This window comes from Rhinoraja longicauda, chromosome 14 (genome assembly GCF_053455715.1).
Source record: "Rhinoraja longicauda isolate Sanriku21f chromosome 14, sRhiLon1.1, whole genome shotgun sequence".
NCBI lineage: Eukaryota > Metazoa > Chordata > Chondrichthyes > Rajiformes > Arhynchobatidae > Rhinoraja > Rhinoraja longicauda.
In genome coordinates this window covers 5,588,167-5,732,345 of record NC_135966.1, presented here as the reverse complement: position 1 = coordinate 5,732,345, position 144,179 = coordinate 5,588,167, and the positions used below count along the sequence as shown (strand labels likewise).

Below are 144,179 nucleotides of genomic sequence, written 5' to 3'. Positions count from 1 at the left end.
GCTCCATCGAGAGTGTGCTGGCATACTGTATAACCACATGGTATGCCAGCTGCTCAGAAAAGGACAGGAAGGCCCTTCAGAGGGTCATCACGACGGCCCAGAAAATCATCGGCTGCTCACTGCCCTCCCTGGAGCACCTGTTCAGCCTACGCTGCCTCAGTAGAGCAGGCAAAATAATAAAAGATCCATCCCACCCCGGCCACCGTCTGTTTGTTCATCTGCCCTCTGGTCGACGTTTCAGGTCGATAAAATCCCGAACAAACAGACTTAAGAACAGTTTTTACCCCAGGGCCATACGAGAACTGAACACTACCTTTGCACTAGGCAACACTAAAAAATCTTTGTACTTAACATAATTGTATTTAATTGTATTTATGTATTTATTTGTTTTTGCATTTATTGCATATATGTTTGTACGCACCGTCAGGATTGGCTATTTTTTAATTTCGTTGTACTCGTTGCAATGACAATAAATGAATATTATTATTATTATTATTATTATTATTGTCTATTGTCTCTGGCTCCTATTAAATCTTTCTCCCCCTCAACTTAAACCTATGTCCTCTGGTTCTTGATTCCCCTACTCTGGGCAAGAGACTCTGTGCATCTACCCTCATAATCTTGTACACCTCTGTAAGATTACCCCTCATCTTCCTGTGCTCGTTGAGAATTAATTATTATTGGTGCTCAAAATAAGTTTGCTTAAATGAATGAAGGAAACCCAGTGATAGAAATTTAGTGGCAGAGAAATCAGACTGCACCTAGGTAGCAGAATATTTCTCAGCCACTTCGGAAGGAACTGCAAAGTGATATGAACTAAGTGTGTAGTCTGTATCAAGAATTTGATTTAACTACATGGATTGCACTGTGTTTGGTCAAGGAGCTCAGTGACAGGAGCATTGCAAAGCCAAACTTGACCCATGCTGCAGAATTTAAGATCAAACATTCATCTAATCTAAGCACAACCTAAAATTGCCGCAATATAAAGAATAAAGGCAATGAAGATGGTTTTCAAAAATCACTTGAACAGCTGAGCAAGTGGACTGAGGAATGACCAATGGAAGATAGACACCAAATGCTGGAGTAACTCAGCGGGACAGGCAGCATCTCTGGAGAGAAGGAGTGGGTGACGTTTCGGGTCGAGACCCTTCTTCCTCTAATTAGTAAAGATGAGAGAGTGGGGGGCCTGGAAATTGCAAGTCATTGAAGAGACGACGGGCTTGCAAGGCCTCTTGGGTAAAGGTCGGCAACGATTGGACCGAGGGGGATAGGATGAAGTCGAGGTATGTGGAGATGAATTCAGTCGGACAGGAGCAAGAAGAAACAATGGATCTGCCAGGGCAGTTCTGCTTATGGATTTTGGGGAGAGGGAAGAAGGGTCACGACCCAGAACATCACCCATTCCTTCTCTCTGGAGATGTTGCCTGGACCATGGTCTGGGCGGATCTTATCGAAACGTATAAGATTATTAAGGGATTGGACACGTTAGAGGCAGGAAACATGTTCACAAAGTAGGGGGGAGTCCAGAACAAGGGGCCACAGTTTAAGAATAAGGGGTAGGCCACTTAGAACGGAGATGAGGAAAAACTTTTTCAGTCAGAGAGTTGTGAATCTGCGGAATTCTCTGCCTCAGAAGGCAGTGGAGGCCAATTCTCTGAATGCATTCAAGAGAGAGCTAGATAGAGCTCTTAAGGATAGCGGAGTCAGGGGGTATGGGGAGAAGGCAGGAACGGGGTACTGATTGAGAATGATCAGCCATGATCTCATTGAATGGCGGTGCTGGCTCGAGGGGCCGAATGGCCTACTGCTGCACCTATTGTCTATTGTCTTTGGAGTGTGGGAGGAAACCGGAGCTCCTGGTAAAAACCCATGCAGGTCAGGGGGGAGAATGTACAAACTCCGTACAGGCAGCAGTCAAGATCAAATCAGGTTCGAACCAGGGTCTCTGGTGTTGTAAGACAGCAACTCTACCGCTGCGCCAATGATCGACTGCTCCAAGAGTTGAACAAGTATTTGTCATGGAACTTGATAGAAGCTGTCTGTTTCTGTGGAATCAAAAATAAGATGGTCAGGAAAGGCAGCCCTGACATCGTTAACTTTTAGTCAAAGTACCCTAAGGTAATTTTCAGGTTTGGACCATTTCCCTGTGTACTAATCAGAGGCCTTGTGCCTAGGGTCATTGTTGCCTGTGACCCATGGAATAACAAAATGAAATCTGGCCTCAGTAATAACGCTAACTTTAATTACCTCGAATCTTTAAAGGGAATACTAACGGCAGCAGCAAGACAACAGATTATTGATTGTTGACAATGATTCTTTTAATCTGCAAATAAGATTTAGGTCATAGGCCACAACTAATTGGAAAAAAATTATTAAAAGCTTTCAATTAAAAAAACAGCATCTCTTTTTGCATTCTTTAGTTCAGTTTAGAGACACAGCTCGGAAACAGGCCATTCAGCCCATCGAGTCCAGGCCGACCAGCGATCCCCTCACACTAACACTACCCTACACACACGAGCGACAATTTACACATACACCAAGCCAATGAATCTACAAACTTGTACGTCTTTGGAGTGTGGGAGGAAACCGGAGATCCTGGAGAAAACCCACACAGTGGAATAAGGGGTAGGCCATTTAGAACTGAGATGAGGAAAAACTTTTTCAGTCAGAGAGTTGTGAATCTGTGGAATTCTCTGCCTCAGAAGGCAGTGGAGGTCAATTCTCTGAATGCATTCAAGAGAGAACTAGATAGAGCTCTTAAGGATAGCGGAGTCAGGGGGTATGGGGAGAAGGCAGGAACGGGGTACTGATTGAGAATGATCAGCCATGATCACATTGAATGGCGGTGCTGGCTCGAAGGGCTGAATGGCCTCCTCCTGCACCTATTGTCTATTGTCTATTGTCTATTGTCAGTCACAGGGAGAACGTATAAACTCTGTGCAGACAAGCAGCCGTGGTCAGAATCGAACCCGGGTCTCTGACGCTGTAAGGCGGCAACTCTACCGCTGCGCCACCGTGCATCAAAACAAGGTATTCTTTTCCAAAGAGCACCTTGCTCATAAATTTTGACGAATTTGGGAATGAACGGGTTTGATCGCGTATCCGATCATCCCATTGACAAGAAATATGAACACTTACCTCTGAGGGATTTCAGATGTTTATACAGTCGATTAAACCTCAGGTAGCTACAGAACTGTCTTGCCTGATTGATACTTGAGCTGCCTTCAATTAGAGGTTGTTGATATGTCAAGTGGACTGAATGATTTCTCCGTTGGAAAAGGAAGATATTTCTGTTGCTGCTTCAAAGTGGAAATTGGCTGTCAGAGTGAACCAGATGCAAGATGATTATAGGCTCTGCTTCAGTCGGCTGGTCGGAGAATCACATAAGTGACTCAAAAACATGCACGATTAGAATTGCAACTGGGAAAGGACAACTTCAAGCAGGTATTCTTGAAGAGGAGGCAATAATGGAGGGGTGATCACATTAGGCTTACAAATTTCAGCACGGTGGCTCAGCGGTAGAGTTGCTGCCTTACCGCGACAGAAACCCAGGTGTGATCCTAACTTTGGGTGCTGTCTGTACGGAGATTGTACGTTCTCCACCGTGACCGTGTGGGTCTCCTCCGATTTCCTCCACAGACGTGCAGGCTTGTAGATTATTTGGCTTCTGTAAATTGTTCCTTGTGTGCAGGATAGAACTAGTGTAAGGGTGATCGCTAGTTGGCATGAACTGGGCGGGCCGAAGGGCCTGCTTCCATGCCGTATCTCTAAAGTAATCGAGGATCAGAGGACTTAGGTTTAAGGTGAAGGGGAAAAAATGTAATAGGCACCTGAGGGGTAACTTTCACACAAAGGGTGGTGGGTGTATGGAACAAGCTGCCTGAGGAGGTAGTTGAGGCTGGGACTATCCCAACATTTAAGAAACAATTAGACAGGTACATGGATAGGACAGGTTGGAGGGATGTGGACCAATGGAGCAGATGTGGACAGGTGTGGGCAAGTTGGGCCGAAGGGCCTGTTTCCACACTATATAACTCTATGACGCCATGACTCTATATAAGTACTGTGTCTAGTTGGCATTCTTTCTGAAATTGTAATGTTATAATTCAGACTTAACACTATGGGATATTTTATTGCATTAAAACATTCCAAGCTTCTTCTAGAAGCGATAGAATTCCCGTTCAGCTGAAATGCTGTTCACTCCAAAAGGACACAGAGTGCTGGATTAACTCAGCGGGTCAGGCAGCATCTCTGGGGAACATGGATAGGTGACGTTTCGGGTCGAGACCCTTCTTCGGATTGATTGGGGGGGGGGGGGGGGAGGGAGAAGAAAGTGAAACAGGGAAGAGGAAGGACAACTCATGGCAGATTATAAGTTGATATAGGCAAGGTTGAGAGGCAGAGGGTTGGAACAAAGGCCAGAGACAAGAACAGAAGGTGTGATATAGGTTTGAAGAGTTGTGGATTGTGAATCTCGGTACCGAATGACAAATAAAGGCTCTGTATTCTGTATTCTGTATCCACTCTACTAGTTACATCCTCGAAAAATTCTATAAGATTCGTCAGACATGATTTGCCTTTCATAAATCCATGCTGAGGTTTGTTTAACATTACGTCCACAGTAATGTGGGGCCAGGGTCTGAGACCGGAAGGAGTGAGACGAAACAGATTTCCTTTCAATGAGCCATACCTATCCTTTTTGACAATCTGAATTTTTAATCATCTTTTTTTAATTTAAATTTTTTTTTAAATCAAAAATATTTATTCAAATATTAAAATAATATATACAATACAATAAAACCAAAACTGATCCCACCACCATAAGATAAGACAAACGATAAACCATTATACAACTATCTTGCACTCCTTGCCCAGGGGGTTGCCCATTCAACCCCCGCGGTGCCCAGCGGTCCCGGAAATCCCCCAGGATGCCCGTGGACAGCGCGTAGTCCCTCTCCAACACCACCCGGGGCGCGGACGGACGGACGTAACCCCGGAAAAGGGGCGGGCAGCCGGCTCGGGCAGAGCCCTCTTCCGCCTGGCGCCGTGACACAATCTGATTGTTGGATGGTACAGAGTTTATTTAATTAACTGAGTTCAAATTACCCAGCTGCTGTGAAAGGGTTTAAGCGTGTCACTACATCATTACATTGCCTGCCCTGTAATTGAACTACTGTGCTTTGGCATCACGCATCACATCCACATTACTTTTAGACTTTGGAGATGTAGCGCAGAAACAGGCCCTTCGGCCCTCCGAGTCCGCACCGACCAGCGATCCCCGCACACTAACACTATTCTACACTACACTACACTATCCTATAACACTACACACTAGGGATAAATAGTTTAGTTTGGAGATACAGCGCGGAAACAGGCCCTTCGGCCCTCCGAGTCAGCACGCCGACCAGCGATCCCCGCACACTAACACTATTCTACACTACACTGTCCTATAGCACTACACACTAGGGATAAATAGTTTAGTTTAGAGATACAGCGCGGAAACAGGCCCTTCGGCCCACCGAGTCCGCGCCGATCAGCGATCACCCCGTACACTAACACTATTCTACACTACACTGCACCATCCTATAACACTACACACTAGGGATAAATAGTTTAGTTCAGAGATGCAGTGCGGAAACAGGCCCTTCGACCCACTGTGTCCACGTCGACCAGCGATTACCCCATACTTAACACTAACCTACACACTAGGGACAATCTTTGTTTACAACTTACCGAAGCTAATTAACCCACAACCATGTACATCTTTAGACTGCTGTATTGACTGCTGTACAAATGCACACTTAAGGCTGGACACCCAGCGTTATACAGAAGCCCACATTTAAGAACTTGCCAGTTGAAGTATGTACCGTAACAAGGGGGGACACATTGGCGCAGGGGTAGAGCTGCTGCCGTTCAGCGCCACAGTCCTGGGTTCGATCCTGACTGCGGGCGCTGTCTGTACCGTGTTTGTACGTTCTCCCCGTGACCGCTTGGGTTTTCCCCAGGTGCTCCCACACTCCAAAGTCGTGCAGGTTTGTAGGTTAATTGGCTTCTGTAAATTGCTTCTGGTGTGTACGGAGTGATCGTGTGTGTGGGTGGTTGGCCTAGGCTCAGGTGGCTGAAGGGCCTCTCTCCACACTGAATCTCTAAAATTAAAATGAAATCGAGAAGATATTTGGACAGGGAAATAGATAGGAAAGCTTTAGAGGGTCAGGTGGGACTAGTGCAGATGCGGTATTTTGCTCAGCATGGGCAAGTTGGGCTGAAGGGCCAGTTTCTGTACTCAATGATTCTCTGACTCTTTAACAAGACAAACTGCAATGTTCATCTGTCTCACATATACAATAGTTGGACCCACTAAATGTGTAATTGAAAGGGATAAGCAGGCGTTTCAGCTCAAATGGAGCTGCCTGCTAATAGTACCCCATGTCAAAGAAGTAGATTCAATTATATAAACAACGAGGTGCTTGGGGAAAATACTTGAGGTCACTGAGAAGAATCAAGAATTCATGAAGCCACCTGCAAGGACAGGTATCTAGAAGTAGATAAGGTAAACTTTACTCATTCATAAACATTGGAGACTGGCTCGGTGCTTGATGTAACAAATAACCCTTGTGTTCAGTACTAAGATGGCCCCAGAGCAGAAGCGTCCACATCGCAGGGCTGGAAACTGGAAGTGTCCTGAGCTAATTCTGCTACCACCATCGTCTACTGTACAAGTGATGGCTCCCACTGACTGTCGCCGGACGTTTGTGTCCTTTTCAGGACGGACGATAACAGTGATGTAACATTTGCAACATGGATGATGGACACAAAAGTAGAAGAAGTGCTAAGAGCAGTTAGACAATGTTTGTTTATAGATTAATATAAGAAAATAACTCCAGATGCTGGTACAAATCGAAGGTATTTATTCACAAAATGCTGGAGTAACTCAGCAGGTCAGGCAGCATCTCGGGAGAGAAGGAATGGGTGACGTTTCGGGTCGAGACCCTTCAGACTGATGTCAGGGGGGCAGGACAAAGGAAGGATATAGGTGGAGACAGGAAGATTGGGGGAGATCTGGGAAGGAGGAGGGGAAGGGAGGGACAGAGGAACTATCTAAAGTTGGAGAAGTCAATGTTCATACCACTGGGCTGCAAGCTGCCCAGGCGAAATATGAGGTGCTGTTCCTCCAATTTCCGGTGGGCCTCACTATGGCACTGGAGGAGGCCCATGACAGAAAGGTCAGACTGGGAGTGGGAGGGGGAGTTGAAGTGCTCGGCCACCGGGAGATCAGCTTGGTCAATGCGGACCGAGCGCAGGTGTTGAGCGAAGCGATCGCCGAGCCTGCATTTGGTTTCGCCGATGTAAATAAGTTGTTTATAGATTATTTTAGTTTAGAGATGCAGCATGGAAACAGACCCTTTGATCCACACAGACTTGCTCGCACTCCTCCTATGTTATCCCACTTGTGAATCCACTTCCCACACAATTTACAGAGGCCAATTAGCCTACAAACCCACGTGTCTTTAGGATGTGGGAGGAAACCGGAGCACCCCAGAAGAAACCCACGCAGTCACAGGGAAAACATGCCAGCTCCACACACAGTCAGCGCCCGACGTCAGGATCGAACCCGGGACCCTGGTGTTGTGAGGCAGTAGCTCTACCCGCTGCACCACCGTGCTGTTGTAATGTTGGGACAAGGTGTGAGGATTGTGCTACAATGCTGGGAACTGTATTCTACAATATGTATCTTCCTCTTCTCTCTACCTATTGTACTTGAGTTTGACTTGATTGTATTTATTGTTAGTATTATCCGCTTTGATTGTGTAGCATGCAAAACAAAGCTTTTCCCTGTACTTTTTGGTGCGTCTGACAATAATATGCCTAAACCTTAATAGCTTTAAGAGGCATTTCCATGGGACAAATCTTAATGGATTTTTTTGAGTCATGTAACTTTTAAAATGGCAATCAACAAATGCTTTACCATATATCAGTGAATCTGTGGAATTCTCTGCCACAGAAGGTAGTTGAGGCCAGTTCATTGGCTATATTTAAGAGGGAGTTAGATGTGGCCCTTGTGGCTAAAGGGATCAGGGGGTATGGAGAGAAGGCAGGTACGGGACACTGAGTTGGATGTTCAGCCATGATCATATTGAATGGCGGTGCGTACAGGCTCGAAGGGCCGAATGGCCTACTCCTGCACCTATTTTCTATGTTTCTAAGCAAAATTTGTAAGTAGACTTTAGCAATGTTTGTGGTCAATCTGTGGAATTCTTTGCCACATACATTAGGTGTTTTTAAAGTGGAGATTGATAGGTTCTTGATTACTAAGGGTGTCAAATGCAACAGGGAGAAGGCAGTAGAATAGGGAAAAATACGTCAGCCATGATTGAATGGCCGGGCAGACTCAATGGGCCAAATGGCCTAATTCTGCTCCTATGACTTATGGCCTTGTGGTTAAGCCAACGAACAATTGTGGGTGGTGGAAACATGAAATAAATAGAGAACATTCTGGAAGTTCTCAGCAGGTTAGGTAGTACCTACGGAACAGAAACAGTCATCATTTTAGGTCAATCATCTTTCATTAGAACTGGCAATTCTCTGATGAAGAATTCTCTGATTGTAGTAGAATTCACAGGCGTCTGTGAAATCAAAGGTTACTGATTTTCCTTTTTCTAACGTGATACTTTGATTCTTTGACTGGAACAGAAGAACGCTACTTTACGGCTCTATTCTTAACTGAGAATAATTCACAACAGTTTAGAAAGAAATGCTCGAATGGGTTCAGCTTGTGGCAATCAATACAATTGTCCAGCGCACTCGAGTGCCTTCGCAAGCTACAGCGTTCCTTGACTTGGCTTTCTGCTTACCACTATGCTTACCACTATGCAAATCTAAGTGAGACGGAAAAATAATAACTCGCTGTTAGGGTCCTAATCAACTCTCACACAAATCTCTTTCGTGCTGTATATATAACCCCATATTTGCCATAATCAAAGACTTGTCCAACCCCAGTCATTCCTTCCTCTCCCCGCTTCCATCTGGCAGAAGGTGCAGAAGCTTGAAAGCGCGCACCACCAGGCTCAGGGACGGCTTCTTCCCCTCTGTTGTCAGGCTTGTGAACGGTCCTTCCATAAGTCGTTCGATTCACCCCTACCCCATGGTGGACATTTTACACACCAGGATGTTGAGAACTGTACTTAGTTTCACTTTTCAGTTTTGGAGATACAGCGTGGAAACAGGATCTTCAGCCCACGCCGACCAGCGATCGATCATCCGTGCATCAGTTCTACCCGACACGCTCGGGACGACTTACAGAATCAAATTTATGCTACAAACCTGCACACCTATGCAATGTGGGAGAAAACGGGAGCACCCGGAAAAAACCCCCACGCGGTCACATGGAGAACCTAAAACTCCGTACAGCAGCACCTGTAGTCGGTATCGAACCCGGGTCTCTGGCGCTGTGAGGCTGCAACTCTACCGTTGCGCCACCGTGCCGCCCCAATTCTGCACTCTGTATCTTTTCCTTTACTCTATTGTGCTTGGGTTTTTGAAGAGATTATATCTATGCATGGTATATCTGACCGGTTTGAATAACATGCAGAACAAAGCTTTTCACTGTACCTCAGTACATGTGACAATGACAGACCTCCACCTGTTGTGTGGATCATCTCTTTATGTGTCGTGTAAGAAATTAACTGCAGATGCCGGTACAAATCGAAGGTATTTATTTCACAAAATGCTGGAGTAACTCAGCAGGTCAGGCCGCATCTCAGGAGAGAAGGAATGGGTGACGTTTCGGGTCGAGACCCTTCTTCAGACGTGAATCTATGTGTCACATGTGTTGCATGTGCTGATGTACAGTGAAATCTATTTCTGTACACAGTTTGGTGCAAACATCGCTCTACATATACACTTAGATATATGTCATTTTATTAATATATTAGCTAACCAGTATCTCTGTACACCGATTTATTTGTAGTTCCATTAAAGAATTGTTGCTAGGATGGGCAGATCAAAGGCAGATGGAATTCATTCCTGGAGAGTACAAAGGGAAAGACTTTGGAATGATTAGTAAATGTAGGCCTTAGACAAAGTCTCAGCTCCAGGTAGCCTGAGAAACAAATGGGCCTTTTGTTATGCAACTCCAAAGATCCCTGAAGGTGGCAGTACAGGTAGGTAACGTGGTGAAGAAGGCAGTGGAGATGCTGTACTTGTTTTCATCAACCGGAACTGATATTTACGGGCAATTAATAGTAATAATTATGGTACAATTTTAACAAATATTGGTTAGGCTAAAGCAGGAATACAGCGTACGGTTTTTGTCACCACACCATAGGAAGGTTGAGATTACCAAGGAGATAGTGCAGAGATTCACCAGGATGTTGCTCGGAATGGAAGATATCAGTTAGGAGGAACGACTAGAAGTCTGAAGAAGGGTCTCGACCCGAAACGTCACCCATTCCTCCGATCCAGAGATGCTGCCTGACCCGCTGAGTCCAATACACTGCTGCGCTGGTCAAGAAGGCACAACAAAGACTGTTCTACTTAAGAACACTGAAAAAGTCTGGTCTACCCCAACAGCTGCTGACGACCTTCTACCGCTGCACCATAGAGAGCATCCTAACGCATGGCATCCCTGTGTGGTACCTCAGCTGCACGGAGGCAGAAAGGAAAGCTCTACAGCGGGTGGTCCATAGAGCTCAGAGGGCCATCGGAACACAGCTACCAGACTTGGAGGGCATCTACAACACACGATGCCTCAGAAAAGCCACCAGCATCCACAAAGACTCTTCACACCCCTGCAACAGTCTGTTCGAACTCCTTCCATCGGGCAGACGATACAAGGCCTTCTACGCCTGCACCTCCAGACTCAGGAACAGCTTCATCCCCAGGGCCATAGCTGCTATGAACCGGTCCTGCTGAGCCGGATGGCCACAACGCATAGATCAACTTGCACTTTACCCTGTCTAAAAACTGTTACAATTGTTTCGTTTCGTTGGGTTGCTGTTAATTACTTAAATTATTGCATCGTATGGGAGGCGCATTCCCAATCTTGTTGTACCTCTGGGTACAATGACAATAAAGATATATTGTATTGTATTGTATTGTATTGTTACCCCAGCACTTTGTGTCCGTGTTTTGGATAGGATGGGTTTGTTGCACTTGGTATTAATGAGAGCGAGATGGGACCTGATGGAGATGTGCAAAACTATGAGGGGCATGGCTAGTTCTTTTAGGGAGGAGATGAGGAGAGATTTCTTTAGTCAGAGGGTGGCGAATCAGTGGAATTCTTTGCCACAGAAGGCTGTGGAGGCCAAGTCAGTGGATATTTTTAAGGCAGAGATGGATAGATTCTTGATTAGTACGGGTGTCAGGGGTTATGGGAAGAAGGCAGGAGAATGGGGTTAGGAGGGAAAGATAGATCAGCCATGATTGAATGGCGGAGTAGACTTGATGGGCCGAATGGCCTAATTCTCCTCCTATTCCTTATGACCCTATGACCTTATGACGTTATAATAGTGGGGAAACGTTATCCCGCAGCACTAATATTTTTTTAATTTATTGAGCTTGTTTTGTTTATTTTATGTTATCTGTGAGTGTTGAATTTGCAGACATGTAATAAAAATGAACTGCAGATGCTGGTTTATACCAAAAGTTGACAAAATGCTGGAGTAACACAAAGGATCAGGCAGCATATTTCGTTTTTTTTTAGTTTAGTTTAGAGATACAGCGTGGAAACAGGCCCCCCGGCCCTCCAGCCCACTGAGTCCGCGACCACCAGTGATCACTGCACACTAAGAAGGAAATTAGAAAAGCGAAAAAAAGATATGAGGCTGCTTTGGCAAGTAATGTAAAAGTAAACCCCAAGGGGTTCAACAGATATGTCAATAGCAAAAGGATAGTGAGGGATAAAATTGGTCCATTAGAGAGTCAGAGTGGACAGCTATGTGCTGAGCCAAAAGAAATGGGGGAGATATTAAACAATTTCTTTTCTTCGGTATTTACCGAGGAGAAGGATATTGAATTATGTGAGGTAAGCGAAACAAGTAGAGTAGTGATGGAAATTAGGAGGATTAAAGAAGAGGAGGTACGGACACTTTTGAAGAATATAAAAGTGGATAAGTCTCCAGGTCCTGATAGGATATTCCCTAGGACATTGAGGGAAGTTAGTGCAGAAATAGCAGGGGCTATGACGGAAATATTTCAAACGTCATTAGAAACAGGGATGGTGCCGGAAGATTGGCGCATTGCGCATGTTGTGCCGTTGTTTAAAAAAGGTTCTAAAAGTAAACCTAGCAATTATAGACCTATTAGTTTGACGTCTGTGGTGGGAAAATTAATGGAAAAGATACTTAGGGACAATATATATAATTATTTGGATAATCAAGGCCTGATTAGAAACAGTCAACATGGATTTGTGCCTGGAAGGTCATGTTTGACTAATCTTCTTGAATTTTTTGAAGAGGTTACCAGGGAAATTGATAAGGGCAAGGCTGTGGATGTTGTCTATATGGACTTCAGTAAGGCATTTGACAAGGTTCCACATGGAAGGTTGATTAAGAAGGTTAAATCGTTGGGTATTAATAGTGAGGTTGCAAGATGGATTCAACAATGGCTGAATGGGAGATACCAGAGGGTAACGGTTGACAATTGTATGTCAGGTTGGAGGCCAGTGTCTAGTGGAGTGCCCCAAGGATCCGTGTTGGGTCCACTGTTGTTTGTCATTTACATTAATGATCTGGATGATGGTGTGGCAAATTGGATTAGTAAATATGCAGATGATACTAAGATAGGTGGAGTAGTTGATAGTGAGGTAGATTTTCAAAGTCTACAGAGAGACTTGGGCCTTTTGGAAGGGTGGGCTGAGAGATGGCAGATGGAGTTTAATGCTGATAAGTGTGAGGTGCTGCATTTTGGTAGGACAAATCAAAATAGGACGTACAGGGTAAATGGTAGGGAATTGAGGAATGCAGTGGAACAGAGGGATCTGGGAATAACTGTGCATTGTTCCCTGAAGGTGGAATCTCATGTGGATAGGGTGGTGAAGAAGGCGTTTGGTATGCTTGCCTTTATAAATCAGAGCATCGAGTATAGAAGTTGGGATGTAATGTTGAAATTGTACAGGGCATTGGTGAGGCCGAATCTGGAGTATGGTGTGCAGTTCTGGTCGCCAAGTTATAGGAAGGATGTCGACAAAATGGAGAGGGTACAGAGGAGATTTACTAGAATGTTGCCTGGGTTTCAGCACTTAGGCTACAGAGAGAGGTTGAACAGGTTGGGTCTTTATTCTTTGGAGCGTAGAAGGTTGAGGGGGGACTTGATAGAGGTTTTTAAAATTTTGAGAGGGACGGACAGAGTTGACGTGGGTAGGCTTTTCCCTTTGAGAGTGGGGAAGATTCCAACAAGGGGACATAGCTTCAGAATTGAGGGACAAAGGTTTAGGGGTAACATGAGGGGGAATTTCTTTACTCAGAGGGTTGTGGCTGTATGGAATGGACTTCCGGTGGAAGTGGTGGAGGCTGGCTCGATTTTATTATTTAAGAGTAAATTGGATAGGTATATGGATAGGAGGGGATTGGAGGGTTATGGTCTGAGTGCAGGTAGATGAGACTAGGTCAGGGAGAATGGTCGGCGTGGACTGGTAGGGCCGGACAGGCCTGTTTCCATGCTGTAGTTGTTATATGTTATATGTTATATGTTAGTGCTATCCTACAAGCACTAGGGACAATTTACAATTATACCAAGCCAATTAACCTCCAAACCTGTACGTCTTTGGAGTGTGGGAGCAAAGCAGAGATCCGGGAGAATCTCTGGAGAAAATGGATAGGTGATGTTTCAGATCGGGTCTCTTCTTCGGAATAATTTTAGAGGGGGAGAAACTGGAAGAAAAGACCAGGACAACAGATAGGTGCAGGCAACAGATAACGCCAGGCAGCATGGTTCCCTGATAGGCCGATTGTTGGCCAGGGTTGTTGCGATCCCAAGAGGGATACGTCATTGTGAACTGTGGAACTGGTGAAGTGACTGTTCGTGGAGGAAGGGTGAGGGGGGGGGGGGGTGTGGTGAGGGGGGGGGGGGGGAGGAAGGGTGGAGGGGGGTCGATAAGCATTTGAGGGAAATAGGTTGCAGGGCAACAGGGTTAAAGATGAGACTGATGGAATTGCTCTGCTGGGAGCTAGCTAGCATGGAACTAATGGAGCGAATCTGGACCTGCACTCTAATATATAGCACAGTAGTGGGCTCGTTTCTAAATGACCGACTTCATTGTCTAAGTACAAGGTTGCTGCTTGATAAATCATACCGCTGTGTTAAAGTGGCGCGGTGGTGCAGCGGTAGAGTTGCTGCCTCACAGCGCCAGAGACCCAGGTTCAATCCTGACTACGGGGGCTGTCTGTACGGAGTTTGTACGTTTCGACCCGTGACCGCGTGGGTTTTCTCCGGGTGCTCCGGTTTTCTCCCCACTCCAAAGGCGTGCAGGTTTGTTGGTTAATTGGCTTGGAATGTTTGCAAATTGTCCCTGGTGTGTGTAGAATAGTGTTAGTGTGCGGGGATCGCTGGTCGGCGCGGGCTCGGTGGGCCGAAGGGCCTGTGACTGAGCTGTATCTCTAAACTAAACTAAACTAATTCAGATGTTAGGTTGTTCAATGAACATTTATTAGCAGACGACCAAAGGACACTATTTTGTACCGATTTCTGCGACATTTGCAGATTATTGTATCCGGGAAGTGACTTTTGAAGAAAATGAATTCAATAAAATAATAGTTTTCTAATCAACCTATTTTAGCAAGCTTTCTCCCCTCCACTGCATTCAGTGTGAAGAAGGATCCTGACCCCAAAAGTCACCTCATGAATGTTCTCCAGAGATGCTGCCTGACCCACTGAGTTTCTCCAGCACTTTGTGCCTTTTTGAGTAAACTGGATGTCACATCTAACGTTTTCAATGACATCTTCACATTTACAAAGGAATATGATTCATGTTAAGATCTATAGATATTCATCTGAACTGCACATGTTATTGAGGTTTCCACAACAGCAAACACCATTTATTCCAAGCACATATCTATTGATTGAATTGGCATAACCTGTAACTTTACAGATTTCACCTTTCCTCCTCAGATTCAGAGCAGATACAATCACTGTTCTATTTTATTGTCTGAAACAGATCTATTCAGAATGATCCCAGCATATATATGTAGTGCTGTGACTCAGAGTCATAGAGTCATACGGCCTGGAAACAGGCCCTTCAGCCCAACTTGCCCATGCCAACCAACATGCCCCATCTAATCCAATCCCACCTGCGTACGCTTGGCCCCTATCCCTCTAAACCTATCCTATCCATGTACCTGTCCAATTGTTTTTTAAACGTTGTGATCATAATCATAATCATAATCATACTTTATTAGCCAAGTATGTTTTGCAACATACGAGGAATTTGATTTGCCATACAGCCATACCAATACAAAGCAACAGAACACACAAAATACATTTTAACATGAACATCCACCACAGTGACTCCTCCACATTCCTCACTGTGATGGAAGGCGAAAAAATAGTTCAGTCTCTTCCCTTCTTTGTCCTCCAGCGGTCGGGGGCCTCGAACCTTCGGTAGACGGGGCGATCTTGGCTCCCGTAGCCGGCGGTTGGGCCCACTGCGTCGGGGCGATCAAGCTCCCGCATCAGGGGGATCTCAGCTCCCCGCGCTGGGCGATCGGACCCCGGGTCGGGGCTGGTCGAACGTCCTGCGACTTTGGAGCTTCCCGACATCAGCCTCTACCCGAGACTGTGAGTTCCTCGATGTTGAAATTCACAGACTGCAGTTGGAGCGTCGATCCCAGGCAAAGGATTGCTGGCTCCGATGGTAAGTCCATGTCCCCATGGTGGGGCTCAATGTCAATCCCGAGCAAGGCCGCCAGCTCCACGACGTTAGGCCGCAGAGCGACCGGAGATACCACCCGGAAAACAATCGCATCTCTGGCAAGGTAAGAGATTGAAAAAAGTTTCCCCCGACCCCCTCCCCCCCCCCCCGCCCCCCACATAAAACAAACCAGAGAACATTAACTTTTTAAAACGCACTAAAAATAACAAAAAAGACGAAAAGACAGACAGTCCGTTGGCGAGGCCGCAGTCGCTGATGGCGCCCCCCGGTGGTAATAACTGCCTCAACTACCTCCTCTGGCAGCTCGTTCCACAGCCTTACCACCGAGAGCGTACAGAAACATTGCCACAGTGGCTCCTATTAACTCTTTCCCCCACTTAGTATCTTTCTCCCTTTAGTAAATCATAAGTTCATAAGTTCTAGGAGCAGAATTAGGCCATTCGGTACATCATGTCTATTCCGCCATTCAAGTGTTTTGCTCCTCCCAAAAGCAACACCTCAGCTTGGTGAAGAAATCAACCGCTGTCCTCTGATTGAAGTTCAGGCTGACCTTTTATCTCCTTGGCACTGAAGTATTGAAGTGTGGTGCTTCAGAGCACGTATCTAAAACCAGCACTGAATGCTCCAGATTGTAAAGGTGGTATCATGACAAACATGGACTCACAAATGAGAACAGATTGGACTCCCTTAGGGTCTCTTCTAGGTTCAGTCTTTCTAGCCAGCTTATTTCTGAGCACAGACACAAAATGCTAGTATGGATAGAAATGAGAAATTGTAAGGGTAAAAAGACCCTAATGGGAGTTATCTATAGGCCCCCAAACAGTAGCCTCGACATAGGGTGCAAGTTGAATCAGGAGATAAAATTGGCGTGTCAAAAATGTAATGCTACGGTGGTTATGGGAGATTTCAACACGCAGGTAGACTGGGAAAATCAGGTTGGAAATGGACCCCAGGAAAGTGAGTTTGTAGAGTGCCTTCGAGATGGATTCTTAGAACAGCTTGTACTGGAGCCTACCAGGGAGAAGGCAATTCTGGATTTAGTGTTGTGTAATGATCCTGATCTGATAAGGGGACTAGAGGTAAAAGAGCCATTAGGAGGCAGTGATCACAACATGATAAGTTTTACTCTGCAAATGGAAAGGCAGAAGGGAAAATCGGAAGTGTCGGTATTACAGTATAGCAAAGGGGATTACAGAGGCATGAGGCAGGAGCTGGCCAAAATTGACTGGATGGAGGCCCTAGCAGGGAAGACGGTAGAACAGCAATGGCAGGTATTCCTGGGAATAATGCAGAGGTTGCAGGATCAATTTATTCCAAAGAGGTGGAAAGACTCTAAGGGGAGTAAGAGACACCTGTGGCTGACAAGGGAAGTCAAGGACAGCATAAAAATTAAGGAGAGGAAGTATAACATAGCAAAGAAGAGTGGGAAGACAGAGGATTGGGACTCTTTTAAAGAGCAACAAAAGTTAACTAAAAAGGCAATACGGGGAGAAAAGATGAGGTACGAGGGTAAACTAGCCAATAATATAAAGGAGGACAGCAAAAGTTTTTTTAGGTACGTGAAGAGGAAAAAAATAGTCAAGGCAAATGTGGGTCCCTTGAAGACAGAAGCAGGGGAATTTATTATGGGGAACAAAGAAATGGCAGACGAGTTAAACCGTTACTTTGGATCTGTCTTCACTGAGGAAGATACACACAATCTCCCAAATGTTCTAGGGGCCGGAGAACCTAGGGTGATGGAGGAACTGAAGGAAATCCACATTAGGCAGGAAATGGTTTTGGGTAGACTGATGGGACTGAAGGCTGATAAATCCCCAGGGCCTGATGGTCTGCATCCCAGGGTACTTAAGGAGGTGGCTCTAGAAATAGTGGAAGCATTGGAGATCATTTTTCAATGTTCTATAGATTCAGGATAAGTTCCTGTGGATTGAGGATAGCAAATGTTATCCCACTTTTTAAGAAAGGAGGGAGAGAGAAAACGGGTAATTATAGACCAGTTAGTCTGATATCAGTGGTGGGGAAGATGCTGGAGTCAATTATAAAAGACGAAATTGCTGAGCATTTGGATAGCAGTAACAGGATTATTCCGAGTCAGCATGGATTTACGAAGGGGAAATCATGCTTGACAAATGTACTGGAATTTTTTGAGGATGTAACTAGGAAAATTGACAGGGGAGAGTCAGTGGATGTGGTGTACCTCGACTTTCAGAAAGCCTTCGACAAGGTCCCACATAGGAGATTAGTGGGCAAAATTAGGGCACATGGTATTGGGGGTAGGGTACTGACATGGATAGAAAATTGGTTGACAGACAGAAAGCAAAGAGTGGGGATAAATGGGTCCCTTTCGGAATGGGAGGCAGTGACCAGTGGGGTACCGCAAGGTTCGGTGCTGGGACCCCAGCTATTTACGATATACATTAATGACTTAGACGAAGGGATTAAAAGTACCATTAGCAAATTTGCAGATGATACTAAGCTGGGGGGTAGTGTGAATTGTGAGGAAGATGCAATAAGGCTGCAGGGTGATGTGGACAGGTTGTGTGAGTGGGCGGATACATGGCAGATGCAGTTTAATGTAGATAAGTGTGAGGTTATTCACTTTGGAAGTAGGAATAGAAAGGCAGATTATTATCTGAATGGTGTCAAGTTAGGAGGAGGGGGAGTTCAACGAGATCTGGGTGTCCTAGTGCATCAGTCAATTAAAGGAAGCATGCAGGTACAGCAGGCAGTGAAGAAAGCCAATGGAATGTTGGCCTTCATAACAAGAGGAGTTGAGTATAGGAGCAAAGAGGTCCTTCTACAGTTGTACCGGGCCCTGGTGAGACCGCACCTGGAGTACTGTGTGCAGTTTTGGTCTCCAAATTTGAGGAAGGATTTTCCTGCTATGGAGGGCGTGCAGCGTAGGTTCACTAGGTTAATTCCCGGAATGGCGGGACTGTCGTATGTTGAAAGGCTGGAGCGATTGGGCTTGTATACACTGGAATTTAGAAGGATGAGGGGGGATCTTATTGAAACATATAAGATAATTAGGGGATTGGACACATTAGAGGCAGGAAACATGTTCCCAATGTTGGGGGAGTCCAGAACAAGGGGCCACAGTTTAAGAATAAGGGGTAGGCCATTTAGAACGGAGATGAGGAAGAACTTTTTCAGTCAGAGAGTGGTGAAGGTGTGAAATTCTCTGCCTCAGAAGGCAGTGGAGGCCAGTTCGTTGGATGCTTTCAAGAGAGAGCTGGATAGAGCTCTTAAGGATTGCGGAGTGAGGGGGTATGGGGAGAAGGCAGGAACGGGGTACTGATTGAGAATGATCAGCCATGATCGCATTGAATGGCGGTGCTGGCTCGAAGGGCTGAATGGCCTACTCCTGCACCTATTGTCTATTGTCTATTGTCTATTGTAACTCAACGGGCCAGGCAGCATCTCTGGAGAGAAGGAATAAGTGAGGTTTTGGGTCGAGACCTGTCTTAGAAATATAGAAACATAGAAAAATTGGTGCAGTAGTAAGCCAGTCGGCCCTTCGAGCCAGCATCGCCATTCAATATGATCATGCCAGATCATCTAAAATCTGTACCTCGTTCCTGCTTTTTCCCCATATCCCTTGATTCCTTTAGCCCAAAGAGCTAAATCTAACTCTCTCTTGAAAACTTCCAGTGAATTGGCCTCCACTGCCTCCTGTGGCAGAGTATTCCACAGATTCACAACTCTGGGTGAAAAAGGTTTTCCTCATCTCAGTCCTAAATGGCCTCCCCTTATTCTTAAACTGTGACCCCCGGTTCTGGACTCCCCCCCCCTAACATCGGGAACATTTTTCTTGCAAAGCTTCAAACTGCGAGTCAGGGGAGAGGTAAACTAGAGGTATGGAAAGGTGAAGAACAAGTCAGAGCTGGCACCAGTGATCAAGGGAAGGTGGAGCCCACAATGGTCCATTGTTGGCTGTGGAAGAAGTGATAACGAAGGGATATATGGATGTGAACTTGAGGAAAATTAAGCAGACGTAGGTTTCAGGCTGTGTAGGAAGGAACTGCAGATGCTGGTTTACACCAAAGATAGACACAAAATGCTGGAGTAACTCAGCGGGTCAGACAGCATCTCTGGAGAGAAGGAATAGGTGATGTTTCGGGTCGGGACCCTTCTTCAGCATTCGTACCCAAAAGCGAAAAAAGCGTTCCCAAAAACGCGTTCCACAAAGTGCGTTCCCAAAAGGGCGTTCCCAAAAGCGTGTACCCAAAAGCGTGTTCCCAAAAGCGCGTTCCCGAAACTGAAGAAGGGTTTCGACCTGAATCGACCTGCTATTGAGGGCGTGCAGCGTAGGTTTACTAGGTTAATTCACGGAATGGCGGGACTATCATATGTTGAAAGACTGGAGCGACTAGGCTTGTATACACTGGAATTTAGAAGGATGAGAGGAGATCTTATCGAAACATATAAGATTATTAAGGGGTTGGACACGTTAGAGGCAGGAAACATGTTCCCAATGTTGGGGGAGTCCAGGACAGGGGGCCACAGTTTAAGAATAAGAGGTAGGCCATTTAGAACTGAGATGAGGAAAAACTTTTCAGTCAGAGAGTTGTGAATCTGTGGAATTCTCTGCCTCAGAAGGCAGTGGAGGCCAATTCTCTGAATGCATTCAAGAGAGAGCTGGATAGAGCTCTTAAGGATAGCAGAGTCAGGGGGTATGGGGAGAAGGCAGGAACGGGGTACTGATTGAGAATGATCAGCCATGATCACATTGAATGGCGGTGCTGGCTCAAAGGGCCAAATGGCCTCCTCCTGCACCTATTGTCTATTGTCTATTGTCTATTGTCTATTGTCTATTGTCTATTGTCTATTGTCTATTGTCTATTGTCGTCACCTATTCCTTTTCTAAAGAGATGCTGCCTGACCCCGCTGAGTTACTCTAGCGTAATGTGTCTATCTTTGGTTTCAGGCTGATGGTCTTTGATGTGAATGGTTATGATTCACCGATTCAGGTAATTCAAGACCATCAATTATTGAACGATTGTTGTTTAGGACACAGAAATTTCTTGCCAAACTATTAATGGCATAGCAGGTATTAATGAAGTTCAGTGAATATTTGAAAAATAAACACTCAAGTCTGTTGGGGAATGGAAATAGTTCTCACGAGAGAGAATACCTCTGTTGATGCACACATTCCCTGGTGCGTTTACTCATCAGGAGAATGGAGATGTTCACAGCAAGGAAGCATTTAAAGGTACAGGATGAAAAGGACAATCATTCAGTGTTGACTTGGTGACGAGGGAAGAGGAGATTGAACTGAAATTAATTAAAATGCTGATTTGGATTTCAAAAATGATTGAGTTAAATAAATTGCATGCTTCTGCCCCATGCTACTTCTTGAGTCAGAAACGATCAAACAAATAAGACACAGATAATAACCAATAGAAAAATCTATCAGAATAACAAATATATGTGCAGTAGGTGACAATAAAAATCAGAAATTAATTAAATTCCATTGTAAAGTTCCATTGCCAGCTTAATGAGAATTATTAAAAAATATAAGCTTCCCAACATGGATAAATAGTTTGGTTTAGTTTAGGGATATCTCAGCTGCAACAGGCCCTTCGATCCCACACACACACACTGGACAATTTACAATTTTACTGGGCAATGAACCTACAAAACTGCACGTCTTTGGAATACGTGAAGAAACCGGAGCACCCGGAGAAAACCCAGGCGGGTCACGGAGAGAACAACATACAAGACGCTCCGCACAGACACCACCCCTAGTCTGGATCGAACCCAGGTCCCTGGCGATGTGAGGCAGCAACTCTACCGCTGCGCCACCGTGCAGTTTGGTAGAAGGGTTTACATAATATTTTCCCTTTAATACTCTGCGTGATACAGTGCTTGAGAGCAGCATTATGATACACAAGGCTATATTCTCGGTCCATATTGCTTTTAATTGACGACCTATTTTTCGAAAACTGCCTGCACTTCAAGGATAGAATTGCCTAGTGCCACGCAATGGTGTAAAGATATCTCCATCTGTTCAGTACATGAACGTTGCCAGCAAGTGGGTGATATTTTGCTTTTATTCCACTCCTCTTTTATTCTCCTCTTCGACGAGAGTTTTAGTCTACACTACCTCTTTTATTACTGTAATTCTCTCAAGCTTCCTCAAAAACAGGCTTGCTTTGATGGCCTCGTTAATTCACTTTAATATTTACATAAATTTGAATAAAGCAATTTAAAAACCTGTGGGGAGTTTAAAATGCTGAATGCCGAAAGCATGTCATTGAGCAATGATCACGATATTTACAAGGTTTAAACATGAGTAAATAATGTAAAATATTTAAAAATCTTGATGTTGACATCAAGGTTCAAATGTTGCTTTGATTACAGCTTTAATATAAGTTACCCCGTGGCAATGTGTAATGTAAGAAAATAACTGCAGATGCTGGTACAAATTGAAGGTATTTATTCACAAAATGCTGGAGTAACTCAACAGGTCAGGCAGCATCTCGGGAGAGAAGGAATGGGCGACGTTTCGGGTCGAGACCCTTCTTCAGTCTGAGACTCTGAAGAGCGGGCAACACCATGCCAGCAGAATGTGCCTGATTGGCAGAAATCGGCTGTTCGACGCGCAAACGATCAATGTTATCGACATGCTGAAGTCAACACCTCTGCTTATTGAAGATGAGGAAAATATATAAACTCATGTATAAAATCATGAGAGGAATAGATCGGGTAGATGCACAGAGTTTCTTGCCCAGAGTAGGTGAATCAAGGACCAGAGGACATAGGTTTAAGGTGAAGGGGGAAAAGATTTAATAGGAATTTGAGGGGTAACTTTTCTACACAAAGGGTGGTGGGTGTATGGAACGAGCTGCCAGACGAGGTAGTTGAGGCAGGGACCGTCCCAACGTTTAAGAAGCAGTTAGACAGGTACATGGATAGGACGGGTTTGGAGGGATATGGACCAAACGCGGGCAGGTGGGACTAGTGTAGCTGGGACATGTTGGCCGTTGTGGGCAAGTTGGACCGAAGGGCCTGTTTCCACACTGTATCACCCTATGTCTCTATGACTCAATGTCTATGTCTCTATGACTCTGCCACTCTATCACTATCACTATCACTCTATCACTATCACTATCACTATCACTCTATCACTCTATCACTCTATCACTCTATCACTATCACTCTATCACTCTATCACTCTATCACTATCACTATCACTATCACTATCACTATCACTCTATCACTATCACTCTATCACTATCACTATCACTCTATCACTATCACTATCACTCTATCACTATCACTCTATCACTCTATCACTATCACTCTATCACTATCACTATCACTCTATCACTATCACTATCACTCTATCACTATCACTATCACTCTATCACTATCACTATCACTATCACTCTATCACTATCACTCCATCACTCTATCACTATCACTCTATCACTATCACTCTATCACTCTATCACTATCACTATCACTATCACTATCACTATAACTATCACTATCACTATCGCTATCACTATCACTATCACTATCACTATCACAATCACTATCACTATCACTCTATCACTATCACTATCACTCTATCACTATCACTATCACTCTATCACTATCACTATCACTCTATCACTATCACTATCACTCTATCACTCTATCACTCTATCACTCTATCACTCTATCACTCTATCACTCTATCACTATCACTCTATCACTCTATCACTCTATCACTATCACTATCACTATCACTCTATCACTATCACTATCACTCTATCACTATCACTCTATCACTATCACTCTATCACTCTATCACTATCACTATCACTATCTCTATCACTCTATCACTATCACTCTATCACTCTATCACTCTATCACTCTATCACTATCACTCTATCACTATCACTATCACTCTATCACTCTATCACTATCACTCTATCACTATCACTATCACTCTATCACTATCACTATCACTATCACTCTATCACTGTCAGTATCACCCTATCACTATCACTATCACTATCACTATCACTATCACTCTATCACTATCACTCCATCACTCTATCACTATCACTCTATCACTATCACTATCACTATCACTCTATCACTATCACTATCACTATCACTATCACTATCACTATCACTCTATCACTCTATCACACTATCACTATCACTATCACTATCACTATCACTCTATCACTCTATCACTCTATCACTCTATCACTCTATCACTATCACTCTATCTCTATCACTATCACTCTATCACTATCACTATCACTCTATCACTCTATCACTCTATCACTATCACTATCACTATCACTATCACTATCACTATCACTCTATCACTATCACTCTATCACTATCACTCTATCACTATCACTATCACTCTATCACTATCACTATCACTATCACTATCACTATCACTATCACTATCACTATCACTATCACTCTATCACTATCACTCTATCACAATCACTATCACTCTATCACTCTATCACTCTATCACTCTATCACTATCACTCTATCACTCTATCACTATCACTCTATGACTATCACTCTATCACTATCACTATCACTATCACTACCACTCTATCACTATCACTCTATCACTATCACTCTATCACTCTATCACTCTATCACTCTATCACTATCACTACCACTCTATCACTATCACTCTATCACTATCACTCTATCACTCTATCACTCTATCACTCTATCACTCTATCACTATCACTATCACTCTATCACTATCACTATCACTATCACTATCACTATCACTCTATCACTATCACTATCACTATCACTATCACTCTATCACTATCACTATCACTCTATCACTCTATCACTCTATCACTCTATCACTCTATCACTCTATCACTCTATCACTCTATCACTCTATCACTCTATCACTCTATCACTATCACTATCACTCTATCACTATCACTCTATCACTATCACTATCACTATCACTATCACTATCACTATCACTATCACTATCACTCTATCACTCTATCACTCTATCACTCTATCACTATCACTCTATCACTATCACTCTATCACTATCACTCTATCACTATCACTCTATCACTATCACTCTATCACTCTATCACTATCACTATCACTATCACTCTATCACTATCACTATCACTACCACTCTATCACTATCACTCTATCACTCTATCACTCTATCACTCTATCACTATCACTCTATCACTATCACTATCACTATCACTATCACTATCACTATCACTATCACTATCACTATCACTCTATCACTATCACTATCACTATCACTCTATCACTATCACTCTATCACTCTATCACTCTATCACTCTATCACTCTATCACTCTATCACTATCACTATCACTCTATCACTATCACTCTATCACTATCACTATTATCACTATCACTCTATCACTCTATCACTCTATCACTCTATCACTCTATCACTCTATCACTCTATCACTCTATCACTCTATCACTATCACTATCACTCTATCACTATCACTCTATCACTATCACTCTATCACTATCACTCTATCACTATCACTCTATCACTATCACTCTATCACTATCACTCTATCACTATCACTCTATCACTATCACTATCACTATCACTCTATCACTCTATCACTCTATCACTCTATCACTCTATCACTCTATCACTCTATCACTCTATCACTCTATCACTCTATCACTATCACTATCACTATCACTCTATCACTCTATATGTGACAAGCAAGTGCTCTCCGTTCAGCCTCCGCCCAGGCTTCTGCTTGTGATGTGGACCGGGCTTGGGCACCAGTCACCAGTCACGTTGTAATGAAGCTGGTCACTACTTCTGTGAAGCGGGAAGATCAAGTTTCGTCTCCGGGCTAAGCCAAGACCAGGTTGCACCTGAACATCATTGACGTTTCACATTGGTGTCAGGTGTGCCTGCTATCGCGTGATACTTTGCTACAAGTGCTCCTCAGCCTGTTCACGTCACCCACTGAGTCTCTTGGAGAAACAAATGGTTGTGATCTTAACCTTGGTGAAGCTAGCACCAGGACTGGCCTTGGCTTTATTCTTGGCCCTGGGTTCTTGTCCTTGTCTCTATACCCTGGCCACGTTGCTATGTTCTTGTCTTGTTATGTTCTTGTCTCTATGTTCTCGTCCTTGTCACTCTGTTCTTCTTCATAAGTGTTAGGAGCAGAATTAGGCCGTTCGGCCCATCAAGTCTACTCTGCCATTCAATCATGGCTGATCTATCTCTCCCACCTAACTCCATTCTCCTGCCTCCTCCCCATAACCTCTGACACCCGTACTTATCAAGAATTTGACAATCTCCATCTTAAAAATATCCACTGACTTGGCCTCCACAGCCTTCTGTGGCAAAGAATTCCACAGATTCACCACCCTCTGACAAAATAAATTTCTCCTCATCTGCTTCCTAAAAAACATCCTTTAATTGTGCGGCTGTGACCTTTAGTCCTAGACTCTCCCACTAGTGGAAACATCCTCTCCACATCCACTCTATCCAGGCCTTTCACTATTCTGTATATTTCAACTAGGTCCCCCCTCATTCTTCTAAACTCCAGCGAGTACAGGCCCAGTGCCAACAAACGCCCATCATAAGTTAACCTAATAGGTCCCGACCTGAAATGTCGCCTAACAATGTTCTAGCATTTATTTGGAGAGGACTAGAGCATAAAAACAGGGATGTAATGCCCATGCTTTGTAAGGCACGAGTCAGACCATATTTGGAGTATTGTGAGCAGTTTTGGGCCCCATATCTGAGGAAGGATGCACTGGCATTGGAGAGGGGCCAGTGGAGGTTTATGAGAATGATCCCAGGAATGATTGGGTTAACATATGATGAGCCTTTGACGGTACTAGGCCTGTACTCGCTGGAGATTAGAAGGATGAGGGGGGACCTCATTAAAACTTACTGAATAGTGAAAGACCTGGATAAAATGGATGTGGAGAGGATGTTTCCACTTGTGGGAGAGTCTAGGACCAGAGGGCATAGCTCCAGAATAAAACGACGTACCTTCAGATAGGAAATGAGGAGGAATTTCTTTAGGCAGAGGGTGGTGAATCTGTGGAATTCAATGTCACAGACGGCTGTGGTGGCCAAGTCAATGGATATTTTTAAGGTGGAGATTGATTGATTCTTGATTAGTACGGGTGTCAGGGGTTATAGGGAGAAGGCAGGTGAATGGGGTTGAGAGGGAGAGATAGATCAGCCATGATTGAATGGTGGAGTAGACTCGATGGGCCGAATGGCCTAATTCTGCTCCTAGAACCTATGATGTTATGAACTTTTCCAAAGATCCTGTATGACCAGCTGATCATCCAGGATTCTCTAGCACTTTATATATGATACGATATGATACGATTCTTGTTATTGAGGGCGTGCAGCGTAGATTTACAAGGTTATTTCCCGGAATGGCAGGACTGTCGTATGTTGAAAGACTGGATCGACTAGGCTTGTATACACTGGAATTTAGAAGGATGAGAGGAGATCTTATCGAAACGTATAAGATTATTATGGGGTTGGACACGTTAGAGGCAGGAAACATGTTCCCAATGTTGGGGGAGTCCAGAACAAGGGGCCACAGTTTAAGAATAAGGGGTAGGCCATTTAGAACTGAGATGAGGAAAAACTTTTTCAGTCAGAGAGTTGTGAATCTGTGGAATTCTCTGCCTCAGAAGGCAGTGGAGGCCAATTCTCTGAATGCATTCAAGAGAGAGCTAGATAGAGCTCTTAAGGATAGCGGAGTCAGGGGGTATGGGGAGAAGGCAGGAACGGGGTACTGATTGAGAATGATCAGCCATGATCACATTGAATGGCGGTGCTGGCTCAAAGGGCCGAATGGCCTTCTCCTGCACCTATTGTCTATTGATACGATAGAACATTATTTATCCCAGGAGGGAAATTAATCTGCCAACAATCATAAAAACACAAAAACAGAAAATACATGAAACGTGAAATTAAAGTGACGAGTGGAAAGGGTTGGGGATGTGCAAAGATTCGGGGGTGGGGGGGGAGGGAGGGGTAGTCAGTCTGAGTCTCAGTCCATGCCACGACAGAAGGGGGAGGAGTTGTCCAGTTTGATAGCCACAGGGAAGAAGGATCTCCTGTGGCGATCGTTCTGTGCTGCATCTTGGTGGGACCAGTCTGTTGCTCCTCAGGTTGACCAGCCTGCGTCGTTTTTGCCAATTTTACAACTGTATGTGAAACTGTCCTCGTGGTACTTGCGTATCTCCAATTTCAGGGCGCTCGATTCCAACTAGCTCCGTAGGTAAAGGGAAAGGCAATCAACTCACGGGTGACACAGCAGGCTGTCCATCAGCCCAAAGCTGCAAGCAATTTACTGCAAATCTTATCCTCCCACAGATAGCGTTTAAAAGATGTTAAAAAGTACATCATTTTCCCTTCAAACACGATGTAGAATTGTGATTCGTTTTAATGGGGCGGTGTGATGAAAGTCAATGGTGCTGTGGATTGCTGTGCAGAATTTGTAACCTCAGTCTTCGTTTTTGGCAAAATGTTCCAAATAGCCTTACGATTTCTCTGTGTGTAACGATATGCCATTCTGAATGAGGGTCTCGACCCAAAACGTCAGCTATTCCTTTTCTCCAGAGATGCTGACTGACCCGCTGAGTTACTCCAGTTTTTTGTGTTTCTCTTCGGTTTAAACCAGCACCTGCAGTTCTTTTCGGCCGCATTTTGGCCGCTCATTTTATATCATCATCATAACGCCTTTGTATCAGATTGCACAGCCTTTGTTAATTCAATGATACATCCTTTTCCATTTTGAAAGCTACAACTGCAGTTTCACCTAACATAATTTGTGGAAAAATATTCCATGATGTAACGAATAACGTCTTAAGATATTTGCCTGTATGTTAAATTCAGACCAATATGCACCATCTATACTAGTCCCACCTAGTGTGGCACGGAGGCGCAGCGGTAGAGTTGCTGCCTTACAATGCCAGAGACCCGGGTCCCGGGTTCGATCCTGACTATGGGTGCTGGTCTCTACGGCGTTTGTACATAAGTTGTAGGTTTTCCTGGAGATCTTTGGTTTCCTATCACACCCCAAAGGCGTACAGGCTAATTGGCTTGGTAAAAATGTAAATTGTCCCTAGTGCGTATGTAGGAGAGTGTTATTGTGCAGGGATCGCTGGTGGGTGCGGACTCGGTGGGCCGAAGGGCCTGTTTCCGCGCTGTATCTCTAAACTAAACTAAACTAAACCTGCTTGCATTTGGCCCATATCCCTCTAAGCCTACCCTATCCATAGAAACATAGAAACATAGAAACATAGAAAATAGGTGCAGGAGTAGGCCATTCGGCCCTTCGAGCCTGCACCGCCATTCAATATGATCATGGCTGATCATCCAACTCAGTATCCCGTACCTGCCTGCTCCCCATACCCCCTGATCCCTTTAGCCACAAGGGCCACATCTAACTCCCTCTTAAATATAGCCAATGAACTGGCCTCAACTACCTTCTGTGGCAGAGAATTCCACAGATTCACCACTCTCTGTGGGAAAAAAAACGTTCTCATCTCGGTCCTAAAAGACTTCCCCCTTATCCTTAAACTGTGACCCCTTGTTCTGGACTTCCCCAACATCGGGAACAATCTTCCTGCATCTAGCCTGTCCAACCCCATGTACCTGTCTAAATGTTTCATAAGTGTTGTGATAGTATCTGCCTCAACTAACTCCTCTGGCAGCTCGTTCCATACATTCACCACCCTTTGTGTAAAAAATGTTACCTCTTAGGTTCCTATTAAATCTTTCCCCCCTCACCTTAAACCCATGTCCTTGGGTTCTAGATTCCACATCTCTTGGTAAGATGTACATGCTTTGTATAACATATTTAATTTATGCAATTGTGCCTACATAACATCCATTGACATTTAATGGCAGGCTTATCAATGTAGCAATAAGCTGTCATTATATTGCTGGATTCTCAATAGCTGACAGCTGTGAGTGAAGTCACACTCTAGGAGTGGGAGTTAATGACTCATCTGTTAAATTCATATGTGCTTCAACGAAAATCATCCAAACATTCAAAAGACAAAACTATATTTTGGTGCCATGAAGATAGAACGTACATCAGTAGTTTAGTTTCATTTCGTTTAGAGATACAGTGCGGAAACACAGACCACCGCATCCAACCAGCGATCCCCGCACATTGACACCACCCTACACACACTAGGGACTATTTGCACGCACACAAAGCCAATTAACCTACAAACCTGTACGTCTTTGGAGTGTGGTACGAAACTGAAGATCTCAGAGAAAACCCATGCGGTCATGGGGAGGACGTACAAACTCCGTACAGACAGCACCCGTAGTCGGGATCGAACCAGGATCTCTGGTGCTGCATGCGCTGCATGCGCTGTAAAGGCAGCAACTCTACCGCTGCGTCACACTAATTTTAGCTTACTTTGGAGATACAGTGTGGAAATAGGTCCTTCTTGCCCATTCTGGCCAATGTGTCTCAGCTACACTAGTCCCACCTGCTCAACAATAGTCCTACCTCTTGATTAGAATGGAGGTGTCAAGGGTTATGGGAAGTAAGCAGCAAAATGGGATTAGGAGGCAGAGATCAGGCATGATTGAATGGTGGAGTGGACTCGATGGGCCGAATGGCCTAGTTCTACTCCTATAATTTGTGAACGTGCCCGCGTTTGGTCCATATCCCTCCAAACCTGTCCTATCCATTACATTTAAACACAGTTTGAGACAAATGCAAGCTGACGATAACATATCTGCTCTTCACAAAAACAGCAAGTGCAGGAGTACATGGACAGGCAGCGTCTCAAGGCAGGACCCCTCCTCAGAGTTGTTGTCTGAACCACCGAGTTACTCAGAGAGTTGCTTAGTCTGAGGAAGGGAACCGACCTGAAACGTCACCCATCCATGGTCTCCCGAGATGCTGCCAGACCTGCTGAGTTACTCCAGCACCAAGTCCGTGCCGCCCAGCGATCCCCGCACACTTACACTATCCTACACACACTAGGGCCAATTTATAATTTTTACCGAAGCCAATTAACCTTCTTCTTGGAGTGTGAGAGGAAACCGGAGCACCCGGGGAAAACTCACGTGGTCTCGGGGTGAACGTACGAACTCCGTACAGTCGTCACCCGTAGTCAGGATCGAGCCCGGATCTCTGGTGCCGTAAGGCAGCAACTCTACCACCGCGCCAACGTGCCACCGCGTCTATTTTGTGAATCGAAAACAATTCACTCTGATATTTAACATTCCAAGCGTCCATCCTCCCTGGCATTTAAGATAACACTGGCGTTGCATCTGCAAAATATAAAGATGATCGAAAGAAGGAATGAAAATGTTCCACTTGTGAATCACCTCTCATCACCTTGTGTCCTTTAGAATTCTGTTCAAGTCAATGAAATGTTGTCGGCAGGCAATTGCCACTGTGATGAAGCTAAACATATAGTAGAAGGTTAACTTACCAAAATAACACATGTACATTATCCACAAAACATAATTGCCTTTCTTAATGTGTTTGCAGGAACTGATTAATTTCACCTGCACATTTTCTGAAATCTTAAAGATATTGAGAAACAATCAAGAATGTCATGAAGAAGAATATTGAGTTCTCTAACTTCAAGTAACCCTTGCTTTCCCTCTCCCTCTGTCCCTCCCACCAACCTAGTTCTCCGACTAGTTTCACTTTCCTCCTGATTAATTTTCCTGATTGTGTGCCTCCTTGTCACTTTCCCCTCAGCTAACGATGAACCATTCTACATTTCCATAGCACCGTCTGCTTTGATCTGTCGCTTTCACACCTTACCCCTCCACATCTCTAGACCCCCCCCCCCCCTCCCCTGACTCAGTCTTAGAAGAGTCCCGACTCAAAACGTCACCCATTCCTTCTCTCCAGAGGTGCTGCCTGTCCCGCTGAGTTACTCCAGCATTTAGCGTCTCTATCTTAAGCATCTTATGGATATAAATTTCCAATGAAGCATTTCTCAACTGATTAGCCAATCTGAAAGCACCTGTAGTAAAAACACAGAATAAATAAACTGGACAAGACCCGAACGGAACTGATGTTTCTGGTAAAAAAACATGATTCTGCATCGTTGGTAATTCAGGGAAGTGTCAGAGTCTACAGGGCTGAAGTGGGAGGGGAAGTTTAAAGGTGATGTGCGCGGGGCAAGTTTTTATTCACACAGAAGGTGGTGGGAATCTGGAACTTGCTGCTTGGTGTGGTCACGGATTTACAAAGAGTGTCTGTCATGGTTTATCCTGAACAGCTCCATCACAGAGGACTCATAATCAAAAAATACTTTATTCAAGTAATAAATATTTACAAAACATCTATTCAAAAACTCCATCCGACATTCCACCATTGAGGTCTGGGGTGGATCGCTCATTGTCAGGGACCTTCCCCCTCGACCTTACCGCCATAGGTGACCCTACCAGGAGTGTAGCTCCAGACGGCATCGCTCTCAGGATCTCAGGACCACACGAGCTTCTCCACCACCACAAGGTGACAATCCATGGAGAAGATTTCACTGTACCTAGGCATATTACAGTAAAGCATCATTGTATCGTCATTGGATTTAATAATTGGAATGGAGGAGTATGGATCATGTGTAGGAAGGAACTGCAGATGCTGGTTTACACTGAGGATGGACACAAAATGCTGGAGTAACTCAACGGGACAGGGAACATCTCTGGAGAGATGGAATGGGTGACGTTTCGCGTCAAGACCCTTCATCAGACTTCAACCAGAGACCAGTGCTGAGCTACTATCTACCTCATTGGTGACCCTCAGACTATCCTTGATTGGACTTTGCTGGTTTTACCTTGCACTAAACGTTATTCCCTTAACATGTGCCATCTATACAATCTAAATGTTCATTTCTAATCATGTATTGTCTTTCTGCTGACTGGTTTCTGCTGCACGCAACAAAAGCTTTTCACTGTACCTCGGAACACGTGACAATAAGCCAAACGGAACCGATCCAGAGATGCCGCCTGTCCCGTGCGGACAGGACTAGTTTATTGTTACGCCAGCTTCTTGTGTCTATCTTCGGTATGGATCATGTGCAGGCAGATGAGATAGAGTTGATCTTGGCATCATGCTTGGCACAGACATCATGGGCCGAAGGGCCTGTCCATGTTCCATGCTCTTAGTCAAGATGCTGTAATGGCAAGGAGATTGTAATTTAGGTGAGGCACCAATTATGAAATGCTTCAGTTTGTATGCAGTTGGAGACACCAAAATAATAATAGCAGAAAAATCCTTAGGATGTAAATAGACAATAGACAATAGGTGCAGGAGGAGGCCATTCGAGCCAGCACCGCCATTCAATGTGATCATGGCTGATCATTCTCAATCAGTACCCCGTTCCTGCCTTCTCCCCATACCCCCTGACTTTGCTATCCTTAAGAGCTCTATCCAGCTCCCTCTTGAATGCATTCAGAGAATTGGCCTCCATTGCCTTCTGAGGCAGAGAATTCCACAGATTCACAACTCTCTGACTGAAAAAGTTTTTCCTCATAGAAACATAGAAACATAGAAAATAGGTGCAGGAGTAGGCCATTTGGCCCTTCGAGCCTGCACCGCCATTCAATATGATCATGGCTGATCATCCAACTCAGTATCCCGTACCTGTCTTCTCTCCATACCCCCTGATCCCTTTAGCCACAAGGGCCACATCCAACTCCCTCTTAAATATAGCCAATGAACTGGCCTCAACTACCTTCTGTGGCAGAGAATTCCACAGATTCACAGATTCACCACTCTCTGTGTGAGTTCCACAGATTCACCACTCTCTGACTGAAAAAGTTTTTCCTCATCTCAGTTCTAAATGGCCTACCCCTTATTCTTAAACTGTGGCCCCTTGTTCTGGACTCCCCCAACATTGGGAACATGTTTCCTGCCTCTAACGTGTCCAACCCCTTAATAATCTTATACGTTTCGATAAGATCTCCTCTCATCCTTCTAAATTCCAGTGTATACAAGCCTAGTCGCTCCAGTCTTTCAACATATGACAGTCCTGCCATTCCGGGAATTAACCTAGTAAACCTACGCTGCACGCCCTCAATAGCAAGAATATCCTTCCTCAAATTTGGAGACCAAAACTGCACACAGTACTCCAGGTGCGGTCTCACTAGGGCCCTGTACAACTGCAGAAGGACCTCTTTGCTCCTTTACTCAACTCCTCTTGTTATGAAGGCCAACATTCCATTGGCTTTCTTCATTGCCTGCTGTACCTGCATGCTTCCTTTCAGTGACTGATGCTGAAATGTGATGATAAAGAAGGATAATTACGGGAAAGGTACACCACTGTTTATGCTTCAGCAGTAAGCAACAGGACTTGACATATCTTTAGTAATCTACTGTTGCAAATGCATTTGAATGTGAGAACTAGATTTTTATTTTTTTTATTTTATCTGACCACGTTTTTGACACTTGCAATGTTTCTAAGTTGTATAGACACAGAACAAAAATAAATGCAATTAACACAAATTTCCTCTGTTTATAATTATTCACAGATATAAATGAATTAGAATATCACCCTTAAATCTTTATGAACATTTTTTTTAACACAACGAGCTTGTGCAGAAGAGACTTAACCTGTTGTAATGTTTATTGTTGACGTACAATGGAACACTTACTTTTAAATATAAAATTGCATATAAAATGAATCTGAAATTCTAGCTTAGATTATTTCAATTTAGTTTATTGTCACGTGTACCGAGGTACAGTGAAAAGCTTTTGTTGCGTGCTAACCAGTCAGCGGAAAAACAATACATGATTACAATCGAGCCATTTACAGTGTACAGATACATGATAAAGGAATGACGTTTAGTGCAAGGTAAAGCCAGCAAAATCTAATCAAGGATAGTCTGAGGGTCACCAAAGAGGTAGATAGTAGTTCAGGACTGCTCTCTGGTTGTGGTAGGATGGTTCAGTTGCCTGATAACAGCTGGGAAGAAACTGTCCTTGAATCTGGAGGTGTGCGCTTTCACACTTCTATACCTTTTGCCAGAGTGGGGGCCAGAGAATAATTTAAAGGAAAGTAAGACTATTTCCTTCACTACTCAGGTAACCTTTCAACGTAAGTAAAGGATTGTTATTTTACGAGGAGAAAAAGTCAGAGTGTCTTCCCTTCCAGAACACGAACAGAATTAATTTACTCACTGTCAAACTGCAGAAGAAAAAATACGTCTTAAACACGTAGAGAAAAATACATTGTTTCTCTTTAATAATTGGCATGTAAGTTGATGGGTACTTCTGCCATTTTAGTAACACGTACCTTAGTTTTGGTTTGTAAATCTTGGTGGAAATTGTGGCATGAGATATCACACTGTACGTCTGTGACTCCTGTACCAATCTTGAAACAACAACAGCAAAGTAGTTACCACATGTTCATTCTATCCAAGTTTGTGAGATGGGTACATTTCCTCAATTTGCACTGGATTCAGTGTGGGCCCAAGGGGTTCCAAACCCAAATTCATAGCTCTAGGTAAAAGAAAATAGAAAATAAAGGGCACAGCGTGCTGGAGTAACTCAGCGAGTCAGGCAGCATCTCTGGAAGACATGGATAGGTGACGTTTGGGGTCGGGACCCTTCTTCAGACTGATTGTGGTAGTGGGGGGGGGGGGGGGGGGGTTGAAAGCTGGAGGAGAGGTGGGAGTGGGAAAAGGCCTGGCAAGTGATAGGTGGATACAAGTGAGGGGGAGGGGGTTTGTTGAACGGCAGATGGGTAGACAAAGGCCAGAGATGAAAAGAAGACAAAAGACTGTAAGGTAAGGAAAGAGGATGAAATGTGAAGCCAGAGGAAGGAATATAGGTGATGGGGATGGACGAAAGGGGAGCTCAATAGCTTTTGTTTGTTCATAAGTTCATAAGTCAAAGGAGCAGAATTAGGACATTCGACCTCACCAATAGTCTGTCTGTCCCTTCATTCTTTGTTGTTTGTTTGTATGTGTCAAATGTATGTTTTTTAGTGTTCTTTAGTTTGTTTTATGTGGGGGGTGGGGGGAGGGGGAGTTGGGGGAAACTTTTTCTAATCTCGTACCTCGACGGAGATGCGATTTTTTTTCCGTATCGTATTTCCGTCCGCACTGTGGCCTAACATCGAGGAGTTGGCGGCCTTTGCTGGAGATCGACTTCAAGAGCTCCACCGCGGGAACCTGCGGACTTACTATCATGAAGCTCGCCATCCCCGTCGGGGGTCGACTTTGAAGCTCCGAACGTGGGTGGCCTGCGGACTTCAACATCGCAGAGCCCGCGGTCTCTGGTTAGAGACCAGCTTCAGAACTCCAGGCCGCGGGAACTTCGGCCGCCCCGACACAAAAATACAATACAATACAATATATCTTTATTGTCATTGTACAGGGGTACAACGAGATTGGGAATGCGCCTCCCATACGATGCAATAATTTAATTAATTTAAATAACAACAACCCAACGAAACAAATTGTAACAGTTTTAAGACAGAATAAAGTGCAAGTAGATCTGTGCCGGTTCACTGTGCGATGTGACCATCCGGCTCAGCAGGACCAGTTCATGGCAGCTATGGCCCTGGGGATGAAGCTGTTCCTGAGTCTGGAGGTGCGGGCATAGAAGGCCTTGTATCGTCTGCCCGATGGAAGGAGTTCGAACAGACTGTTGCAGGGGTGTGAAGAGTCTTTGTGGATGCTGGTGGCTTTTGTGAGGCATCGTGTGTTGTGGATGCCCTCCAAGGCTGGTAGCTGTGTTCCGATGGTCCTCTGAGCTCTATGGACTACCCACTGAAGAGCTTTCCTTTCTGCCTCCGTGCAGCTGAGGTACCACACAGGGATGCCATGTGTTAGGATGCTCTCTATGTTCACACGGGCTTCGATCGCCACGACTGCGGATGGTTTGACTGCAGAAGAATAAAAAAGGAAGGAGAATGGACTTTTTTGCCTTCTATCACAGTGAGAAGCGTGGGGAATGTGTTGTGGATGTTTGTGTTAACTTTTATGTAGTTGTGTGTCTTGTTGGGTTTTTTTCAGTATGGCTGTCTGGTAATTCGAATTTCACTGTACCTTAATTGTTACATGTAACAATAAACTGACCTTGAAACCTTGACCCATCGAGTCTATTCCGCCATTCAATCATGGCTGATCCACCTTTCCCTCTCAACCTCATTCATTCTCCTGCCTTCTCCCCAATACCTTTGACACCCATACTAATCAAGAACCTGTGAATCTGCGCTTTAAAAATACCCGAGGACTTGGCCTCCACAGCCGTCTGTGGCGATGAATCCCACAGATTCACCGCCAACTAGCATTGGGCGGCACGGTGGCGCAGCGGTAGAGTTGCTGCCTTACAGCGAATACAGCGCCGAAGACTCAGGTTCGATCCTGACCACGGTCGCCGTCTGTACGGAGTTTGTACGTTCTCCCCGTGACCTGCGTGGGTTTTCTCCGAGATCTTCGGTTTCCTCCCACACTCCAAAGACGTACAGGTATGTAGGTTAATTGACTGGGTAAAAAATGTAAAAATTGCCCCTAGTGTGTGTAGGATAGTGTTAGTGAGCGGGGATCGCTGGGCGGCGCGGACTCGGTGGGCCGAAGGGCCTGTTTCCGCGCTGTATCTCTAAATCTAAATCTAAAAAAAATCTGCAGTTCCATGTGTCTAGAAGGAAACAGAGGTGTGTTTCGTGCAGTTAATCACATGCGAATAGTGATTTTGCAGCATCTGAAAACGTTGAAAGACACGTTTACTTTGGATGTTAGTCATTTGACAAGGAGGATAAAAATAGATAAAGCATCAGAATGGCTTTTGAGATATTTATAGCGTCCGTAATAGCTGAAAGGCGAGAGTAGCATGTCTGTTCACGTTTATCTCTTTGTTCCAACCCAATTTCAAAGGAGCTGCCGTCAAAAGGCCTCAGGCCCGTTGTTGACCTGTATAAACAATAAATGCCTGTTCGGGGAGGTATCAGAAGCACTTGGATATTGTTCAGCTTAACATGACATCATTTCTTCTTCGTAGCCTTGTGAAATTGTACTCCAATGCAGCGGAAAAATGATAAAGTGGGGTATTTGTATTGTTTTGTTTAATAACGAGGAGCCGGCACAGTAGAGTTGCTGCTTTACAGAGACAGAGACCCTGGTTCGATCCTGACCACGGGTGCTGTCTGTAGAGTTTGACCTGCGTAGGTTTTTCCGGGGTGGTCCGGTTTCCCCCCAAACTCCAAACACGTGCAGGTTTGCAGGGTAATCGGCTCCGGTACAAATTATAAATTGTCCCTAGTGTGTGTAGGATAGTGTTAATGTGCGGGGATCGCTGGGCGGTGCAGACTCGGTGGGCCGAAGGGCCTGTGTCCGCACTGTATTTCTAAACTAAACTGAAAATAATACATTAGCGGAGTTTCTCCCTAACTCAAAATATTCAGCAATGTAAAACGTTTCCAGATGCCACTCTATCAAACTGAAGTGAATTATTTCTCTTGTCACTCGTAAACTATATTGTAAACTTATTATATGACACCTGAAACGATATTGATGTAAGCTTTTCCCCAACCAGGAGGTTATAATGACTGAGACAGATTTTTAGCGGCTGATGCATTTTGACTAGATGTACAAAGATACATAAACAACAGGTGCAGGAGTAGGCCCTTCGGCCCTTCGAGCCAGCACCTTCATTCAATGTGATTATGGCTGATCATCCACTATCAGTACCCCGTTCCTGCCTTCTCCCCATGCCCCTTGATTCCGCTAGCCCTTGGAGCTCTATCTAACTCTCTTTTGAATGCATCCAGTGAATCGGCCTCCACTGCCTTCTGTGGCAGAGAATTCCACAAAATCATAACTCTCTGTTTTCCTCATCTCAGTTCCAAATGGCCTGCCCCTTATTCTGCAAATTAGATGGCCATCTGCAAATCCCATGAGGTACAAGCTATGTTTTCATTGTATCACGGGCACAGATTGTTCACCAGAAAGCATTTTAATGGGGACGCATCACAGCAAGAAATTGCATAGAGCTGTGGACGCAACCCAGACCGTCCCACGAACGAAACGTATAAGATTATTAAGGGGTTGGACACGTTAGAGGCAGGAAACATGTTCCCAATGTTGGGGGAGTCCAGAACAAGGGGCCACAGTTTAAGAATAAGGGGTAGGCCATTTAGAACGGAGATGAGGAAAACCTTTTTCAGTCAGAGAGTTGTGAATCTGTGGAATTCTCTGCCTCAGAAGGCAGTGGAGGCCAAGTCTCTGAATGCATTCAAGAGAGAGCTAGATAGAGCTCTTAAGGATAGCGGAGTCAGGGGGTATGGGGAGAAGGCGGGAACGGGGTACTGATTGAGAATGATCAGCCAGCAGATGGTTGGATGAAGACCAGAGAAGAAAGGGCTGACGGTGTGAGACAAAAGGATCGAAGAGTTTTGTGACGCTTGGGGGAGGAATGTGGGTGGAAGGGGAGGGGGAGGGGAGAAATAGATGCAAGGGGGGTGGGGGGGAAGAAGAGGATGGGAGGAAGATAGGGGTGAGAGACAACTACAACTTGGTCAAAAAAGATCTGACATAATTCTGTTTAATTCAGGACAACATGTGTGTAGCTTGGATGTTAAAAAGAAGAAAGAGTTCAGAAATAAGTTATCAGAACTATTTCCTTTTAAATTTTAGTATCTTGATCTTGTCTGTGTCTTAGAGTCGTAGAGTGATACAGCGTGGAAACAGGTCCTTCGGCCCAACTTGCCCACATCGGCCAACATGTCCCAGCTACACTAGTCCCACCTGCCTGTGTTTGGCCCATATCCCTCCAAACCTGTCCTATCCATGTACCTGTCTAACTGTTTCTTAAAAGTTGGGATAGTCCCAGCCTCAACTACCTCCTCTGGCAGCTCGTTCCATACACCCACCACCCTTTGTGTGAAAAAGTTACCCCTCAGATTCCTATTAAATAATATCCCCTTCATCATAAACATATGTCCTCTGGTCCTTGATTCACCTACTCTGGGCAAGCGACTCTGTGCATCTAAAACAAATTAATGAGAAAATATTTATTTTGACTTGAAACCTGATTTCGACCCAATGTGGCACACCAGTAGAGTTGCTGCCTTAAAGCACCGGATACCCGGGTTCGATCCTGATGACGGGTACTGTCTGTCTGGAGTTTGCACGTTCTCCCCGTGACCTGCGTGGGTTTTCCCCGGTTGCTCCGGTTTCCTCCCACGCTCCAAAGACGTACAGATTTGTAAGTTAGTATGGCTTCAATAAAAATTGTTAACAGTACCTAGTGTGTAGGATAGTGGTAGTGAGTGGGTGATTGCTGGTCGGCATGGATGTGGTGGGCCAAAGGGCCTGTTTCCGTGCTATATCTCTAAATTAAACTGAACTAAACAATCTGAAAGTAGAATAAGAAAATAACTGCAGATGCTGGTACAAATCGAAGGTATTTATTCACAAAATGCTGGAGTAACTCAGCAGGTCGGGCAGCATCTCAGGAGAGAAGGAATGGGTGACGTTTCGGGTCGAGACCCTTCCTCAGTGTCTGAAGAAGGGTCTCGACCTGAAACGTCACCCATTCCTTCTCTCCCGGGATGCTGCCTGACCTGCTGAGTTACTCCAGCATTTTGTGAATAAATACCTTAAATCTGAAAGTAGACATACCTTCGCTGAACATCTTTGCTCAGGCTGTCTGGACCAACCTGATCTCCCATTTGCCAAACAATTTAATTCTCCTTCCCATTCCCACACTAACCTTTCTGTCCTAGGCCTCCTCCATTGTCAGAGTGAGGCTAAAGGCAAATTGGAGGAACAGCACCTCATATTTTGCTTGGGTAGCTTGCAACCCAGTATGAATATTGATTTCTCTAACTTCAAGTAACCCCTGCATTCTCTCTCCCTCCATCCCTCCCCCGCCCAAGTCGCACCAGCTTCTCGTTATCACCTAACATACAGCCTGATTCCTTTCTCATCGTTACTTTTTTGCATACCCTTCATTCATTTGTTCTATATCTCTCTCCATCACCGTCCATATCTCGTCCATATCTCTTCCCAACTCTCAGTCTAAAGAAGGGTCTCGACCCGAAACGTCACCCTTCTTTCCCTCCTCTTCTCCAGAGGTGCTGCCTGTCCCGCTGAGTTACGCCAGCAATTTGGGTCCATAAACAATGTGAACGGATGGGAACTGCAACTGACCATCTTGCCTTTGGCAGCCTGCACTGTGATTCACTAACATCCACGCTCAACGCTTGTGTGAAATCCTGCCTGAATTATTCACCACCTCTGCACCCAATGCCTTCTGCGTCTCAGTAACTGGTTTGCCTCTCAAGCCTGATTGCTGCATGACATGGGGTCGTTTTCCACTCCGAGACTCATGTGGTTGCCCCTGTTCCAATATCTAAAGGGGCTTCTCCTTGCCTTCTGGCTGCACTTCACACCCACCATCCTCATCTTTGGACACCCTGTGCGTAGGGGAGAGGGCAAGGCCGAGGATGTCCTGGTTGGGTTGCTCCTGGGCCTGACCACACTGGCCATCCGCAAGTCACGGCGCCAGGCGGAAGAGGACTCTGCCCGAGCCAGCCTCCTGTTCCTTTTCCGGTGTTCCTTCCGCGCCCAGGTGGTGTTAGAGAGGGACTACGCGCTGTCCACGGGCACCCTGGGGGATTTCCGGGACCGCTGGGAACTGCGGTGGGGGGGGGGGGGGGGGTGGGTGGGTGGGGGGGGGTGGGTGGGTGGGGGGGGGGAGTGGAGGGGGGGGGGGTGTTGGGGGATGGGGGGGGTGGGGGAGGTGGGGGTGGGGGGGGGGTGTTGAATGCATCCTTGACAAGGAGTGTAAGATAGTTGTATAATAGTTTATTGTTTGTCCTGTATTATGGTGGTGGGTTCTGTTTTGGTTTTATTGTACTATATATATTATTTTAATATTTGAATAAATATTTTCGATTAAAAGAAGACTCATGCGACACGTGAATCCTATTCATTACAGCAAGATTAAAGATTTAATTTCTCACATGAGCAATGTGGTTTTGAATCTGTATCATACTTTATTAAGTGTCTTTAATTGCCCATTAATGCGCTGTCCAATTAGATGACCTAATTAGTCACACCACTCTCAGGTCAATGCATTCTGACTCTTTCCACTTTGTCCCTGTCAAGGATCAACATCTGAATGGCTTTTGTATTGATCAATATTTGGACAGAAAACCATTTAAAGTGCGACAAACTTTAAACTTTAGGGTGGCATGGTGGCACAGCGGTAGAGTTGATGCCTTACTATTCTTGATATTGAGGGCGTGCAGCGTAGGTTCACCAGGTTAATTCCCGGAATGGCGGGACTGTCGTATGTTGAAAGACTGGAGCGACTAGGCTAGTATACACTGGAATTTAGAAGGATGAGAGGGGATCTTATCGAAACGTATAAGATTATTAAGGGGTTGGACATTTTAGAGGCAGGAAACATGTTCCCAATGTTGGGGGAGTCCAGAACAAGGGGCCACAGTTTAAGAATAAGGGATAGGCCATATAGCTCTCTCTTGAATGCATTCAGAGAATTGGCCTCCACTGCCTTCTGAGGCAGAGAATTCCACAGATTCACAACTCTCTGACTAAAAAAGTTTTTCCTCATCTCTGTCCTAAATGACCTACCCCTTATTCTTAAACTGTGGCCCCTTGTTCTGGACTCCCCCAACATCGGGAACATGTTTCCTGCCTCTAACGTGTCCAACCCCTTAATAATCTTATATGTTTCGATAAGATCCCCTCTCATCCTTCTTCAAAGCAGAGCAGAGCAGACGATGATAAGGAAAAGTAGGATGGTTCATTGTCAGTTGAGGGGAAGGTGACAAGCAGGCATACAGAGAGCAATATTAATCAGGAGGACAGTGAAATTAGTAGAACGGGGGGGGGGGGGGGGGGGCAGAGAGAGAGGGAAAGCAAGAGTTACTTGAAGTTAGAGAAATCAAAAATGATACTGCTGGGTTGTAAGCTGCCCAAGCGAAATAGGAATAAATGGATCAGCTTCAGGTTGGTTTCTGGCTATCTCCGCGGTTTACAACTCACGGCCAAGTATCCTGTTTACTTCACAGTATTACACTGCAGGTATCTACTATCTACTACATTGACCATCATGGATGATAGAACACAGAATTGTATAGTACAGGAACAGGCCCTTCGGCCCACAGTGTTTGTGCCAGACATGATGCCAAGGTGAATTTATCTTGGCACCATGTTCTGAATCGAATGAACAACGATATGAATGAATGGCCACACATGATCCATATCCCTATATAACGAGCACTACTAGGTGTCTATCCAAAAGCCTCTTTAAACGCTGCTGTCATTAAACAAAGAATAATAGACAATAGACAATAGACAATAGGTGCAGGAGGAGGCCATTCGGCTCTTCGAGCCAGCACCGCCATTCAATGTGATCATGGCTGATCATTCTCAATCAGTACCCCGTTCCTGCCTTCTCCCCTGACTCCGCTATCCTTAAGAGCTCTATCTAGCTCTCTGTCTCTCTTGAATAACTCTCAGTGAACTGAATTATCTCTTAGAATATTGTGCAGTGTGTAAATCATTTGATTGCTTAAATAGGGACGATAATCTCGGTCAGAACGGAGAAGTTATTAGAAAACAGATGACATTCGGGTTAAAAAAATGGCATTTCCAGGATTTTTACTTACAAATGTGAACGTATGATCAATGGTCGGCATGGGCTCAGTGGGCCGAAGGGCCTGATTCCAAGCTGTATGTTTCAGTTAATCTTATCAAAACGTATAAGATTATTAAGGGGTTGGACACGTTAGAGGCAGGAAATATGTTCCCAATGTTGGCGGAGTCCAGAACAAGGGGCCACAGTTTAAGAATAAGGGGTAGGCCATTTCGATCGGAGATGAGGAAAAACTTTTTCAGTCAGAGAGTTGTGAATCTGTGGAATTCTCTGCCTCAGAAGGCAGTGGAGGCCAATTCTCTGAATGCATTCAAGAGAGAGCTAGATAGAGCTCTTAAGGATAGCAGAGACAGGGGGTATGGGGAGAAGGCAGGAACGGGGTACTGATTGAGAATGATCAGCCATGATCACATTGAATGGCGGTGCTGGCTCGAAGGGCCAAATGGCCACCTCCTGCACCTATTGTCTATTGTCTAAAAAATAAACTCACTCATTCTGACCTTGCCCATCAATGCTGAATCCACCTTAGTAATCTTTCTATTGGAGTTAATGACAATTGTCTTGAAATGGGTCCAATGGTTCTTTATTACCCCATGTATCATGGTGCAGAGATATTCTTGTTGTTTTTGCATACAGATCAGTAAGATTGTAAGGATGTGAGCCAATATTAGGTGCTTTAGACCACACACACAATGCACCTTCAGAGGACAAGTATCACGGTGACTTTGTTTGGCAACTGCTAACATTACATGCGCCATTGCAACACATTCCTTCCTACTTGCGGTCTCTCAGATGGCAATGAATCTTTAAATGCAAGAGAGTTTCAGGGGTTATGGGGAGAAGGCAGGAGAATGGGGTTAGAAGGGAGAGATGGATCAGCCATGATTGAATGGCGGAGTAGACCTGATGGACCGAATGGCTTCATTCTGCTCCTATCACTGATGACCTTATGACCTGATAGGGCGGCGTAATGGCGCAGCGGGTAGAGCTGCTGCCTCACAGCGCCAGAGACACAGGTTCGATCCTGACTACGGGTGCTGTCTGTACGGAGTTTGTACGTTCTCCCCATGACCTGCGTGGGTTTTCTCCGAGATCTTCGGTTTCCTCCCACACTCCAGAAACAAACAGGTTTGTACATTAATTGGCTTGATATAACTGTAATAAGTTGGCCCTAGTGTGTGTGGGACAGTATTAGTGGGATTGCTGAGATCCCCTCTCATTCTGCTAAATTCCAGTGTATACAAGCCTAGTCGCTCCTGTCTTTCAAAATACGACAGTCCCACCATTGCGGGAATTAACCTGGTAAACCTACGCTGCACGCCCTCAATAGCAAGAATATCCTTCCTCAAATTTGGAGACCAAAACTGCACACAGTACTTCAGGTGCAGTCTCACTAGGGCCCTGTACAACTGCAGAAGGACCTCTTTGACAATAAACAATAGACAATAGACAATAGACAATAGGTGCAGGAGTAGGCCATTCAGCCCTTCGAGCCAGCACCGCCATTCAATGCGATCATGGCTGATCACTCTCAATCAGTACCCCGTTCCTGCCTTCTCCCCATACCCCTCACTCCGCTATCCTTAAGAGCTCTATCCAGCTCTCTCTTGAAAGCATCCAACGAACTGGCCTCCACCGCCTTCTGAGGCAGAGAATTCCACACCTTCACCACTCTCTGACTGAAAAAGTTCTTCCTCATCTCCGTTCTAAATGGCCTACCCCTTATTGTTAAACTGTGGCCCCTTGTTCTGGACTCCCCCAACATTGGGAACATGTTTCCTGCCTCTAATGTGTCCAATCCCCTAATTATCTTATATGTTTCAATAAGATCCCCCCTCATCCTTCTAAATTCCAGTGTATACAAGCCTAATTGCTCCAGCCTTTCAACATACGACAGTCCCGCCATTCCGGGAATTAACCTAGTGAACCTACGCTGCACGCCCTCAATAGCAAGGATATCCTTCCTCAAATTTGGAGACCAAAACTGCACACAGTACTCCAGGTGCCGTCTCACCAGGGCCCGGTACAACTGTAGAAGGACCTCTTTGCTCCTATACTCAACTCCTCTTGTTATGAAGGCCAACATTCCATTGGCCTTCTTCACTGCCTGCTGAACCTGCATGCTTCCTTTCAGTGACTGTTGCACTAGGACACCCAGATCTCGTTGAACATCCCCTCTTCCTAACTTGACACCATTCAGATAATAATCTGCCTTTCTATTCTTACTTCCAAAGTGAATAACCTCACACTTATCTACTTTAAACTGCATCTGCCATGTATCCGCCCACTCACACAACCTGTCCAAGTCACCCTGCAGCCCTATTGCATCTTCCTCACAATTCACACTACCCCCCAGCTTAGTATCATCTGCAAATTTGCTAATGGTACTTTTAATCCCTTCATCTAAGTCATTAATGTATATCGTAAATAGCTGGGGTCCCAGCACCGAGCCTTGCGGTACCCCACTAGTCACTGCCTGCCATTCTGAAAGGGACCCACTCTTTGCTTTCTGTCTGCCAACCAATTTTCTATCCATGTCAGTACCCTACCCCCAACAGTAGCACGCAACAGAAAGCTTTTCACTGTACCTCGGCACACGTGACAATAAACTAAACCGAACTGAATCTGACGAAGGTTTGACTCCGATTGTGTATTTAAACTTGGACACGATTCGCCCTCTGAACTACCCCTCTCTCCTGCTCTGTGGTGGAAATACATCCATTACCCATTGAGCAACTGCGTGTAAAACCAAGCTAAAAAAAACAAACAGGCACATCAGCGGAATCCCAGACCACACCGAGGACTCTGGCGACAGATTTTACCACAAGAACTGCAGTATCTAGGATTTTGCCGGAGAGTTGCATTTAACATCCAGAATATACCACCAGCTCAAATCCAAAACGAATATCAGGTAATTGAAGTCATGTCATAAGGACACCCCATCCCCTAAAGCTCAATATATTTTTTTAATGCAGCACCTCCTTACAGTGGGTTAGTGGAAAGAAGCTGATAATATATTGCATTCATTTTGCCCTTAAAGGAATAAACTTCTGCCTGCGCTTGTCCCTGTTGCAAATGTGCCACTGTTTGCCTGCCAGGCAGTGGGATTGTCTGATCTGACGTCTAAATTGTCTTCAGCAGAGTGCTGGTCGCAGGGTACAAGCGAGGAACAAATACATGCACTCGGCTTTGCGCGATGTTTCTGGCTGAATCCTCGCCGTGAGAGGGGGGAGAGAGGCAGCGAGGGGGGAGAGGCAGACGAGAGAGAGAGAGATGGCTTCCAGCACAACATGCCTCCAAAGTCCCACCGCGTCCATTGCAGCCCCGTCGCCACGGAAGGTGATCTTCTGGACATTCCTCATCGCCTGTTTCCCACCCTGGTGAGTCCCCGCAGTTTGTTGTTTCGGCGTGTGCTTCATATCTTGGCAAAAATATATATATAATCGGGAGCCTTTTAACCCCCACTGTGACCGGTGAGCGGGATAGGTAACGCATTCGCATCCTATCAGGTGTAGCAGAGTCCTGTTATTCGGGATAATCTGACCTGTTTGCATTTAAACGGTGCACTGATATCTGTGCGTTATATATATATATACATGTATATATGTGTGTGTAGATATATTTGTGCGTGTGTGGATAAAGATGTGTGGATATATCTTTGTGGGTATATATATATATAAATATATGTGTGTGTGTGTGTGTGTGTGGATAGAGATGTGTGCATATATCTTTGTGTGTGTGTGTATATATATACTATATATATATATATATATATGTATGTGTGTGTGTGTGTGTGTGTGTGGTTAGATGTGTGGATATATCTTTGTGTGTGTATATATATATATATACTCTATATATATTATATAAATATATATTGGTGTGTGTGTGTGGATAGAAATGTGTGGATATATCTTTGTGTGTATATATATATATATATATTATATATATACATACATATATAAATAATATATAATATATATATTTATTATTGTGTCTGAAGAAGGGTCTCGACCCGAAACGTCACCCATTCCTTCTCTCCCGAGATGCTGCCCGACCTGCTGAGTTACTCCAGCATTTTGTGAATACATACCTTCGATTTGTACCGGCATCTGCAGTTATTTTCCTACACTATATATTATTGTGCGTGTGTGTGTAGATATATATATTGTGCATATTTGTGTGTGTGTGTGTGTGTGTGTACGTACACACACATACATATATATATATATATATATATATATATACATATGGACGAGCGTCATATTTTTATATTTATTTATTTATATATTTATAAATATATATATATCCGACCCTGGATTTTGCAGATCGCTCGCTTGGATTAAATTCTCGGATCCCTTTGTTCATGTACACATTGGCGCTTGGAAAGCGGATCAGAGGATTTAACTGCCTGTCTTCTCTCCTTTGATTAAAAACCAGGGCGTTTAACATGGAGCCACATGCCCGGGTGATGCAGTCGGGATCAATAATATTCGTCCCCGACCGCCTGAAAGCCTGATGTACCTTCACATGCTTTCTGTTGTCGGTGTTCCTGCTTGTATCTCTCGCATTGCCCTCCCCCTTACACCTCCTCTCGGCGGGTGGGTTATCGTAGGAAGATTCTCCTCGCTGCATACCTGCATACCCATGGTTGAGAATGATTCAGTTCATTTTTCACCAGCAACCTTTGACGAGTAGCACAGGCTACTTTCTTTTAAATCTTTGGAAGACCTAAACTTGCATGTGTAGTTTAGTCAGTGGCGTTAACGCCGGGGGCTGCAAATGCAGATACAACTAGGTTAGATACCCAGAAAGGTGCAAATCGCCTGCTGGCTGTTAAAGTGGCACAGAGTTATTAAAACAACAACACAAAATGGCCTAAAAAAACGGATTGCAGGCCACAGTTCTATTGGCAATCCATCTGCCTTCGCGTTCGGGATTTTCCAAGTTCTCTGATGACACAGATTAAATTTGCAAAGGGAATTAAAGTCCCAGAGATACCCAGTTTGAGGAGGACGGCAGAGGATTGCAACGGTGCAGATTATTCCCATCATCAAAGGGCTAGAGTGGACAGTCACAAAATGCTGGAGTAACATTTTAACATTACGATGTTAAAGAAGGATAGTTACTCCAGCATTGCTGAATGATCAGCCATGGTCACATTTAATGGCGGTGTTGGCTCGACGGGCCGAATGGCCTCCTCCTGCACCTATTGTCTATTGTCTATTGACACAATATGCTGGAGTAACTCATAGAAACATAGAAACATAGAAAATAGGTGCAGGAGTAGGCCATTCGGCCCTTCGAGCCTGTACGCACCGCCATTCAATATGATCATGGCTGATCATTCAGCTCAGTAGCCTGTACATGCTTTCTCTCCATAGCCCCTGATCCCTTTAGCAAAAAGGGCCAAATCTAACTCCCTCTTAAATATAGCCAATGAACTGGCCTCAACTGCCTTCTGTGGCAGAGAATTCCACAGACTCACCACTCTCTGTATGAAGAAATGTTTTCTCATCTCAACTCAGCAGGTCAGGCAGCACCTCTGGAGAGAAGGAATGGGTGACGTTTCGGGTCGAGACCCTTCTTCAGACTGAGAGTCAGGGGAGAGGGAAACTCGAGATATGTGGATAAGGGTAAGGTGTTAAAAAGGCAGACCAAAGCAGACGGTGATCAAGGGGATGTAGAATAAGAAAATAACTGCAGATGCTGGTACAAATCGAAGGTATTTATTCACAAAATGCTGGAGTAACTCAGCAAGGGTCTCGACCCGAAACGTTACCCATTCCTTCTCTCCTGAGATGCTGCCTGACCTGCTGAGTTACTCCAGCATTTTGTGAATAAGGGGATGTAGAATGGTTCATTGTTGGCTGAGGGGAAGGTGACAAGGAGGCATACAATCAGTAAACGTAGAAACATTTAAAAAATAGGTGCAGGAGTAGGCCATTCAGCCCTTCAAGCCAGCACCTCCATTCAATATGATCATGGCTGACCGTCTACAATCAGTACCCTGTTCCTGCTTTCTCCCCATATCCCTTGATTCCTTTAGCCCAAAGAACTAAATCTAACTCCCTCTTTTTGAAAACATCCAGTGAATTGGCCTCCACTGCCTTCTGTGGCAGAGAATTCCACAGATTCACAACTCTCTGGGTGAAGAAGTTTTTCCTCATCTGAGTCCTAAATGGCCTACCCCTTATTCATAAACTATGACCCCTGGTTCTGGACTCCCCCAAACACCAGGAACATTTTTCCTGCATCTAGCCTATCCAATCCTTTAAGAATTTTGTACGTTTCTGTAAGATCCCCTCTCATCCTTCTAAATTCCAGTGAATACTAGCCCAGTCGACCCATTCTTTCATCATAAAATTAATCAGGAGGACAGTGAGTAGTTGGAAAACTAGGATGGGGGAGGGACACAGAGAGAGGGGAAAGGCAAGGGTTACTTGAAGTTTGAGAAATCAATGTTCGTACCGCTGGGCTGTAAGCTACCCATGCGTAATATGAGGTGCTGTTCCTCCAACTTGGGCTGGGCCTCACTCTGACAGTGGAGGAGGCCCAGGACAGAAAGGACTTGGGTGGATACCTCACTTCACAGAGGTGGGAAATGCATTGAGGTATTAATTGTACAGGGGTGGGCATTTCAACTTGCATTCATAAGGTCATAAGTTAAAGGAGCAGAATTAGGCCATTCGGCCCATCAAGTCCACTCCGCCATTCAATCATAGCTGATTGATCTCTCCCTCCTAACCCCATTCTTCTGCCTTCTCCCCATAACCCCTGACACCCGCACTAGTCAAGAATCTATCTATCCCTGTCAGCAAATATTCACTGGCTTGGCTCAGTGAATGATCAGCCATGATCACATTGAATGGCGGTGCTGGCTCGAAGGGCCGAATGGCCTCCTCCTGCACCTATTGTCTATTGTCTATTGTCTATTGGCTCCACAGCCATCTGTGGCAATGGATTCCACAGATTCACCACCCTGACTAAAGAAATTGCTCCTCATCTCCTTTCTGAAGGTACGACCTTTAATTCTGAGGCTGTGGTCTCTAGTCCTAGACTCTCCCACGAGTGGAAACATCCTCTCCGCTCATTAAACCACTCCGATGCCACCTTTGTTGAAAGCAGGTTCAGTTTAGTTTAGAGATACAGCACAGAAACAAGCCCTTTGGCCCTACCGAGTCCACATCGATCCCCACACGCTAACACTATCCTACACACACTGGGGACAATTTACAATTTTACTTAAGCCAATCAGCCTACAAACCTGTACGTCTTTGGAGTGTTTGGAGAAACTCGAGCACCCAGAGAAAACCCACGCAGGTCACGGGGAGAACGTACAAACTCCATATTGTCTTTAAGTGTAGATGGGCCATGTTGCTCAGTGTGGGCAAGTTGGGCTGAAGTGTTTGTTTCCCTGCTGTATGACTCTGTGACTCTGTGTGGTGGGTGGTGGGAGAGAGGGCTGATAGTGGGGATGGCAGTAGAGTTGCTGCCTTATAGTGCCAGAGACCCTGGTTCTATCCTGACTACAGTACCCAAGGAAGCATGTTCTGAGCACGCATGGCCCCTCTGTGAAGTGACCATGTCTCTTTGAAGCTTTGCCCTCTCAGCTTAACAGGCAGCACGGTGGAACAGCATATAGAGTTGCTGCCTCACAGCGCCAGAGACCCGGGTTCAATCCTGACTGCGGGTGCTGTCTGTACCCCGAACCTGCGTGGGTTTTCTCCGGGATATTGGGTTTCCTCCAAACACGTACAGGTTTGTAGGTTAACTGGCTTGGTATAAATGCAAATCGTCCCTAATGTGTCATAGAGTGCCCTCCATAATGTTTGGGACAAAGACTCATCTTTTATTTATTTGCCTCTGTACACCACCATTTGAGATTTGTAACAGGAAAAATCACATGTGGTTAAAGTGCACATTGTCAGATTTTAATAAAGGCCATTTTTATACATTTTGGTTTCACCATGTAGAAATTACAGCTGTGTTTATACTTGGACCCCTCATTTCAGGACACCATAATGTTTGGGACACATGGCTTCACAGGTGTTTGTAATTGCTCAGTTGTGCTTAATTGCCTCCTTAATGCAGGTACAGACAATAGGTGCAGGAGGAGGCCATTCGGCCCTTTGAGCCAGCACCGCCATTCAATGTAATCATGGCTGATCATTCTCAATCAGTACCCCGTTCCTGCCTTCTCCCCATACCCCCTAACTCCGTTATCCTTAAGAGCTCTATCTAGCTCTCTCTTGAATGCATTCAGAGAATTAGCCTCCACTGCCTTCTGAGGCAGAGAATTCCACAGATTCACAACTCTCTGACTGAAAAAGTTCTTCCTCATTTCAGTTCTAAATGGCCTACCCCTTATTCTTAAACTGTGGCCCCTTGAGAGCTCTCAGCACACAGTCTATCCTCCTGCTTTGCATCACCTTTGGAAACTTTTATTGCTGTCTATCAACATGAGGACCAAAGTTGTACCAAAGTCAAAGAAGCTATTATGAGACTGAGAAACAAGAATAAAACTGTTAGAGACATCAGCCAAACCTTAGGCTTACCAAAATCAACTGTTTGGACCATCATTAAGAAGAAAGAGAGCACTGGTGATCTTACTAATCGCAAATGGACTGGCAGGCCAGGAAGACCTCCACAGCTGATGACAGAAGAATTCTCTCTATAATAAAGAAAAATCCCCAAACACCTGTCCAACAGATCAGAAACACTCTTCAGGAGTCAGGTGTGGATTTGTCAATGACCACGGTCTGCAGAAGACTTCATGAACAGAAATTCAGAGGCTACACTGCAAGATGCAAACCACCGGTTAGCCACAAAAGTAGGATGGCCAGGTTACAGTTTGCCAAGAAGTACTTAAAAGAGCAACCACAGTTCTGAAAAAAGGTCTTGTGGACAGATGAGATGAAGATTAATTTATATCAGAGTGATGGCAGGAGCAAAGTGTGGAGGTGAGAAGGAACTGCCCAAGATCCAAAGCATACCGCCTCATCTATGAAACACAATGGTGGGGGTGTTATGGCCTGGGCATGTATGGCTGCTGAAGGTACTGGCTCACTTATCTTCATTGATGATGTAACTGCTGATGGTAGTAGCATAATGAATTCTGAAATGTATAGACACATCCTATCTGGTCAAATTCAAACAAATGCCTCAAAACTCATTGATCGGCGGTTCATTCTACAGCAAGACAATGATCCCAAATATACTGCTAAAGCAACAAAGGATTTTTTCAATGCTAAAAAATGGTCAATTCTTGAGTGGCCAAGTCAATCACCCAATCTGAACCCAATTGAGCATGCATTTTATATGCTGAAGAGAAAACTGAAGGGGACTAGCCCCCAAACAAGCATAAGCTAAAGATGGCTGCAACACAGGCCTGGCAGAGCATCACCAGAGAAGACACCCAGCAACTGGTGATGTCTATGAATCGCAAACTTCAAGCAGTCATTGCATGCAAAGGATATGCAACAAAATACTAAACATCACTACTTTCATTTATATGACATTGCTGTGTCCCAAACATTATGGTGCCCTGAAATGAGGGGACTATGTATAAACACTGCTGTAATTCTACATGGTGAAACCAAAATGTATAAAAATGGCCTTCATTAAAATCTGACAATGTGCACTTTAACCACATGTGATTTTTTCCTATTATAAATCTCAAATTGTGGAGTACAGAGGCAAATAAATAAATGATGGGTCTTTGTCACAAACATTATGGAGGGCACTGCAAGGTCATAAGGTCATAAGTGATCGGAGTAGAATTAGGCCATTCGGCCCATCAAGTCTACTCCGCCATTTAATCATGGCTGATCTATCTTTCCCTCCTAACCCCATTCTCCTGCCTTCTTCCCATAACCTCTGACACCTGTACTAATCAAGAATCTATCTATCTCTGCCTTAAAAATATCCACTGACTTGGCCTCCACAGCCTTCTGTGGCAAAGAATTCCACAGATTCACCACCCTCTGTGTAGGATAGTTTTAAAGTGCGGGGATCGCTGGCTGGCATGGACTCGATGGGACGAAGGGCCTGTTTCCGTGCTGTATCTCTAAACTAAAGCTTAAAGGAATGATTTTATTGAAACATATAAGATTATTAAGGGGTTGGACATGTTAGAGGCAGGAAACATGTTCCCAATGTTGGGGGAGTCCAGAACCAGAGGCCTCAGTTTAAGAATAAGGGGCAGGCCATTTAGAACGGAGATGAGGAAAAACCTTTTCAGTCAGAGGGTTGTAAATCTGTGGAATTCTCTGCCTCAGAAGGCAGTGGAGGCCAATTCTCTGAATGCATTCAAGAGAGAGCTAGATAGAGCTCTTAAGGATAGCGGAGTCAGGGGGTATGGGGAGAAGGCAGGAACGGGGTACTGATTGAGAATGATCAGCCATAATCACATTGAATGGCGGTGCTGGCTCGAAGGGCCGAATGGCCTACTCCTGCGCCTATTGTCTATTGTCTATTGAACGGTGTATGTTGGCCACCTTACATCATCAAACTTCCATCTCATGTCATCATTAAAAATATATTATCTTCTCGTCGCTATCTGCACGTTGCATGAAGTAATATTTCCTTCCCAACTGTTCTCACCATCAGCGCTCTCCAAATTTCACACATTCTATTTATACTCACTCTCACTGCAGCCTTATTATTTTACATGAAAGAACAGATGCAATGAGAAAAGCTTGGGGGAGGAAAGTTTTCATTGCAACTGGATGCAGGCGGAAGTCGACTGAAAAGTGTATACTTTTAATTTTCTTTCATATCACTTGACTGGTTAGCGACATTTACTGGAATTTAGAAGGATGAGAGGAGATCTTATCGAAACGTGTAAGATTATTAAGTGGTTGGACACGTTAGAGGCAGGAAACATGTTCCCAATGTTGGGGGAGTCCAGAACAAGGGGCCACAGTTTAAGAATAAGGGGTAGGCCATTTAGAACTGAGATGAGGAAAAACTTTTTCAGTTGGAGAGTTGTGAATCTGTGGAATTCTCTGCCTCAGAAGGCAGTGGAGGCCAATACTCTGAATGCATTCAAGAGAGAGCTGGATAGAGCTCTTAAGGATAGCTGAGTCAGGGGGTATGGGGAGAAGGCAGGAATGGGGTACTGATTGAGAATGATCAGCCATGATCACATTGAATGGCGGTGCTGGCTCGAAGGGCCGAATGGCCTCCTCCTGCACCTATTGTCTATTGTCTATTGTCTATTGTCTATTTTCCCAGCTCCAGCAAAAATGACGATGAAGATTACGAAGACATGACACTTAATAAAACTTGGGTACTGACTCCGAAGATTTATGAAAGTGACGTCACTCTTATTTTGAACAATTTATTGGAAGGTTATGACAACAAACTCAGGCCCGACATAGGAGGTGAGTGTATTTGGAGGTCCACTTATTTTTTTCCCTCAAAGTGTGGTTTTTTTTCCCCTTAAATTATTGCATCGTATGGGAGGCGCATTCCCAATCTCGTTGTACCCCTGTACAATGACAACAAAGATATATTGTATTGTATTGTATTGTATCTAGTGAGAAATAAAGTATTTAAGTGTCTCAGAATAAGGCGCAGATGATCCTCAATAACTTGCGATGTTTTGTTGCAGTGAAACCTACCATTATTGACACCGACATGTACATAAATAGCATTGGACCGGTGAACGCGATCAAAATGGTAAGTAATGCGAATATCAATCTTCTGTGCTTTTGAGATCTTAAAATGTTAAATTCTCCATGACTACGAACTGACAGGATGAAGGTCATCACCAATACAGTGACACCTCTGTTTTTTAGTTTCGTTTAGAGATGCAGCGCGGAAACAGGCCCTTCAGCCCCCCTCCCCCAGTCCGCACCGACCAGTGATCCCTGCACATTAACACCACCCTACACACACTGGGGACAATTTGCATTCTTACCGAGCCAATTAACCTGCAAACCTGTACGTCTTTGGAGTGCGGGAGGAAACCGAAGATCTCGGAGAAAACCCACGCAGGTCACGGGGAGAACATAGAAACATAGAAACATAGAAAATAGGTGCAGGAGTAGGCCATTCGGCCCTTCGAGCCTGCACCGTCATTCAACATGATCATGGCTGATCATCCAGCTCAGTAACCTGTACCTGCCTTCTCTCCATACCCCCTGATCCCTTTAGCCACAAGGGCCACATCTAACTCCCTCTTAAATATAGCCAATGAACTGGCCTCAATGAGAATTCCACAAACTCACCACTCTCATGTTTTCTCATCTCTGTCCATCTGGCTTGAAGGGCCGAATGGCCTCCTCCTGCACCTATTGTCTATTGTCTATTGTCTATTTGGACACTACATGGATTGGTAAGATTTAGAGGGATATGGGCCAAACGCAGGCAAGTGGTACTAGTGTAGGGCGAGTTGGGCCGAAGGACCTGTTTCCCTGCTATAATTCCATGGCTCTATGACTCTATCAAGTCAGCGAAAAGACTATATGTGAAGACAATCAGTGTACAGAATCAAGATAACGGGTATGACATTAACTGCAAGATAAGCCTAGTGAGGTTCGAGTGAAGATCGTTTGAAGGTCTCCAAAGAGGTCGATGGGAGGTCAGGACTGCTCTCCAGTTGGTGAGAGGACGGTTCGGTTGCCTGATAACAGCTGGAAAGAAACTGTCCCTGGGAGAATGAAGAAGAGGGTGTGACTGGGGATGAGACTGGTCCTTGATTATGCTGCTGTCCTTGCCGAGGCAGCGTGAAATGCAGTAGATTGGGTCAACGGAAAGGAAATTAGTTGGTCTGGGCTACGTCCACAATTCGCTGCAATGTCTTGCAATTTTGGGCGGAGCTGTTCCCAAACCATGCTGTGATCAACCCTGATAAAATGGGCGATCTACAGTGTATCTGGAAACGTTGGTGAGAGTTATTGGAGACCTGCTGGTCTTCCTACGCCTTCTAACAAAGTTGGTGTGCGTTTTCTTGGCCATCGCTTCGAGACTGTTGGTCATAGACAATAGGTGCAGGAGGAGGCCATTCGGCCCTTCGAGCCAGCACCGCCATTCAAAGTGATCTTGGCTGATCATTCTCAATCAGTACCCCGTCCCTGCCTACTCCCCATACCCCCTGACTCTGCTATCCTTAAGAGCTCTATCTAACTCTCTCTTGAATGCATTCAGAGAATTGGCCTCCACTGCCTTCTGAGGCAGAGAATTCCACAGATTCACAACTCTCTGACTGAAAAAGTTTTTCCTCATCTCAGTACCAAATGGCCTACCCCTTATTCTTAAACTGTGGCCCCTTGTTCTGGACTCCCCTAACATTGGGAACATGTTTCCTGCCTCTAACGTGTCCAACCCCTTAATAATCTTATATGTTTTGATAAGATCCCCTCTCATCCTTCTAAATTCCAGTGTATAGAAGCCTAGCCGCTCCCAGCAGATGACACTTCTAATCGTAAGTGTGCCAATATACTGTAACAGATATTTATAGAGTACTTGTAGGTACTTTAGATTTTGATCATTCCTTCAAGGCAATATTCAGCTTAAAATACACAGCCATTCACGCCCAATAAAACATAAGAATCATTATTCCCATGTGAATAAATGTGCATATTCGGTGAAAATAGAAGGTGTTCACTTAAGAATTACATGAACAGTGGCTTGGATTTCTTTATGAGATGCTGCGTTGGGATGGAAATGGCAATTAGGTATTTAATTGCATTGCAGTAATATGCATTATACTGATTTAAAAGCTTGGACATTATACTTTGTGAATATTATCATCTAAAGACTTAATATATTTCATATAGTCCCCTTGCTCTATAAAGGGTAGCCTTCCAAGTTTGCTAACTAACTAAGAGTTGGTCAAAGTAACATTAAAACCGCATTAGACGGAAGGAACTGCAGATGCTGCAACCTTGCGTAGAATGCAAAGTGCTGGAGTAACTCAGCGGGTGAGGCATCGTCTCTGGATTCACAACTCTCTGACTGAAAAGGTTTTTCCTCATCTCAGTTCTAAATGGCCGACCCCTTATTCTTAAACCATGGCCCCTGGTTCTGGACTCCCCCAACATTGGGAACATGTTTCCTGCCTCTAACGTGTCCAACCCCTTAATAATCTTGTACGTTTCGATAAGATCTCCTCTCATCCTTCTAAATTCCAGTGTATACAAGCCTAGTCGCTCCAGTCTTTCAACATATGACAGTCCCGCCATTCCGGGAATTAACCTAGTAAACCTACGCTGCACGACCTCAATAGCAAGAATACGTGAAAAGGAGAAGATTAGTGAAGGCAAATGTTGGCCCATTACAATCAGAGACATATAATGAATTTATAATGGGAAATGAGGAAATGGCAGAACAGTTAAATGAGTACTTTGGTCCTGTCTTCACTAAGGAAGAAAGAAAACAATCTCCAAGAATTACTAGCGACCGAGGATCTAGTGGGAGGGAGGAACTGAAGAGGCTCCACATTAGTCAGGAAATGGTGTTAGGTAAACTGTTGGGACTGAAGGCAGAGTACTCAAGGAGGTGGCCCTGGAAATTGTGGATGCATTGGTGATCATTTTCCAATGTACTATAGACTGGATCAGTTCCTGTGGACTGGAGGGTGGCGAATGTACCTCCATTTTTTAGGAAAGGAGGGAGAGAATAAACGGGGAATTATAGACCAGTTGGCCTTAAATCGGTAGTGGGGAAGTTGCTTGAGTCGATTATTAAAGATGTAACAGCACCAAATTTGGAAAGCAGTGACAGGATCGGTCAAAGTCAGCATGGATTAACAAATGGGAAATCATGCTTGACTAATCCTTGGGAATTTATTGAGGATGTAACAAGTAGAATGGATAAGGGAGAGCCAGTGAGTCTGGACTTTTCAAAAAGCCTTTGACAAGGTCCAACACAAGAGATTAGTGTACAAAATTAGAGCACGTGGTATTGTGGGTAGGGCATTGACATGGATAGAGAATTGGTTGGTAGACAGGAAGCAAAGAGTAAGAATTAACGGGTCCTTTCCAGAATGGCAGGCAGTGACTAGTGGGGTGCCGCAAGGCTCGGTGCTGGGACCCCAGTTATTGATAATATATATGAACGATTTAGATGAAGGAATTAAATGTAACTTCTTCAAGTTTGCGGATGACACAAAGCTGGGTGGCAGTGTGAGCTGCGAGGAGGATGCTATGAGGCTGCAGGGTGACTTGGATAGGTTGGGTGAGTGGGCAGATGCATGGCAGATGCAGTATAATGTGGATAAATGTGAGGTTATCCTCTTAGGTGACAAGAACAAGAGGGCAGATTATAATCTGAATGGTGTCAGATTAGGAAAAGGGGAGGTGCAACGAGGCCTGGGTGTCCTTGTACATCAGTCACTGAAAGTAACCCCTGTCCCACTTAGGCGATTGTTTTGGCGACTACAGGTGACTAGGCTGTCACCACACGGTTGCCGGGGTGTCGCCCATACGGTCGTGAGTCGTCTACAAAGAGTCGTAGCGTTTTTCTGGTCGCCGCTGGATTTTGAAATGTTTAAAAGTTTTCGGCGTCTGTTGGTTTGACGCCAATGACCGTAGCTTGACGTTTCCTGACGTGGGCGCTGTCGCAAGGTTGTCGCCAGGTGACGTAGGTTGTCACCGGTGCTGACTTCGTTGACTTCCATTGGCGACTACCCACGTCAACCGGCGACAGGTACCGGCGTCGAAACCGGAGGCCAAAATCACGTGAATTGTCTTCAGTTGTCGTCGACACGGTCGTAGCTTGTCGGGGGTAGAGGTAGGTTGACTTCGGTTGCCGTAGGTCGCCACCTGTGTGGTCGTAGGTGCGGTCGTAGGTGGACGTCCTAGGTTGTGACGATTGGGTCGCCGGTTGTCGGTAGTTGCCGTAGCTTGACGTCGACTAGGTGGTAGGTTGTTGCAGCTTGTCGTAGGCATTGTCGTAGGTGGGGTCCAGTCGCCTGTTTTTCGACAAACTGCTACGACTATTCCAGTCGCCGGCAGTCGCCTAAAAAAACGCCGAAGTGGGACAGGCCCCTAAACATGCAGGTACAGCAGGCAGTGAGGAATGCTAATGGCATGTTGGCCTTCAATGCGAGAGGATTTGAGTTTAGGAGCAAGGAGGTCCTACTGCAGTTGTATAGGGCCCTGGTAAGACCGCACCTGGAGTAGTGTGTGCAATTTTGGTCTCCTAATTTGAGTAAGGACGTTATTGCTATTGAGGGAGTGCAGCGCAGGTTCACCAGGTTAATTCACGGGACGGCAGGACTGATATATGATGAAAGAATGGGTCGATTGGATTGTATTCACTGGAATTTAGAATGATGAGAGGGCATCTTATAGAAATATATAAAATTCTTAAAGGATTGGACAGGCTAGATGCAGGAAAAATGTTCCTGATGGTGGGGGAGTCCAGAACCAGGGGTTACAGTTTAAGAATAAGGGGTAGGCCATTTAGGACCGAGATGAGGAAAAACGTTCTGACCCAGAGAGTTGCGAACCTGTGGAATTCTTTGCCACAGAAGGTAGTGGAGGCCAATTCACTGGATGTTTTCAAGAAAGAGTTGGATTTCGCTGTTAGGGCTAAAGGAATCAAGGGATATGGAGAGAAAGCCGGAACGGGGTACTGATTTTAGATGATCAGTCATGATCATATTGAATGGCAGTGCTGGCTGGAAGGGCCACATGGCTTACTCCTGCACCTATTTTTTCTATGTTTCTATGTTTCTATGTTCATTGCTAGCTTTTAATATTCTTTTCATTGTAGCAATATCCACATAATTAGATTTAGATCATTGCTCATAATTTGAGCAGATAATTCAATGCAGTCAAATTCTTCAACACTCAAATTGGAAACGTAAAATGCTGACTTTGAAAAAAAAAAAAAAATTCATGTATTAACTCATATTTTGGCAATGCATCTATTTCAATTTGCTGCACGCTATTGAGGGCGTGCAGCATAGGTTCACTAGGTTAATTCCCGGAATGGCGGGACTGTCGTATGTTGAAAGGCTGGAGCAATTAGGCTTGTATACACTGGAATATAGAAGGATGAGGGGGGATCTTATTGAAACATATAAGATAATTAGGGGATTGGACACATTAGAGGCAGGAAACATGTTCCCAATGTTGGGGGAGTCCAGAACAAGGGGCCACAGTTTAAGAATAAGGGGTAGGCCATTTAGAACGGAGATGAGGAAGAACTTTTTCAGTCAGAGAGTGGTGAAGGTGTGGAATTCTCTGCCTCAGAAGGCAGTGGAGGCCAGTTCGTTGGATCCTTTCAAGAGAGAGCTGGATAGAGCTCTTAAGGATAGCGGAGTGAGGGGGTATGGGGAGAAGGCAGGAACGGGGTACTGATTGAGAGTGATCAGCCATGATCGCATTGAATGGCGGTGCTGGCTCGAAGGGCTGAATGGCCTACTCCTGCACCTATTGTCTATTGTCTATTGTCTATTGTCTAAAAGATTTAACATGAAACATAGAAACATAGAAAATAGGTGCAGGAGTAGGCCATTCGGCCCTTCGAGCCTGCACCGCCATTCAATATGATCATGGCTGATCATCCAGCTCAGTATCCCGTATCCCGTACCTGCCTTCTCCACATACCCCCTGATCCCTTTAGCCACAAGGGCCACATCTAACTCCCTCTTAAATATAGCCAATGAACTGGCCTCAACTACCTTCTGTGGCAGAGAATTCCACAGACTCACCACTCTCTGTGTGAAGAAATGTTTTCTCATCTCGGTCCTAAAAGACTTCCCCCTTATCCTTAAGCTGTGACCCCTGGTTCTGGACTTCCCCAACATCGGGAACAATCTTCCCGCATCTAGCCTCTCCAACCCCTTAAGAATTTTATATGTTTCAATAAGATCCCCCTTCAGTCTTCTAAATTCCAGCGAGATAATTAAATGCAGTCAAATTCTTCAACACTCAAATTGGAAATGTAAAATGCTGACTTTGAAAAAAAAAAAAAAGAGTGTTGGTGGCGCAGCGTTAGAGCTACTGCCTTACAGCGCCAGAGACTCGGGGTCAATCCTGACCTCGGGTGCTGTCTGTACGGAGTTTGCACGTTCTCCCCGTGACCTGAGTGGGTTTTCGCCGAGAACTTTGGTTTCCTTCCACACTCCAAAGACCTACAGGTTTGTAGGTTAATTGGCTTAGTGTAAATGTAAAAAAATGTCCCTAGTTTGTGTAGGATAGTATTAATGTGCGGGGATCAATGGTTGGTGCGGACCCGGTGGGCCGAAGGGCACGTTTCCGTGCTGTATCTCTAAACTACACTGAACTAAATTTTAAAAATGTCGTGGAACATAAATATCTAGCTTTCTCTATGTATTCAAACTTTTTGCTTGCAGGTCCAAATTAGAGACAGTTTGGTAAAAGCGATGTCAGCATTAAAGGTCTAATGTTTGCAACTTTCAATTGGAAAGCTTTCAAATAGCCCGGAACTAAACCTTACTCAGGTTTATTAAAAAAAAACACTACCTATTATCTAAGTAATTTATGTTGTTAATTTTGTATCATTGCCATTAGATTGCTGGAGTTATTCTCCCATTGCCAACTCATGTAAAGTTAGGCTGGATAGTCACAACAAATGAGAAAAATGTTACGCAGTGAGGCGGTGTGTCTACTGCTCGACTCTGACAATAGACAACAGACAATAGGTGCAGGAGGAGGCCATTCGGCCCTTCGAGCCAGCACCGCCATTCAATGTGATCATGGCTGATCATTCTCAATCAGTACCCCGTTCCTGCCTTCTCCCCATACCCCCTGACTCCGCTATCCTTAAGAGCTCTATCTAGCTCTCTCTTGAATGCATTCAGAGAATTGGCCTCCACTGCCTTCTGAGGCAGAGAATTCCACAGATTCACAACTCTCTGACTGAAAAAGTTTTTCCTCATCTCAGTTCTAAATGGCCTACCCCTTATTCGTAAACTGTGGCCCCTTGTTCTGGACTCCCCCAACATTGGGAACATGTTTCCTGCCTCTAACGTGTCCAACCCCTTAATAATCTTATACGTTTCGATAAGATCTCCTCTCATCCTTCTAAATTCCAGTGTATACAAGCCTAGTCGCTCCAGTCTTTCAACATATGATAGTCCCGCCATTCCGGGAATTAACCTAGTAAACCTATGCTGCACGCCCTCAATAGCAAGAATATCCTTCCTCAAATTTGGAGACCAGAACTGCACACTGTACTCCAGGTGCGGTCTCACTAGGGCCCTGTACAACTGCAGAAGGACCTCTTTGCTCCTATACTCAACTCCTCGTGTTATGAAGGCCAACATTCCATTGGCTTTCTTCACTGCCTGCTGTACCGGCATCTCTGAACTGCAATTCCCTTCCTGAATTTGTTGGGACTGACATTTGACCGAAGAGTCTTGTAGAAACAAGCAACGGCATATGCTGGTCGACAAAGAAGGACACAAAGTGCTGGAGTAACTCAGCTGTTCAGGCAGCATCCCTGGATCACTGAGGGGGAGCAGTGAGAGAGGGTCTCACAGAACTCCTGTCAGAGTGAGGAGGAGATACTTCTTCAAAGTAGGCATAACTTGAGGAGATTTCACAGTGGAGGGTATGAAGAAATGTCCCGATACGAAACGCGAGTCTGAAGTAGGGTCCTGACCCGAAACGCCAACTATCCATATTCTGCAGAGATGCTGCCTGTCCCAATGAGTTACTCCAGCACTTTTGTATCCTTTTGACCCAAAAGTATTGACTAAGTTACCTTTAAAATGATGCTGTGCTTGTAGATTGTATATAGTAGATAGACACATAAACCTGGAGTAACTCAGCGGGTCAGGCAGCATCCCTGGAGAAAAGGAATAGGTGACATTTCAGGTCGAGACCCTTGTTCAGGGGAAAAGGAAACAAGAGATATAGAAGGCACATAGACTAAATGAATGAAAGATATGCAAAAAGCAACAATAAATAGTAGTTTGGAGGGTCTCGTGAAAGATTTTTCTATGTCTCACAGGCACAATCTTTATTTAAAAGGTAAGCTGGCTTCTACGAAATTGTATTAATGGCTATGAGACCTTCTGTAGTTGATCACAAGATTCATAAGATATTCCTCCTTAGTTTCCTTCAATTCCTGTGAGAATGCATCTTGTCTTTAGTGCTACATGTTTAAAGTCATAGAGTGATAGTGTAGAAACAGGACCTTCAGACCAACTTGCCCGCACCGAACATCATGCCCCATCTACACTAGTCCCACCTGCCTGCACTTGGCCCATATCCCTCTAAACCTGTCCTATCCATGAACCTGTCAAAAAACCTCTTAAACGTTATTTCCGTGAGCACATGGTATTGGGGGTTGGGTATTGACATGGATAGAGAACTGGTTGGCAGACAGGAAGCAAAGTGTAGGAATTAACGGGTCCTTTTCAGAATGGCAGGTAGTGACTAGTGGGGTGCTGCAAGGCTCAGTGCTGGGACCCCAGTTATTGACAATATATATTAACGATTTAGACAAAGGAATTAAATGTGACATCTCCAAGTTTGTGGTTGACACAAAGCTGGGTGGCAGTGTGAGCTGCGAGGAGGATGCTATGAGGCTGCAGGGTGACTTGGATAGGTTGGGCGAGTGGGCAGTTGCATGGCAGATGCAGTATAATGTGAATAAATATGAGATTATCCAGTTTGGTGGTATGAACAGGAAGGCAGATTATTATCTGGATGGTGTCAGATTAGGAAAAGGGGAGGTGCAACGAAACCTGGGTGTACTTGTCCATCAGTCACTGAAAGTAAGCATGCAGGCACAGCAGGCAGTGAAGAAAGTCAATGGCATGTTGGCCTTCATAGCGAGAGGATTTGAGTTTAGGAGCAAGGAGGTCCTACTGCAGTTGTACAGGGCCCTGGTTAGACCACACCTGGAGTATCATGTGCCTTTTGCCTGATGGGAGAGGGGAGAAGAGGGAGTGGCCTGGATGTGACTCGTCCTTGATTGTGCTGCTGGCCTTGCCGAGGCAGCGTGAGGTGTAAATGGAGTCAATGGAAGGGAGGTTGGTTTATGTGGGAGTGGGGTGGTATTTACCCTACGCATTCACCCTATGTTTGCTTTCAATGGATAGGCTGAAATTGGTCCGTACTTTCTGAGGAAATGTGATGTAAAATCAACGACCAGTATTCTGATTTATTGCATTATAGATGTGGCAAGCTGCATCACCCATGATCCTGAGGAAGCAAATGTCAGTGTTTTAATAAACAGCCCTTTAAAAAATTCCATTACGCAGCAGCTGGGAAGCTTCAAGCCAATATATAACCACTTCCACGCTTCCAATTTTGAGAAGCAGGATTTATTAATTTTCATTGACTTCGTAAAACGGACCACAGGTTTCCAGTTGATAACGTTTCTTGCCATATAAAGCCATTTTATTACTCATGGCATTATTGTGAGACCAGCAGGATATGCATATTGTGGTAGATGCTTCGATTGCCTCGACCGCGGGAGAATAAAGAGGAAGAAGTTTGGACTCTATTGCCTTCCATCACAGTGAGGAACGTGGGGAATCCGCTGTGGTGGATGTTTATGTCAACGTTTATGTAGTTGTGGGTCTTGTTGCTTCTTTTTTAGTATGGCCGTATGGTAATTCGAATTTCACTGTACCTTAATTGGTACACACGACAATAAACTGACCTTGAAACCTTGACCTTGTTACTGAGATGCTGACTAATGCATGCATGCATTCACAAAATGCTGGAGTAACTCAGCAGGTCAGGCAGCATCTCAGGAGAGAAGGACTAATTACCCATTCCTTCTCTCCTGAGATGCTGCCTGACCTGCTGAGTTACTCCAGCATTTTGTGAATAAATACCTTCGATTTGTACCAGCACCTGCAGTTATTTTCTTATAATGCATGCATGCATGATACCTTCTGAGGAAGGATGTGCTGGTTCTGGAGAGGGGCCAGAGGAGGCTTACGAGAATGACCCAGTAACGAGTGGGTTAGCACATGATGAGTGTTTGACGGCACTGGGCCTGTAGTCGCTGGAGTTTAGAAGGATGGGGGGAGACAGCAGTGAAAGGCTTGCATGGAGTGGCTGTGGAGAGGTTGTTTCTAGTGGGAGAGTCTAGGACCAGAGGGCACAGACTCAGAATAAAAGGATGTACCTTTAGAAAGGAGATGAGGAGGAGGAATTTCTTTGGTCAGAAGGTGGTGAATCTGTGGAATTCTTTGCCACAGACTGCTGTGGAGGCCGTCAATGGATATTTTTACGGTGTAGATTGACAGATTCCTGATTAGTGCAGGTGTCGGGGGTTATGGGGAGAAGGCAGGAGAATGGGGTTGAGAGGGAAAAATAGATCAGCCATGATTGGATGGCGGAGTGGACTTAATGGGCCGAATGGCTTAATTCTGTTGCTTTTACTTATGACCTTATGAATGCAAGTTGAAATGCCCACCCCTGTACAAGTAATGCCTCAATGCATTTCCCAACTCTGTTGCCTGGGTTGGGCGCCATTTTAGTTTAGTTTAATTTAGAGATACAGCGTGGAAAGGCAGGAGAATGGGGTTGAGAGGGAAAGATAGATCAGCCACGATTGGATGGCGGAGTGGACTTGATGTGCCGAATGGGCTAATTAATTTCCTGGAACGTATGAACTTATGAACTTGTGAACCTCTATCAGTTCTAATGAATAAATTATCACCTTTAATTTTCAATTACAGGTTTTAAATGATTTTAAAAATAATCTATTTACATTTCTCCATGGGTAAACAGCCACATAAATTAAGGCAATAAAAGCTCACCCTTATCATTGATACATTTCATAATTAGACTTGAAATTTCTTGCATTTCTTTGTGAAGGCAGATCAAATGTACATTCTTGCATTTCTTTCTGAAGGCAGATCAAATGTACATTGCGTTCCGATAAGTTTCATGAAGGATACTACAGGTTTGAAGGGTATTTAACTTGTGGCCTCATACCGTTTTGAATGGACAGCTACTTTTCAGTGGAGGTGTCTGGCAATCTATCTTTTAGAACTAGCTTGTGCAAAAATGATTCAGTTCTCAGCCTTCTCAGCCAGAGCACTGATATATTATCCGCTATGAATATAAATCATAAACTAAGAATTTCTCCATAAATCAATATGATGAGATAAGGACAATTTTTATGGTCAATCTCCACTACCTGTCATATATATATATATAAATATATTATTATAAATATATATATATACTAGTAAGCCTTCCTGTTTTATTCCTCCTCACTAAAGCTAGCAAAAGGATAACCAAAGATAGACCCAAAATGCTGGAGTAACTCAGCGGGCCAGGCAGCATCTCTGGATAAAAGGAATGGGTGACGTTTTGGGTCAAGACCCTTCTTCAGATTGAGAGTCAGGGGAGAGGGAAAAGAAAGATATGGAAGCGTGAGTTGTGAAAACGAGAGATGAAAGGTGGACGAGGGTCAAGGAAGATGTAGAATAGATCATTGTTCGCTAGGGGGAAGCTGACAACGAGGGATACCACGTAAAAGTTAATCAGGAGGAACAGTCAGACTGGTCGGAGAACGAGGATGGGGGAGGGATGGAGAGAGAGGAAAAGCAAGGGTTACTTGAAGTTAGAGGTCAATATTCATACCACTAGGTCGTAAGCTGCCCAAGCGAAATATGAGGTGCTGTTCCTCCAATTTGCATCGGGCCTCACTCTGACAGTGGAGGAGGCCCAGGACAGAAAGGTTATTATGGGAATGGGAGGGGGAGTTAAAGTGTTTAACAACCGGGAGATTGCGTAGGCCAAGGTGAACTGAGCGCAGGTGTTCAGCGAAATGATCGTCGAGCCTGCGCTTGGTCTTGCTGTATAAGAGGCCACACCTCACATACAAACTGGGAACTGCAGATGCTGGTTTATGCCAAAGATAGACACAAAATGCTGGAGTAACTCAACGGGTCAGGTAGCATCTCTGGAGATAAAGGATGGGTGACGTCTCGGGTCAGGACACTTCTTCAGACTGAAAGTAGGGGGTGGGGTGAGGTGATGAGCTGGAGGTGAGAAAAGACCAGGAACAATCAAGATCGGCCATAAATGGGGAGAAGGCAGGTATGGGGAGAAGGGGTACTGATTGAGAATGATCAGCCATGATCACATTGAATGTCGGTGCTGGCTCGAAGGACCGAATGGCCTCCTCCTGCACCTATTGTCTAGTGTCTATTGTAAATAAACTCAGGCAGGGCAGTGTGTGTAGGAAGGGACTGCAGATGCTGGTTTAAACCGAAGATAGACATTAAATGCTGGAGTAGCTCAGCGGGACAGGCAGCATCTCTGGAGAGAAGGAATGGGTGACCCTTCTTCAGACTGAGAGTCATGGGAGAGGGAAACAAGAGGTATAGACGGCGATGTAGAGAGATATAGAACAAATGAATGAAAGATATGCAAAAAAAGTAACAATGATAAAGGAAACAGGCCATTGTTCGCTATTTGCTTGGTGAGAACGGAAATCTGGCGTGACTTGGGTGGGGGAGGGATGGAGAGACAGGGAATGCAGGGGGTACTTGAAGTTAGAGAAATCAAGGTTTTTACCCCTGAGTTGTAAGCTGCCCAAGCGAAATATGAGACACTGTTGGCGTTGCCTGGTTGGCCCATTGTTGGCGAGGGAAGGTGTGATCTCGAGGGAAACAATGTGGAGACCTGTGGAACTGGTTAAACAACTAGGCTGGAGGAAGGGGGCAATGGGGGAGGGGGGGGTGAAGAGGGAGATGTACTTAAAATTAGAGAATTTATACTGCTAGGTGTAAGGTACCCAAGCATACTGTCGTATGTTGAAAGACTGGAGCGACTAGGCTTGTCTACACTGGAATTTAGAAGGATGAGAGGGGATCTTATCGAAACGTATAAGATTATTAAGGGGTTGAACACGTTAGAGGCAGGAAACATGTTCCCAATGTTGCGGGAGTCCAGAACAAGGGACCACAGTTTAAGAATAAGGGGTAGGCCATTTAGAACTGAGATGAGGAAAACCTTTTTCAGTCAGAGAGTTGTGAATCTGTGGAATTCTCTGCCTCAGAAGGCAGTGGAGGCTAAGTCTCTGAATGCATTCAAGAGATAGCTAGATAGAGCTCTTAAGGATAGCGGAGTCAGGGGGTATGGGGAGAAGGCATGAACGGGGTACTGATTGAGAATGATCAGCCATGATCACATTGAATGGCGGTGCTGGCTCGAAGGGCCGAATGGCCTCCACCTGCACCTATTGTCTATTGTCTATAATGTGTAGGTGGGGCGGCACGGTGGCGAGGTGGTAGAGTTTCTGCCTCACACCGCCGGGGACCCGTGTTCGATCCTGACTGCGGTTGCTGTCTGCACGTTCTCTCCGTGACCGCATGGGCTTTCTCCGGGTGGGTGCTCCGGTTTCCACCTGCACTCCAAAGACGTGTAGGTTTGCGGGTTAATTGGCTTCAGTACAAAATTGTGAATCGTCCCCCACTGCTGGTGTATGCATTGACCGCTGGTCGGTGCGGACTCGATGGGCCAAAGGGCCCGTTTCCGCGCTGCATCTCTGAAGTCTAAAAGATTCATGCGTGATATTGGAATTCTCTGTTAATAAGAATATTGACTGCATGATATCCCGGATCTATTCAACAGGAATATACCATTGATATCTTTTTCGCTCAAACGTGGTATGATCGACGTCTCAAATTTAATGGCACGATGAAAGTTCTCGGCCTCAACAGCAACATGGTGGGGAAAATCTGGATACCTGACACATTCTTCCGGAATTCAAAGAAGGCCGATGCTCACTGGATAACTACCCCAAATCGAATGCTTAGGATTTGGAACGATGGAAGGATATTATACACACTAAGGTAACCCGAGTTTGCATGTTATTTAGATTATTTTTTTTAGATTTAGAGATACAGCGCTGAAACAGGCCCTTCGGCCCACCGAGTCCGTGCCGCCCAGCGATCCCCGCATACACTAACACTATCCTACACACACTAGGGACAATTTATTTTTTTACATTTACCCAGTCAATTAACCTACATACCTGCACGTCTTTGGAGTGTGGGAGGAAGCCGAAGATCTCGGAGAAAACCCACGCAGGTCACGGGGAGAACGTACAAACTCCGTACAGACGGCGCCCGTAGTCAGGATCGAACCTGAGTCTCCGGCGCTGCATTCGCTGTAAGGCAGTAACTCTACCGCTGTGCCACCGTGCCGCCCACTTTAACTGTACCATAAATGAGTGAGCTCGAGGTTGAAACAAGGAACTGTAGTTGCGATATTGGCTCGTACACAAAAGGACCCAAAATAGGTCAGGCAACATCTTTAGACTTTAGATTTTAGAGATACAGCATGGAAACAGGTCCTTTGGTCGTGCACTCGTTCCATTCTACACATCACGGGCAATTTGCAGAAGGTTATTAACCTACAAACCCGCACGTCTTTGGAATGTGGAAGGAAACTGGCGCTGTAAGGCAACAGCTCTACCACTGCAACGCCCATTGTGGGTCAAAACGTCACCTCTCCCCAGATCCTCCAGAGATGCTGCCAGACCTGCTGAGTTATTCCAGCACTTGTTTGTAGCTAAGTAACATAGTTAACTTTGTTATTGTTAAATATCATTACATTTTCAAGTTATGAGTTCCGATTATCCAGACTGACAATGGAGAACTATTTGCGTGAACATTTCCCGTGAAATTGGGATTATTTCGCTGAGTGCACTTCTAAATACAGATCTGCTTGCTATTACATGGCTTAGTAGGATTGCCAAGTGTGTGGCAGATACCTAAAGGTCAGAGATTTTGAAGATTGAATCATGAGTCAGTGAGGAACATAGTCAATATATAATATAAGAAAATAACTGCAGATGCTGGTACAAATCGATTTATTCACAAAATGCTGGAGTAACTCAGCAGGTCAGGCAGCATCTCGGGAGAGAAGGAATGGGTGACATTTCGGGTCAAGACCCTTCTTCAGACTGATGGCAGTCAAAATGGCAATAGGTAGAACAGCAATTGGTCTTGGAGTTCCTGGGCTGGGAGAAAGGAAGAAATCAACCAGGATAGACACAAAATGCCGGTGTGACTCAGCCTGAAGAAGGGTCTCAACCCAAAACATCACCCATTTCTTCTATCCAGAGACGCTGCCTGGCCCGCTGAGTTACTCCAGCATTTTGTGTCTCTCTTTGGTGTAAATTGCCCCTAATGTGTTGGATAGAATTTGCAGCATCTGCAGGCAGTGAAGAAAGCAAATGGCATGTTGGCCTTCATATCGAGAGGATTTGTGTATAGGAGCAAGGAGGTCCTCTATTGCAGTTGTACAGGGCCCTGGTGAGACCACCAGGAAACCCGCTGAAGGCTTGATGGTCGGGGGGGAATCACGCACAAAGGCTCGTCGGTCGGTGTGACCGGGAACCCGCCCAAAATTCACTAGTGTGGAATGTCTCAGTATGAGAATGATGGAGATGCCACAGAAAGGCAGTGGAGGCCAATTCACTGGATGTTTTCAAGAAAGAGTTAGGTATATTGTACCTCGTAGGGCTAACGGAACCAAGGGATACAGGGAGAAAGCAGGAGCGGGGTATTGACAATAGACAATAGACAATAGACAATAGGTGCAGGAGTAGGCCATTCGGCCCTTCGAGCCAGCACCGCCATTCAATGTGATCATGGCTGATCATTCTCAATCAGTACCCCGTTCCTGCTTTCTCCCCATACCCCCTGACTCCGCTATCCCTAAGAGCTCTATCTAGCTCTCTCTTGAATGTATTCAGAGAATTGGCCTCCACTGCCCTCTGAGGCAGAGAATTCCACAGATTCACAACTCTCTGACTGAAAAAGTTTTTCCTCATCTCTGTTCTAAATGGCCTACCCCTTATTCTTAAACTGTGGCCCCTGGTTCTGGACTCCCCCAACATTGGGAACATGTTTCCTGCCTCTAATGTGTCCAACCCCTTAATAATCTTATACGTTTCGATAAGATCCCCTCTCATCCTTCTAGGATGATCAGCCATGATCATGTTGAATGGCGGTGCTGGCTCGAAGGGCCGAATGGCCTACTCCTGCACCTATATTCTGTGTTTCCTTCTGAACAATTGATCGCTGGTCGGCGTGGCCTCGATGAACTGTCGGGCCTGTTTCCGCGCTATATCTCTATACTAAACTAAACTAAATCTTAAAAATAAAAAAGAACTGATAACGATCAGACTGAATTGATCAGTCTATGTAAAGAAACGAGTACTGGTTGAGGAAAGTAAGATTGCAATTAGAGACACAGAAGTGGATTAAGAAGAGAAATAGCTTTAAATTTCTGAAGCTCAAAATCTCTATGTAAAATCGCTGGCACTTAGTAGATGAAATAGTTCCCATTCTGGGCCAGAGAAGTTAATTGGGATTGCAATAAAAATAATCACATCATTAAAAGCATACTGATGTGGTTAAAGAGGCTTAATGAGATTAACTTAAGTTGAAGTTTCCAAACGCTGCAAATTCTTAAAAGTATAGTGGAGCTTCAGGGAGAGCTGGCATTTTTGCAAGGCTAATGGTGATGTGCTTGAGTTTGCAAGCAATTTGTGGCAATTCACGATTTGTGGAATATCTCATCCTAGCCACAAGGTGCCTGGTGGCTCACTAGAAAAAGGTGAGTGTCATTCTACCCACGGTCATTAAAGCAACGGAATCTGTTGTCTCTTACGTCGCGGCTCGAAGCACCATTCAATAATCATGTCATAATGGGCCACATTTTAGCCCCAGTTTTCTCCCGCATTCCAAAGACACGCGGGTTCGTTGGCTAATTAGCTTCTGTAAATTGTCCCTGGAGTGTAGGACAGGGCTAAAGAACAGATGATTGCTGGTTGGCGCGAACTCGGTGGGCTGAATGGCCTGTTTTCTCGCTGTATCTCCAAACTAGTGGGAAAGTTTGGGACCAGAGGTCACAGCCTCAGAATTAAAGGACGTTCCTTTCGGAAGGAGATGAGGAGGAATTTCTTTTAGTCAGAGGGTGGAATTCATTGCCACAGACGGCTGTGGAGGCCAAGTCAATAGATATTTTTAAGGCAGAGATAGCTAGATTCTTTATCAGTACGGGTGTCAGGGGTGATGGGGCGAAGGCAGGAGAATGGGGTTGGGAGGGAGCGATAGACCAGCCATGATTGAATGGCGGAGTAGACTAGATAGGACGAATGGCCCAATTCTGTCCTATCACTTATGGACCAAACTAAACTAAGCTAATAAAATAAAATAAATGTGTAATTAATTCCAGTATTTTTCATAGAAAAGTACAGCTGCTATAATAAGAATATTCATGGCAAAAATAAAATGCTTCACTGTTGGCACTTCACTATTTTTAGGTTGACCATTGAAGCAGAATGCCAGCTTCAGCTGCATAACTTCCCAATGGATGAACACTCCTGTTCACTGGCGTTCTCAAGCTGTAAGTATTAGTTCACGACGCGTACGTTTTTATGAACGAATGAATGATACTTTATAACAGTAGATAATAGGCAATAGACTATAGGTGCAGGAGGAGGCCATTCGGCCCTTCGAGCCAGCACCGCCATTCACCGTGATCACGGCTGATCATGCCCAATCAGTACCCCGTTCCTGCCTTCTCCCCATATCCCCAGACTCCGCTTTCATTGAGAGATTCTTTGTTTTGCACAACATACCCAAGGTATACAAAGAATCGCCACATAAAGGGCACCGACGAAGTTTAAAAGCATTCCATTTAGTCCTCAATGTTCCCCCTTTGTTCTCAGCTCCCCCCCCCCCCCCCCCCACCTTCCTTCTTTGTTCTCATAAGGTCATAAGTGATAGGAGTAGAATTAGGCCATTCGGCCCATTTGGACCTCCCACCGGCATTGTTTGACAATAGACAATAGGTGCAGGAGGAGGCCATTCGGCCCTTCGAGCCAGAACCGCCATTCAATGTGATCATGGCTGATCATTCTCAATCAGTACCCCGTTCCTGCCTTCTCCCCATACCCCCTGACTCCGCTATCCTTAAGAGCTCTATCTAGCTCTCTCTTGAATGCATTCAGAGAATTGGCCTCCACTGCCTTCTGAGGCAGAGAATTCCACAGATTCACAACTCTCTGACTGAAAAAGTTTATCCTCATCTCAGTTCTAAATGGCCTACCCCCTATTCGTAAACTGTGGCCCCTTGTTCTGGACTTCCCCAACATTGGGAACGTGTTTCCTGCCTCTAACGTGTCCAACCCCTTAATAATCTTATACGTTTCGATAAGATCCCCTCTCATCCTTCTAAATTCCAGTGTATACAAGCCTAGTCGCTCTAGTCTTTCAACGTATGACAGTCCCGCCATTCCGGGAATTAACCTAGTAAACCTACGCTGCATGCCCTCAATAGGAAGAATATCCTTCCTCAAATTTGGAGACCAAAACTGCACACAGTACTCCAGGTGCAGTCTCACTAGGGCCCTGTACAACTGCAGAAGGACCTCTTTGCTCCTTCACTCAACTCCTCTTGTTATGAAGGCCGACATTCCATTGGCTTTCTTCACTGCCTGCTGTACCTGCATGCTTCCTTTCAGTGACTGATGCACTAGGACACCCAGATCTTGTTGTACGTCCCCTTTTCCTAACTTGACACCATTCAGATAATACTCTGCCTTCCTATTCTTACCACCAAAGTGGATAACCTCACACTTATCCACATTAAACTGCTTCTGCCATGCATCCACCCACTCACACAACCTGTCCAAGTCACCCTGCAACCTCTCTAGCATCTTTGTGAACTTGTTTGCCTCTCCATTCCAGACGGCTATCCGAAAGATGAAATAATATACCAGTGGAAACAAAGTTCAGTTGAGATTGGTGACACGCGCTCTTGGAGACTGTATCAGTTTACTTTCATTGGATTGAGAAACACCACAGGGTTTGTGAAGACTACCTCAGGTAAATCATTGTTATTTAAAACTCACAATGAACTTGCAAAATATTTTTGTACCATCAAGGGACCACATCAATTGAGAAATGTGTAAGCAAGCAATTGTTTATATGGAAGATAGACACAAAATGCTTGAGTAACTCAGCGGGACAGGCATCATCTCTGCAGAGAAGGAATGGGTGATGTTTCAGGTAGAGACCCTTCTGTTTATATGGAACAGTTGCATCTTATAAATTTATAAAACTGCACTGTTCGCTCACAGCTTGATTTAATGAGCCTCAAAACTAAAATTGCAAAATTGTGGGCGGAACATTTTGTTAAATGGATGCTTCAAACCGATGATTTTTGTTTTGTGTGCTGTTGATAAAACTTTGACCACAATATTTGGAGGAATTTTGTTTCAAGATTCATGATGGTCTGTTTTCTTCTGCCCAACCTCCCTGTCTCCTGACAATGGGTATAAGATGAATAAGTTCAGAGCTGATTATGGAGGAATTCATTGCCACAGACGGCTGTGGAGGCCAAGTCAATGGCTATTTTTAAGGCGGAGATTGACAGATTTTTGATTAGTAAGGATGTCTGGGTTTACGGGTTGAAGGCAGGAGTCAGGAGCCAAGTCAAAAGTGTTTTATTGTCAGACTAGACCAAGTGGACCGTTGGGCCCATTCCTCGTAGAGGGGGAACAGGGAAGGGGAGAGGGTGTCACTGACTGAGCCCTGGACTCAAAGCCTCTCCTGTATTGGTGTAGCACCCTCAACACCCCCCCCACTCAATCCCCCTTATCCCCCCCTCCTCCCCCCACTGACCCACTCCATCCCCCCTACCCCACCCCCACTTGTCCCTCCCCTGCCCCCACTCCCCCAGCACTGCCTCCACCCCCATTCCCCCCTCCCCACCCCTATTCCCCCCTCCCCCTCTCCTGACTCCCACATCCCTCCCTCCCCCCCACCCCACTCTCCCCTCCTCCACACCCCCACTCTCTCCTGCCCCCCACTGTCCCCCTTCCCCCCCCACTGTCCTCCTTCCCCCCACACCCCCTGTTCCCCCCACCCCCACTGCCCCCTCCCCCAACCCACTCCCCCCCTCCCCCATTCTCCCCCTCCTCCCCCACCCCCACTCCTCCCCTACGCCCACTCCCCTCCATGGATCCGTTGGCTGTGAAAGGCACTTACCAGCGCCCGTGCTTTCAACGCTGACTGCCGACGTGCAAGTCTCTGCTGGGGCGGGGCCGGGCGAGAGGCGAGGGGGGAGGGGAGAGGGGGGAGGGGAGAGGGGGGAGGTGCGACGGGAGAGGGGCGAGGGGAGAGGGGACGACTGAGGCCGGACGGGCGGCGGCGCTGCCGGCGGCCATTTTGTTTTGCCGAGTGAGGAGCAAATGAAGTCGAACGTGGCCCATTGTGACGTCAGACACTGAGGAGCTTCAGGAAATGGGTTAGAAAGTGAATTTTTAAACTTTAAAATGTCCGTAGCTTTAAAAATGTAGCTTCAATTTGAATTAGAGTTGTTACATAATATGCCCAGGATAATGGTGAGTAACGTGGTGCAAACATTGTGGCACTACGGTGTACCGTTTTGGCTGTGCGAAGCACCAAAGTTATGGTGTGCACAAACACACATACACACGGACAGAGAGTTTTAGAGATAGATAGATAGATAGATAGATAGATAGATAGATAGATAGATAGATAGATAGATAGATAGATAGATAGATAGATAGATAGATAGATAGATAGATAGATAGATAGATAGATAGATAGATAGTTAGTGGATAGCAGAGTTAGGGGGTATGGGGAGAAGGTAGGAACGGGTACTGATTAAGAATGGGTGCTACACCAATAACAATCAGCCAGGATCACATTGAATGGTGGTGCTGGCTCAAAGGGCCGAATGGCCTACTCCTGCACCTATTGTCTATTGTCTATGACAGACAGACAGACAGACAGACAGACAGACAGACAGACAGACAGACAGACAGACAGACAGACAGACAGACAGACAGACAGATGTCCCAGATAGAACAATGAAATTCTTACTTGCAGCAGCACAACAGAATATGTAAACATAGTACACTGTAAACAATATAATAAACAAGTAAAAAAGTGAATTGTGTGCACATATACACACACACAAATATACACGCAAACATGCATACACAAAAAAATAATAGTGCAATAATAACAATCATAGTCTGTGTAGTTCAGAGCTTAACGGGAAGAGAGGGAGAGATCATCCACCCACTCATTTAACTTGGAAATGTATTTTTAATCAACGTATCTACTGGGAGCTACTGTTTGGCGAAGGACACACACGGTGGAAGAATATAACTGTAATTTATAAGCAGCAGAAATTGTACCTTAATGAGGTGTCCATTTTAAGCCATTCAGGGGCCACTGATGTTATTTTGACTCATTTTGAGACCTGGGTTCAATCCTAACCTTGGGTGCTGTCTGTGTGGAGTTTGCACGTTTTCCCTGAAACCACCAGGTTTCCTCTGGGTGCTCCGGTTTCCTTCCACACTCCAGATACGTGCAGGTTTGTAGGTTAATTGGCTTCTGTAAATTGTCCCTAGCGCGTAAGATGGCACTAGTGTGTGGCGATCGCTGGTCGGCATGGACTCGGTGGGCCGAAGGGCCTGTTTCCACACTGCATCTCGAAACTGAACTAAACTAACAGGACAAGTGTAAGTGGCATGTGGATTGCAACAGCTGATCTGATGGTCTAAATTTAGGTGCAATTGGAAACACTGATTAATACATCTTATAATTTTAGAAGACTGAACTGTTCACAAATTCATTTAATGAGCCTTAAAATTAAAACTGAGAGATTGTGGGTGGTATATTTGTTAACCTTGGGAATGTGCAGAGAGGTGATAACACACGATTAACCTGATGCCATTGGTGACAGAGTAGCTGGAACGCCAATCCCATGCTGAAGAAGTTCACTGTCCATTAGTTTCATGGTGTGTTGGGTCCATACATCAGGATAAGATCCGACCTCATTAACTGCAGGCATGTTAAAAACATCGTGCTCTCCTTACAGAGTGGACTCGAGATGCTGGTTTACAAATAAAAACACAAAAGAATGCTTAGTTTCATTTCGTTTAGCTTAGGGATACTGTGCGAAAACAGGCCCTTCGGCCCACCGAGTCCGCGCCGGCCAGCGATCCCCACACATTAACACTATCCCACACGCACTAGGGACAATTTACCTTTTTTTTTACCCTATTACTCTTTGGAGTGTGGGAGGAAACGGGAGCACAATAGACAATAGGTGCAGGAGTAGGCCATTCGGCCCTTCGAGCCAGCACCGCCATTCAATGTGATCATGGCTGATCGTTCTCAATCAGTACCACGTTCCTGCCTTCTCCCCATACCCCCTGACTCCGCTATCCTTAAGAGCTCTATCGAGCTCTCTCTTGAATGCATTCAGAGAATTGGCCTCCACTGCCTTCTGAGGCAGAGAATTCCACAGATTCACAACTCTCTGACTGAAAACGTTTTTCCTCATCTCCGTTCTAAATGGCCTACCCCTTATTCTTAAACTGTGGCCCCTGGTTCTGGACTCCCCCAACATTGGGAACACGTTTCCTGCCTCTAACGTGTCCAACCCCTTAATAATCTTATACGTTTCGATAAGGTCCCCTCTCAACCGTCTAAATTCCAGTGTATACAATGTGCAATATACAATTCCAGTGTATACAATACAGTGTGCACCTGGAGAAAACCCGCACAGGTCATGGGGAGAACGTACAAACTCTGTACAGACAGCACCCGTAGTCAGGATTGGACCCAAATCTGGCGCTGTAAGGCAGAAACTCTACCGCTGCGCCACCATGCCATCCTAAAAATTACACTTGTGTCAAGCCATCTACTCTCAAACGGGTGATCAAGATTACAGCAGCATAACTCTAGGGGGAGTGGGTTGGCAGCCAGCGGTTAGAATAATGGTATATGTACTGCCAGGCCTCCTATGTTGCTGCTGCCGGAACTGTTATAGAGTCATACAGCATGGAAACAGATCCTTCAGCCCAACTGGCCCATGCCAACCAAGATGCCCCATCTATGCTAGTCCCACCTGCCTGTGTTTGGTCCATAATCCCTCTAAACCTTTCCTATCATGTACCTGTTTAAATGTCTTTTAAGAGTTGTTGTAGTGCCTGCCTCAACTACCCCCTCCGGCAGCTCGTTCCATACACCCACCACCCTCTGTGTGAGAAAAGGTCTCTCCTCAGGTTCCAATTAAATCTTTCCGCTTTCACCTGAAACCTATCCCCTCTGGTTCCATGTGCTCTGGGTAAAAGACTGTGCATTCACCCGATCTATGTATTTCCCCCAAGATTCTCTTGCCAATCATCCAGCTCTAACCCACGGAAAATTTCACAGCAATAGGAATTTCTTTCATGAAATTACAAACATGCATTTGGTCGAAGTTTGGACACAGGCACTGCCTGTTCTACACTGACGACGGGCGCTGTCTGCACGAACTTTGTACATTCCCGCCGTGACCCGCGTGGGTTTTCTCCGAGATCTTCGGTTTCCTCCCGCACTCCAAAGTCGTGCAGGTTTGCAGGCTAATTGGCTTGGTGTAAGAGTAAATTGTCCCTAGTGTGTGTAGGATAGTGTTAATATGTCAGGATCGCTGGTCGGTGCGGACTCGGTGGGCCGAAGGGCCTGTTTCCGCGCTGTATTTCTAAACTAAACGAAACTAAATTCAAGTGAATCTCCTGAATGTCTTTCCTTCTGGAAATGGGGTAATTTGATGGAATGATCACCAGATGTCAGTTGCAGTTCATTTAATGCTGAATTAACATTTCTCTTCATTGGTATCTTCCCCTTAGTTACGCTCGGATATGACACTCTTTCTTGTATAGATTACGAGCGTCCTTAAATATCCCATCCTCCTGAGGTGACTGCGAGCCATTGCTATTCTCCTAATTGACACTTTCATTGAGCGCTGTCTGAAGTTTTAGTTAGCTGTTATCATGTTACATCCTCTGGCCTGGTGCCAGTACAGTGATGAATTCGACCAGTTACATGCCTTCTGGTAATACAATACAATACAATACAATATATCTTTATTGCCATTGTACAGGGGTACAACGAGATTGGGAATGCGCCTCCCATACGATGCAATAAATTAATTAGCTAGTCAGTATTAATTTAAACAACAACAACCCAACGAAACAAATTGTAACAGTTTTAAGACAGAATAAAGTGCAAGTAGATCTGTGCCGGTTCACTGTGCGTTTTGACCATCCGGCTCAGCAGGACCGGTTCATAGCAGCTATGGCCCTGGGGATGAAGCTGTTCCTGAGTCTGGAGGTGCGGGCGTAGAAGGCCTTGTATCGTCCGCCCGATGGAAGAAGTTCGAACAGACTGTTGCAGGGGTGTGAAGAGTCTTTGTGGATGCTGGTGGCTTTTGTGAGGCATCGTGTGTTGTAGATGCCCTCCGTCTGGTTGCTGTGTTCCGATGGTCCTCTGAGCTCTATGGACTACCCGCTGAAGAACTTTCCTCTCTGCCTCCGTGCAGCTGAGGTACCACACAGTGATGCCATGTGTTAGGATGCTCTCTATGGTGCAGCGGTAGAAGGTCGTCAGCAGCTGTTGGGGTAGACCAGACTTCTTCAGTGTTCTTAGGTAGAACAGTCATTGCTGTGCCTTCTTGACCAGCGCAGCAGTGTTATTGGACCATGTTAGGTCCTCCGAAATGTGAGTGCCCAGAAACTTGAAGCTGGACACTCTCTCCACACTGTCCCCGTTAATAAAGTTGATAATGAGCAATCTTTCAGTGAACGTTAACACAGGGGCAGTGGCAGAGTTGCTGCCTTACAGCACCAGAGACCCGGGTTCGATTCTGTATGGAGTTTGTACATTCTCCCCGTGACCGCGTGGTGCTCAGATTACCTCCCACACTGCAAAGCCGTACAGCTTTGTAGGTTATTTGGCTTCAGTGAAAATTGTAAATTGCCCTTAGAGTGGAGGATAGTGTTATTGTACGGGGATCGCTGGTCGGCACAGACTCGATGGGCCTAAGGGCCTGTTTCCGCGCTGTAGCTAAGGTAAACTAGTCTGCAAATCTATACAGAAGTTAAATTCTCTAGTTTTAATCAATCTACACTTTCCGCTTGCTTGACCATCATTTCATAAGATCATCAGATCATAAGAGATAGGGGTAGAATTGGGCCATTCGGCCCATCAAGTCTATTCCGCCATTCAATCATGGCTGATCGATCTCTCCCTCCTAACCCCATTCTCCTGCCTTCTCACTGTAGCCTCCGACACCCGTACAAATCAAGAATCTATCTATCTCTGCCTTAAACTAACCCATTGACTTTGCCTCCACAGCCTCCTGTGGCAAAGAACATTTGCATATATGCATTGTGTCACTTACAAGTTGCTATCTGTGTGTCTCTGTCTGGAATGACCACAGTCTTGCGTCCTTTTCTATTTTTGGCTTCTGTGTATAAATTTGCGCTGCCACTTCATGCCTCATTGTGCACCCTCTCATCCACAATAACTAAGCCTGTTCCTCCCCGCCTTCGCTGTCGACCTCACATTGAGTCCATTTACTCCCCAGTCTTGCCTCCTTTGAATCATGTCAACAGAACATCATGGTGAGAATCCCAGGTGCTGCAAGTTGGATTGATTCAATTTTTAATTTTTGTACGTTTTATAAAGAATAGTAACCAGGCCATACGCTAATCTCTCCCACTGCTCGAACAATTTACGCGTGGATTTATTATTTTTTCCCCACTGATTTCACTCATTCGCATATTTTATCTTTCTATTTCACCTCAGGACCTAAAATAGAATTTCTGAATTATCTTGCTTTCTGCCTTTCATTTGTTTAACGATCATTTTTCTGTCTTTTTCCCCTGAGCTTTATTCTACATTCAGTTTAAATTCCTTATGGCCGCCTTATTTATCCTTTCTGTTAAGGTGCGCAGCACAGTGGTGCAGCTCATAGCTGCTGCCGCACACCGCCAGTGGCCCGGGTTCGATCCCGGCTACGGGTGCTGTCTGTACGGAGTTTGCACGTTCTCCCCTGTAACTGTGTGGGTTTTCTCCGGGCGCTCCGGTTTCCTCCCACACTCCAAAGACGTGCAGGTTTGGAGGTTAATTGGCTTTGGTAAGTTGTAAAATTGTCCCTAGAGTGTTTAGGTTGGTGTGCGGGGATCGCATGGATATGGTGGGCCGAAGGGCCTGTGTCTACACTGTGTCTCTAAAGTCTAAAGTCTCTATTAAATTTTTTTCCCCCCTCACCTTAAACCTATGTCCACTGGTTCTTTATTCCCCTACTATGGCTAAAAGACTTTGTGCATTTACACTATCTAATCCTCTCATGATCTTATACACCTCTTGAGCTATCAATTGAGTATTGCATTTTCTGGACACTTCTTTCTGCTAAATTCCTTATTTCCTTTGGGATAACTTTATGCTTTGGGAATAATTGTTTGATCAGCAACATTCCAACTTTGTGGCTCATTATGGCACTGTAATCAAAAGTGAAATATTCTGGTTCTGTCATAGAAACATAGAAACATAGAAAATAGGTGCAGGAGTAGGCCATTCGGCCCTTCGAGCCTGCACCGCCATTCAATATGATCATGGCTGATCATCCAGCTCAGTAACCTGTACCTGCCTTCTCTCCATACCCCCTGATCCCTTTAGCCACAAGGGCCACATCTAACTCCCTCTTAAATATAGCCAATGAACTGGCCTCAACTACCTTCTGCGGCAGAGAATTCCACAGACTCACCACTCTCTGTGTGAAGAAATGTTTTCTCATCTCGGTCCTAAAAGACTTCCCCCTTATCCTTAAGCTGTGACCCCTGGTTCTGGACTTCCCCAACATCGGGAACAATCTTCCCGCATCTAGCCTCTCCAACCCCTTAAGAATTTTATATGTTTCAATAAGATCCCCCCTCAGCCTTCTAAATTCCAGCGACAGCTGTCAGCAGAAGTGCATTAAGAAAGCAAGTGGTGCATCAGGTAAGTTACTGTTCAGGGGAGACTGATTAAAGAGTCAGTGTTATACTTATGATATGAAGTGGGTGTATAATGGAGCCACTGTTATCACTGCTAGCATTATGATGTTGGACAATGCAACTGGCATGTAATTCTTACAATCTCACTATCCTACACATACTAGGGACAATTTACACTTATACCAATTTACACTTATACCAAACCAATTAACCTACAAGCCTGCACGTCTTTGAAGCATAGGAGGAAAGCAAAGATCTCGGAGAAAACCCACACAGGTCACGGGGAGAACGTACAAACTCTGTACAGATAGCACCCATGGTCGGGATCGAACCCGGGTCTCTGGTATTGCAAGCGCTGTAAGGCAGCAACTCTACCGCTGCGCCCCAGTGCTGGAGTAACTCAGGGGGTCAGACAGCATCTCTGGAGAACATGGATAGGTGATGATTCGGGCCGTGACCCTCCTTCAGACTATCCCAATCCCAGCATGAAACATCATCCATCCATGTTCTCCAGAGATGCCGCCTGACCTGTTGATTCACTCCTGCACTTTGAGACTTTTTTTGTAAACGAGCATCTGCATTTCCTTTTTTCTGCAGTCCCATGTGTATCCCTCCTCTATACACTAGGGGCAATTTACAGAGGGCCAATTAACCTACAAACCTGCACGTCTTTGGGATGTGGGAGGAAACCGGAGCACCCGGAGGAAACCTGGCGGTTACGGGGAAAACGTGCACACTCCACACAGACAGCACCCAAGGAACTGCAGTTGCTGGTTTAAGCAAAAGGGCACAAAGTACTGGAGTAGCTCAGCAGGTCGGGCAACATCACTGGATGACACGGATAGGTGGTGTTTCCAGTCAAGGCCCTTCCTCAGCTCTGTTGTACAACTTCTTTGTCATTAATTGTCATTCCCAAATTCAAATCGAAAGATTATGGATTGAGCAGCAGTTTGAACGCTCTAGGTGTGACGCATGTTTGCATTTTTCTTTAAAAAGAAAGTGGAGTCTCTTGAGATTCCTCCATTAGTGCCGCACAAACTGAAATGTTCCGAAACTTGTGCTGGTGTAATATTAGAAAGAGGACTGTTGGTTTAGCTCCTTAATCCTTGCCCACCTTTTAATTAGATTGTAGCCGTCAGCTTGTCAGCCGTGTTTTGGCCCGTCTTTAATCCAAGATCCATGATCAAATCAAATCTCTCAATGGCAGCTTAGAAACGTTTCATTGATTCAGTATCGCAACATTTTTCACGCAAATTGAATCAATATTCTGCCTTCATTCCCGATTGCTTGTGTCGATTTTTTAAGATCATGCCCCCTTGATCTCGATTGCATAGAGCTGATACATCTTCACCACTGCATTGCCTTCTTTCATCAGTTTAATCACCGTAATTAGGTCAATTTCCTTCATTTAATTGAATTCTAAGGGCAATACAAGTACAATCCTTCCTCTATTCAACCCTCCAACACCTTAGAAATTTGTCAATCCCTCTCAAAGGATAGTATCATTAAGATTTGAAGAACCTCTCCCTTTCCTATTCTACGCACATGTGATAAAAGCGAACATCTATTAGTCTTTTGATTGCATTTCTGTTCCTCTGTGATTTGTGCACACGGACATCTTAATCTTTCTGCTCCTCCACACTCCCGAGCCTTTCACTGGTAAGAAAATCCTCTCATTTGTCTTTCTGAGTCTGAAGTAAATGTCCTCCTGATCGCGTGCATTGAGGACGAGGGGTGATCTTACCGAGGTGTATAAAATCATGAGAGCAATCGATCAGGTAGATGCACAGAATCTCGTGGCCAGAGTAGGGGAATCGAGGACCACCAGACATCGGTTTAAGGTGTGGGGGAAAGATTTAATAGTAATAGAAACATAGAAAATCAGTGCAGGAGTAGGCCATTCGGCCCTTTGAGCCAGCACCGCCATTCAACGTGATCATGGCTGATCATCCTAAATCAAAACTCCGTCCCTGCTCTCTCCCCATATCCCTTGATTCCGTTAGCCCAAAGAGCTATATCTAACTCTCTCTTGAAAACATCCAGTAAATTGGACTCCACTGCCTTCTGTGGCAGAGAATCCCAGATTCACAACTCTCTGAGTAAAAACGTTTTTCCTCATCTCAGTCCTAAATGGCCTACCCCTTATTCTTAAACTGCGACCTCTGGTTCTGGACTCCCCCCAACATCGGGAACATTTTTCCTTCGGGCGGCAGGAAATCTGAGGCATAACCTTTTCACACAAAAGGCGGTATGGAACGAGCTGCCAGAGGAGGTCGTAGAGTCAGGGACTATCGCGACGTTTAAGAAACATTTAGACAGGTACGCAGATAGGACAGGTTTTGGGGGATATGGGCCAAACGCGGGCAGGTGGGAAGAATCATAGAGTTGTACAGCGTGGTGAAACAGGCCCACAGGCCTGATGGTTGGTGTTGAGCCAAAGGGCCTGTTTCCACACTGTAAGACTCCATTTTAAAATCATTCATTCATTGTCCACATATCTCAGTAGCTTTCTTTTGCAGCCTACACTGCTCACTTCACCACCCAAGTTGACATCATTCACAAGCTTGTTTATGTGGGAGGGAAAAGGACAAGAGAATTTATAAAAGTCATGAAGCAGATAAAGAAAATACAGCAAGGTTTAAAATTCTAGGAAGTGTCAGACAGCAAGATTCACTGCAATGTGGTTAAATGTGAAGCCATTTTCAGCAACACAGAAGAAAGAATTGAACACCAAGAAAGGAATAAGTGAGTAAAACGGATAATCAAGAAACTGCAGATGCTGGTTTGCAACAAAAAAAAAGATACAAAGTGCTGGAGTAACTCAGCGGGTCAGGCAGCATCTCGGGAGACCATGGATTGGTGACATTTTGAGTCTGGTCCCTTCTGACTGATTGGGGTGGTGGGGGGGCAGAGAGTGATAGGTAGATAGGTTGAGTGATGAGGAAATAGGTTGCCCTCAACAACTCTCACCAACTTCTACAGTTGCACCGTAGAGAAACATTTAGCCGTACTTCATCACAGCACGGTTTGGGAACAGCTCCATGCAAGACCGCGGGAAATTGCAGAGAACGCAGCCCAGACCATCACACAAACCAACCTCCCTTCCATCGACTCCATCTACACCTCACGCTGCCTCGGTAAGGCCAGCAGCATAATCAAGGACCAGTCTCACCCCGGTCACTCACTCTTCTCCCCTCTACCATCAGGCAAGAGATACAGATGTTTGTAAAAGCACACTTCTGGATTCAGGGACAGTGTCTTCCCGGCTATTATCAGGCAACTGAACTGTCCTCTCACCAGCTAGAGAGCAGTACCGACCTCCCATCTACCTCATTGGAGACCTTTGGACTATCTTTAATCAGACTTCATCGGACTCCAATGTTATATCCTGTACTGAATGTTGTGCCCTTTATCCTTTATCTGTGTAGTGGATGGCTTGATTGTATTCATGTACAGTATTTGACTGGAGCCGGTACAAACAGAAGCACTTTACTGTACCTCGGTACACGTGACAATAATGAACTAGTGTAAACAGGTGAGAGGGGGAGGGGGGTTTCGAAAGGCAGAACATGGTCGTAGTGCAGAGGAGCGGCAGGGATCACAGAGGCGGCACGGTGGCGCAGCGGTAGAGTTGCCGCCTTACAGCGCCAGAGACCCGGGTTCGATCCCGACTACGGGTGCTGTCTGTACGGAGTTTGTACGTTCTCCCCGTGACCTGCGTGGGTTTCCTCCGGAATCTCTGGTTTCCTCCCACACTCCAAAGATGTGCGTGTTTGTAGGTTAATTGGCTCGGTATAATTGTAAATTGCCCCAAATGTGCATAGGTTAGCATTAGTGTGCGGGGATCGTTGGCCGGCTCGGACTAAGTGGGCCGAAGGGCCTGTTTCCGCACTGTATCTCTAAAACTAAACTAAACTGAACGGCGTGGCAATGAGAGAGGGTATCACAGACCCTTTGTCGTAGGCCCCTGGAAATAAATCCTGCAGGCTTATGAGTTTTACACAGCGCACTTTACATTATCCAAACGACCAAGTGAAAATAATGAGGGAATTGTAATGCTTTTAATAATGGGGAATTTTATAATGAAGAGATTACATTTCAATTAAGTGGAAGACTGATTCAATTTAGATTCAAACATCTGATTTCACGGTGAAGACGCTAATGAGTTTGTAAAATTATTGATCATCAAGGTAAAAGCCAATTGATATAGATTATTAAAGCAAATAAGAATCTTGAAGCTGGGAAATAACCGGCTAGCTAACCCTATCTGATTTTTAATTACTTGGAGCATAAATATAACAATGTACATTTTTCAGGAGGGGGGAAATAAGTCCCTAAAGCTGATGTAAAATTATGGCACTAAAACAGTACATCAGGGAAACGTTTATCTGATCATTAATCTGAGCGCGAGAATGGTTGGACTTCAGGAAGCAGCTGAACTCCATTTATTGTGATGTGGTAAAGACACTCGGTCTGAAAAAGTGTCTCCTGCCGAAACGTCACCCATTCCTTCTCTCCAGAGATGCTGCCTGACCCACTGAGTTACTCCAGCATTTTGTGTCCATCTTCAGTTTAAACCAGCACCTGCAGCTCCTACTGGAGTAGCTCAGTGGGTCAGGCAACATCTCTGGAGGAAAGGAAAAGGTGACGTTTCAGGTCGAGATCCTTCTTCAGACACCAGGGACTGTAGAAGGGTCTCGACCCGAAATGTCACCCATTCCTTTTCTCCAGAGATGCAGTCTGACCCGCTGAGTTACTCCAGCACTTTGTCTCTATCTTCGGTGTAAACCAGCATCTGCAGTTCCTTCCTACAGAATAAAATTAGAGTCATCTTTCATTAATGAAGAGGCGCAGTTAAACCAACATCATTTGTTCATCTCTGTGTGGCTTAGAAAGCATAGAAGATAGAACATGGACCAGTGCAGCACAGGAACAGGCCCTTCAGCCCACAATGTCCATGCTGGACATGATATAGACAGTTGAAACAAGGAACTGCAGACGGTGACTTGCAAAATTAGGACACAAAGTGCTGGAGTAACTCAGGGAGTCAAGCAGCAACTTCGGAGAACATGGATAGGTGTTGTTTCGGGTCGGGACCCTTCTTTAGCATGATCACAAATACATGTCTGTTGAGTAAGGTGGTTCTTAAAAAATAAAATATAACTTTTCACAAAATACATCTTTAAAAAGTTGACAGTCAAGCCAAGCATTGTATTGAACTTTTAATATTAATAATGCTGGAAAAACTCCACAGGTTGGTCAACATCTGTGAAGGGAGAAACAAAGTTTCATCCTGCTGTAAATAGCGTCATAGACTCATAGAGTGATATAGCCCTTCGGCCCAACTTGCCCACACCGGCCAACATGTCTCAGCTACCACTAGTTTGGTCCATATCCCTCCAAACTTGTCCTATCCATGTACCTGTCTAACTGTTTCTTAAATGTTGAGATAGTCCCAGCCTCAACTACCTCCTCTGGCAGCTTGTTCCATACACCCACCACCCTTTGTGTGGAAAAGTTACCCCTCAGATTCCTATTAAATCTTTTCCCCTTCACCTTGAACCTATGTCCTCTGGTCCTCGATTCCCCTACTCTTGGCAAGGGATTCTTTGCATCTACTCAATCTATTCCTCTCATGATTTTATACACCTCTATTAGATCTCTCCCTCATCGTCCTGAGCTCCAAGGAGTAGAGACCCAGCCTACTCAACCTCTCCCAAAAGCTTACACCCTCTAGTCCTGGCAACATCCTCAAGCTTGTCACCCTGTCAGGCTTGACAATATCTATATACTATAAACTCTCGTTTGTTTGTCTGTTCGTTCCTAAACTACAGCCAAAACAGTACACGATAGCGTGACAATTTCAGGCCCACCTTACTCACTGTGGAGCTAATGGAAGAAGTTTAATTGAAATAGGTGTTATATTTTTTAAGTGATTCACATTTTAACGTTTAAATCTATCTCCTAGGGATGGCGGAAGGGGATGGAGGGAGGGAGGGGAGGAGGGAGGGAGGGGAGGTAGGAGGATAAAGGGGGTTGAGGGGGATGGAGGAGGGGGAGGGGGAGGGGAGGGGAAGGGAGAGGGGTGGAGGGGGTGGAGGGGGTGGAGGGGGAGGGAGGGGAGGAGGGATTGGGGGAGGGGAGGAGGGAGAGGAGGTGGGAGGATAAAGGGGGTAGAGGGGGATGGAGTGAGGGGGAGGGGGAGGGGAGGGGGAAGGGAGAGGGGGGGAGGGGGTGGAGGGGGTGGAGGGGGGCGGGAGGGGAGGAGGGATTGGGGAGGGGAGGAGGGAGAGGAGGTGGGAGGATAAAGGGGGTAGAGGGGGATGGAGTGAGGGGGAGGGGGAGGGGAGGGGGAAGGGAGAGGGGGAGGGGGTGGAGGGGGTGGAGGGGGAGGGAGAGGAGGAGGGATTGGGGGAGGGGAGGAGGGAGAGGAGGTGGGAGGATAAAGGGGGTAGAGGGGGATGGAGTGAGGGGGAGGGGGAGGGGAGGGGGAAGGGAGAGGGGGGGAGGGGGTGGAGGGGGAGGGAGGGGAGGAGGGATTGGGGGAGGGGAGGAGGGAGGGGAGGTGGGAGGATAAAGGGGGTTGAGGGGGATGGAGTGAGGGGGAGGGGGAGGGGAGGGGGAAGGGAGAGGGGGGGAGGGGGTGGAGGGGGAGGGAGGGGAGGAGGGATTGGGGGAGGGGAGGAGGGAGGGGAGGTGGGAGGATAAAGGGGGTTGAGGGGGATGGAGTGGGGGGAGGGGAGGGGGAAGGGAGAGGGGGGAGGGGAGGGAGGGGAGGAGGGATGGGGGAGGGGGGTGGGGGAGGGGAGGGGAGGGGGGAGGGGAGGGAAGGGGAAGAGGGTGCTGCACCAATGCAGGAGAGGTTTTGGGCCCACTTGGTCTAGTCATTCCTATAACATGGTGCCCAGAACTGAACACAATACTCTAAATGAGGTCTCACCAACGTCTTATACAACTGCAACATGACCTCCCGACTTCTGTACTCAATACTCTGGCTGGTGAATGTGAACTCTGTTTCTCTCTGTTTAGGTGCTGGATGAACCGTTTGGTATTTATGTTTTTGTAATTCTGATTTTGAACAGCCACAGCTCTTTGCTTTCTGAGTACATTTACGTTAGTGAGTGTTTCATCTGACAGCTTTGAAGTAGACTCTGGTGGGAGGTCGCTAACTCAGCCTGACAACCCTGTAAGCGTGGCTAACGGTTTAAATCATAACAGCGAGTTAAAGTTTGTAAGTCATGCTATTACCACAGCTTGTTTTTAGAGAGTACTTTGAAATCCTTCAAACTTCAAGACAAGTTTATTTTTGACAGGCATGCCTTATAATTATATTTAAAAAAGGCAATTTTCCTAAAATTGTCAAACCGTCTAGCTCTGAGTCACGAAAGAAAAACAAGCAAATAGAGATTTATTTCCATATGTGAAAATTATTTGGCAGTGTTTCTTGAATCCAGATTTACCACTGCAAAACAAGGATATTGATTGAAGATTTTTATCATTCACTGTCACCACCAAGTGCGGATTGAGTAGGTGTTGACTGATATGCTTTACTGCAGAGATATTTTACTTGATACGATGGGGCTTAAGGATATAAGAAAATAACTGCAGATGCTGGTACAAATCGAAGGTATTTATTCACAAAATGCTGGAGTAACTCAGCAGGTCAGGCAGCATCTCAGGAGAGAAGGAATGGGTGAAAATAAAATAAAAAACGTTTCGGGTCGAGACCCTTCTTCAGACTGATGTCAGGGGGGCGGGACAAAGGAAGGATATAGGTGGAGACAGGAAGATAGAGGGAGATCTGGGAAGGTGGCGGGGAAGAGAGGGACAGAGGAACTATCTAAAGTTGTTTGAAGTCGATGTTCGTACCGCTGGGCTGCAAGCTGCCCAGGCGAAATATGAGGTGCTGTTCCTCCAATTTCTGGTGGGCCTCACTATGGCACTGGAGGAGGCCCATGACAGAAAGGTCAGACTGAGAATGGGAGGGGGAGTTGAAGTGCTCGGCCACCGGGAGATCAGTTAAGGCTTAAGGATATCGTTCAGTCTTGCATCTCCACACAATAGAACAAACCTAACAAACCTGACAAAGTCTGAAGAAGGGTCCCGACCCGAAACATCATCCATCCCTTTTGCCCAGCGATCGGCGTGGACTAGCACCATCCCACACACTAGGGGCAATTTACAATTTTACCCAAGGACAATTAACCAACGAGCCTGGACGTCTTTGGAGTTTGGGAGGGAAACCGGAGCACCCGGAGAAAACCCACGTGGTCACGGGGAGAACGTACAAACAGCACTCGTAGTCGGGAGCGAACCCGGGGTCTCTGGCGCTGTAAGCACTGTAAGGCGGCAGCTCTATCGCTGCACCACTGTGCCGCCCCTTCAGAGCATTTCTCCACTGATGCCGGCTGACCCTTTGAGATATTCCAACACTTTGTATCTATCTTGGGTATAAACAGCATCTGCAGTCCTAGATAGAGAGATAGAGTCATAGAGTCATAGTGTGATAGTGTGGAAACAGGCCCTTCGGCCCAACTTGCCCACACCAGATAACATGTCCCAGCTACACTAGTCCGCCTGCCTGCATTTGGTCCATATCGCTCCAAACCTGTCCTATCCATGTACCTGTCTAACTCTTTCTTAAACGTTGGGATAGTCCCTGCTTCAACTACTTCCTCTGGCAGCTCGTTCCATACACCCACCACCCTTTGTGTGAAAAAGTTACCCCTCAGATTCCTATTAAATCTTTTACCCTTCACCTTAAACCTATGTCCTCTGATCCTCGATTCCCCGAAGAGAACTTGCCCCATGCATTCCTTTGAGCTTTGCCCCTCTCACCTTTGATTTTTCCACTCTGGGAAATAAAGGTATTTCTGACTGTCTGCCCTATCGATGCCTCTCATAGTTTTATGTCTTTCTATTAGGTCTACCCGCAACCTTCTGTGTTTCAGAGAAAACAATTGAAGCCTGTCCAACTTTTTTCCCGTAGCTAATATCCTCTAATCCAGGCATCATTCCGCTAGCCCTCCAACTGGGTTGTCATCCACGACATCTCCCGCTGTGATATAAGACGTTGGGTCACCAATTGACACCTAACTCTCTCGCACGGTTCACTTAAATCATGGCATATTTTTGTTGAGTGTCCTTGATTATTTTTACCTCATGCACATTTGTTCTGTGGGGCACCTTGGGAAATTATGTCTTCAGATAGCCTCCAAGTCTTTAGTTCTCAATTATAAATTCAGCGGAGTATAATCAGATTCAATTTGCAGTGATGATTAGAGGGTCGACTACATTATTAGCGATTATTTTTATTAATTGTCCGCGCGTGCTGATTTTTGTAGGTGCTGTTTAGACACGGTTGTTTTCTGCCAGATTTGTTGATAATCTTTTTGCCAGTTTTTCATCCACGTATTCTCCCTTGTTGACCCCATTCCATTTATCCAAACGTCACCCTAGCGATGAAGTGGAATTTACGGAAAGAACAGATTGATAGAAACATAGAAACATAGAAAATAGGTGCAGGAGGAGGCCATTCGGCCCTTCGAGCCAGCACCGCCATTCATTGTGATCATGGCTGATCGTCTACAATCAGTAACCCGTGCCTGCCTTCTCCCCATATCCCTTGAATCCACTAGCCCCTCGAGCTCTATCTAACTCTCTTTTAAATTCATCCAGTGAATTGGCCTCTATACTTTGATGGATACTTTGATGGAAACTCCAAATTCTCTCCCTGTAAATAATTTATCAAATTTACAGGCAATAGATTTACCAATAGACAATAGACAATAGGTGCAGGAGGAGGCCATTCGGCCCTTCGAGCCAGCACCGCCATTCAATGTGATCATGGCTGATCATTCTCAATCAGTACCCCGTTCCTGCCTTCTCCCCATACCCCCTGAATCAGTCCCTTGGTCTTACTGACATTGAGAGCCAGGTTGTTGTGCTGGCACCATTTGGTCAGTCAATCGATCTCACTTCTATACTCTGACTCATCACCATCTGTAATTCATCCAACAACGGTGGTGTCGTCGGCGAACTTGAAGATGGAGTTGGCACTGTGTCTGTCTACACAGTCACGAGTACAGAGTGAGTAGAGTGGGGGGCTGAGCACGCAGCCTTGAGCTGCTCTCGTTCTGATTGTTATTGAGGACGACGTCTTTTTGCCAAGTCGAGCAGACTGTGGTCTGTTGATGAGGAAGAATAGAAGCATTCTTCGAAGATTGTCTTAAAAGTGACCTGCCACCATTGATACTGTACCAATTGCACCAACCACTTGTTCTCCGTGAGTGTATTTGATTGCTTGCACTGGATATTTTCCACAACCTAAAGGATTTGTTTCTAGTCATTTTGGCAGGCGGATAAAATTCTCTCTCCTCTCCTGGGCACTGCTGTCTCTGGTGCAGCCAAGACAAATCATGTTGGCGATACCAACTGGGCTAATGAACAGGTTGGAAGGGAACAATTTATGAGAACAAACCATTTGGAAGTGCATTTGAAAGGCCCTGTTCTTTCCTGCCCATGTCTCTGGAGGCAGAAGTGCTTGTCTTGACTGGGAACTTTCGAGTAGATTATTTTTCCCTGCTGCAAAACCAACTACTTTGCTTTAGACTTTGGAGATACAGCGCGGAAACAGGCCCCTACAGGTCACCCCTACAGGTCACCCCTACCCCTACAGGTCACCCCTACTCGAGCACTATCCAGCACACTAGGGACAATTTACAATTTTACCGAAGCCAATTAACCTACAAAAACCAGCACCAGTCTTTGGAGTGTTGGAGGAAACCGGAGCACCCGGAGAAAGCCCATGCAGACCCAGGGAGAACGTACAATCTCCGTACAGATAGAATAGACAACAGACAATTAGATAATGGGTGCAGGAGGAGGCCATTCGGCCCTTCGAGCCAGCACCGCCATTCAATGTGATCATGGCTGATCATTCTCAATGGCGGAATGGCGGGACTGTCATATGTTAAAAGACTGGAGCGACTAGGCTAGACTGGAATTTAGAAGGATGAGAGGAGATCTTATCAAAACGTCGCGCCAGTCTTTCAACATATGACAGTCCCGCCATTCCAGGAGTTAACCTAGTAAACCTACGCTGCACGCCCTCAATAGCAAGAATATCCTTCCTCAAATTTGGAGACCAAAACTGCACCCAGTACTCCAGGTGCGGTCTCACTCGGGCCCTGTACAACTGCACACAGTACTCCAGGTGCGGTCTCACTCGGGCCCTGTACAACTGCAATATGAAGCCAGAGGGAGAGATAGAGTCATACAGAGAGTCATACATTGAGTCATAGAGTCATACAGGAAACAGCCCCTTTGCCCCAACTTGTCCACACCGCCCAACATGTCCTATCTACAGTAGTCCCCCCCGCCTGCATTTGGCCCATATCCCACTAAACTTGTCCAATCCACGTTCCAGTCCAAATGTTTCTTAAACATTGCATGGCTACCTGCCCAACTACCTCCTCGGCAGCCCGTTCCATACCCCCGCCACCATCTGTGTGAAAAAGTTACCCCTCAGGTTCCTATTAAATAGGAATAGGATATATGTTTTCAGAAGTTCTAGGAGCAGAATTAGGCCTATCGGCCCATCAAGTCTACTCTGCCATTCAATCATGGCTGATCTATCTCTCCCTCCTAACGCCATTCTCCTGCCCTTCTCCCCGTAACCCCTGACACCCGTACTAATCAAGAATTTATCTATCTCTGCCTTAAAAATATCCACTGACTTGGCCTCCACAACCTTCTGTGGCAATGAGTACCACACCGTTCAGACTCGCTACCACAGCCACATCTGCTTTCTTGGGACTTGCCTGCGCCTCCATCTTCTGCCTCGTGGTTTCCAGCTCTGTCATGGGCCTCTTCCAGTGCCATAGTGAGGCCCAGCAGAAATTGGAGGAACAGCACCTCATATAAGGGCGGCACGGTGGCGCAGCGGTAGAGTTGCTGCTTTACAGCGAATGCAGCGCCGGAGACTCAGGTTCGATCCTGACTACGGATGCTGCACTGTAAGGAGTTTGTACGTTCTCCCCGTGACCTGCGTGGGTTTTCTCCGAGATCTTCGGTTTCCTCCCACACTCCAAAGACATACAGGTATGTAGGTTAATTGGCTGGGTAAATGTAAAAATTGTCCCTAGTGGGTGTAGGATAGTGTTAATGTACGGGGATCGCTGGGCGGCACGGACTTGGAGGGCCGAAAAGGCCTGTTTCCGGCTGTATATATATGATATGATATTTCGCCTGGGCAGTTTGCAGCCCAATGGTATGAACATCGACTTCTCCAACTTTAGATAGTTCCTCTGTCCCTCTCTTCCCCTCCTCCTTCCCAGATCTCCCTGTATCTTCCTGTCTCCACCTATATCCTTCCTTTGTCCCACCCCCCTGACATCAGTCTGAAGAAGGGTCTCGACCCGAAACGTCACCCATTCCTTCTCTCCCCGAGATGCTGCCTGACTTGCTGAGTTACTTCAGCATTTTGTGAATAAAAACCATTCAGTACCTGATGGGTGAATGCGAAAATATCCTTGGGATTTTCCTTGGAGCCCTTTGCAGCAGCAGGAATGGCGGGAAAATTGGCCACATTTCCAAAAGCGGAAAGCTTGTGTTACATTTGTCGCAATTTTCAAGCAAATAAAAAGGATCATTGATTTTCTGTCAGCGTCATGTCCCGACTCTCCTTGGGTTTCCATATTGGCTGATGGCCTGCTGCTTCTCTGGCCGTTTGATGTCGCAGCGAGAGGCTGGAATAGAAGCAAATGATTTCTTACCGACGACTTAGCACAGCAGGGAGCTGAGCTCCGGCAGTGACAGAGGGAGCCGCATCTCGAGTGTCGGTGCGCAGATGCCGGTTTACACCGAAGGTAGACTCACAACGCCGGAGTATCTCAGCGGGGACAGGCAGCATCTGTGGAGAGAAGGAATGGGTGACGTTTCGGGTCGAGACCCTTCTTCAGACTGAGAGTCAGGGAGGAGGGAGACACAGAGAGAGGGAATCCTTATTTTTTCTTTAAAAATTTAACATTGAAGCTATATAAGAACTCTATAACCAGTTTGTCGTTTATTATTATTATTTGTACATATGCTTTAAAAAATTAAAAATTTAAAAAAAAAAAAAAAGGGGACGAAGATCAAGGAAAATGTAGAATAGATCATTGTTTGTCCATCATCGATTTAAACTAGCATCATAGAAACATAGAAACATAGACAAGAGGTGCAGGAGGAGGCCATTTGTCCCTTCAAGCCAGCACCGCCATTCATTGTGATCATGGCTGATCATCTACAATCAGTAACCTGTACCTGCCTTCTCCCCATATCCCTTGATTTCACTAGAGCTCTATCTAACTCTTTAAAATCCATCCAGTGAATTGGCCTTCACTGCCCTCTGTGGCAGAGAATTCCACAAATTCACAGCTCTCTGGGTGAAAAGGTTTTTTCTCACCTCAGTTTTAAATGGCCTCCTCTTTATTCTTAGACTGTGGCCCCTGGTCCTGCAGTTCCTTCCCACACATTTCGTCAGCCACACTGCGATATCTCCTCAAGGTGTGTCTACTTTCAAGAAGTTCTCCTCCTCTCTCTGACACGAGTTCTGCAGCATCCTCTCCACCCCCCCCCCCCCCCCCTCCCCTCTGCGCTTCCTCCAGCACTCCCACTCTACAAGTACGTTTTAACCTAGACTTACCTTCCCCGAGCCAACAACGATATATTCCACATTTTCACACGTTCACAAGTTATAGTAGAACTAGGCCATTCGGCCCATCGAGTCCACTCCGCCATTCAATCATGGCTGATCTCTGCCTCCTAACCCATTTCCCTGCCTTCCCCCCATAACCCTTGACGCCCGTTCTAATCAAGAATTTGTCTATCTCTGCCTTAAAAATATCCACTGACTCGACCTCCACAGCCCTCTGAGGCAATGATTTCCATAGATTAACTACCCTCTGACTAAAGAAGTATAAGAAAATAACTGCAGATGCTGGTTGAAATCAAAGGTATTTATTCACAAAATGCTGGAGTAACTCAGCAGGTCAGGCAGCATCTCTGGAGAGAAGGTATGGGTGATGTTTCGGGTCGAGACCCTTCTTCTGACTGAGAGTCAGGGGAGAGGGAGACACAGAGAGAGGGAAGGGTAAGGTGTGAAAACGAGACATCAAAGGGGACGCAGATCAAGGAAAATGTAGAATAGATCATTGTTTGTCCATCATCGATTTAACCTAGCATCATAGAAACATAGACAATAGGTGCAGGAGGAGGCCATTTGGCCCTTCAAGCCAGCACCACCATTCATTGTGATCATGGCTGATCATCTACAATCAGTAACCCCTGCCTGCCTTCTCCCTTGATTTCACTAGCCCCTAGAGTTCTATCTAACTCTCTTTTAAATCCATCCAGTGAATTTGCCTCCACTGCCCTCTGTGACAGAGAATCCCACAAATTCACAACTCTCTGGGTGAAAAGGTTTCTTCTCACCTCAGTTTTAAATGGCCTCCCCTTTGTTCTTAGACCGTGGCCCCTGGTCCTGCAGTTCCTTCCCACACATTTCGTCAGCCCCACTGCGATCTCTCCTCAAGGTGTGTCTACTTTCAAGAAGTTCTCCTCCTCTCTCTGACACGAGTTCTGCAGCATCCTCTCTCCCCCCCCCCCCCTCCCCTCTGCGCTTCCTCCAGCACTCCCACTCCACAAGTACATTTTAACCCAGACTTACCTCCCCTTAGCTAACAATGTTATATTCTACATTTTCACGCAAGTTCACAAGTTATAGTAGAATTAGGCCATTCGGCCCATCGAGTCCACTCCGCCATTCAATCATGGCCGATCTCTGCCTCCTGATCCCATTTCCCTGCCTTCCCCCCATAACCCTTGACACCCGTTCTAATCAAGAATTTGTCTATCTCTGCCTTAAAAATATCCACTGACTTGACCTCCACAGCCCTCTGAGGCAATGAGTTCCATAGATTAACTACCCTCTGACTAAAGAAGTATAAGAAAATAACTGCAGATGCTGGTACAAATCGAAGGTATTTATTCACAAAATGCTGGAGTAACTCAGCAGGTCAGGCAGCATCTCAGGAGAGAAGGAATGGGTGACGTTTCGGGTCGAGACCCTTCTTCAGACTGAAGGGTCTCGACCCGAAACGTCGCCTATTCCTTCTCTCCCGAGATGCTGCCTGACCTGCTGAGTTACTCTGACTAAAGAAGAATCCTTTCCTTGTTCCTCAGCCCCTTTGATCTTTCGTTTTCGCACCTTACCTTTCCATATCTCCGTGTCTCCCTCTCCCCTGACCCTCAGTCTGAAGAAGGATCTCGAACCGAAACGTCACCCGTTCCTTCTCGCCAGAGATGCTGCCTGTCCCGCTGAGATACTCCAGCATTGTGTGTCTACCTTGAGTATTGATCATTATTTGCAAGTGGCTGCAAAAAAGCTTGTCAAGTTACAGCACTTTTCCCTGATTCAGGAAACTATGGTTGGGCGGTTTTCTGTTTGTGAAAGTTGATATTGGACTGTCAAACTTAATTTAAGAATGAATAGATTAAGACATAAATGATAGGCGACTTGCCAGAAGTAAACAGCTTCATTTCTCTTTATTGCGCTTCATGCCAGGAGTTACACGTTTCCAACCGAGTTGGGATATTGAGTGGAAACCCGTAAACCTCAGTTTGGTCCAGTTAATTCATGGCTGAACGGATTTCTGAATAGATTTTTCGATGACGCAGTTTAAATTAAAACTCCTTTCAGAGAGAAGGTGTGTTATTGACGAGGTATTGAGAAGGATGATGAAGTGACTGAGATTATTTTCAGAAATAACATGCCCCAAATAGGAATCTGAGGGGTAACTTTTTCACACAAAGGGTGGTGGGTGTATGGAACAAGCTGCCAGAGGAGGCAGTTGAGGCTGGGACTATCCCAACATTTAAGAAACAGTTGGGCAGGTACACGGATAGGATGTGTTTGGAGGGATGGAGCCAAACGCAGGCAGGTGGGACTAGTGTAGCTGGGACATGTTGGCCGGTGTGGGCAAGTTGGGCTGAAGGGCCTGTTTTTATGCTGTATCACTCTATGATCAATGAAGACAAGCGTATCATATGCCTTCTTTACCACTCTATCTACCTGTGTCACCAGTTTCAGGGAGCTATGGGGTTGGAACCCAAGATTCCTCTGTACTTTATATCTTAAAAATCCCTTACATTTATGGGTGGACCATTCAGTAATGTGATCTCAGAGGGAAATATCACCCATATCTTCTCTCCAGACATGCTGCCTGTCCCGTTGAGTTACTCTAATATTTTGTGTCTATCTTCAGAGGGGAGCAGTCTGACCCTGAGTCTGAAGAAGGGTCTCGACCCGAAACGTCACCCATTCCTTCTCACCCGTGATGCTGCCTGTCCCGCTGAGTTACTCCAGCATTTTGTGTCTACCCTGAGTCTGGTGAAATGTGCTCTCAAGGTTTTATATCTTCTCACTGATGGGAGACAGGGAGGAGAGGGAATGACGTAGGAGAAGGAATTATCAATTGTTTTTACAATCTAGGCAGATTTAACATGAACCCTCTTGTGGTTCACAATCAACCACATTGTCTGGGCAGATTACAGGCTAGATTAGTTATTAAGAAGAGGCAAACAGGGCGGCACGGTGGCGCAGCGGTAGAGTTGCTGCCCTACAGCGTCAGAGACCCAGGTTCGATCCTGACGATGGGCGCTGTGTACGGAGTTTATACCTTCTCCCCGTAACCTGCGTGGGTTTATCCCCAGATCCTCCGGTTTCGTTCCACACTCGAAAGACGTGCAGCTTTATAGGTTAATTAGCTTCGGTAACGATAGTAAATTGTCCCTAGTGTGTGTAGGATAGTGCTAGTGTACGGGGTGATCGCTGGTCGGCGTGGACTCGGTGGGCCGAAGGTCCTGTTTCCGCGCTGTACCTCTAAACTTTAGACTCTAAAACTCTCAGCTCAAAATGTGCAAAATCAAGTTATCTTCCAGACAATACTATGACCACGATGAATATGAGTTTTCAGTTTAGTTTAGTTTAGAGATACAGCACGTAAACATGCCCTTCGGCCCACCGAGTCCGCGCCGACCAGTGATCCCCGCACATGCACACTATCCTACACACGCTAGGGAAAATTTGCAATCTTTACCGAAGCCAATTAAGCTACAAACCTGTACGTCTTTGGAGTGTGGGAGGAAACCGGAAATCCCAGAGAAAACCCACACGGTCACGGGGAGAAGGTACAAACTCCGTACAGACAGCGCCCGTAGTCAGGATCGAACCCGGGCCTCTGGCGCTGAGAGGCAGCAAGTCTACCGCTGTGCCACCGTGCTGCCCTTAGGAAAATAAAGAGGAATTTCAATGGAGGTAAGTGGCTATGCTTGTTCAGGCTGACCCTGCAACGTCACCAGGACAACGGGCCTTCATGGTCGGGTCAATACAATACCACACAATACAATATATCTTTATTGTCATTGTACAGGGAGGGGTACAACGAGATTGGGAATGCGCCTCCCATACGATGCAATAATTTAATTAATTTAAACAACAACAACCCAACGAAACAAATTGTAACAGTTTTAAGACAGAATAAAGTGCAAGTAGATCTGTGCCGGATCACTGTGCGATGTGACCATCCGGCTCAGCAGGGCCGGTTCATAGCAGCTATGGCCCTGGGGATGAAGCTGTTCCTGAGTCTGGAGGTGCGGGCGTAGAAGGCCTTGTATCGTCTGCCCGATGGTAGGAGTTCGAACAGACTGTTGCAGGGGTGTGAAGAGTCTTTGTGGATGCTGGTGGCTTTTCTGAGGCATCGTGTGTTGTAGATGCCCTCCAAGGCTGGTAGCTGTGTTCCGATGGTCCTCTGAGCTCTATGGACTACCCGCTGAAGAGATTTCCTCTCTGCCTCCGTGCAGCTGAGGTACCACACAGGGATGCCATGTGTTATGATGCTCTCTATGGTGCAGCGGTTAAATGTCGTCAGCAGCTGTTGGGGTAGACCAGACTTCTTCAGTGTTCTCAGGTAGAACAGTCGTTGCTGTGCCTTCTTGACCAGCGCAGCATTGTTAGTGGACCCCTGCACTCACAACAACTGGGAGTTGGAAATGGCGCCAAACTGGCGACCCAGTGTACTGTCTCAGTGCACTACTGTTGTACACTTGTATTGTATCTGAGATGCTTATCCAATATGTATCTAAGTCAATAGTCAATAGTCAATAGTGGTTTATTTGTCACATACACATAAATGTGTAGTGAAATGAAAAATTACCCGCAGTTCAACAATAAGACCAATAAGAATAATCAATAAAAATGCAATAACACGCACAATCATAAACTAACACCAAACGAAAGAAACATCCATCACAGTGAGTCTCCTCCAGTCCCTCCTCACTGCGATGGAAGGCCAGAATGTCTTTTTCTCTTCCCCTGCCGTCTTCTCCCGCAGTCAGGCTGTTGGAGTTGCCACGTCGGGGGGGTCGGGGGTCCCGACATTGAAGCCCCCACCGGGTGGTGAAAGGTCCGCGGCCTATTCCAGGCCGCGCCGGACGGTGAAAGGTACGCGGCGGGCCGACCCAAGCCCCGCGATTCGGGGCGGGCGAAGACGCTGTCGCTGCCGCTGCCGGAGGTCCCGATGTCGGCCCTCACCCAGGGGCCTGCGGGCTTCCGACGTTCACGCGGCCCACGCCGGAGCCTCCGGAGACGAGTCGCAGCCGCTCCCGCAGCATCCGAAGGCGGCCAGCGCCGCAGGTTGTGAGTACAGCCCGGGCCGTGGGCTCTGCGAACCAGAGCCCCAGGTGGTCCCAGGTGCATGGCCGGTGGTAGGCCGCAACGGGAACGGAGACACGACACAGAAACAAAGGGCAGCGCTGGCTCCTCCTTGAATGCTTATGTATAGTGATTCTTGTGCTGAACTTGCGTACAAAAATGAATTTCACTGTACCTCAGTACATGCGACAATAAAGTACCACCATAAAGAGATAAGAACCATTGTATCGGAAGCTTCATAACCCAAGATCAACATTTTTTTTAAGCTGTCTTTATCCGCAGAAATCTGGCTCGTTGTCTCTGCCTCACATAGCACATTGTCATTAGGAATGACGTGCGACCCTGGAGAACTTCCATCTCCCAGACATCTTTGTGATGGTGGAGCTTTTCACAACGTTACATTTCCACGCTCCAGGATCCCTGCAGCCTATCCCAGCTGACGTTTGCCAGTTTGAGCTATCTCCCACACAATGATGTGCCAAGCACCCTCTCTGCCAGACGAAGCATTGTGTTCCAGGTCCCTCAGGGAAGAAGCCAGCAGTTGTTATCATGACAGGTCCTTCAAAGATTGATAACAAGAGGAGTTGAGTATAGGAGCAAAGAGGTCCTTCTGCAGTTGTACAGGGCCCTAGTGAGACCGCACCTGGAGTACTGTGTGCAGTTTTGGTCTCCAAATTTGAGGAAGGATATTCTTGCTATTGAGGGCGTGCAGCGTAGGTTTACTAGGTTAATTCCCGGAATGGCGGGACTGTCATATGTTGAAAGACTGAAGCGACTAGGCTTGTATACACTGGAATTTAGAAGGATGAGAGGAGATCTTATCGAAACGTATAAGATTATTAAGGGGTTGGACACGTTAGAGGCAGGAAACATGTTCCCAATGTTGGGGGAGTCTAGAACAAGGGGCCACAGTTTAAGAATAAGGGGTAGGCCATTTAGAACGGAGATGATGAAAAACTTTTTCAGTCAGAGAGTTGTGAATCTGTGGAATTCTCTGCCTCAGAAGGCAGTGGAGGCCAATTCTCTGGTGGCGGCCTCCATGTCATGGCCACTCTTGTCCCGCCCTCTATCTTTGCAGCCACAATCCAGAAGAGGCTAGTGGACTTCTTTTGGGGAGAGAGGAAGCACTGGGCTTCCGCAGCGGTCCTGAGTCTCCCGTTAGAGGAGGGCGGCCAGTCCTTGGTATGCGTGTGGCGGGTCTCTGTGTCAGGACTCTGCGGAGGTACGTGTACGGGGAGCACCCTCCCAGATGGCACGCTCTGGCCACGTACATTTTCCGCCAGGGCCGTTGCCTAAGGGGAGTTTCGCGGCTCCCGGTGGCGGCCATCAGTCGACCCGCCACACGGAGCCGAGAGAGAGAGAGAGAGAGAGAGAAGGAGAGAGAGAGGGAGAGAGAGAGGGAGAGAGAGAGGGAGAGGGAGAGGGAGAGGGAGAGGGAGAGGGAGAGGGAGAGGGAGAGGGAGAGGGAGAGGGAGAGGGAGAGGGAGAGGGAGAGGGAGAGGGAGAGGGAGAGGGAGAGGGAGAGGGAGAGGGAGAGGGAGAGGGAGAGGGAGAGGGAGAGGGAGAGGGAGAGGGAGAGGGAGAGGGAGAGGGAGAGGGAGAGGGAGAGGGAGAGGGAGAGGGAGAGAGGGAGGGAGAGAGGGAGGGAGAGAGGGTGGGAGAGAGGGTGAGAGAGAGGGAGAGAGAGAGGGAGAGAGAGAGAGAGAGAGAGAGAGAGAGAGAGAGAGAGAGAGAGAGAGAGAGAGAGAGAGAGAGAGAGAGAGAGAGAGAGAGAGAGAGAGAGAGAGAGAGAGAGAGAGAGAACAACGTCAGTGGATATTTTTAAGGCAGTCATATGCAGATTAGTACGGGTGTCAGGGGTCGTAAGCCGCAGTCATTAAACAAAGAATAACTTTCCGTGAACTGAATTAACTCTTAGAATATTGTGCAGTGTGTAATTCATTTGATTGCTTAAATAGGGAAGATAATCTCGGTCAAAACGGAGAAGTTATTAGAAAACAGGTGACATTCGGGTTAAAAAAATGGCATTTCCAGGATTTTTACTTACAAATGTGAACGTATGATCAATGGTCGGCATGGACTCAGTGGGCCGAAGGGCCTGCTTCCAAGCTGTATGTTTCAGTTAAAAAATAAACTCACTCATTCTGACCTTGCCCATCAATGCTGAATACACCTTAGTAATCTTTCTATTGGAGTTAATGACAATTGTCTTGAAATGGGTTCAATGGTTCTTTATTATATTCTTGTTGTTTTTGCATACAGATCAGTCAGATTGTAAGGATGTGAGCCAATATTAGGTGCTTTAGACCACACGTACAATGCACCTTCTTGTACCCACAGAGGACAAGTATCACGGTGACTTTGTTTGGAAACTGCTAACATTACATGCGCCATTGCAACACATTCCTACTTGCGGCCTCTCAGATGGCAATGAATCATTAAAAGCAAGAGAGTCTCAGGGGTTATGGGGAGAAGGCAGGAGAATGGGGTTCGGAGGGAGAGATGGATCAGCCACGATTGAATGGCAGAGTAGGCCTGATGGGCCGATTTCAAGGGAATTATTTATGACTGATGGGAGGAGGCAGCGTGGAAACAGGCCCTTCGGCCCCAACCATGCCTCCTCCCATCAGTCATAAATAATTCCCTTGAAAAGGAAATCAAAAAGAGATAATTAACTTTGGCCAGCTTGCAACATTGCGTGATCAAGATGAATTCATTACGGTCACACTGTGAAGCAATGGGTATTTGCAAGCACGGAGTAATTAGATTTCATTGACAGTTTTTTTTGTAGGAATATAGCATGCAAAACTGTGAATAAAATATGTTTTCCAGGCAAAGGACAATGACTTTAGAAACACAGAACAGAAAAATAGGTGCAGGAGGAGGCCATTTGGCCCTTCGAGCCAGCACCGCCATTTTTTGTGATCATGGCTGATCACCTACAATCAGTAACCTGTGCCTGCCTTCTCCCCATATCCCATGATTCCGCTAGCTCCTAGAGCTCTATCTGTCTCTTTGTGCCCTCCCTAGTTCTTCAGTGAGCAATGTTGGACTTTGGGAAGTCAAACCAGGGCAGGACCTCCTCAGTGAATGGTCAGGGCCCGGGTGGTATTGCACAGCAGGGGATTCGAGGTGTACAAAGTACATAGTTCCATGAAAGTGGCACCGCAGGTAGATAGGGTGGTGAGGATGGCAGGCATCTGCCGTGCTGACCATCGTCAGTGATGAGTATAGAAGTTGGGACACTGTGTTACAGTTGCACAAGACGTTAGTGAAGCTGCACATGGAGTATTATAGACAATAGACAATAGGCAATCGGTGCAGGAGGCCATCCGGCCCTTCTAGCCAGCACCGCCATTCAATGTGATCATGACTGATCATTCTCAATCAGTACCCCGTTCTTGCCTTCTCCCCATACCCCCTGACTCCGCTATCCTTAAGAGCTCTATCTAGCTCTCTCTTGAATGCATTCAGAGAATTGGCCTCCGCTGCCTTCTGAGGCAGAGAATTCCACTGATTCACATTCTCTCTGACTGGAAAAGGTTTTTCCTCATCTCAGTTCTAAATGGCCTACCGATAATTCTTAAACTGTGGCCCCTGGTTCTGGAATTATGCCTCCACTGCCTTCTGGTATTATGTCCGTTTTTGGTCTTCAGCAGGGAAGAGTGCAGATGGAGAAACACGAGGACTTATCCCATTTGGTTTGTAGAAATATATAACAAGGATTTGTGGGCCTTTTTGTGAAATATTACATTTGAGCACTTCATCGCTGTAGTTTCATATCAGTTCAGGTGAGTAGAAATGTAGAAACAAGCTGTTTCAGATTTCACATTTCCAATACTAAATATATCATTTTCCTAAATTAGTTGTTAAATCGTTTTTATTTTGTAATTAAGTACACCTTTGACTGATTCATCATTTAATATCCAAGGTTGACAAACAAATTGATGAAACGCAGATCGAGTAGGTTGAATGTGGAACCATCAGTTAGACACGACTGCACTGTCATTACCTTCTGATACCGACTATAATTGGAAACTTGTCCGCATTGAGGAATCCAGCCCATCTATAAAAATAACACGGATGTTCTGTAGATAGAGAAGAATGAAAATTAATTCTTTAGTAGAGAGCTGTTAATGTGCGGGGATCGCTGGGCGGCGCGGACCCGGTGGGCCGAAGGGCCTGTTTCCGCACTGTATCTCTAAATCTAAAATCTACAGTGCGGAAACGGAAATCTACAGTGGTTCAAACCACCGTCCACGCCAGCCAGCAATCACCCCGTACACTGGCACTATCCTACCCACACTGTATGTCTCTTTTTTTTCCTAGTCAGATGTGCAGCACTTTGGTCAACGTGGGTTGTTTTTAAATGTGCTATACAAATAAATTGACTTGACTTGACTTGACTAGGGACAATTCACAATCTTTACCATAGCCAATTAACCTACAAACCTGTGTGCCCTTGGAGTGTGTGAGGAAACTGAAAATCTCGGAGAAATCTCACGGGGTGAAAGTACAAACTCCGTACAGACGGCACCAGTGGTCAGGATCGAACCCGGGTCTCTGGCGCTGTAAGGCAGCAACTCTACCGCTGCGCCACCGTGCCGCACCTAGAATTAGTGCCATATTTGTGCCATGCTCTTTATTTTTATTTTGTGCCCTTCCAATTTGGCTGAGCATTTGAATAAAGAATTAATAGCACAATCTGAAACCTTTCCAAAGGCTCCAGCTCTCCAAGGCTCCAGTTCTCCAGTTCTTCTTAAAACTGAGATAAAGACAACCTATTTCACCCAGAGAGTTGTGAATTTGTGGAATTCTCTGCCTCGGAAGGCAGTGGAGGCCGATTCACTGGATGTATTCAAAAGAGAGTTAGATAGAGCTCTTGGGGCTAGCAAAATCAAGGGGTATGGGGAGAAGGCAGGAACGGGGTACGGTACTGATTGTGGATGATCAGCCATGATCACGTTGAATGGCAGTGCTGGCTCGAGGGGTCCAATGGCCTACGCCTGCACCTATTGTCTATATATCTATATCCCACTGTTGTCGGCTGGATCTACAACATTTTAGTTTCGTTGAGAGACACAGCGCTGAAACAGGCCCTTCGGCCCACTGAGTCCACGCCGACCAGCGATCCCAGCACATTAACACTACCCTACGCACACTAGGGACAATTAACCTACAGACCTATACATCTTTGGAGTGTGGAGAAAACCCAAGCAGGTCACAGGGAGAACGTACAAACTCCATACAAACATCACCCACAGTCAGGATCAAACCCGGGCCTATGGCGCCATGATGCAGTGGCTCTACCGCTGCGCCACCATGATGGGGATGAGACGAGGTACAGGAAAGTGATCAGGAACCCAGAGTCACGGTGTGAGGACAATAACTAGGCCCTTAATGTCAGCGCGGTGAAAGAGTTGGTTGGCTGGGTTCGGTTTATCGGATAGGGTGAGGGTTGGGGGTGTCAGAGGGGGACAGGAGATTGGACGGAGGTTTAGGCAAGGTACTGGAACAATGGAAATGGTTATTGCACACGGAATCACAGTGCTTGCCAGGGTAAAGTGCTGGAGGAACTCTGCAGGTCAGGCAGCATCTGTGGAGCGAGTGGACAGATTACTTTTCGGGCAGGGAACCTTCTTCAGACTGATTGGATGCCCCGTTGAGTTCCTCTAGCGCTATGTGTTTTGTTCAAGATTCTGTTCTCAGCTTTGTTGGTTTTTGGTTGTTTGAGAGGTTCCACTTCAAAAGGCACAACTTAGCATTAAAACACAAAGTGCTGGAGTAACTCTGTGGGTCAGGCAGTATCTCTGGAGGACATGCATAGGCGACGTTTCAGATAATAGACAATAGACAATAGGTGCAGGAGGAGGCCATTCGGCCCTTCAAGCCAGCACCGCCATTCAATGTGATCATGGCTGATCAGTCTCAATCAGTACCCCGTTCCTGCCTTCTCCCCATACCCCCTGACTCCGCTATCCTTAAGAGCTCTATCTAGCTCTCTCTTGAATGCATTCAGAGAATTGGCCTCCACTGCCTTCTGAGGCAGAGAATTCCACAGATTCACAACTCTCTGACTGAAAAAGCTTTTCCTCATCTCAGTTCTAAATGGCCTACCCCTTATTCTTAAACTGTGGCCCCTTGTTCTGGACTCCCCCAACATTGGGAACATGTTTCCTGCCTCTAACGTGTCCAACCCCTTAATAATCTTATACGTTTCGATAAGATCTCCTCTCATCCTTCTAAATTCCAGTGTATACAAGCCTAGTCGCTCCAGTCTTTCAACATACGACAGTCCCGCCATTCCGGGAATTAACCTAGTAAACCTACGCTGCACGCCCTCAATAGCAAGAATATCCTTCCTCAAATTTGGAGACCAAAACTGCACACTGTACTCCAGGTGCGGTCTCACTAGGGCCCTGTACAACTGCAGAAGGACCTCTTTGCTCCTATACTCAACTCTTGGGACCTTTCTTCAGACTCTGAAGGGACTCAACCTGATCGTACGCCTATCCATGTCCTCAGCCTGACCCGCTAAGTTGCTCCAGCATTTAGTGTTTAGCTCAAATTTCCAGCTTCTTCAGATTATCGTGACTTCAGTGCGCACAAGCGGTGCAGAAACAATGTCGAAAAGATAAATAGAGTTCCGGTTTATTTTAGTATAAGTGAATAATTAATGGTCTTAATTACCACTAAACCATTCCTTTGACGTTGATAAATTGCTTTTTATGTTTGTGTGTGTGGAATTTCATTCCTTGCGATGTTAATTACTAATAGAGGTATATCAAATATAATATTTTAACTTCTTGTCTTCTGCATCTCCCATTTTCCATTCCCCCCTCTATTTATTTAACTTGTTTTACGAGCGTAAACATTGAATTAAATGCTTGCACTTCCTGGTTTAGGGGTATATTTCAGTAAAGATTCTTCAGTCTGACCGGTTTTAGAGACACAATATTTAAATGACACTTTACTTTATTGTCACAGTGATATCTACATTTTTTTGCACACCCAAGGTGTGCAAAGATTACTCCTGCACACTCTCCACTTCCTCGCTCTCGTCTTCCGTCCGGACACGCCCTGGTCCATGTTACCACCTGACGGCGGGAGCGGTCCCCAGTGGAGGTCTCTCTATAAGGGGGTTCTCCCCCTTTACATCGGGGACCTGGGGTGGAGAGTGTTGCATAAGGCTATAGCCTGTAACAGGTACTTGAGCCGGTTCACGGTCTCGTCTGCCGCCTGTCGCTTCTGCGGTGAGGAGGAGACCGTGTACCGTTTGTATACAGAGTGCGTGAGGTTACAGCCCCTGTTCCAGTATCTGAAGGGGCTGCTCCTCAAGTTCTGGCTCCATTTTAGCCCTACGTGTTTAATTTTTGGGCACCCGGTACAGAGGGGGGAGGGTCAGGAGGGAGGAGGGGGTCTCCCTGTTGGTCTGCTCCTGGGCCTGGCCAAGATGGCCGCTCGCGGGTCCAGGCAGCGGGCAGTCGACGGCCTCACAGAGGTCGGCTGCCTACCCCTGTTCCGGGCTTACGTCCGTGCTCGCGTGTCCCTGGAGAGGGAACACGCGGTGTCCACGGGGACTCTGGAAGCCTTCCGTGAACGCTGGTCGCCGCGGGGGGTCGAATGTATTGTTGACAGAGATGGCGGGATTTTAAATGTGATAATTGTTTATTTTGTAAACTGCCGATAGAGGCGGCTTTTGTTTGATCACATTTCACTTTGTATGTTTGTATGTTTTTTTTGGAATAAAGTTTTTGTGATATAAAGAAAAAAGGTATGCAAAGAGTCGCCCACATAAAGGATGCTGACAGAGTCTGAAGAAGGGTCTCGACCCGAAACCTCACTTATTCCTTCTCTCCAGAGATGCTGCCTGTCCCGCTGAGTTACTCCAGCATTATGTCTCCATCTTAAGTTACAGACGCATTCCATTTGACACAAACCGGGAGGACTCCAGAACTCACAGAGAGATTGGTTTTTAATTGCTGTAAACTGCCATTTGAAAAAGCCCTATAATATGTGTGGTGGTGGGTGTGTGGAACAAGCTGCCAGAGGAGGTAGTTGAGGCTGGGACTATCCCATCGTTTAAGAAGCAGGTACATGGATAGGACAGGTTTAGAGGGGATATGGACCAAGCGCAGGCAAGTAGGACTAGTGTAGCTGGGACATCGTTGGCCGGTGTGGGCGGGTTGGGCCGAAGGGCCTGTTTCCACACTGTATCACTCTATGGCTCTATGACTCTAAGTGGACAGTTGTAAGCACAATGAATTACAAGCGCCTGAAATATGTCACTGTCTGCTTTGATTTAGTTCAATGTTTTCATCATAAGTGAAGGACTGATTGAATGTTTTCATCTTCTTTTCTACAGGAGATTACGTTGTAATGGCAGTGTATTTTGACCTCAGCAGAAGAATGGGGTACTTCACCATTCAGACCTACATCCCTTGCACATTGACTGTGGTTTTATCCTGGGTCTCATTCTGGATCAATAAGGATGCAGTACCTGCAAGAACATCGTTAGGTAACAAAGTGCTGGCACCATAACCATTAGTTGTATGTGCAGAACATATGTATCTAAATTATCCTCTCTCGTAAAGATATTGAAATTCTTATAACAACACATTGTAATTCAGTTGCTGGCTTCCCCAGTCTATTTTGATCTTCTGTTGTTGTCCAGAAATGACTACGAGCTTATTAAATCTCTCACGCCTTTCATAAGAGATAGGATGAGAATCAGGCCATTCGGCCCATCAAGTCCACTCCGCCATTCAATCATGGCTGATCTATCTTTCCCCCTCAACCCCATTCTCCTGCCTTCTCCCCATAACCCCTGACACCCGTACCAATCAAGAATCTATCTCTCTCTGCCCTAAAAATATCCATTGGTTTGACCTCCACAGCCTTCTGTGGCAACTAATTCCACAGGTTCACCACCCTCTGAGTAAATAAATTCCTCCCCATCTCTTTCCTAAAGGAACGTCTGTTAATCGCTTGCACATCCTTTAATTTCCTTGGACACTTTTCAATATGGAAATAAAAACTCTGCTTTTTTTAAATATATGTATGTAAAGGATTAGATTGAAATATTGGGGATATATGTCTGGTTTAGCTTAGTTTATTGTCATGTGTACTGAGGTACAGTGAAAAGTGTTTGTGTGTGCTCACCAGCCAGCAGAAAGCCACCCACAGTGTACAGATACATGATTAAAGGGAATAGCATTAAGTGCAAGATAAAGTCCAGCATAGTCTGATTAAAGATGTCTGAGGGTCACTGGTCGCTAAAGACTGCTCGCTCTCTAATACTGGGTGATTTTTTTAGATTTAGATTTTTTAGATTTAGAGATACAGCGCGGAAACAGGCCCTTCGGCCCACCGAGTCCGTGCCGCCCAGCAATCCCCGCACATTAACACTATCCTACACCCACTAGGGACAATTTTTACATTTACCCAGTCAATTAACCTACATACCTGTACGTCTTTGGAGTGTGGGAGGAAACCGAAGATCTCGGAGAAAACCCACGCAGGTCATGGGGAGAACGTACAAACTCCGTACAGACAGAACCCATAGTCAGGATCGAACCAGAGTCTCCGGCGCTGCATTCGCTGTAAGGCAGCAACTCTACCGCTGCGCCACCGTGCTGTGATGGGTGTAATGAACAAGCTGCCAGAGGAGGTAGTTGAGGCAGGTACTTTGTTTAAGACACATTGAGACAGGTACATGGATAGGGCAGGTTTAGAGTGACGTGGGCCAAATGCATGCAGGTGGGAATAGTGTAGATGAGACATGTTGGGGTTGGACATCTGAGTCAGAGGCTGGTGAGCGATGGCTGGTATGGAATAAGGATAACAAAAATGGAGCGATGCAGACAGGTACAAATTGTCAGCAAATCTGCTTTAGAAAATCATCGGAAACATAGCAAGAGGATTATTTATAGGACAAGAATACAAAAACAGGGATGTAATGCTGAGTCTCTATAAGGCGCTGGTCAGGTAGGTTTGCGAACAGTCCCGTATTAGCTGGGACATCCCGTATTTTGGGCTAAATTGGTTTGTCCCGTACGGGTCCGGGGGGCGGGGGGGGGGGGGGTGTGCTGTAGGCCCGGACACTGTAGGCCCGGACAATGTAGGTCCGGACAGTGTAGGTCTGGACACTGTAGGCCCGTTCACTGTAGGCTCGGACACTGTAGGCCCGGACAGTGTAGGCCCGGACAGTGTAGGCCCGAACTGTGTAGGCCCGGACAGTGTAGACCCGGGCAGTGTAGGCCCGGACAGTGTAGGCCCGGACAGTGTAGGCCCGGAGGCCCGGGCGCCGCCTGACGGAGTTTGCGTAGCAACCCGCCTCCCCGCCCAGACAGCCGCCATTGGTGGACCGGGAGCACGGGCCGCTGGCTGGGTGAGGTCACGTGGGGCGCGGGGCAGTGACGTCACCTTGTCCCTTATTTGAGAGTGAGATAGTTGGCAGCCCTATGGTCAGGCCGCATTTGGAGTATTGTGAGCTGTTTTGGGGCCCATATCTAAGAAAGGATGTGCTGGCTCTGGAGAGGGTCCAGAGGAGGTTTACAAGAATGATCCCAGGAATGAGAGGGTTAACATATGATGAGCTTTCGCCAGCACTGGGCCTGTAGTCGCTGGAGTTTAGAAGGATGAAGGGGGACCTCATTGAAACTTATCAAATAGTGAAAGGCCTGGATAGAGTGGATGTGGAGAGGATGTTTCCACTAGTGGGAGAGTCTAGGACCAGAGGTCACAGCCTCAGATTTAAAGGGCGTTCTTTTAGGAAGGAGATGAGAAGGAATTTCTTTAATCAGAGGATGGTGAATCTGTGGAATTCATTGCCATAGAAGGCTGTGGAGGCCGAGGCAATGGGTTATTTTAAGGCAGAGATAAATACAATCTTGATTAGTATGGTGTCAGGGGTTATGGGGAGAAGGCAGGAGAATGGGGTTAGGAGGGAGAGAGAGATCAGCCATGATTGAATGGCAGAGTAGACTTGATGGGCCGAATGGCCTAATTCTGCTCCTATCACTTATGAACTTATGAATCCACCAAGCTCGGACTCGGTGGGCCGAAGGGCCTGTTCCGCGCTATATGTCTAAATGAAACTAAACTAAGGAGAGTTCATGAGATTAATGTCAGTTCCAAGCCACCCGCCAGTACATATCCTTTATCTAAAAGCTTTGAGGACAGTGTAGTTTGTGATGATCCCGTGTGCAAGTACATCCCAAAATGATATCAGTTTCCTCCTTTGGGATCTTTTACAGATGGATTTTTAGCTTTCACAGCGAGGTCCAAATGGGTAGTTACATTTCCCTCTGCTGCTAAAACATTGACAGATATTTAAGCTCATTGATTGCCTTTGAACACGCAGCCAAAAAGCAATGCGCTTTATAGAAGTCAATCAAATAACCTGCATGTCATCATTGCAAGATGCAACTTAAAATTCAAGTGCACACTCCTCTCCTGTTTAGTTTAGAGATACAGCGCGGAAACAGGCCCTTCGGCCCACGAGCCCTCTCCGACTAGCAATCCCCAAACATTAACACTATCCTACACACATTAGGGACGATTTACATTTATACCAAGCCAATTACTTCCAGACCTGTACGTCTTTGGAGTGTGGGAGGAAACCGAAGATCTCGGAAAAAACCCACGCAGGTCACGGGGAGAACGTACAAACTCCGTACAGACAGCACCCGTAGTCGGGATCGAACCAGGGTCTCTGGTGCTGTGAGGCAGCAACTCTACCGCTGCGCCACCGTGCCGCCATGTGAATCGACAGCCATAATCTGTAAAATACTAGGAAAGATACTTAGCAGCCAAACAAATAATATGAAAAATAATAGGCATATCATCCGTTGTTCATCGGTAGTTCAAATAATTTGACAATAACATTTAAGATGAGAAATCAGATCAATTGTTGGAAGGCTTTCTCCAGTCTGACGGGAACTAAGAGAACTCGGAGTGCACCCGCTCAGTCACAGGGGAAACGTGCAAACTCCGTACAGACAGCACCCTTACTCAGAATGGAAGCTGGGTCTCTGGCGCTGTAAGGCAGCAGCTCTACCGCTGTTCCACTGTGCCGCCCTAGTTCTATGTTATTCCCACTTTCTCATCCACTCCCTGCACCCCCTGGGGGAAATTTGCAAAGGGACAATTAACCTGCAAATCCACATGTCGTCGGGATGTGGGAGAAAACTGGGGCATCCAGAAGAAACCCACACGGTCACAGGGGGAACGTACAATCTCCCGACGCTGAGAGCATCTGATGTTAGGATGTCAACTGAGTCTCTTGCACTGTGAGCTAGCAGCCCCAGTTAAGTTTGCAGCACAGAAGCAATGTCCTTCGGCCCACCGAGTCCGCGCCGACCAGTAGACCCCACACACTAACACTATCCTACACACCCCAGGGACAATTTATAATTTTGCATAAGCCAGTTAACCTACAGACCTGTACGACTTTGGAGTGTGGGAGGAAAGCAGTTCACCTGGGAAAAAAACCCACGCAGGTCACGGGGCGAACGTACAAACTCCGTACAGACAGTTGTACAGGGCATTGGTGAGACCACACCTGGAGTATTGCGTACAGTTTTGGTCTCCTAATCTGAGGAAAGAAATTTTTGCCATAGAGGGAGTACAGAGAAGGTTCACCAGATTGATTCCTGGGATGGCAGGACTTTCATATGAAGAAAGATTGGATAGACTCGGCTTGTACTCGCTGGAATTTAGAAGATTGAGGGGGGATCTTATAGAAACTTACAAAATTCTTAAGGGGTTGGTCAGGCTAGATGCAGGAAGATTGTTCCCGATGTTGGGGAAGTCCAGAACAAGGGGTCACAGTTTAAGGATAAGGGGGAAGTCTTTTAGGACCGAGATGAGAAAGTTTTTTTTCACACAGAGAGTGGTGAATCTGTGGAATTCTCTGCCACAGAAGGTAGTTGAGGCCAGTTCATTGGCTATATTTAAGAGGGAGTTAGATGTGGCCCTTGTGGCTAAAGGGATCAGGGGGTATAGAGAGAAGGCAGGTATAGGATACTGAGTTGGATGATCAGCCATGATCATATTGAATGGCGGTGCAGGCTCGAAGGGCCGAATGGCCTACTCCTGCACCTATTTTCTATGTTTCTATGTTTCTATATCAGGTTCCTGGGTCTCTGGCGCTGTAAGGCAGCAACTCTACCGCTGCGCCACCGTGCCGCCCCGTATTGCTGCAGAAACCTAGTTTCCCCTGAATATCTTAAATTAAATAAATATTTTTGTGTAATGCCTTCACATATTTTAACACCTAAGCTCTCTTAAAGATCTCATTTTGTGTTCCAAGTTAAGTAAATACCATTCTTTTATACAACAGCTGTTTCTCTATTTAAGGTGTTTCATGAGAGAGGAATGCTTTCCTTGCAATGTTCCTTCCTGAACTATAAAATACCACGCTGTATTCCTGCACTAAAGTGTTATTTGTTTAGAATCATTGTAACTTTCAGCTTAAGGCAAAGTGAGAGAATGTGTGAAAACCTTCATTTCTAATCCTCTGTAGCAAATTAGAGTTTCATGTCATGGATAAGAATAGGAATCTGAGGGGTAACATTTTCACCAAGGGTGGTGGGTGTGTGGAACGAGCAGCCGGAGGAGGTAGTTGAGGCAGGGACTACTGCAACATTTGAGAAACATTTGGACAATAGACAATAGACAATAGACAATAGGTGCAGGAGTAGGCCATTCAGCCCTTCGAGCCAGCACCGCCATTCAATGCGATCATGGCTGATCACTGTCAATCAGTACCCCGTTCCTGCCTTCTCCCCATACCCCCTCACTCCGCTATCCTTAAGAGCTCTATCCAGCTCTCTCTTGAAAGCATCCAACGAACTGGCCTCCACGGCCTTCTGAGGCAGAGAATTCCACACCTTCACCACTCTCTGACTGAAAAGGTTCTTCCTCATCTCCGTTCTAAATGGCCTACCCCTTATTGTTAAACTGTGGCCCCTTGTTCTGGACTCCCCCAACATTGGGAACATGTTTCCTGCCTCTAATGTGTCCAATCCCCTAATTATCTTATATGTTTCAATAAGGTCCCCCCTCATCCTTCTAAATTCCAGTGTATACAAGCCCAATCGCTCCAGCCTTTCAACATACGACAGTCCCGCCATTCCGGGAATTAACCTAGTGAACCTACGCTGCACGCCCTCCATAGCAAGAATATCCTTCCTCAAATTTGGAAACCAAAACTGCACACAGTACTCCAGGTGCGGTCTCACCAGGGCCCGGTACAACTGTAGAAGGACCTCTTTGCTCCTATACTCAACTCCTCTTGTTATGAAGGCCAACATTCCATTGGCTTTCTTCACTGCCTGCTGTACCTGCATGCTTCCTTTCATTAACTGATGCACTAGGACACCCAGATCTCGTTGAACTCCCCCTCCTCCTAACTTGGACAGGTACATGGATACGACAGGTATGCAGGGTTACGGGCCAAATGCAGGTAGGTGGGACTAATGTAAATTTTAGTTTAGTGGGAAAATAACTGCAGATGCTGGTACAAATCGAAGGTATCACAAAAAGCTAGAGTAACTCAGCGGGTCAGGCAGCATCTCAGGAGAGAAGGAATGGGTGATGTTCCGGGACGAGACTCTTCTTCAGGTTTGTCTACTTTGAAGAAGTTTTCGTCCTCTCTTCGACGAGAGTTTGGCAACAAGCTCTCTCACTGCCCCCCCCTCTGAAATTCCTCCTGCCCTCCAACTCTACGCATCTGTCTGAAGAAGGGTCTCGACCCGAAACGTCACCCATTCCTTCTCTCCTGAGATGCTGCCTGACCCGCTGAGTTACTCCAGCTTTTTGTGATACCTTCGATTTTAGTTTAGTTTAGTGATACAACACGGAAACAGATCCTTCGGCCCGCCGAGTCCATGCCGACCAGCGCACCCCGCACATTAACACTATCCTAGCGGCAATTTACATTTGTACCAAGCCAATTAACCTACAAACTCATTCGTCCTTTGAGTGTGGGAGAAAACCAAAAACCTCGGAGAAAACCCACGTGGTGCCTAAAAGAACGTACAAACTCCTGTACAGACAGGACCCGCGGTCGGGATTGAACCCGGGTCTCTGGCGCTGTAAGCGCTGTAAGCGCTGTAAGGCAGCAACTCTACCGATGCGCCAGTTCGAAGAAACAGTTAGACAGGTACATGGATAGCACAGGTTTAATAGACAATAGACAATAGGTGCAGGAGGAGGCCATTCGGCCCTTCGAGCCAGCACCGCTATTCATTGTGATCATGGCTGATCGTCCACAATCAATAACCCGTGCCTGCCTTGATTCCACTAGCCCCTAAGAGCTCTATCTAGCTCTCTCTTGAATGCATTCAGAGAATTGACCTCCACTGCCTTCTGAGGCGGAGAATTCCACAGATTTACAACTCTGACTGAAAAAGTTTTTCCTCATCTCAGTTCTAAATGGCCTACCCCTTATTCTTAAACTGTGGCCCCTGGTTCTGGTCTCCCCCAACATTGGGAACATGTTTCCTGCCTCTAACGTGTCCAACCCCTTAATAATCTTATACGTTTCGATAAGATCTCCTCTCATCCTTCTAAATTCCAGTGTATACAAGCCTGGCGGGAAATGGACCAAACGCAGGCAGGTGGGACTAGTGTGGCAGGGGCATGTTGGCCGGTGCGGGCAAGTTGGGCGGAAGGGCCTGTTTCCGCGCTGTGTCACTCTACGACTGTGTGATAAGACTGATCGATCACTTCTTTGTTCACTGTTTCTATCTCGTTGCAGGCATCACGACCGTCCTGACCATGACCACTCTCAGCACCATTGCCCGCAAATCCCTCCCCAAGGTTTCCTACGTCACTGCCATTGACCTCTTTGTGTCTGTGTGCTTTATCTTTGTGTTTGCCGCTTTGATCGAATATGGGACCTTGCACTATTTTGTCAGCAACAGAAAGCCCAGCAAAAACAAAGGCAAGAAGAAGAGGAATAGAGTATGTACCCTTCCCATATTCATATACCCTGATTCACCTAAGGGTTAAGTTCTGAACGTAATTTGGAATTGCCCGGAGCACTTTCGGACATGTGTAAATTTAGTAACGGCCAATTCATGGTGTGTTATAGTCGGGCCTTGTTTACAGCATTTAGCGGTATTACCGTGTGGCCCAGCGGTAGAGTCGCTGCCTGACAGCGCCAGGCTCGATCCCGACTACAGGTGCTGTCCGTACGGAGTTTGTACGTTCTCCCCGTGACCTGCGTGGGTTTTCTCCGGGATCTCCCACACTCCCACACTCCAAAGACGTACAGGTTTGTAGCTTTATTGGCTTTGGTAAAGATTGTAAATTGTCCCTGGTGTGTAGGACAGTGCTAGTGTGCGGGGATCGCTGGTAGGAGTGGACTCGGTGGGCCGAAGGGCCTATTTCCACGCTGTATCTCAACCTCTATCTCTATCTCTAAACATTCTTTCTAAAGCTGAGCCATTGCCTCTTTTATTAGCACGGGTTATTTGAAAGACCCTGGTGCTGCTTTGCATTTTCATTCTTTCTTTAAAAATATTAGATGTGCAAAAAACCTGCCAGTATATCTTCTGAAGTAGAACATTTTTTGCTTCTTGATATTTTTTTCTTCTGCGGTTTAGAATGAAATGAGGCATTGCCATTTTCTAGAAACACTGAATTAATTGGTCCATCACATTAGCCAGTGTGCACTGTTCATACTTTCCCCATTATAGTCCATTTTTGCTTCATACTTTCACCTCTACCAAACCCACAGCTGACCCTAACCTTCATTACAGTCTTCAATGTGTGAATTGACCGATGTACGGTATCTGTCAATCGAACAAAGTAACGAGATAATGCTGTGTAAACCAGGCCATCGTACCATTTATTTTTATTTAGTTTAGTTTAGTTTAGCTTAGTTTAGAGACACAGCGCGGAAACTGGCCCTTCGGCCCACCGAGTCCACACCGACCAGCACTACCCGCACATTAACACTATCCTACACAACGGACAATTTTTACATTTATACCAAGCCAGTTAACCTACAAACCTGTACGTCTTTGGAGTGTGGGAGGAAACCGAAGTTCTCGGAAAAAAACCCGCGCAGGTCACGGGGAGAACGTACAAACTCCGTACAGACGGCGCCCGTAGTCAGGATCGAACCTGGGTCTCTGGCGCTGTGAGGCAGCAACTCTACCGCTGCGCCACCGTGCTGCCAAGCGGTAGTATTGCATTCCAAGTAAATTTATGTGCATTTGTTATATCCTTATATCAAAGAAACATTGGGCAGCACAGTGGTGCAGCTGGTAAAGTTGCTGCCTTGCAACGCCTGAGACCCGGGTTCGATCCTGACCTCGGGTGCTGCCTGTGTGGAGTTTGCATGTTCTCCCTGTGGCTGCGTGAGTTTTCTCCGGGTGTCCCGTTTTCATCACACATCCCAAAGTGTGCGAACTTGTAGGTTAATTGGCCTTCTATAAATTGCCCCTTGTGTGCAGAGAGTGGATGAGAAAGTGGGATAACATAGAACTAGTGTGAACAATAGACAATAGACAATAGGTGCAGGAGGAGGCCATTCGGCCCTTCGAGCCAGCACCGCCATTCAATGTGATCATGGCTGATCATTCCCAATCAGTACCCCGTTCCTGCCTTCTCCCCATACCCCCTGACTCCGCTATCCTTAAGAGCTCTATCTAGCTCTCTCTTGAATGCATTCAGAGAATTGGCCTCCACTGCCTTCTGAGGCAGAGAATTCCACAGATTTACAACTCTCTGACTGAAAAAGTTTTTCCTCATCTCCGTTCTAAATGGCCGACCCCTTATTCTTAATGATTCTTATTCATTATTCTTAACAATGTGGACTTGGTGGGTTGAAAGGCCTGTTTCCATGCTGTGTCTTTCAATTCAATCAATCAATCAATCAGTTATTTATGCACGGTATAAATAAGATACATTTAACTTTCCTTCTAAAAACCATTACCAAATGGCTTTCATGTAATCCATAAATAAAAAACAAGTTACTGAGGTTGGATCTCTGTTGCGTGTTCCACAATGAGTTTAAAATCTTATTTAGTTTAGTTTAGTTAAGAGATACAGTGCAGAAACAGGCCTTTAGGCCCACCAAGTCCGCACGGACCAGCGATCCCTGCACCCTAACACTATCCTACACACACTAAGGACAATTGTTACATTATACCAAGCCAATTAACCCACATACCTGTACGTCTTTGGAGTGTGGGAGGAAACCGAAGTTCTTGGAGAAAACCACGCAGGTCACGGACAAAACATACAAACTTTGTACAGACAGCGCCCGTAGTCATGATCAAACCCGTGTCTCTGGCGCTGTGAGGCAGCAGCTCTATCGGTGCGTTATAGCATTCCAAGTAGATTTATGTCCATTTGCTATATCGATATATAAGAGAAACATTGGGTAGCACGGTGTTGCAGCTGGTGGAGCTGCTGCCTCACAGCGCCATAGGGTTCGATCCTGACCTCGGGCACTGTCTGTGTGGAGTTTGCACATTCTCCCGGAAACCAAAAGTTCTCGGAGAAAACCCACGCAGGTCACGGGGAGAGCGTACAAACTCCATACAGACGGCGCCCGTAGTCGGGATCGAACCCGTCTCTCTGGCGCTGTGAGGCAGCAACTCTACCGCTGCGCCACCGTGCCACACTTACCTGCCTCTCTAATTTGTGTCTGTTATTTCTGCTGCTCTATTTGCATTGTGTTTCACAATATGTCCCTTTAAGCATTTTTTCTATTTTCTCCTTTTTTTTATAAAAGCTGCTACGGATGTTTTCATCAAAGGTACTTTATATTTATAATTTATAACAAAAAATACTTTTAGAATGTATGATATTTCTGTAAAAACTGTTTATTCATTGAACGCTTGCCTCCTGTTCTCAGTTGTATGGTTTAGACAATAGACAATAGACAATAGGTGCAAGAGTAGGCCATTCGGCCCTTCGAGCCAGCACCGTCATTCAATGTGATCATGGCTGATCATTCTCAATCAGTACCCCGTTCCTGCCTTCTCCCCACACCCCCTGACTCCGCTATCCTTAAGAGCTCTATCTAGCTCTCTCTTGAATGCATTCAGAGAATTGGCCTCCACTGCCTTCTGAGGCAGAGAATTCCACAGATTCACAACTCTGACTGATTCGTGTTGGAATGAGTAGTCACCACTGAGGTCATAGAGTCATACAGCCTGAAAACAGGGCCTTCTGCCCAATCTGCCCATGATTACCAACACACCCCATCTACACTTGTCCCACCTGCCTGCGTTTGGCCCATATCCCTCTAAACCTGTCCTATCCATGTACCTGTCTAATTGTTTCGTAAATCTTGTGATAGTACCTCCCTCAACTAATAACCTCTAGCAGCTCGTTCCATACACCCACCACCCTTTATGTGATAAAATAATTTGTTCTTCAGGTTCCTATTAAATCTTTCCCCCTCACCTTAAACCTACGTCCTCTGGTTCTCGATTTCCCTACTCTGGGTCACGACTCTGTGCATTTGCTGTATCTATTCCTCTCACGATCTTGTACACCTCTATGAGATCACCCCTCAACCTCCTGTTCTACAGTCCTAGCCTGTTCAACCTCTCTCTGTAGCTCAGACCCTCGAGTCTTGGCAACATCTTCATAAATCTTTTCTGCACCCTTTTCTGCTTAACAACAGGTGGGTCAGATAAACTGTGGGTCAGATAAACTGTTTTGTCTTTCCCAATTTTATTCCAAAATCATGGCCCTTGTTGAAGAATTCTAAATGATTAGTGATTAAATCATACAACTGCTACTGCCCCAGTTAGGTTAAGGAAGGATGCAAGGAACTGCAGATGCTGGTTTACAAAAAAAAAGACAAAACATGCTGGAGTACCTCAGCAGCTGAGCCAGCATCTCTGGAGAACATGGATAGGTGACGTTTCAACAGGTAATGTTGAATTACAGGTAACAGGTAATGTTAAATTCACTGGAATTTAGAAGGATCTTACAGAAACATATAAAATTATTAAGGGGTTGGACACGTTAGGGGCAGGAAACATGTTCAGAACCAACGGTCACAGTTTAAGAATAAGGGGTAGGCCATGTGGGACAGAGATGAGGAAAAACTTTTTCACCCAGAGAGTTGTGAGTCTGTGGAATTCTCTGCCACAGAAGGCAGTGGAGGCCAATTCACTGGATGTATTCAAGAGAGTTAGATATAGCTCTTAGGACTAACGGAATCAAGGGATATGGGGAGAAAGCAAGAACGGGGTACTGATTTTGGATGATCATATTGAATGGTGGTGCTGGCTTGAAGGGCTGAATGGCCTACTCCTGCACCTATTTTCTATGCTTTTATGTTTCTAATATAACCAGTCCGTGTTAGGAGTAATGATAGGAGTAATATAAGAAAATAACTGCAGATGCTGGTACAAATCGAAGGTATTTATTCACAAAATGCTGGAGTAACTCAGCAGGTCAGGCAGCATCTCGGGAGAGAAGGAATGGGTGACGTTTCGGGTCGAGACCCTTCTTCAGACTGAATGAGTAATTCAGGAGTAATGTCGTTATATATTCTACTCCACTATTTCATATTCCCACTGGGCCATTCCCTCTGAGCATTAAGTAATTTCTTAATCTCCAAGGGATTGTTGCTTCAGTCCGAGTGCTAAATCCTAATCACTTCTAGTTACCTAATCTTGCAATTCCGTTCTGAATAATGCACATTCAGCAAACTGTCACAATTATGGTCACATAGGACATACAGCCCAGGGGCAGCCCCTTCTGCCCACAATGTCACCTCCAAACATGATGCCAAGATCGACTCTCCTCTGCCTGCACGTGATCCATATTTCTCCATTCCCTGCATATCTATGCGCCTGTCCAACAATGAATGCTGCTACTGTATCTGCCTCCACCACCACCCTCTGGCAGGAGCCTGTTGCAGGCACTCACCACCCTCTGTGTAAAGAATACTTGCCCCTGCACACCTCCTTGAGTGATCTGTGTGAAAGACACAGAGGGTGATTGGTATGTGGAATGAGCTGCCAGAGGAGGTGGTTTAGATTTAGATTTTAGATTTAGAGATACAGCGCAGAAGCAGGCCCTTCGGCCCACCGGGTCCGCGCCGCCCAGCGATCCCCGCACACGAACACTATCCTACACACACTAGGGACAATTTTTACATTCGCCCAGCCAATTAACCTACATACCTGCACGTCTTTGGAGTGTGGGAGGAAACCGAAGATCTCGGAGAAAACCCACGCAGGTCACGGGGAGAACGTACAAACTCCGTACAGACGGCGCCCGTAGTCAGGATCGAACCTGAGTCTCCGGCGCTGCATTCGCTGTAAGGCAGCAACTCTACCGCTGCGCCACCGTGCCGCCTATTGTATAACAACAGTTAAATGGTTGAGGCAGGCAGGTAAATGACTAAGACCCAAATATTCCAAGTTTCCATTTTGAGCGGAGAATTTTTTTGTAATGCATAAAGAGTTTATGTAAATTTTTTCTGCGCACTTTATGTCAGAAATGGTGTCCAAAATAGAAATAAATCTATTTCATAACATCAAGCATCTCTGAGTAAAGGCAGCACAAAAGCAACAGAATAGGATATGAAATTTCTTGTGAGATATTCCCATTTGAAAGTATTCACACAGAGTGTGGTGGGTATATGGAATGAGTTGCCAGAGGAGTTAGTTCAGGCAGAAATCTATAACAACATTTAAAAGGCTTTTGGACAGGTACACAGATAGGAAAGGTTTAGATGACATTTCAGGTCGAGACCCTTCTTCAGACTGAGAGTCAGGAGAAAGGGAAATTAGAGATATAGATGGTGATATAGAGAGATGTAGAACAAACTAAAGGAAATTTGTAGAACAAACACTGGAGTTTAGAAGGATGAGAGGAGATCTTATCGGAACGTATAAGATTATTAAGAGGTTGGACACGTTAGAGGCAGGAAACATGTTCCCAATGTTGAGGGACAAAGATAGGATATAGTAGGAGACAGGAAGACAGTGGGAGAACTGGGAAGGTGGACCCATTCCCACCCCCCCTCACCCCACCCTCCCCTTCCCAGTTCTGTCACTGTCTTCCAGTCTCCTACTATATTCTATCTTTGTTCCGCCCCCTCCCCTGACATCAGTCTGAAGAAGGGTCTCGACCCGAAACATCACCCATTCCTTCTCTCCTGAGATGCTGCCTGACCCGCTGAGTTACTCCAGCATTTTGTGTCTACCTTCAGTTTGAACCAGCATCTGCAGTTATTTTCCTACACATTTGGCATACCAATACATCCATACGATGAATGCCTCAAGTTCCATGGGATCAGACTCGTGTGTTGGATAAACTCCAGAATGGACCTGTTGGGTGGGATTCTGTGCTATAAGTACCTTATAATATATGGCCTTGTAAAACCAACAACAGGATTCACAGCTGGTATAAAAAGGCAGGATTTGCAACTCAAAGTGCCGTTTTCGACCTCAGGGCTTCTCGGAGTGGTTTACAAATCAATGAATTGCTTTTGAGCTGTAGTCACTGTTGAAATGCAATAATGGCTTTGAATAGCAGGCACTGCAGACTGAACAGTTACGTTTATCCTTCCAAACTTCACGGAGAGCTTTTATACATCCTCCAATTAGACTATGAACCCGTACGTCCAGAGATAACAGTCTCATTAAAGTTTATGGGTTATTGGCACGGCATATCAGGAGTGCAAAGAGAGAATAATAAGTTTACACAAAAAATATCTGTACGGAGTCCCTTCCAATAAAGACACAAGAAGTAGGTATTACAGAGGAGAATCCCATTTCAAATCCAAACAATATTTGCATTTTAATGCACGGTGGCGCAGCGGCAATGTTGCTGCCTTACTGCGCCAGGGATCTGGGTTCCATCCTGACTACGGGTGCTGTCTGTAAGGAGTTTGTGCGTTCTCCCCGTGACCACGTGGGTTTTCCCCTGGTGCTCCGGTTTTTTGCTATTGAGGGCGTGCAGCATAGGTTTACTAGGTTAATTCCTGGAATGGCGGGATTGTCGTATGTTGAAAGACTGGAGCGACTAGGCTTGTATGCACTGGAATTTAGAAGGATGAGAGGAGATCTTATCGAAACGTATAAGATTATTAAGGGGTTAGACACGTTAGAGGCAGGAAACACGTTCCCAATGTTGGGGGAGTCCAGAACAAGGGGCCACAGTTTAAGAATAAGGGGTAGGCCATTTAGAACTGAGATGAGGAAAAACCTTTTCAGTCAGAGAGTTGTAAATCTGTGGAATTCTCTGCCTCAGAAGGCAGTGGCGGCCAATTCTCTGAATGCATTCGAGAGAGCTAGATAGAGCTCTTAAGGATAGCGGAGTCAGGGTGTATGGGGAGATGGCAGGAACGGGGTACTGATTGAGAATGATCAGCCATGATCACATTGAATGGCGGTGCTGGCTCGAAGGGCCGAATGGCCTCCTCCTGCACCTATTGTCTATTGTCTATTGTTTTCCTCCCACACTCCAAAGACGTACAGGTTTGTAGCTTCATTGACATCGGTAAAGATTGTAAATTGTCTTCAGTTCGGACTCGATGGGCCAAAGGGCCTGTTTCTGTGCTTGTTGTCTAAACTAACTTAAACTTATTGAAACAACACTAGTTGCGTATCAGTGCCACATCGATATTAATTTTATCAACGAGGCTATGTCAATCCCACAACTTTCACATTATTTTTATAGTTTCCAGTTTAGTTGGAGGATCTGAGCAGTTAAACTAATCTAGAGTAAAAGTATGGCCCATTTCAGCTAAATTATAAAGTGTTAAAATGGTTAGCCAATTCTTTTAAACTCCTTCACGAACGTTTCATTACACATTGGAATGTTCTCTGTAAATTGTTCGGAAAACAAATGAGTCAAGAATCAAGAGTAACGGGTCAAGTCATGAGTGCTTTATTGTAATATGTCCCGAAACGGAATAATGAAATTCTTAATTCCAGCAGTGCACAGATATGTAAACATTGTACTCTGTTAATTCACAAAGTGCCGGAGTAACTCAGCAGGTCGGGCAGCATCTCGGGAGAGAAGGAATGGGTGACGTTTTGGGTCGAGACCCTTCTTCAGAAGAAGGTCTGAAGAAGGGTCTCGACCCGAAACGTCACCCATTCCTTCTCTCCCGAGATGCTGCCCGACCTGCTGAGTTACTCCAGCACGTTGTGAATAAATACCTTCGATTTGTACCAGCATCTGCAGTTATTTTCTTATTGTACTCTGTTAAACCCCCTGACAAACACCAACAAAACAAAAATCGGTATATACAAAAATACCAACCAACATGTAAATAGACAATAACAGTGCAAACTCAAAAATAAACTCAAGAAGAAAGATGCTCAATAACCTGGGCATTACAGTTTTCAGGCTCCTGTACCTTCTTCCCGATGGCAGGGGTGAAATGAGATCGTGGCCAGGGTGGTGTGGGTCTCTGATAATGCCGGCTGCCTTTTTGAGCAGTGACTCGTGTAGAGTCCCTTCGATGGTGGGGAAGTCCAATAAATGTGCTTCCATTTGATCTGTTCCCCGTGATGGATTTGCTCTTTCCAACTGATTTGAAAAAATGTCAGGCTACAAATATCCATTAGGTCAGATCGAAGAGAAACTGCTAAAACAGTTTCTTGAATCTTGCCAATTGATTTGGGAAATTAATACCATTTCTCATCCGGGTTGCTTTTGTATCACCATCATCAGTCAATGGTAGCTTTTAGATAGAATTAATCCGGTATTTGTAATCTCTGAGTCATAACGATACCAGAAATAGCGATACTTTATCCAGTCACTTTCATCAGTTTATTTATTAGCCTGAAAAGGACATTTCACGTGAGTTGTGTGATATAAAGAGGCATAGAGCCAAGCAGCATGGAAATAGTCCCTTCGGCCCGTCGTGTCCTTGCCAGCCATGTTGGCATATTGGGCTAATCCCATGGCTCCTAGCCCTCTAAACCCTACCCCTATATCCATCCAAATGTCTTTCAAACGTCACGGTGGTGAGTGGTGGAGTTGCTGCATTACAGCACTAGAAACGTGGGTTCGATCCCGACTGCGGGTGCACTCCATATGCAAGTTTGTATGTGACCCGCGTGGGTCTTCAGTTTTACTCCCACATTCCAAAGACGTTCAGGTTTGTAGGTTAATTGGCTTGGTAAAATTGTAAATTGTTCATAGCGTGTGTGTGTAGAATAGTGCTAGTGTCCGGGGATCGCTGGTCGGTGCGGACTCGGTGGGCCGAAGGGCCTGTTTCCATACTGCATAGCTCTATGCCTCTTTATAATCTCCCAGAACTCAAGTGAAATGTCCTTTTCATGCGCGGAAACAGGCAGCTCGGCCCACCCAGTCCGCACCGACCAGCGATCCCCGCACACCAACACTATCCGACACGCACGAGGGACAATTTACGCTTACACCGAGCCAATTACAGTCTCCAAGGAGGAAATGATATTCCCTAACCTAAAAGACTGAAGAAGGGTCTCGAGGTTAAGAGGTTAATTCCCGGAATCTAGGTTAATTCCCGGAATGGTGGGACTGTCGTATGTTGAAAGACTGGAGCGACTAGGCTTGTATACACTGGAATTTAGAAGGATGAGAGGAGATCTTATCGAAACGTATAAGATTATTAAGGGGTTGGACACGTTAGAGGCAGGAAACATGTTCCCAATGTTGGGGGAGTCCAGAACAAGGGGCCACAGTTTAAGAATAAGGGGTAGGCCATTTAGAACTGAGATGAGGAAAAACCTTTTCAGTCAGAGACTTGTGAATCTGTGGAATTTTCTGCCTCAGAAGGCAGTGGAGGCCCCATCCTACCTGACCGACCTCCTCCACAGACACACTCCCACCTGCACCCTCCGCTCTGCTGCTGCCAATCTCCTATCCCCCCATATCCGGACCAAACTCAGATCCTGGGGGGACAGGGCTTTCTCCATCGCTGCTCCCACCCTATGGAACTCACTACCCCAAACCATCAGAGACTCCTCCACACTCACCACATTCAAAACATCACTGAAGTCTCACCTGTTCAGTACTGCCTTCAACCACTGAAGGTCACCTCACCTTCTGTCTCCTTTCTCTGTTCGTTTACTTATTTATCTATTTATTCACTTCCCTATGTTCTCTAAATCCCTGTAAAGCGTCTTTGAGTATATGAAAAGCGCTATATAAATGTAATGCATTATTATTATTATTATTATTAATTCTCTGAATGCATTCAAGAGAGAGCTAGATAGAGCTATTAAGGATAGCGGAGTCAGGGGGTGTGGGGAGAAGGCAGGAACGGGGTACTGACTGAGAATGATCAGCCATGATCACATTGAATGGCAGTGCTGGCTCGAAGGGCCGAATGGCCTACTATTGTCTATTGTCTATTGTACAATCTTGTTGGTAGGTTGCACATGGGCCACTGCCACGCCACACAGTTGGGTTTTGGCCAAAAATTAGAGAGAGTACAACAGCTGGTGGCCTCCTTTCCTCTATTCCTTTCCTCCAGAGATGCTGCCTGACCCGTTGAGTTACTCCACCTTGTCGTGTCTGCCTTGGGTTTAATTGTCCGTCCGTCCGTTATTTATTTATTTATTTATTTATTTATTTTGGGGTCTCACAATGCCTAATGAAAGATTATTTCTTGGAATGCTTTGTAGGCACCCACAGTTGAAATCCGCCCTCGCTCATCTGCTGTTCAAATGAATAACTCCCGGCATCAGCACGAGCACGATGAGGAGTATGGGTACGAGTGTCTGGACGGGAAGGACTGCACCAGCTTCTTCTGCTGCTTCAATGACTGCCGCTCGGGGGGGTGGAGGCAGGGAAGGTTACATATCCGTATCGCCAAGATCGACTCGTACGCACGCATCTTCTTCCCCACCGCCTTCGGTCTGTTCAACCTGGTTTACTGGGTGGGCTACCTTTACCTGTAACCTGGACGAGCAGGCAGTAACGTAGGCCTAACCTGCTGCTGACCCACTAAGACCACTTGTAAAAACACTAAACAGCAAAGACGTGTACACTTTTAAGTATGTCTCACAGAGATCGGTGATTGAAAAAAAATCAGTGCATGTTTTTATTTCTGCGCCAAAATTGCCATGAATTACTTTTTCTTTTGGCAAAGAAATCTTATTTTGCGTGTCTCTGGGAGGACTATTATGAATGAAGATAGTGCGGCAATGGAAACTCACTGACTTGGCTGTTCTCTTGCCGATTCCACTTACTAATTTTCCCTCTCGGCACTTAAAGTGCCAGGTCAGCACTTTGGAGATAGTTTTGCACGGGACTCGTGTGCTGGGTGCCTAAGGCCAGATCATTGCCCAGGGCCACATCCTCCTGTTGAAAGAGCAAGAAGGGAGACAACACAAGCTTCAGCAAACCCATCTACTTATGATTTCAAAAATATGCACATTGCCATGATCAGCACAGCCAAGTAAGTAAAGGATATTGAACAAGCTGGGAAGGGGTTACAGAGAAGATCTAGGAGGATGTTACCAGGGCTCGAGGGTCTGAGCTGTAGGGAGAAGTTGAGTGGGCTGGGACACTTATTCCTTGGAGCGCAGGAGGATGAGGGGTGATCTTAAAGAGGTGTATAAGATCATGAGAGTAATAAAACGGGTAGATCGAGGACCAGAGGACATAGGTTTAAGGTGAAGGGGAAAAGATTTAATAGGAATCTAAGGGGTAACATTTTCACACAAAGGGTGGTGGGTGCATGGAACAAGCTGCCAAAGGCCGTTGTTGAGGCTGGGACTACCCAAATGTTTAAGAAACAGTTAGACAGGTGTATGATAGGTTTGGAGGGATGTGGGCCAAATGCAGGCAGGTGGGACTAGTGTAGCTGGGACATGTTGGCCGGCGTGGGCAAGTTGGGCCGAAGGCCTTGTTTCCACGCAGTGTCACTCTATGACTCAATGACTCTAATCTCTTTCTATGGAGTGCAGTAAGGCTTCCTTGTGCCCTGGGTTTAAAGTTAAATCGGGAATCACTGAACAACACAACATGTCCATTGGATTCTCAAGAAAATGATTAAATTAATAGAGGACCCTTCATTAGCATTGACAGAGCATGATAATTAGAGCTCAACAGTCTGGTAGGCCAGCATGGTATTCACAATTTCATTTATATTTCCATGTTATGAAATCTTCCGTCATTGTACCCATGGGGGATCAATGGTTTTTGCTTGTTGGTACAAACCGCAATAAGAATTACTCAGAAACTCATAAGCTATAGGAGCAGAATTAAGCCATTCGGCCCATCAAGGCCACCCTGCCAGTCAATCATGGCTGATCTACATTTCCCTCTCAACCCCATTCTCCTGCCTTCTCCCCGTAACCCCTGACAATCACTGTACTAGTCAAGAATATGTCAATCTTCACCTCAAAAAAATTATCAATTGGCTTGGCCTCCACAGCCGTCTGTGGCAATGAATTCCACAGATTCACCTCCCTCTGATTAAAGAAATTCCTCCTCATTTCCCTTCTGAAGGTACACTGTTTTATTCTGAGGCTGTGACCTCTAGTCCTCGAGTCTCCCACCAGTGGAAACATCCTCCCCACATCCACTCTATTCACGCCTTGCACCATTCGGTAAGTTTCAATGAGGTCCCCCCTCATCCTTCTAAACTCCAACGAGTACAGGACCAGTGTTGTCAAACGCTCATCGTATGTTAACCCAATCACTCCTAGGATCATTCTCGCAATCCTCCACTGGACCCTCTCTGGAGCCAGCATATCCTTCCTCAGAAGTGGTTGTGGTTGATAAGAAGACAGATTGATTGCCAAATGAGTTTGCGATTACCATATTTCACTTAAGGCTTTGCCTTTATTAATTTGAGGTTTTCCCTTCCCCACTCATTTGGATCTCCTGCACTTCATAGACCATTGCCCATCTAATAGGAACAAGCTGGTACAATGTTCCCAGGCTTCCACTGTCTGCTCTGCACTAAGACCAGGTGCACACGTGGGCAAGAAATGTTTGCACCTAATCAGGTCAATACAGAAAAGGTGGAAGAAATCAATGAGTCAAGCAGCATCTGTGGAGGAAGACTGTGGAGGTCTGTTCCTCACCCAGTTAGTACTTGGTATTCCCATCCCTGTCCCATGGAAACATAGAAAACAGGTGCAGGAGTAGGCCATTCGGCCCTTTGAGCCAGCACCGCCATTCAATATAATCATAACTGATCATCCAAAATCACTATCCCCGTTTCTGCTTGCTCCCCATATCCCTTGATTCCGTTAGCCCTAAGAGCTCTATCTAACTCTCTCCCCAGTTAATTGGCCTCCACTGCCTTCTGTGGCAGAGAATTCCACGGGTTCACAACTCTCTGGCTGAAAAATGTTTCTCCTCATGGTTCGTTACTTGAAATTGAAATAGTTCACGACACAGCTAACGACACAGCTAACACACATTGAGGCTTGGTTTGTGTTAACAGAGGTTACAAGTATCTGTCTTAGTGCCAATATTGTACAGAACACAATTGGCATCAGAATGCTAATGAAAGTAACACAAATGTACTTCCTGTTTTGACACTACTTGAGACATAGACTCAAGACTTCTTCGCACACATGATACTCGCGCGTTGCACTGTAATGATATTGATGCACACCTTTACGGTTTAATGTAAAGTTTTATACAATATCCGTAATTCAACAACTGTAGCTGCCTCTTATGGTGATATTAATATTATTAAAGGAATAGACTAATCCAGTTTTGACTGTCTATCTTATCAATGTCTCTCGTAATTTTACACACTTCAGTCAGCAGGTCTCCCCGGCAACCTCCGACGCTCCAGAGGAAACAATCCAAGTTTGTCCAAACTCTCCTTATAGCTAATATGCCTCTAATCCAGGCACCGTTCTGGTAACCCTCCTCTCCACTCTGTTTTACGCTGTTTCCCCTTCTGCCGTTAGTGAGTGTGTTTTGCAAAGAATACCAGGCACATTACCAAGATACAAACACAATAAGGCACTGAAGTTTAGTTTAGTTTAGTTTAGTCTAGAGATACAGCACGGACCAGCGTTCCCCGCCTATTAACACTATCCTACACAAACTAGGGACAATTTTCTTTTTTACATCTACCAAGCCAATTAACCTGCAAACCTGTACATCTGGAGTGTGGGAGGAAACCGAAGATCTCGGAGAAAACCCACGCAGTTCGCCGGGAGAACGTACAAACTCCCTGCAGACAGCGCCCGTAGTCGGGATCGAACCCAGGTCTCCAGCGCTGTAAGGCAGCAACTCGACCGCTGTGCCACCCCATTCTAATAAAGAAACATTTCCTTTAATAATTATAACATTATAGGTAGTTTAGCACCTGCTATGCTAGTATTACACCAGTGATAGGTTCCCCAGTACATTGAGGATTTAATAATTTTAATCAAAACATTCCTCACTCCTATAAAATTCCTGACATATTTCTCACCATGTCAGCCCCATTGTGAGCCTCTATGGTTCCACGTTTCAACATTTGCAAACTTTATCATCTAAATGGATGTTAGCCTGAAGTGCTGATCTGTGCTCTAAATCCAAATCTACCCTCTTAACAAAATTCATGAATAAAGATATGCTTTAAAAGTCTAAATCTATTTGTACCCAAGAATTATGTCTACCTGTATATGAAAACTAGACTTTCAGTTTGATCCTGGTCTGTATTTGTCAAGATGGAAGTGAGTGATCTATTTAATGGATCTGACACGTCGAGCTCTTCTTAATGTATCTCATAAAGAGCAATTTTCTCTTCAAGACAGTGATTGATACAGAGACAGCTTAAAACAATCCCTGGGTCTCTCCTGCTTCTGACAAGGCTCCATTTTTCTTCTAAATTTTCTGTGTATTTCCAGGACTATTAGTCCCGTAAACTTCTTACACAGTGCAGCACAGTGGAGCAGCAGTAAAGTTGCTGCCTCACAGCGCCAGAGACTCAGGTTCGATCCTGACTACGGGTGCTGACTGTTCGGAGTTTGTACGTTCTCCCTGTGACTGCGTGGTTTTTTACAGGTGCTTCGGTTTCCTCCCAGACTCCAAAGACGTGCAGGTTTGTAGGTTAATTGGCTTCGATAAATTGCCCCTGGTGTGCAGAATGCGATAATGGCATAACATCAATCTAGTGCAGGGGTTAGCATGGATTCGGTGGGCCGAAGGGCCTGTTTCCATGGCTGTATCTAAACTAAACACACTAAACCAAATTAAACTAAACTAAAACCTTATTAACATGGAACTCAGTTTCCTGTAATCATGATAGACATAAAAAGCTGGAGTAACTCAGCGGGACAGGCAGCATCTCTGGAGAGAAGGAAAGGGTGACGTTTCGGCTCGAGACCCTTCATCTCGATTCGAAATGTCACCCATTCCTTCTCTCCAGAGATGCTGCCTGTCCCGCCGAGTTACTCCAGCTTTTTATGTTTATCTTCGGTTTAAATCGGCACCTGCAGTTCCTTCCTATACATTGCCATAGCCATGAACCTGTTGCTAAGGACCCGAATGAATCAAGGATACTGAAAGGGTAGCAATGACCTATTTGACATTCAATGTGAAGATGGTGCAATGCGGACTCAGAGTGAGCGTGATTGGAAATGCCCACCATACCTCTATTCACAGCAACAAGGACCATGGCTGCTGCCATGTGGTGTCACAGTGGCGCAGCGGTAGAGTTGCTGCCTTACAGCGAATGCAGCGCCGGAGACTCAGGTTCGATCCTGACTACGGGCGCCGTCTGTACGGAGTTTGTACGTTCTCCCCGTGACCTGCGTGGGTTTTCTCCGAGATCTTCGGTTTCCTCCCACACTCCAAAGACGTAAGTTAATTGGCTGGGCAAATGTAAAAATTGTCCCTAGTGTGTGTAGGATAGTGTTAATGTGCGGGGATCGCTGGGCGGCGCGGACCCGGTGGGCCGAAGGGCCTGTTTCCGCGCTGTATCTCTAAATCTAAATCTAAAAATCACACCTTCAGGTACGTTTTGCCAGCTAATGTAGGAAAGTGTTGGAAAGGTTCAGATGTGGTGGCAAACCGAAGACGTAGCCAGGTTCATAATCTGCTGACATTTCCAAGTCGCCACTGGGGCAAGTTAATCAGTGGTTGCCCAGTGGAGTTTGAGTTTAGTTTCTTCTCACGTAGATCGAGGTACAGTGAAAAGCTTTTGTTGCGTGCTACCCAGTCAGCGGAAAGACAATACATGATTACAATCGAGGCATCCACAGTGTACAGATACAGGATAAAGGGTATAACGTGAATAACGTTTAGTGTAAGATAAAGTCCAATCAAAGACAGTCCGTGGGTCTTCAATGAGGTAGATAGTAGCTCAGGGCTGCTCTCTAGTTGTTGGCAGGATGGTTCAGTTGCCTACTAACAGCTGGGAAGAAACAGTTCCTTAACCTTAAGGGATTAAAAGTACCATTAGCAAATTAGCAGATGATACAAAGCTGAGTGGTAGTGTAAACTGTGAGGAAGATGCTATGAGATTGCAGGGCGACTTGGACAGGTTGTGCGAGTGGGCGGATGCATGGCAGATGCAGTTTAATGTGGATAAGTGTGAGGTTATCCACTTTGGTGGTATGAATTGGAAGGCAGAGTATTATCTGAATGGTGTCAAGTTAGGAAAAGGGGACGTACAACGAGATCTGGGTGTCCTAGTGCATCAGTCACTGAAAGGAAGCATGCAGGTACAGCAGGCAATGAAGAAAGCCAATGGAATGTTGGCCTTCATAACAAGAGGAGTTGAGTATAGGAGCAAAGAGGTCCTTCTGCATTGGTACAGGGCCCTAGTGAGACCGCACCTGGAGTACTGTGTGCAGTTTTGGTCTCCAAATTTGAGGAAGGATATTCTTGCTATTGAGGGCGTGCAGCGTAGGTTTAATAGGTTAATTCCCGGAATGGCCGATGGGAGAGGGGAGAAGAGGGAGTGGCCGGGGTGCAACTGGTCCTTGATTATGCTGCTGGCCTTGCCGAGGCAGCGTGAGGTGCACATGGAGTCAATGTGAGGCGGAAATACAAGTTGATTAAAAATATATAATAGGTTTTACCACTCCAATTTCCCTCTTCTTGGTTGAATTGTTACTATTACTCTTCAACTGATTATATCACCTTTAGTTTAACAGTAAGTGAAATACTGTACAGTGTACAGTGTTTAATACTGTACAGTGTTAAATGCCTCACTTTGAAAGGTATAAAGTTCATGTAAATAAAAATCACAATGCTCTTTAAATAACATTGTCCCACTTATTCCCTGTAATCAAATGACTCTTTTTAAAGCTTTTTTTAATAATAGTTTTTTTAGTTGTAGAGTTCTTTACAGTGTAATTTCCTTCCGAAATCTCACATATCTATTTCATGACAAAAGCTTTACAGAATAACAATAAACCCATCCATCCATAATTAGAGAGAACAAATTTTGATATTTACAATCCAAATTAGCATTTTTTAAATGGCAATAATTATCACTGTAATCATAGTAATTAAAGCTTTTCTTTGCTTCGTTGATGAAACACATTCAAGATTTGTCATTTTTAAAGTTGCACATTCGTTGCTGGTGTTGTAAGTATTGTGAACATTAAAGTTATGTCAGAGCGCTATAATGGAGAATACTTCATACAAAAATGCCATTGTAAAAAATGCCATTTCAGAACAAACAAAAGTCTATTATGTGATGGATCCTTTACCATAAGCCATTGTGAAGATGAATATGCAAGCCTTTGCAGAATTAAAAACAGACACTGAGCCAGAAAATGAGCTAAGCTAAGTGTCTGCATCATTAGAAACCAATTTTATGTTTAATAATCTGCCCTGACCTAACGAGTTTCATATGGTATTCAAATTTTAACACAGACCTCTCCATTGATTGCCAACCTTCTCAAAGTAGTTTCATTTAGAGATGCAGCGCGGAAACAAGTCCTTCGGTCAACTGAGTCCTCACCGACCAGCGATCTCCCCACACTAACCCTATCCTACATATCATATATCTTTACACTGTAAATGGCTCGATTGTAATCATGTATTGTCTTTCCACTGACTGGGTAGCACGCAACAAAAGCTTTTCACTGTACATGTGACAATAAACTAAACTGAAACTAAAACACTAGGGAGAATTTTTACATTTATAGACAATAGACAATAGGTGCAGGAGGAGGCCATTCGGCCCTTCGAGCCAGCACCACCATTCAATGTTATCATGGCTGATCATTCTCAATCAGTACCCCGTTCCTGCCTTCTCCCCATACCCCCTGACTCCGCTATCCTTAAGAGCTCTATCTAGCTCTCTCTTGAATGCATTCAGAGAACTGGCCTCCACTGCCTTCTGAGGCAGAGAATTCCACAGATTTACAACTCTCTGACTGAAAAGGTTTTTCCTCATCTCCGTTCTAAATGGCCTACCCCGTATTCTTAAACTGTGGCCCCTATACCAAGCCGATTAGCCGACAAACCTGTACGCCTTGGGAGTGTGGATGGAAACCAGAGATCCCGGAGAAAACCCACGCAGGTCACGGGGAGAACGTGCAAACTCCATACAAACCGTAGTCAGGATCGAACGCAGGTCCCTGGAGCTGTGAGGCAGCAACTCTACCGCTGCGCCACCGTGCAACCTATATAATAGTACACGTCAGAGCCAAATGCATGCCCTCTCCTTGTCAAGCCTTGGAATCCCACCCATCAAGTTAGCAGGGGATCACAGTAAAATAATTATTTATAGAATGTATTTTTTAACGTATCTAGATTATCATATCTCCAAAGCAGCAAACTTCTAAGTCCTGAGAGATTATTTTATCCAAAGGGGCAAAGGTATAATAGGAAGCTGGGGGACAACTTTTTTACACAAAGGGTGATAGATATATGGAATGAGCTGCTGGAGGAGGCAGTTGAGGCAGGGACTATCGCGACGTTTCAGAAACATTTGGACAAGTACATGGATAGGACACGTTTAGAGGGATATGGGCCAAATGCAGGCAGGCGGGACAAGTGTAGATGGGACACATTGTGGGCAGGGTGGGTCGAAGGGCCTATTTCCACTCTGTGTGACTCTAAATGCTGTTACCTGCAATTTGTCCCTATCAAGAGAAGTTATAGCGCTATATACAGGTCAGAAACAGGCCCTTCAGCCTAACTTGTCCATGCTGACCAAGTTAACCCATCAAGCTTGTCCCACTCATAGTCATAGAGTCATATAGCTATACGGAAAGTCCAGTAAAGTCCATTTACAGATAGTCCGAGGGTCTCCAATGAGGTAGGTGGTAGATCAGGACTGCACTCTAGTTGGAGGGAAGACGGTTCAGTTGCCTGATAACAACTGGGAACGGACCATCAGAAGGGAGATGAGGAGGAATTGCTTTAGTTAGAGGGTGGTGAATCTGTGGGATTCACTGCCACACGAGGTCATGAACGCCAAGGCAATGGATATATTTAAGGCAGAGATTGACACTTTATTGATTAGTACGTTTGTCAGGGGTTGTGGGGGAAAGGCAGGAGAATGAGGGTGAAAGGGAGAGATAGATCAGTCATCATGACTGAATGGCGGAGTAGACTTAATGGGCTGAATGGCCTAATTCTGCTCCCAACACTTATAATATCTCACCCAGCTGGCACGGTAATATATAGCTTATATAAAATATATTGCGTGAGCTGGCGACAGCAGCTCCCTAAGGATAACACGAATAATGCAAGTCACAGTGGCACAAAGAATTACAGCAAAGACATACATCAGAGAAGGTGTTTTGGGACTGTATCTATAAGCCTGAGCCAACAAGCCAACTGTGTTCAATCCCCACTGCCACCTGTTCACAGCACTGATCAGAATGAACCACATAGAGTATTAAAGGTAAGCTGTAAAATAGCTGATTTAGAGACAATAGACAATAGGTGCAGGAGGAGGAAATTCAGCCCTTCAAGCCAGCACCGCCATTCAATGTGATCATGGCTGATCATTCTCGATCAGTACCCCGTTCCTGCCTTCTCCCCATACCCCCTGACTCCGCTATCCTTAAGAGCTCTATCTAGCTCTCTCTTGAATGCATTCAGAGAATTGGCCTCCACTGCCTTCTGAGGCAGAGAATTCCACAGATTCACAACTCTCTGACTGAAAAAGCTTTTCCTCATCACAGTTCTAAATGGCCTACCCCTTATTCTTAAACTGTGGCCCCTTGTTCTGGACTCCCCCAACATTGGGAACATGTTTCCTGTCTCTAACGTGTCCAACCCCTTAATAATCTTATATGTTTCGATAAGATCCCCTCTCATCCTTCTAAATTCCATTGTATACAAGCCTAGTCGCTCCAGTCTTTCAACATATGACAGTCCCGCCATTCCGGTAATTAACCTAGTAAACCTACGCTGCACGCCCTCAATAGCAAGAATATCCTTCCTCAAATTTGGAAACCAAAATTGCACACAGTACTCCAGGTGTGGTCTCACTAGGGCCCTGCAATATTAATATAATGTTTCGATTTTTTCTTAAACATTGCAAGCGGTAGAGTTGCTGCCTTATAGCACTTACAGCGCCAGGGACCCGGGTTAGATCCTGGCTACGCGTGCTTGCATGAACGGTGTTTGTACGTTCTCCCCGTACAAACTGCGTGGGTTTTCTCTGAGAACTTCAGTTTCCACCCACACTCCAAAGATGTGGAAGCATGGAAAATAGGTGCCGGATTAGGCCATTCGGCCCTTCGTGCCAGCACCACCATTCAATATTCAACACCATTCAATGATTGAGAATGATCAGCCATGATCACACTGAAGGGGGTCTTATCGAAACGTATAAGATTATTAAGGGGTTGGACACGTTAGAGGCAGGAAAGATGTTCCCAATGTTGGGGGAGTCCGGAACAAGGGGCCACAGTTTAAGAATAAGGGGTAGGCCATTTAGAACTGAGATGAGGAAAAGCTTTTTCAGTCAGAGAGTTGTGAATCTGTGGAATTCTCTGCCTCAAAAGGCAGTGGAGGCCAATTCTCTGAATGCATTCAAGACAGAGCTAGATAGAGCTCTTAAGGATAGCGGAGTCAGGGGGTATGGGGAGAAGGCAGGAATGGGATACTGATTGAGAATGATCAGCCATGATCACATTGAATGGCAGTGCTGGCTCGAAGGGCCGAGTGGCCTCCCCCTGCACCTATTGTCTATTGTCTATCAATCAGCTATTTTACAGCTTACCTTTAATTCTCCCTGTGGTTCATTCTGATCAGTGCTGTGAATAGGTGGCAGTGGGGATTCAACACAGTTGGCTTGTTGGCTCAGGCTTATAGATACAGTGCTGGCTCGAAGGGCCGAATGGCCTACTCCTGCACCTATTGTCTATTGTCTAATATGTTCATGACTGATCATCCAAAATCTGTACCCAGTTCCTACTTTCTCCCCATATCCCTTGATTCCATTAGCCCTAAGAGCTACGTATATCTAACTCAAAAGCGAGTGTAGACACAAATTGCTGGAGTAACTCAGCGGGTCAGGCAGCATCTCGGGAGAGAAGGTATGGGTGACGTTTCGGGTTGAGACCCTCTCGATCCAAAACGTCACCCTTTCCTTCTCTACCGAGATACTGCCTGACCCGCTGAGTTACTCCAGCATTTTGTGTCTACCTTCGATTTAAACCAGCATCTGCAGTTTTTTTTCCTACTAAGGCAAGTGGAAGTATTGGAGAATAGTTGTTCTTACTACAGGTAGATGTACAGGTTTGTAGGTTAATTGGCTTGATATAAATGTAAAAAATATCCCCAATGTGTGTAGGATAGTGTTAGTGTGCAGGGATCAATAGACAATAGACAATAGGTGCAGGAGGAGGCCATTCGGCCCTTCAAGCCAGCACCGCCATTGAATGTGATCATGGCTGATCATTCTCAATCAGTACCCCGTTCCTGCCTTCTCCCCTTACCCCCTGACTCCGCTATCCTTAAGAGCTCTATCCAGCTCTCTCTTGAATGCATTCAGAGAATTGGCCTCCACTGCCTTCTGAGGCAGAGAATTCCACAGATTCACAACTCTCTGACTGAAAAAGTTTTTCCTCATCTCAGTTCTAAATGGCCTACCCTTTATTCTTAAACTGTGGCCCCTTGTTCTGGACTCCCCCAACATTGGGAACATGTTTCCTGCCTCTAACGTGTCCAACCCCTTAATGATCTTATACATTTCGATAAGTTCTCCTCTCATCCTTCTAAATTCCAGTGTATACAAGCCTAGTCGCTCCAGTCTTTCACCATATGATAGTCCCGCCATTCCGGGAATTAACCTAGTCGCTGGTCGGTGCGGACTCGGTGGGCCGAAGGGCCTGTTTTCATGCTGTATCTCTAATCTAAACTAAACTAAACTAAAAGTCTTTGCTTGACTGGTGAACAATAGCAATAATGAAATAATGAAAATCACAAGATTGTCCGTGTTGTGAATCGTCTGTAATTGTAATGAATCTTTATAAATAAAGTCTGTATGCCATCACCTTGTAACCTAACAACCTTCAGTTTATTGCTGGCGAAATGTAACAACCAAATTCTCACAACTGTAAAAGAGGAAACTACCCATCTGTTATATACAAGCACACTCGATCCACGTTAATCCACTAAAAAGACATGGGTCTTTATTCCAGTTCAATATACATGCAATTTTTTTGGAGAGGTATTTATTTTCATTCACAGAGAGTGGGTGTTGGGAACAAGGCCAATATGTATGTTCAACCTCAGTTGACCAAGGGAATCTGTTGAGAAACAGGGCCCACAGTTTAAGAATAAGGAGTAGGCCATTTAGAACGGAGATGAGGAAAAACCTTTTCACTCAGAGAGTTGCAAATCTGTGGAATTCTCTGCCTCAGAAGGCAGTGGGGGCCAATTCTCTGAATGCATTCAAGAGAGAGCTACTTAGAGCTCTTAAGGACAGAGTCAGGGGGTATGGGGAGAAGGCACGAACGGGGTACTGATTGAGAATGATCAGCCATGATCACATTGAATGGTGGTGCTGGCTCGAAGGGCCGAATGGCCTACACCTGCACCTATTGTCTATTGTCTATTGTCTACTGACTATTGTTTATTGAGGAGGCCAAATGTTGGCATTCCCAAGCTGACAGCAGCAGAAATTGGTCCTAACTGGAGGTTTGTACAAGAGACATAACTTGAAGCAAAATATAAAGCAACAAAACAATGATAGGAAGAGACAAGAATGGCATGACTCTTCCAAAACCACTCCAATGTCCGCTCCAGATTCCATACAAAACAGTTTAACAAAAGCGCAGAAGGGTCTCAACCCGAAACATCGCCCGTCCATGTTCTTCAGAGATGCTGCCTGACCAGTTGAGTTGCACCAACATTCAGTGTCTCTTTTTGGTCAACCAGCATCTGCAGTTTGAAGAAGGGTCCCGACCCGAAACATCACATATCTTTTTCTCCAGATGCGCTGAGCTGCTTCAGAACTTTGTGTCTGTCTGCGGTTTCTTGTGTTTACACTTCGGTACGGTACGGCACGGTGGCGCAGCGGTAGAGTTGCTACCTCACAGCGCCAGAGACCCCGGTTCCATCCTGACTGCGGGTGCTGTCTGCACGGAGTTTGCACGTTCTCCCCGTGACCTGCGTGGGTTTTTCTCCGATATCTTCGCTTTCTTCCCACACTCCAAAGACGTGCAGGTTTGTAGGTTAATTGGCTTGGTATAAATGTAAAATTGCCCCTAGTGTGTGTAGGGTGGTGTTGATGAGCGAGGATCGCTGGTCGGTCTGGACTCGGTGGGCCGAAAGGCCTGTTTCCATGCTGTATCTCTAAATAAAATAAACTAAATCATTGCATTTTTCTGGTCAATCATATTGGTGATAATGTGTCCATAATGGTTAGAGCTAACATTGATTTAAGTGAGGAGATCACAGGGAATTCAAGCTGGTTCTTGATATCCATTACTTGACTGGGAATATTGATCGATCTCATGGATCTTGAGGGTTGTGTGTAACGAGCTTGTTAATTTAATCATTTTATTGGATGCTTCAAATTGTTGAAATCCCACGATTACTTGGAAAGATTGCAGGCTGGTTGTGGCACAGTGCCCAGAAGCATAGGTGCAGTGCAGTGAGTCAAAGCTGAGGTCCAAGATTGTACAATTATTTATAGTTTCGTTTTAAGTCAATAGTCAATAGTCAATAGTCGTTTATTTGTCACATACACATAAATGTGTAGTGAAATGAAAAATTACCCGCAGTTGAATCACTAAGACCAATAAGAATAATCAATAAAAATGCAATAACAAATACAATCATACACTAACACCAAACAAAAAAAACATCCATCACAGTGAGTCTCCTCCAGTCCCTCCTCACTGTGATGGAAGGCCACAATGTCTTTTCTCTTCCCCTGCCGTCTTCTCCCGCGGTTAGGCTGTTGAACTTGCCACGTCGGGGCTCCCGACATTGGAGCGCCCGCTGGGCGGTGAAAGGTCCACGGCCTACTCCAGGCCACGCCGGACGGTGAAAGGTCTAAGGCGGGCCGACCCAAGCCCCGCGATTCGGGGCGGGCGAACACGCACGGAAACAGGCCCCTCGGCCCTCCGAGTCCGCGCCGACCAGCGATCCTCGCATGTGAACACTATCCTATGCACACTAGGGACAATTTACAGTATGCCAAGCCAATTCACAACCAGGGGCCACAGTTTAAGAATAAGGGGTGGGCCATTTAGAACGGAGATGAGGAAAAACTTTTTCAGTCAGAGAGTTGTAAATCTGTGGAATTCACTGCCTCGGAAAGCAGTGGAGGCCAAGTCTCTGAATGCATTCAAGAGAGAACTAGATAGAGCTCTTAAGGATAGTGGAGTCAGGGGGTATGGGGAAAAGGCAGGAACGGGGTACTGATTGAGAATGATCAGCCATGATCACATTCAATGGCGGTGCTGGCTTGAAGGGCCGAATGGCCTACTCCTGCACCTATTGTCTATTGTCTATTGTCTAATTCACCTACAAACCTGTATGTCTTTGGAGTGCGGGAGGAAACCGAAGAGTGTTGGAGAAAACCCACGCAGGTCACGGGGGAGAATGTACAAACTCCGTACAGATAGTACCTGGAGTCAGGATGGAACCCGGGTCTCTGGCGCCATAAGCGCTGTAAGGCAGCAACTCTATCGCTGCGCCACCGTGCCACCCTACATGAGACGACAAGCAGGGTCCTTGAACCAGTGTACAATGACGATGTTGACAAAAAGGAAAAGCAGGGAACTTATTATGGGGTAAAGTAAATTGGCAACCTTCCCAATACAGCAAGAGAGGAGGAAAATGGCAAAAGAGATGGACACAAAATGCTGGAGTAACTCAGTGGGACAGGCAGCATCTCTGGAGAGAAGGAATGGGAAGAAAGATCCCTGTCCCGCCGAGTTACTCCAGCATTTTGTGCCTATCTTAGTTCTAAACCAGCATCTGCAGTTCTTTCCTACAAAAACTACAGAGGTCTGGTTTATGGGTGGCACGGTGGCGCAGCGGTACAGTTGCTGCCTCACAGCCTCAGAGACCCGGGTTCGATCCTGACTACGGGTGCCGTCTGTACTGAGTTTGTACGTTCTCCCCGTGACCGCGCGGGTTTTCTCCGGGTGCTCCGGTTTCCTCCCACACTCCAAAGACCTGCAGGTTTATAGGTTAAATGACTTCGGTAAAATTGTAAATTGTCCCTAGTGTGTGTAGGATAGTGCGAGTGTGCGGATTGATCGCTGATTGCCGTGGACTCGGTGGGCTGAAGGGCATGTTTCTGCAATGTATCTCTGAAGTGTCAGGGGTTATGGGGAGAAGGCAGGAGAGTGGAGCGAGGAAGGAAAGGTAGATCAGCCAAGATTGAATGGCGGAATAGACTTGATGGGCCGAATGGTCTAATTCTGCTCGTATCACTTGTGAACATTAACATAAAGTCCAATGTCTGAAAGATCATCTGAAGCTTGGAGACTGAGCGCAATGGTAACCTTGATCTCAAATGGCAGAGTAGGTGGGAGCTTGCCTTCAGTCCACACATGGCCACGTCTTACTCACAGCTGCCTTCATTATCCTTAACGCCTGAAGACATTACTCTTCAGAGAGGACAAAATAGGAGCTTGCCTCCCTCTGGTCTCGGCCTACACATGTGAACACTCTTCCCGAGAGGTCCCTGACCTTCACTGGGAAAAGACGTTTGGAGTCTTCAGATGTCAGCGTGTCCCAGTGGACATCTTTGTGATCAACAGGAACGTATTTCAACTATTTCAAGAGTCAAGAGTAGAGGGAAGGAGGGTGGGAACAATGGGATTCTTCCTTGTTGCAGCTTTCCAAACACATTAACACAGCAGTTACGTACACAATGAATAATAATACTTACAATTGTCAGTTATAGTTTATTCACAAAATGCTGGAGTAACTCAGCAGGTCAGGCAGCATCTCAGGAGAGAAGGAATGGGTGACGTTTCGGGTCGAGACCTTTCTTCAGATTAGTTCAGAGATACAGCGTGGAAACTGGCCCTTTGGCCCACCGAGTCATCGCCGACCAGCGATCCCCGCACGCTAACACTATCCTACACACACTAGGGGCAATTTACATTTATACCAAGCCAATTATCCTACAAACCTTCACGTCTTTGGAGTGTGGGAGGAAACAGAAGGTCTCGGACGGTCACGGGGAGAACGTACAAACTCCGTACAGACAGCACCCGTAGTCAGAGTAAGAAAATAACTGCAGATGCTGGTACAAATCGAAGGTATTTATTCACAAAATACTGGAGTAACCCAGCAGGTCAGGCAGCATCTCAGGAGAGAAGGAATGGGTGACGTTTCGGGTCGAGACCCTTCTTCAGCCTGAAGAAGGGTCTCGACCCAAAACGTCACCCATTCCTTCTCTCCTGAGATGCTGCCTGACCTGCTGAGTTACTCCAGCATTGTGTGAATAAGCACCCGTAGTCAGGATCGAACCCTGGTCTCTGGCACTGTGAGGCAACAACTCTAAATGCAGTGCCACCGTGCTGCCTGCTTAGGTTATCAGATCATAACAGAGCAAGGCAAAGCCATGCAGGAATATGACTGAAGTTTAGAGAGGTCCATGATAGTTGGTGTTCAAAATAGTGTCTCGTAGTCGTCTGGAAATGCCTGGGAATGCCAGGCAAAATGACCCCAATGCAGAAAGCGCTGCACCATGGAACAGGTGCAGAGCGCCCTAGCAGAATGTTGCCTGGATGAGGGGGTATTAGCTTCAGTGAGGTGGGACCGACGTGGATTGTTTTCCCTAGAATGTCAGGAGTGGTG

General features: G+C 45.7%; 1 protein-coding gene across 3 annotated transcripts; it reads left to right on the top strand.

Moving 5' to 3' along the window:
* Positions 1-46,121: 46,121 nt before the first annotated feature.
* Positions 46,122-130,701, top strand: gabrg2 (gamma-aminobutyric acid type A receptor subunit gamma2). Of its 3 annotated transcripts, none has more exons than XM_078411331.1 (11): positions 46,122-46,394; positions 46,625-46,863; positions 54,719-54,867; positions 55,098-55,165; positions 69,022-69,242; positions 72,728-72,810; positions 74,157-74,294; positions 109,393-109,545; positions 116,794-116,999; positions 119,785-119,808; positions 127,649-130,701. In XM_078411331.1, exons 2-11 carry the CDS (start codon positions 46,757-46,759, stop codon positions 127,922-127,924), a joined length of 1,425 nt encoding a protein of 474 aa, XP_078267457.1. In that variant the 5' UTR covers positions 46,122-46,394; positions 46,625-46,756; the 3' UTR covers positions 127,925-130,701. The 3 variants fall into 3 exon arrangements, with proteins under 3 accessions (XP_078267457.1, XP_078267456.1, XP_078267458.1); XM_078411330.1 differs by having other exon boundaries at positions 46,622-46,863; XM_078411332.1 differs by lacking the exon at positions 119,785-119,808 and having other exon boundaries at positions 46,622-46,863.
* The last annotated feature ends 13,478 nt before the right edge of the window (positions 130,702-144,179 follow it).

What these genes read in the sequence shown, in the direction of transcription:
- gabrg2 (XM_078411331.1), top strand. Translation starts at nt 46,757, where the DNA reads ATGGCTTCCAGCACAACATGCCTCCAAAGTCCCACCGCGTCCATTGCA. An exon ending in AGGATATTATACACACTAAG is followed by an intron (nt 69,243 to 72,727) that starts GTAACCCGAGTT and finishes CACTATTTTTAG; the next exon opens with GTTGACCATTGAAGCAGAAT. An exon ending in GTTTGTGAAGACTACCTCAG is followed by an intron (nt 74,295 to 109,392) that starts GTAAATCATTGT and finishes TCTTTTCTACAG; the next exon opens with GAGATTACGTTGTAATGGCA.